We start from the raw sequence: 109,343 nt of genomic DNA on the forward strand, positions 1-109,343 counted from the left end.
ACCCTAGAATGTTCAATTCGCTTCGGTTAGCACCGATGCTCGGGAAATCGTCAGCACTGGCATCAACAGAGCGAACAAGCATAAAATGCGTTCGTCTGTTATTCGATTTCTTACCAGTGCGCTCTAGAATGCCCCATAAAGCCCAACAGTTTTAAGCCCGATTACCCTCCGTAGCTTGTGCACTCCGTTGAAAATAGCTGGTTGCAGTGTAATAACCCAGCGCAACTCTGGGCCACTAAGCCAACCAGCGCCACACCACGACCTCTCAGTCTCGAATCTGCGTTCGGTGTGGACAGGTGTGCTTTTCCAAGTCCTGTTAGTTGCTTTGGTCGTCGGACCGCTGAAAACCGTCGTCGTCCAGCTTAACAAACGCGCGTCGGCTTTTCGAATGTGTCTTCCACGACGTTTCTAAACTTGGTTATGCTTAGTTATGTATGTCGCCACGAAATCTTCACGTACATAATAACTAAGAATGGTACGAGCGGCCACGGCCATCAATAATAATTGAAAGCGAAATCGGCTACTTTTATTTTCTTTAGTATTGTGAAACCGTACGGGGAAAAAAAAGAGTTGACGTGAGGGGCTAAGTAGCTAAACAGAGCAAGCAAGGTGCATGTCTGCTGTGCGAATCGGCGTGTGAGACGAGAAGAGAAGAGAAGAAAGAAAAAAAAGTGCGGATTGTAAAACATACTATTTTTTGGAACACATATACATAGTGCCAAAAGTTTAGCATTAGCATCGCGAGATAAATTACATAACAAGTGTCCAGGCCATTAGGCATGGTGTTAGTGCTTCAAGAGTGAACGTGGAAAATTGCCAGCTAACTGCTGACTCATTAGGTACACTGCAAAAAAGCGCACACTGGAGCATTAAAATAACGTTGCCACACCAGCCGGAGTACTACCAATGCAACAAGTCTGAATTTGGAGCACACAGCGGCCGTCTCGAAGCAACGTGGATTGTGTGCGCCCCATGCGTCACCGGTTAGAACCGTTAAAACTCAGTAAGTTGAATGTGTTCTTCATTCTCAGATCCAGCAGATGTTTGACAGTTGAAAAGAGGAGAAAAACAGTTGAAAAAAAAAACCTCAACAGCGAACCGTTTCCATGCACGTGAAAGGTAAATGAATCCAAACATGCTTTCAACTCGTTTGCACGTTCTTGGAGCAACAGCAACTTGGAGCAACTCGCTGCTCTCTATGGGTCGCCTACCGAATCGAAACTGGACGGCCTTGCCGTGTGATGCAACAGCGAGCAGACACACTATACAGAGAGGCGAATAAGGTTGGAAGATAAAAATGAAGTTTTTTTTGAAAGCGCTGTTCAAGGTGGAATTTTAGAGATGTAAAGAGAGACAATAAATACAATTTTACTTTCGTTGCGCCGCCGCCGTGGGCCGTCCCAGCATTTGGGAGTTTTTTTTTTTTGTATGATGGGCAACTGGTTTGACGGTGGGTGAGTAAATCGGATCCCTCCGGGGTTAACACAATGAACTGGTTTATTTCGAGTGTCTATTATCATTGAGGTGATGGTCAACGAACTGTTCGCCGCAATCAAGTGCGCTCGCCGACGGGTTTCCTTGTACCCTTTTACCGTCCGTAACTTTTTTGTGAACTTCCCGCTGTCGTTGTTTGGCGTGTTGCAGTAAGCCACCCACAATAAGAAAACTTAAGCTTGAGTGTAAACAATACAAAATACAAGTGCCAGTATTGCCGAAATCCATAATAAATTATCGCTTTTTAAAAGATTGTGTCAGTTTATTTTGATTCTCACTGACACTATCTTGAGTGTGTCACACGATCGCTCGGTGTTAAGTTTAAGTTGATGTACAGACGCACACACAAATCTGATAATTCTATGAATCGAATCGTAAACTTATGATAGATTCATCCAAAACACCGCTAAGAAGCTTGTTCTTTTCATTAGCACCGTTCTGTTAAACAAGAATTACCGTGTACAAATTTTACACACTATTCGACCGCTAGCTCTGGTTCCTGTTGATACTTTTATTCAATGGCTTCCTGAACGAGTGCTTCGAATGCCTATTTTCTAATAATTATTATAGAAATTGCTTAGCTACATGCATTTAAATTGAGTGCATTCAAGAACTGAACAATCTGTTCTAGTGAAAGTTGTTATTGTGGTGCAAGACAGTAATATCTCATGGAGCTCCCGTGAATATATAAAAAACTGGTTACAGTTTTGCACGCTCGAGACTACCGTGTAGTCCGTCAGGTAAGAGAAGGCTACCTCCCACACTCAGCTTTCAGATGGCTTTTACGATAAACAAGTTCGTGCATATATGGTTACACACCCTGCCTCGAAAATGTACTTGAATTCTTCCTAGTTTTGGATTTAATACTCACATCAATACTACCTAGGTATCCGACCTAATTACTTATGTTTATCACCCGGTGCAGTCCTAGTACACCAAGCTACTCACAAGTTCTCATCGAGCAACCAGTTGACATAGCAATGGGTCTCAGAATCTAACAGCTAGTATGGTTGTCCTGAGATAAACTAATGAAAACGCACACACGCATCTCATCACTCAAACAGAAAATTAACGTGCAAGTTTAACACTTGAGGAAAAAACAGCAGTGCGCGTTCATGATTTATTCATACATAGACTGAAGTCGGTGATTCATTCCGATATGAGTTCTGGAGCTATCTAATCAGCTTTAACGTAAGTCTAGTCCCACATTCGACCTGAAAATGTATTGAAATCCGAAAATTGTTCCATCTAGAGAAACTTAAAATAATTCGAAGGTAAACTGAAATGATTTTTTTTTCACACGGTTCGAATCGTAACCTTCGTGTAAAAGTTTAGCGAATTGATTGTCCTAGGGTGTCCCAAAAAAAATCGATGTTGAAAAAGTCAAGTTGCTCAGCCCTAAATTGAAAGATAAGGTTATTCATAACATTTTTGTAGAGCATTTCGACTTTCTAAAAAATTGTTTTCAGGTTGCCCAAACGCGATTTATGAAAAAATGACTTTTTTAAGCTACAAACCCACTCTTTCGCACTTTTTTCAAATCTGTTCGATTACTACATATCCATTTCAAATATTTTTTTATTTTTCCATATATTTTTTTTTATTTTCGTGGGGTTGTTTCTGAATATTTTGCATGGTTCAGTTCAGCATTACATTCAGTTATTTGACTCCCGGAGCCCATTAAACATCACATTAAAATTAATTTTTCTAATAATTTTTAGATAAAACCCTTCAAAACACAAAAAAAAATTGTTTGGTCAAGAACTGAAATTTTTATTGCAAAGTGAGATTTAAAAAGAAAATTTACACGAAAAAAGATACTTGATATCTTATCGGGGAGCCGAGATATTGGCATTTTTATATGTGATGGAAAACTATGCATTTTAACAAATATGTTAAATAACTGTTTTACTTTGGGAGATAAAATATAACAATGTTCAGAAATCAAATGCATTTTTGGACTGCTGATAACTTAGTAGAAAGTTTAAAAGTTCGGAAAAATCTGCGAAAAAAGTTATAAAGAAAATTATGATTTTTAGTGCCCTCTAATAGAAAATTCAATGTTGCTCATAATATGTAAGAGATAGAAACATGACGTCCTCGGTAAAGTTTCTTGTTTTAAGATAACCTAAAACTTTGTCGAAGACACCTTGCGTCTATCTTATTCTGATTAAAAAGTAAATTTTTCATCTCACTCATTGGTGGATCGATTACCCATCTTTCTACTTTAAAAAAGTTTAAATTTTTGACTATCCTGAAACTTCTCCGAACATATCGTATGGCTATAATCAACATTTAAATCCCTATTTAAGAAATTATTCGCACAAACAGCCAAATAACAAACTGTGCAATGGAGACATTGAACTTTCGTGACATTTTTGTGAAAATGCATAATTTTCCATCACATGTTAAAACGCCAATATCTCAGCCCGCCGATAAGATATCAAGGATCTTTTTTCATTAAAATTTTCGTCTTGAATCCCGCTTCTCAATTAAAATTTCAGTTCTTGATCAAAAAATTTTTTGGTATGTGTTTTGAAGGATTTTATCTAAAAATTATTAGAAAAATTCACTTTATTGTGATGTTCAATGGGCTCTGCGAATCAAATATTTGGATGCGATGCTGAACTGAACCATGCAAAATATTCAAAAACTATCCCATAAAAATACAAAAATATACGGAAAAATGTAGGAATCGAACAAATTTGAAAAAAATGCAAAAAGTGGGTTTGTAGCTTGAAAAAGTCATTTTTTCATAAATCACGTTTGGGCAACCTGAAAACAATTTTTTAGAAAGTCGAAATGTTCTACAAAAATGCTATAAATAACCTTATCTTTCAATTGAGGGCTGAGCACCTTGACTTTTTCAACATTGATTTTTTTTGGAACAGCCTATTATCCATAATAGAACGTACTAAAAATTTCCATTACTGCCGCTGGAAACCAATTGATTAACCTTCACTGCAGCGACTACCAGTTATTTGGTAGTTGAAATCACCCAGCCGTGCCAACTTTATTTATGAAGTTCCTCTTCCTTACTCTTTGTAAGAAGCTCCAAATTGTTAACTATTGATAAAATCCATCACGCATGAACAACCACAACTATTTAAATTCTATTAATTCAATGAATCCTCTAAATTCTGTAATTATACAAATTTTATGATTTTTGTGAATTTGAATAATTCTATAAATTTTACTATCAATCATATAAAATCTATGAATGCTATAAATTCTATTTAATTCTAAGAATTTTAGATGCATATTTTTATTTTATTTATATAAATTCTATTCAATTCTATGAATTTTATGAATTCCATTGATTCCAAAAATTCTATAAAAATTAGGTTATCACTTAACCAAATCTCGAAAAAAAAAGCCTAATATGACAAGCCACTGTATTATTGGAAATGGTCAATTCTTTTTTTTTTCTACATCTATAATTTATTTGACACGGCACAATTACAATTTAATGTTTAACGGCGCCAATTATATCTGGTAGCTTACTTTCTAAAGTATCTTAATAACTAGAAGCAAATTTTTTATCCAAGACATCACGAACAGGAACAGCCTGCTGTCTACCCTCGGCCTGAAGGGAAACTATTAATTTAGACCTGGCGTCACGGTGTACAGGGCATGACCAAACAACGTGCTCTATGCCGTGATAACCTTCACCACAGGCACAGATACCACTTTCCCCGAGCCCAACACGATGGAGATGCGCGTCAAATCTATAGTGATTGGACATAAGCCGGGACATCACGCAAATGAAATCCCGACCTACATCCAACCTCTTGAGCCACGGGTTCGTCGATACTTTGGGGATTATGGAATGTAACCACCTTCCCAATTCCCCTGTGGTCAATCCTTGTTTACACACAAGTTTCGATTGATCTGATTGGCCGTTGTATGCTTGCTTTCCCAAGCACGGTCGACAGAATTATGGACCTAGTAATTTGGGGTGTACTGTTTGGCCTATATAAGAGCCTGTTTCGACCGAAACTGCTCATATTTGTTCTAGACAGCGACTACAACCATCCTTACTTAACAGCAGCAGCTGTGACAGCGGATAGCATCAGCAGCGATATTGGGACCAGATAGTGTTACTTCCTCTAGTAAAAGCTACCTTTGTGCAGTAGCGAGCAACAGTAGTAGTTACATTAGCCGGCATTTCCTCTAGTTAAAAAATGTCGTATTTTGACAACACACAAACGTTGTGGAATGCTGGCTTTCAAAGTATATAGACCGTCAAATTTTTAGAGTGAAAACAACTTTTAACTGTGTTATCATAAAAATGCCATCCCCTCTGTCGGGGTAGCATACAGAGGCGATCAACATTATATCCGATATGGAATTGAACAACAACAGTCCTTATAAAGGCAACAATCTCATCATTGAAGAATTAAGATTTTCCCGTTTTGCGCTGGAATTAAAAGTAAAATCACAGACAAACAGACGTGCCACTCGATGACGATCTCATCGACCAGAAAAAAAACGATTAATTTGAAATATTGCTTAGTGGGCAATAATGCCGCTGGTGTCGCTATAAGCAAGCGTGCATACTAGGGTGTCCCAAAAAAATCGAGGTTGGAAAAGCCAAAGTGCTCAGCCCTAAATTGAAAGATAATGTTATTTATAGCATTTTTGTAGAGCATTTCGACTTTCTAAAAAAATTTTTTCAGGTTGCCCACACGTGATTTATGAAAAAAAGACTTTTTCAAGCTACAAACCTACACTTTTGCACTTTTTTCAATTCTATTCGATTCCTACATTTTTTCATATATATTTTTTATTTTTGTGGGGTTGTTTTTGAATATTTTGCATGGTTCAGTTCAGCATTGCATTTAGTTCTTTGCCTCCCAGTGCCCATTAAACATCGCAGAAAAATTGATTTTTCTAATAATTTTTAGATAAAACCCTTCAAAACACAAATAAAAAAATTTTTTGATCAAGAACTGAAATTTTCATTGCAAAGCGGGATTTACGACGAAAGTTTACATGAAAAAAAAATACTTGATATCTTATCGGGGAGCTGAGATATTGGCATTTTTATATATGATGGAAAACTATGCATTTTAACAAATAAGTTAAATAACTGTTTTATTTTAGGAGATAGAAAATAGCAATGTTCAGAGAACAAATGCGTTTTTAGATGGCTGATAACTTAGTAGAAGGTTTAAAAATTCGGAAAAATCTGCGAAAAAAGTTAGCAAGAAAATTGTGATTTTTAGTGCCTTCTATTGGAAATTCAATGTTGCTCGTAATATGTAAGAGATAGAAACATGATGTCTTCGGTAAAGTTTCTTGTTTTAAGATAACTTAAAACTTTGTCGAAGACACCTCACGTCTATCTAAAAAAACACTGTGCAATGGAGATATTGAACTTTAGTGGCATTTTTGACAAAATGCATAGTTTTCCATCACATGTTAAATCGCCAATATCTCAGCTCCCTCCCCGATAAGATATCAAGGATCTTTTTTCATGTAAATTTTCGTCTTGAATCCCGCTTAGCAGTAAAAATTTCAGTTCTTGATCAAAAAAAAATTTTATATGTGTTTTGAAGAATTTTATCTAAAAATTATGAGAAAAATTCACTTTGTCGTGATGTTCAATGGGTTCTGTGAGTCAAATAATTAATGCGATGCTGAACCAAACCATGCAAAATATTCAAAAACAACCCCACAAACATAAAAAAATGTATGGAAAAATGTAGGAATCGAACAGATTTGAAAAAAGTGCAAAAGGCTGGTTTTGTAGCTTGAAAAAGCCATTTTTTCATAAATCACGTTTGGACAACCTGAAAACGACTTTTTAGAAAGTCGAAATGTTCTACAAAAATGCTATAAATAACATTATCTTTCAATTTAGGGCTGAGCACCTTGACTTTTTCAACAGCGGTTTATTTGGGACACTCTAGTGCATACCCATTAGCAAAGACAAAAACCGTTTTACGAAAAAAAAGTTGGTAGGCAATAAGCTCACATGGTGGCGCATGAGTGTCGTTTCGAATAAGGACGAAGATTTTTGAGGATTTTTCTTCGAAGTGGCACGTCTGTTTGTCTGTGGTTATATGTTATTTTATTCTGCATGGACTTTGACTAGTTGAAACTTGTTTGCGTTGTATGGTGTTTGTTTCACTCCTGTTCAATGATGTATGTGCAAACTAAAATTCGGTAGCACTTCAATTACTCTTTTGCACAAATTTTTAAAGATATTAAATACAAGTAATGCAACAAACAATGAAGTTCTACGTCAACCTTGCGGTTGTGGCTTTGCATACAACCTTTGTGATTTCTTTTTGTATTTTGAGGTTTTAATCATTTAACATTGATCATTCGTCTCGAGCCCGCTCCAATTTATGAATTTCCTTAGTTTTCCGGATTCCGGAAAATGAGTTTTATGAATTCTATGAATTTTTTACATTTTCTAAATTTATTGATTTTATTATTTCTATGAATTTTATGAGCTTATGAATTTTGTCAATTTTGTGATATATGTGAGTTTCATTAATTTTATGTTTTTAAAGAGTTCTATAAGTTTTATCAATGTTAAGAATTTTATGAAATTTCTGAATTTTATGAATTTTATGAGTTTCATGAATTTTATGATTATGAATTTTATAAATTTAATGATTTATAGGAATGTTTTGAATTTTATGATTTTTTTAGATTTGCAGGTATTTTATGAATGTTATGAACTCCATTAATTTTTGGAATATATGAATTTCCAGAATTTTATAAACTAAATGAATTTTATTAATTTTACGAATGTTATGGAATGAAGCTTTCTTATTAATTTAAGTATTTTGAATTTATGAATTTTAAAAAAAATCTTATGTATTTAATAAATAAATTGAATAATTTTATAAAATTTCAGAAAAATATTTATGAATTTTATATATTTTATAAATTTTAGAAGTATTAAAAATTTTTTTTAGTTTATAAATTTTATGAATCCTATAAATTGTAAAAATTCAATTGATTTTTTATATAAAATTAATTTTTCATAATTTTTTGAAATTTTTTCTATAAACTCTTAACCCTTTAACGATTTCTAAGATTTAAATGATTTATTTTTAAATTCTACGAATTCAATGCATGTTTGTATGCTATGAATTCTATGATTGCTATGAATTATGCGAATTCTGTAAATTCTATTGATCAAGAAAGTTATGAACCCTAAAATTCTATGTAAGTTATTTATTTATTATTTTATATCATCTGACGTAAAGTCCTAATGAAAATTAAGAGTATTATTAAATGTAGTTAGGTATTCTATGTTTAAAAAATATAACTAGGCTCACCAAACTCAAAGAAATGCTCGACACTAGTGAAGGTCCTCACACTAAACTCAGCAGGTTTATAAGAACCTAAGTTTATACGATGGTATTGGTTTATAAGCATAAAAGAGGGCCTCAACGCCAACGCCAACGTTTTCAAGTAGAGGCCGTACTAGTGAATAATACAGTGCCTTCATACAGTGAGCATCCTTGAAGTCACGCGCAATTTTTGTGGTGAATCCCAATTGCCTGTTCTCGGTCAAGATTAACTCCAAGATCATTTATGTAATGGGTGCGATGAAATGTTATCACTCCTCATTTTGCAGTACTTAGAATCAGAGAGTTTAGTTTACAGCACGTCACAAATGTATTGTAAAGTGCTTGTAGACGATAGCAATCCTCGATGTTGCGAATCGTCAAGTGTATTTTCAAATCATCGGCGTAAGCTAAACTGCAACCAACCCCAAGATCATCAGCGACATCGTTGAAGAAAATAATAAGAAGAAGCGGCCCTAGGTTACTACCCTGTGGTACATCCGACTTGTTCGTTAACGCATACCTTTAAAAATCGGGATCAAATAGGAGTGCATCCAGACCTCGACAAGCTTCCCTTGTACCAGAGGTTTGTTGAATAAGGTGCAAAGGGGAGCGGCTTGAATATCAATTCAACGACCGGGACCAACAGGATCTGAGCAGAAAACCATTTCTTCCAAATACATGTTCGTAGAAATCGAGAAACATTTCCGTTTTGAATTTATAATAATACAGTCAGGTTTTTTTTACGCGGTTTTTTTATACGCGGTTTTTTACGAGGTTTTTTTTACGCGGATTTTTGAATTAACGCGGTTTTTTTTTACGCGGATTTTTGAATTAACGCGGTTTTTTTACGCGGATTTTTGAATTAACGCGGTTTTCTTTTACGCGATACCGCGCTAATTCTAAAAAATTTTCACGAATTTCCGAATTAACGTGGGTTGCAACCAGAAACGTTTAAGTGTTTATCTAGTAAAAGACTTAGTCCAAAAATACTCTCCGCCCACCGAAAGATCCGGAATAACCGTCAAAGAGGACAATTTTAAATACTGGTTCTAGAGCGTCTAGGGTTTTTTCTAAAGCCCTTCTTGCTGGACTACTTTACGAGGATTTTTAAAAAACGTGGTTTTTTACGCGGATTTTTGAATTAACGCGGTTTTTTTTACGCGGATTTTTTATTTAACGCGGTTTTTTTACGCGGATTTTTGAATTAACGCGGTTTTTTTACGCGGTTTTTTTACGAGGTACGTATCCCCCGCGTAAAAAAAACCTGACTGTATTCTATGAGAAAATTCAATGAAAGCCTAATATATTCAATGAATTCTATGGTTCTAACCAATTCTACGAATTCTATAAACTCCATGAATCCTATAAACTCTGCGAATTCCATAAATTCTGCGATTTCTATAAACTCCATGAATTATATTTATTCTGTGAATTCCATGAATTATATGAATTATACGAATTCTTTTAATTCTATAATTTTATTCAGCTCAATAATTTTTAAAAAATGTCATATATTTTATAAATTTTATGAATCTTCTAAATTCTACAAACGTAGTCATTCATTTTTTCTAGTTCTAGCTCTAGAGAAAAAAACCTGAGCATTATTTAAACAAAAATCTTCAATAACTAAAGAAATACAATAGATGAAAAAAATGTAAAATTGTAGAAAACCTAGGCTTTTAGTGGCATTTCATAGAAGACTCTACAGAAGTCCATTCAATAAGGCAGGAAAAAAATATTGTGGCATGGCAATATTATTTATTTTGAAATTCACCACAACTAAGTCGAACAAAGTGGATTTTTATATGCAAAAATTGGGAAGATAATTTCTTTTCCCATTTTTGTAACCTCTATAAAATGGAGAGAAAATTGATGGAAGAATTTTGCTGAAGATACTACAGCTTTATAATAAATTTTTTGGGGTCAAAACAAATTTTGATCACGTTTTTGCAGCTTTGGAAACAGTGTTCACCGGTCGACAAAAACGAAACAAAAATGCCGTGGAACTCAAACTGAAAACTTCAACTGTTCCTGTGAATTTTGATGCTCCTTCCTAGCCACCTTGGAAGAGCGAATAGTCTTCCGAGACTTCACTTTCTAAACAACCTGGGAAACGACGAACCCGGCGAACGATTACTCTACGTCGTTCTAAGAAGTCATATGTTTTCAAGTGGAATTGAAAGAATTTGAAATAAAATTCAATGTGGTACTCAAATCAACCCTGTATAACTGGTTCCAGCTAGTTGCAAATTTTGTTATAAAGCGTGTGAGTGGATTCCGTATGATCACCGCGTGCCCCCAGCAGCAGAATGACCAGAAACCAAGCTCTCCAAGCAAATTCATTGGATTACTGAAGTGCGAATGCGGCGTAAAAAGCAACTCATGCGAAAATTTCTGATTGCCGCGGCGGATGAGTGTATGAAGGGGGTAAACAGATCGTTACAGAATTAGCACAGTCTTACAAACTAGCGTTTGACAGTTTACATGGAACAGCAGAGCGAAGAGAGGAAAAATTAATAATCAAATCAGTATGAATATCAAATAAAGCTGTGTCGCGCGAACGGCGTGCTGTTTACACTAGCTGTTGAATAACCCTCTGCAACACTTCACGATCCTGCTTTCAATCAGCGTCTGGAGTGTTGTGCCGCTCCGTAAGCTATCCGTCAGCACCAGCACCACAAGCAGCAGCAGCAACAGCATGCGCATGAGGTCCGCCTGGGTGCGCTTGGTCAGCGACCATCAAAGATTAGTTGTTTGCAAACGGCACCTTATATAAGATGCACGTATACGCAATTGATGTTTTTAGTTTCAGGGTTACCGTGAACGGAAAACAGCGCAATTCAGATACCAATCAACTGAACTGCCTCTGCTTTTCGCCGGCTTGCCAAAAGCGTATACCCCATCGTAATTATCGCGACATTGAGCAATTGAGTTTGCGATTCTTTGTTCGAACATTCGACTGCCAGATGCAATTCAATGGTTTTTAGGAACTTACTGGATATATAATTGCAATTTTTAATTACCTGCACCTTTAGGTTTCCTGCAGCATTATAATCACTAGAGCGTTTTTACGCACAGTAACTATTGCTCGTTCCGGACCAGTTCATGTTCGTGATACCGTAGCAGCAATTTGTGATTAAATAAAAAGCAGCAACCGATTTCAGATAGGTCTTATCAGCGATCTGTATGGTTAGGTTGTGCGGCTCATTACATTTCCTAATTTACCATGAATAACAGAAAATATATTGCAAGATTTTTTGCAAGAAAAATTTACTCGTTCTATGAACATGGAATTGATTATAAAATACTTTAGGTTTATTAAATAATTACTCTGAACTTTACCAAAATATTTCACATATCTGTTTCATTTTGTAACAGGTAATTTATAAAGGAGAAGTGTGGGACGAAATTTATCATTGACCTTGTTTACACATTCGAGTAAAAATCTGACAACTCTGTTTAAGTGTGACACATTACATCGTAGGTTGATCGCACATGTAAACATTATAAGTAGATGTTAAAAGTAGGGATGTAACGGATATCCGCATCCACATCCGCAAAGGCGGGACATCCGCATGAAAATTGACATCCGCATCAACATCTGCATCCGTAATCACATATCCGCATCCGCATCATACCATGCGGATATTGAAAATAAATATCGCTTCATAAAATATTGCAGAAAAATTTTCCTTGGTGTATTTACTGCTCGCCCAAATAATTTTTGCACTGAGGAGGGGCATGGTTATGTGAAAAAAGCAAAATATAACACAAGGGATGCTACGGATATCCGCATCCGCATCCGCAAATGCGAAACATCCGCATCCGCATCCGCATGAAAATTGACATCCGCATCAACATCTGCATCCGTAATCACATATCCGCATCTGCAGATGTCTGAAAAATCACATGCGTAACATCCCTGGTTAAAAGACGCAAGGTCTGAAACCACAACAACAATCGAACCGTCAGTCGTAAAATATAGGGATCGCAAACTTTACTGCCCATCAATATGTTCGTAAGAGCAACAAAATCATCTGTAATAAACGTACAGGTCGGGCTCTATTAACCAGAGTATTGAACAAAAAAATCACTCCGGATAATCGAATTTTCCAGGTAATGGAATCACAAAAAAATTGCAATCAACAAACCTGAAACAATTGTTTTCTTTTGTTATTTTAAGTGTATGATGTATTGGCGTAGCCAGGTGAAAGTAAAGTCCTGAGAAGCCAAAACAACTAATTAGAGATTGATTGATATCACTTCATTCGGGCATGTCCCAAACATGCCGGAAGGGACATAAATGGTAACAAATATCCCGGAAGAGATGGAAAAGATAAAATTTCAAAAGAAAAATTAGATGCAAACTGATATAAAAATTATCCGGATAATTGAGTCCAAAATTCTGGACAATCGAGTCTCCGAATAATCGATTCCACCCTACAGATGCAAAGTTCTTTTCAAATCAAAAATTAACGATTAAACTTTTGGCGTATGTCCAGATCATTTTGATTGAAAGTGCCCTCCATATACACAAAACGGTTATGACTTTTCGAGTAGAGGATTTAAATCGTGGTACAAGGTATGAGCAAAAAACGTCATATCAAGAAGACTGGGAAGTCTGCCTGAGCTTGAGCAACAGTTTTGGCAGCGCAGTCTTTTGAGTAAAAGTGGAACTGACACATGCTAGTGTGTGTGCTGGTGATGCGAATGCAAGCCGAACGCACAGGCTGAACCACCACATACACACACTCTGTTTTCGCAGCGATGTAATTAGCAGCACTTTTATAGCAAACTTTCACCTTTAATAGATGGAATGCGCTGTTTGATTTGACGGATCGGGATCAATTCAGAGATCAATCTTCTTGATATGATGTTTTTGGTATAAGTGAGAATTCTAATTTGTGACATTTTATGTTTTAAAAGAAAAAAATTCTCTGACCACAAATAAAATCCGAAAAATTTTAAAAAATTACCGGCCTTGTGTATGAAACACGACCGCATTATTGACATAGAACCACGTTGAATCAGTTTTCGCAACTGAATCCTATACGCTAAAAAAAACTAAATCGTTCCACTTTTTTTAATCGGCTGGAATATCCATACCAGTGCTCTACATTTTCGTAAAAAAAATGAAACTGGATACTTCGCGCTATCATTTCGTTTCGAACAGTTTCATTTTCACTTGATTTTTTCGAATACTTTCATTGAATCACTTGTTTCTTTCTTTCCCGTCTGGTGTTCGTCGCGTCATTTCAAATAAAACTGATGACTGTTTCAATTGACGGAGAAAGTGACGGAGAGAGAGACTCTTTCCTTACTTTTAGTGTGTCATTTGGAATTAGCACCGCATCGCGTCGTTTTAAGATAGTTTTCTCACACCGCAAGACGCAGTTGGAACGGCAATGGCATCCGATATACCGGTGAATTTTTTGCTGTTGAGCCCCGTACCCTTAGGTTGAGAAACTGGTACTGACGTTCTTCGTTTCATATCGTCACGATTTTCTTTTCTCCCTCTTTCCTATATATGCGTGAAGTACCGTATGGAAGCCCTCCGTCTCCGTCAGCGCACAGTATCATTTTCAATTGAGAATCGTCATGTGAGAGTGATGTGATAATCTCCGCTTTCAATTGAAAATCATACCTTTCATTTTCAAGTACCTAGTATTCATGTGACTCGTGAAGTGCTCGAAAATGATACAAATGCTTTTCAGTTGAAAGCGACGGGTCAAAGCGTCATTATAAACTGATAATTGTCTATTGAAAATGACTTTGTCAGGCTCTGATCCATACACACGATCATTTAGCTTGTTCAAAACAGCATCCAACATAAACAATTTTTCATCCGAAAAAATATGTTGTGAGCAGTGTGCGTCTTCAGTAGCAATCGAGATTTGACAACCCTGTCGGCGATATTTCTGCGAAGCATTTCAAGAAACGTGTTTCTTGGAAACTCCGTATTCAAGGTCATTTTTGATTATTTTATGCGTAGTGTTATGACTCATGTTCATTTCAGGAGCTATTTGGGATGAATTTCGCTGGCTACGTTCTTTAATCGTTTTGATCACCGCTGCAGTCCGCATACTCTGTTGACGTTGGACTATCGCCTATATCGAAGTTAGGCGCCTGAATTTGAAGATCTAGTAATTCAACCTGGGAAAAGTGGTCAGGTATTGAGCGTTTTTATATAAGTCATTTCTTTTCAGAATAACGAGGTTTTGGCATCAACCGATCAGAAATTCATTTACGGTTAAATTTATGTAACAAATGCAACCTATTGTTTGAGATACACTTTTGAAGAATTGGTAAATAACATCGATTTTCTAAAACATACCGAGTAACCAATCACTACCTCTCTTCCCAAGCACAGCCGACACTAACGGATACAACCGATCTGACAAGGTCGCTTTTTGTTCCTGATGTTTTTTACTTTCCTTTTTATTCCCTATTCTTCTACGCTCCACCCTCTTTCCAAATAACTGACAAAACCTTGATATAAAAGGTACCATTCGAACATTTCACCCCATAATTTTCATTATAAAACTTTACCGGTATCATATGCACGCAATCGAATTGAATTTCTGATTCGTTCATTGACCGATTAATGATTAACATTTATTAACTAGAAATTTCAAGTAGATCAAAATAGCTTCTTTCAAGTACCATAAATCATCGGTAAAGTTTTCTCGATGACCATAAATTTAATTTTCGTTTTTGTTTCTCAGTGCGCTGTTTTGTTTTTGTTTCTCGCACACAGTCTCAATCATGAAAAATAACAAAACCTTTAGAAAAGATCTAAATCATAATTCAAGAAGTTGATTTATTACTTTGATAACAACTAGGTTTGCAAAAAGCGTCTAACTGAGTTCTTGTTTTTTTTTTTTTTTTTGGTTATTGAAATAAACGTAATTCTTAAAATAGGTACATGGGGCTAACCTTTAATTTACCGGTTTAATGTCAAACAATTTCCAATCTTAGTATTTCCGTTTAAATCGCCCTGGTCTCCAATTTCAAATAGTTCCGTTGAGTTTGCTTTTTGCTAAGATAGGAAAATTTTACCCAATTCGCTAAATTAAGTGATTGTCTTTGTAGTGCAGCTACGAACAAAGGTTTTTTTTAAAGGACAGCACTAATATAAAAGATCCATTTTTTAGTATATATTATTATTTATAACGCTTTAACGTCTCCGCATTTAGAAATGCACTGTTAGATAAAATTACAGATAATACTTGACTTACAATTCCGTCGACTATTTGTTTTAATGAAATATAAAAATACCGTAGTCCAAGGTCATGCGGTCGTGTTTTGGATGCCACCCTCCTACTTTTTTAACCCGTTTTTGCTTGGAGACAACCATGCCAGTTTCATCCTCGAGTCGTTTGATGGTCCTGTACATAAATAATTCTCTGCTCAAATTCAGATATGACAGCTTTCTTCTGATCTGCATAAACATGTGCCACAATCAAAACAAACGCAATTGATTAACAAGGTGGGGCATTGTTTACTTCGGGAAGCACTCAAATGTGTGTATCACTTTCACGGTGACACCCTGTACATACTGTTAGAAAAAATGATAATTTATTGAACTTGGAGCAATAACGAAATTAAAAAATTAATATACATATGTCAAAAATAACATCTTTTTACAGTATATATATTTTTGGAAGATAAAACCTACACGCAAAAGTTGAAGTCTTGTACGATCATTGTGTCTTCCCAATTCGCACAAATGTTGCACAGAAATCGCACAATAAATGTGTAAAACGCATGACGCAACAGTTGTACTGCAAATACATTGACATAGATTGAAATCAGAATATGTATCATATACCGACACTTTATTTCTCACATCGAGTGTATTAGTGACTGCTTTTTCTCTCTTGCTCGTATACGTGCGACAAGACTAGATACGTCATATATAATTTGCAGGTTGCTCTTTCGCTTCTTTTTCGGTTCGGGTAGCAACGCGCAAGACGATGTCTCGTCGCTTTACGAAATGAGCGAGACACCCGTGCTGTACATACTAGATGCCAGTGTTGTTAGTCTCACTCATATTGTCGATGCGTGCTTGCTGCTACTCAGGGGAAAGCGTGTGTGCAAAAGACTTGAGAAGCGTAGCATATGTCTCGTTCTCAAGCAGAAAGGAGGAGAAAGGTTTTGCTTCTCGCTCGCTTTGCAAAGCTGCTTGATACCAGCTGAAACTGTTTAGGTGTAGTAGTTTGGAGGTGACAAATACATTGAAAAAACGCTAGAGCATTAATCGCGTTATGCCCAACACGCAATCATTGTACTGGTTCCAAACCACATCAACAATTGCACTAAAAACGCACGATTTTGTACTGGTTTCGCACCATCCAACTTTTGCGTGTATAATCCAAAACAACGCCGAAGACACTTTACCGATCTTCCAATCCGTTTTGGCCTGAAAAATATTTGAAATATTTTCATCATTAAGAACTTCACGGTCAGTCAATTGGGTTCATATGTTCTTTCTGTTGAACAGAAACCAAATTTCAGGAGTTTTTTCTGAGCCGACTGCCTAACAATGATTCTCGAATAGTAAGTTTTTTGAAATACCTACTCAATTATTCTACCTCCATGTTTTTTTTTCTAAAATAATTAATTTGTCTCACGGTGCATGGTTTTTCTGGGAAGACAAAATTAATGTCTACAAATTTGCCAAAGACATTATACAAATCAAAGAAACCGTTCTAGTTTTGATAATTTTTCTTTTTTTTTTGAAAAATTCTAACGTTTTTGTTTCTTATTTCTCCATGATCAGACAGTCATGGAATCAATATTTAGCTTATCACTTATAGTTTTTATAAGAAAATAAAATTATTAGAAGAAAGAACGTAGAAAATTCATCAACCGATTGATGCATATAACTCACGAATCTAATGAGAAATTACTGAGATAAAAGCACTGTAAAACTGACCACTTTTCCAACAGTTGCATTTTTTTAATTTTCATTTTGCATCCTTACCTTACTGTAGTGACGTAGTTCTACGTCAGAACATTTTAAAAGTAAGATGTTCTGTACCGCTTGATATCCAAACTGATTGCGCAACAATTTGGTATGAATTTTTGCCCCGTATTGCTCTTTACACAATAACACAATGGGTGGCTCAGTACTTATACCGGATTTCGGCTCTTTGCTCGAACACAGAATGCAGAAACAAACATAAACAAAATATAACAAATTTGTTCTTTTATTACTGCTTAGTTCGCTTCTCCTGAACTCGTGTTCAATGCGGATGGCGTTTCCTTTTCGTGGATAACAAGTCGTCTTGCCTACATTAAACAGTGATAAACAGTGAAATCAAAGTAAAGCGAATACAGCCCTAATTCGGGACTCACGTAAGTGAGAAAAACGTCGCAAAGTGACATCTGCTGTGAAATCTGGGTTATTATAAGTGCCATATCACTGCTGAAGTGAAAACGGGAAAAAGTGACGTTTCGCGTGGAATTATTTCGCGACCATTTTGAACGGTGAAATGATATCACGAAGATTGGATAAGTTTAAAAAATCGTTTGATTTGTGACCTATTTATACATGATTAGTACGAAAAACGACCTACTTAAATTTTCGCATTTGATTGCCGCTCTAGTATCGATTTTTTACTGAATGTCTACGCTATAATGAATAAATCAGGAGGGACATTCTCTTGGAATAAATAGTTTGCGCTTCGGTTATTTTGCTCCTATGTTTTTTGTAAGTCTTAATGTTGTTACTTTTCGTGTTGTTAAATAAAAAAATCTAACCATTCTACCACTGCTAGCACTGAATATCGCTCTTTCATAGCTTAAGTGACTTATCACTTTAATACAGGAGACACGCATGGTTGAATATGTCCGAATGAAATATTTTTCTAATTTACTTCTCAGCTGATTTCGTGGTTGAAAACAATGAACAGAATATAGTGAGTTTGCCGTACACATTTTCTGTTGAGATTGACGCGTACATAAATTATTCTCCACGTCAAAATTTGGGACACTTACCAGAAACATCTGTAAAAAACCAAGCTCAAGAGAATTTTCATGTTTCGCATGTTTCCTTTAACTTTTGTTTAAAAATTTGCTCATTTTTTTATTCAAATAGTAGTGCAAAAATTTACAGTTTGCTGTCCATTACGAGTTGATTATTGTAATTATGGTTAATAAAGTTGTAATTGTAGGGTTAGAATATAACTGATAAACTGTGTAATTGCTAATTTTCCCCTTAAAATTTAGCAAACACGTTAGTAATACTAGTGAAACGGTAAACTCAACCTGCAGGCAAGCAATGTTTACTTCACAGGATAGCTAGAACGCCCCGAACAAACGCGCTTTTAATCAAAATTGCCGCAATTGCAAGTTTTCTACCGTCAAGGAAATATCGAAAGCACGCGAGTGCATTTCCACCTCGAAGCCTAGGCACGGCGTTGCGTTGGTCGTCTGCAGCCTGTTCTCGGCTGCAAAATGTTGTCATCCTTCGACCGCCATATGGTCTTGAAAAGTTCATTCGCATGATCAGGTTTGTAAACTTAGCGCTCAAATCAGCGGTAAAATTGACTATCGGACAGTCTAAATGCAAAAAGTTGTTTCCACGCTGATGCAAGGACGAACCTGCCTCTGCCGCCGCCGTTTGCGGTACACACAGTGTATTAGGTCTTTGCCCACTAGTGCCCCCTTGCAGTTTATGCTTTCCATGTGTATATTAACTACCGGCGAATACTTAGCCTAGGACCGGATAGGGCAACATGCAATACTAAAGCAAGCCATTTGACATTGGCAAACAAATAGGTATCAGGCTCTACACTTGAATGCAAACTGCATCTGTACGTACGACCGTAATTAGCAGGCGTTTGAGAGTGCATAAAAATGTAAGGTTTCAGCATTTCGCAAAAAATTATTTTCAATTAGAATTGGTTTCTATTCGCGAGGTTAACAGTTAGCAGGATCTTTCGCAACTCTGTCATTAGGTATGGATTCTAGATAACGCTAGATCGTAAATCATAGTCCTTAAACCTGTTGTACAACCTTTCACTATCATTGCTCAATAACTCCGTCATTAGTATGAAAGGCTAAATAGTTCTATGACGGTTTTTTTTTATTTTCTTCTGTATTTGATTCACAGATCGACCAATCCATTCAGTCGAACTTTCCAACATGCACTCTGCTTAACCATAATATCCAGTTGGCAGAAGGAGTAAACAGTGCGATAACCAAGCAGCATTTTAGCGTGAGTATGAAAATATTCATTGTCCCTTATCCCTTCTAAACCCGATTCACGTATGAATATGGCGAAAATTAATCAAACGAAATACTCGATTAAGGAGTGAACATTTTTTGATAATATTTCCGAGATTTTTTGACAATTTTTTCATAGTTATACGATGAATCTCTGGTTTATTTGGGAATCGCCAATAGAGATTAAAAACAATATATGTAATGAGTTTCGGATGATTTTCAAAGATTTTTCAATCATTCTTCCTAATCAATGAGGCTTGATATCTTCCAGATCCATCACTGTTTGTGCATATTTTTTTAGTGTTCCACCATTATCTTGTCATTGATTTGTCCAATTGGTACAATCATTGGAATGAGCTAGGCGTCGTACACAAGTTACGTAACGCATGAAGGGTCTGGGGGAGTGGGGTGGATTGAGTTTGCGTTACTATTACACATGGGGCAGGGGTGTAGCTTGGGTACTTAACATCGTTAGGTAACTGTAATATTTCCTCGAATTTAAAAATTTCGGAAAAAAAAGTTTTTTAGCTTCACATACTTATCATAAACGTTGCTTTTTTTATATGGCAAGGGAGGAGATCTGAAATCTAGATGTTCGCGTTACGTAATTTCTATGCGACGAACGGTTTTAGTCACTACATTGTTAACTTTTTGTCGCTAATTTGTGAGTATTTTGCCCTGATTTGTCACGATTTCGAAGTTATTATTTTCGTTTTTATCACTTCCTAGTATACCTATATCATGTTTGGCAAGTTTAATAACTTTTATTAATTTTGTTTCTTTGGAGTCCACGGCAAATAATCTGAAAATACGCAAAAATTTATTCCACCATTTTCAATTTGAATAAAAAGTTCTGTACACAGGGTCAAGGCGTACAGCGCTCAACGACTCAAGTCTGCTCTCTCGAAGGTTTTTCACGAAAGCTTCAACCAATTGGGCATTAAGCTCCTCTGATTCCCAACTGATACATCTTTTCCGCGCAAGCATCAACCTGGGTTATATTCCAGTTAGCTATCAGAACTCAAGGTGATCTTCATACCGAAGGCAGAAAGAAAAGACAAAACACTATCTAAGACCTTCAGGTCCATAAGCCCCACATCTACACTCCTGAAATTAATGGAGAAAATTACAGTTAGCCTCATCCGCAATGAGTTCCTCAAGAACTCATCACAACATAAAGATCATGCTTTCAGACGGCACTAGACATTACCCTGAGTTGGTGCACTCAAGAGTGGCTGAACATAAATCCCACTAAAACAATTATTGTACTCTTCACCAAACGGAGTAAACATACTTTGTTTCCCCCATCTCTGAATGGGTGCTTACTGACCGTCTGTGAAGAAGTTAAATACCTGGGTATTATTCTGGATAGTAAGCTCAATTGGACGGCCCAAATTGACTTCGCTGTCAAAAAAGCTACAACGGCAATTTGGGCTTGCAGCACACTACTTGGCAAGACCTGAGGATTGAAACCACAATTGGCTCTCTGGTCCTACATAACCATTGCACGGCCAAGAATTACTTAAACCGCTCTTGTGTAGTGGTCAAAGATAAATGAAATGACAGCCCAAGCAAAGCTTCATAAAGTTCAAAGACTGGCCGGTCTTTCCATTATCAGTGCTACGCGCACCACACCAACAACAGCTTTGGAGGCCATGCTCTGTCTACTGCCCCTACATCTTCATGTAAAGAAAGAGTCAGAGCTTGATGCACTAAGGCTTCAACAAAACAAAACAATCTTCGAAGACGATCATGTTGGTTATTTTCGCATTCTAAAGGTGTTTAAACTCACACCCTTAGTCACCGCAGTATCAGACTGCATGGCGGTTCAAAACAATTTCGACGTTATATTTTCGGACCCGGTGTTAACCCTCTAGAGCCCGATGAATCCTTATAAACACTTTTTAAGTGTTTTTAGAGGTTTTTTAGAGGTTTGACTGAAGCCCGCCAAAAGGCGGCATTGGGCACAAGTGGTTTAAAGAAACTATTTCAACGGGTATATGGCCCATCGTTTTTCAGGCAGAAGTATCCGCAATACTCGGACAGCCAAGTTGCACTATTGACACTTAAGTCCTCGAAATGTGCGTTCAAATTAGTTTGGAAGTACAGCGCAGCATAACGGGAGTTATCCCGACAGAGCCAAGTCTTAATGTACTGGGTATCTGGACACTTTAGTATCAAAGGCAATGAAGTGCTGACTACCTCGCAAGACACAGCAATTTATTGGCCCTGAGCCATTTCTGGGTATCTCCAAATCTACCGTCAACTGCGAACCCAAAACATGGGAAATGCTATAAACAGCTAACCGATGGAATAACACACAGGGCTGCAGATAAACAGTTTATCTCTCCAAACTCTGCTATAACCAAGAGGCTTCTCGGTCTAAAGCGTCTATACACGGGAGTTATTACCGGACACTGCCCTGCTCCTTATCATCTAAAAAACATCAAAATTGTTTCATGCGATAACTGCCGCTTCTGCAAACTTGCAGTTGAAACGTTAGCTCACCTGCTTGCCTGCTCCGGTTTTTTCGTAGCAGCTGCGATGTTGACACTGGCGTTTTGAGCTTTAAAACAATAGATAGGACGTTCAAAAAGCGAGAGAGAAAGTTTTGTTTGAGTCACCTTACCTACGCAATATGAAGCCCGGTCGGAAAGGGGTATACAGCAATCGAAACCTACCACAAAAAACTTAAACTTGATCATCTCATAGGATCTGGTCATACATAAACAGACCCAGCAGCCGTTGAAATGGTATATATTGTGATGGGAGCAAAAAATAGTTACCATAGAAAATTGAATGGCTGGCGTAACTATTTCATTGGAGGTTAGTGAAATATTATAAGGTGGATCATACCTTCTATTTTCAAAATACTTTTCTCTAAACCCACAAATGCTTCCACTATTGGAGTGTTTCCACATCAACAACACCACGCACACCGCCAACCACCGAACTGACGTCGACGGAATCAATTATACATATGCAGCACTCTAACACCAAGTGAAAGCAATAAAAGAACGAAAACACAAATCCAAACCATCGACAACCAAAATCTCAATCAATAGACTCTTCAAAAAATTATCCAAGAATAATTTACGATCCTGTATTCTCACCAAAGCTCACACGTATGGGCCAAACAGTACAACCACTGAGTGAAAATAAGTAATAGACAAGTGATACCCGAAACCTGGGAGGGAGAAACGAATACTACACTGAAAACAGAGGACACAAACGTGCGTCGTTTTTTGTTAGCGTATAACGATCTTTTTGCTGTAACGCATGCATGACTCAAACGAAGTTTTTAGTAACTTCAAGAATACTGAATCATTCTGTGCCGAACACGCATCAGTATCGGATGTGTTTGGTGATCGCTACGATAGAATATAAAACAAAAGACGCGCGAGCAAGTGTTGGCATTGTTTGCCTGGTCGAGTGAAGGTTCAAGGTCGCCCGCCTTTGTGCAACTGTTTCGCATCGTGGCTGTTTGCTGGTGCGTAAGCCGATTTGGCTGCTAAGTGATTTGTGCTACAGCAGTGGACGAGAATCTCAACACAAAGGAGGAAAAGAAGAAGCCAACAGTTGACAGCGAGTTGTGTCGCTGTGCTGAGTGATCACACGCCCGGCTCGCTGCTGGTGGCTGTTTGGAGCTGCTGTATTGGTGCTGCTGGCTGTAACGGCTGCAGCTTCGACCGTTCGGGCAACCAACCCTGCTGAAAGGAGAAGTAAAGAGGTACGTGTTCTGTCGGCGCTAGTGCGCTAGATTTAGCGCGATGGATGTAGATCCCTCGCCTCCCGTGCCACCATCCCCGAACCCCTCCGGCCCTGTCTCTCCTGCCAACCCTTCCTCTGTTAATTCTCCAGTCCCCCCTCGCCCCAGGCTTTACCCGGACGGATCTCAGGGCAGCTTTACTGTTTTCTTTCGGCCAAAAGCAGGACCGAAATCGAAACCGTTAAGCATCCTGCAGATTTCGAAAGACCTGACGGAGGGGTACAAGGCCGTGACCGAAATCTCCAAGGTCAGACCCAACAAGCTCCGTGTCGTGGTCAGCGACCTGGAACAGGCCAACGCTATTGCTCGCTCCGAGCTTTTCACACGCGAGTATCGCGTTTATATACCCGCACGAGACGTAGAGATCGACGGTGTCATAACCGATTCGAGTCTGTCGGTCGAGTGTATCTTGGCAAGCGGTTTTGGCTGCTTCAAAAATGCTTTGTGTCACGACGTAAAAGTAAAGATCATAGATTGCAAGCAATTGCGGTCTGTGTCTCTTGTCAACGGCACAAAAGTGTACACTCCGTCAGACTCGTTTCGTGTTACGTTTGCCGGATCTGCTCTCCCTAGCCACGTCTCGATCGATCGGGTTCGTCTGCCTGTGCGATTGTATGTACCCCGTGTTATGAATTGCACCAATTGCAAGCAGCTAGGCCACACAGCCGCCTACTGCTGCAATAAGGCACGATGTAGCAAGTGTGGAGAAACTCATGCGGACGATTCTTGCAGCGTAAATGCTGAAAAATGTATTCACTGCGGGGAAAATCAGCATGAGCTCTCCACATGCCCGGTGTACATGCAGCGCAGAGATAAAATCAAGCGGTTACTTAAGAAGCGTTCAAAGCGATCTTACGCTGAGATGCTGAAGAAGACCGTGACCACTTCTACCATAACATCGAACCCCTTTGATCTGTTGTCCTCTGATGAAACCGATTCTGACGATTCACCAGCGGGAACAACTTATGCCAATCCTGGGGCGTCTAGAAAGAGGAAAAATATTTCCTCTCCTAAACTTCCCCGAAAAGTTCCTAAGATTTCCCAAAGTGAAATGAAAGTTACAAACAAACCAAACAGTGCTGCGGAAAAACCGAAGCAAACTCCTCCTGGGCTTGCAAATTTAAAGTCCCAGAAGGAGTTCCCAGCACTGCCAGGAACATCTAAAACCCCAGTTGTTCCTTTTGCACTCCCAGTTGATGAAACAAACTCTGGATTAGTGAAATTTTCTGACATTGTGGACTGGATTTTCGAAACTTTCAATGTACCCGATCCAATTAAAATTTTTCTTACAGCATTCCTCCCAACAGTTAGATCATTTTTGAATCAGTTGACTGCCCAATGGCCCTTCTTGCAGCGATTGTATCCTTCGATGCCTAATTCATCTGCGTATACGAAGGATTCTATCTCTGTCTTACAGTGGAATTGTAGAAGTATTTTACCAAAAATGGATTCATTTAAAGTTTTAATAAATAGAAACAAATGCGATGCATTTTCCCTTTGTGAAACTTGGCTTACTTTAAATATTGATCTCAACTTCCATGATTTTAATATTATTCGCCTTGGTCGAGACACCCCATATGGAGGAGTACTTTTAGGGATTAAAAAGTGCTATTCTTTCTATCGTATTAACCTCCCCTCGATTCCAGGCATCGAAGTTGTCGCATGTCAAATGACAATACAAGGTAAAGAGCTTTGTATAGCCTCAATATATATTCCTCCCAGAGCACAGGTTGGGCAACGGTTGCTCTTTGATTTAATAGAACTTCTTCCCTCGCCACGTTTGATTTTGGGAGACTTCAACTCTCATGGTGTGGCTTGGGGTTCCCCCTACAATGATAACCGCTCCTCTTTAATCTATAACCTTTGCGATGACTTCGACATGACTATTTTGAACAACGGTGAAATGACACGTGCGCGCCCAAGCGCTTTGGATCTATCCTTATGTTTGACGTCGCTACGGTTGGATTGCACATGGAAGGTAATCCTCGATCCTCACGGTAGCGACCATCTGCCTATTCTTATTTCAATTACTAACGGTTCAACTCGCATGCGACCAATTGACATTCCGTATGACCTCACACGGAATGTCGATTGGAAGTTATACGAGGAAATGATTTCAAAAGCGGTCGAGTCGATTCAACATCACCCACCACTTGAAGAATACAACCTCCTCGCGGGCTTAATCCTCGACGCCGCGTTGCAAGCCCAAACGAAGAAATATCCCGGCGTAACGATCAAAGAGCGGCCTCCAACTCCGTGGTGGGACAAAGAGTGCTCCGATGTCTACACGCAAAGATCCGACGCGTTTTTGGCCTTCCAGAAGGGAGGTATACCCGACGACTATATACGGTATTCGGAGCTTAATACCAAGCTTAAAAGCCTGGCTAAAGCAAAGAAACGCGGATATTGGCGTCGGTTCGTGAACGAGACGTCGAGGGAGACATCGATGAGCACTCTTTGGAACACAGCCCGAAGAATGCGGAATCGCGTAACGGTCAGCGAAAGCGAGGAGTCTTCAAGTCGGTGGATATTTGATTTTGCCAGGAAAGTATGTCCGGACTCTGTTCCTGCGCAAAACTTTGTTCGCGATACGTCTCCGGGGCACGACGCGATAGAATCACCTTTTACGATGGCAGAATTTTCAGTTGCCCTCCTGTCCTGTAACAATAACGCACCTGGGTTAGATAGAATCAAATTCAACTTGTTGAAGAATCTACCCGGCAATGCCAAGAGGCGCTTGTTGAACTTGTTCAATAAGTTCCTGGAGCAAAACATTGTACCGCAGGATTGGACATTAAGGGGGCTTTTGATTCCGTTTCTATCGACATTCTTTCGGGTAAACTTCACCGACAAGGATTTTCTCCAATTTTGAACAATTTTTTGCACAATTTGCTGTCCGAAAAGCACATGCATTTTACGCACGGCGATTTGGCAACTTTTCGCATTAGCTACATGGGTCTTCCCCAGGGCTCATGTTTAAGCCCCCTTCTTTACAACTTTTATGTAAATGACATCGACGAATGTCTGGAAAATTCATGCACGATAAGACAACTTGCAGACGACAGTGTAATCTCTGTTACAGGGGCCAAAGCTGCCGATTTGCAAGGACCATTGCAAGATAGCTTGGACAATTTGTCTGCTTGGGCTTTACAGCTAGGTATCGAATTCTCTCCGGAGAAGACTGAGATAGTAGTTTTTTTTAGGAAGCATGAACCTGCTCAGCTTCAAATACAATTAATGGGTAAAACGATTTCTCAGGTTTTGGTACACAAATATCTTGGTGTATGGTTCGACTCAAAAGGCACCTGGGGTTGTCACGTTAGGTATCTGATGAAAAAATGTCAACAAAGAGTGAATTTTCTTCGTACAATAACCGGGGAGCCCACCCAGGAGACCTTATAAGGCTTTACCAAACAACGATATTGTCTGTCATTGAGTACGGGTGTTTCTGCTTTCGCTCCGCAGCAAACACACATTTGATCAAACTGGAGCGAATACAATATCGTTGTTTGCGTATCGCCTTGGGTTGCATGCAGTCGACCCATACGATGAGTTTGGAGGTCTTAGCTGGAGTACTACCATTGAAAAACCGCTTCTGGAGCCTGTCTTCTCGCATTCTTATCAAATGTGAGGTCTTAAACCGTCCTGTGGTTAAAAATTTTGAAAGGTTAATCGAACTTAATTCTCAAACCCGTTTTATGACATTGTATTTCAATCACATGTCCCATAATATTAACCCTTCTTCGAATATTCCAAATCGTGTCGACTTATCAAATACTTCTGATTCTACTGTGTTTTTCGATACATCCATGATAGAAGAAACTCGTGGAATCCCGAATCATTTACGCGTGCAGCAGATCCCCAAAAATTTTTCCAATAAATATCGAAACATCAACTGCGACAATATGTTCTACACTGACGGATCACTTCTTGATGGGTCCACTGGCTTCGGTATTTTCAATAACAATTTAACCGTCTCCCATAAGCTTGATAATCCTGCTTCTGTTTACGTCGCAGAATTGGCTGCAATTCAGTACACCCTAGGGATTATCGAAAAAATGCCCACGGACCATTATTTCATCTTTACGGACAGTCTCAGTTCCATTGAGGCTCTCCGATCGATGAAAGATGTTAAGCACTCTCCGTATTTCCTGGGGAAAATACGGGAACATCTGAGTGCTTTATCCGAAAAATCGTATCAGATTACCTTAGCGTGGGTCCCTTCTCACTGCTCGATACCGGGCAATGAGAAAGTGGACTCTCTGGCTAAGGTGGGCGCAACAAACGGTGGAATTTATGAAAGACCAATTGCCTTTAATGAATTTTTCTCATTCGTACGTCAGAACACGATCATCAGTTGGCAAAATGCTTGGACCAGAGGGGAACTGGGAAGGTGGTTACATTCCATAATCCCCAAGATGTCAACGAACCCGTGGTTCAAGGGGTTGGATGTAGGTCGGGATTTCATTTGCGTGATGTCCCGGCTTATGTCAAATCACTATAGATTTGACGCGCATCTCCGTCGTGCTGGGCTCGGGGAAAGTGGTATCTGTGCCTGTGGTGAAGGTTATCACGACATAGAGCACGTTGTTTGGTCATGCCCTGTACACCGTGACGCCAGGTCTAAATTAATAGCTTCCCTGCAGGCCGAAGGTAGGCAGTCGGCTGTTCCTGTTCGTGATGTCTTGGCGAGCCGTGACCTATCCTACATGTCCCTTATATACGTTTTCCTGAAATCCATCCACGCCCTAGTTTAGGCCTACCCCCTTCCGCCTGCATCCAGCCTAACGACAAGAAAACGTTAAGACGCCAGATCCGGAAACAGCAATCAGACCCGCACGATACTCTCAAGGCCCGAGGGAGACAACCCAATATGCCAGTCCGTAATATCTTGGCCCAGCAGCGGAACATGTGCTTACCTATGGCAATGAAAACCATCATACAGTAAACCAGTGCTTTTAATGCAAAATATTATAGCTTTAAGTTACATTTAGCTTCAGCTCGTAGTCGGCAGCGAGGATAAAAAATTTGCTTTTAGTTATTAAGATACTTTAGAAAGTAAGCTACCAGATATAATTGGCGCCGTTAAACATTGAATTGTATTTGTGCCGTGTCGAATAAATTATAGATGAACAAAAAAAAAAAAGAATACTGAATGAGAAACTTGTCTGCAAAACACAAATTTTTCGAGTCTGTGTTTTTTCAATTTGCTGTTGTATAAAAGTTTCTTCAGAGTTTTGAGTTTATATATATTGACGCAGACTTTCTGAAAATGTGTACGAGAGCGCAACCTGCGAAGCAGATTTTTCGGGGTTACAATTTTACAATCTTACGTCTCACTATTTTGTGAAACGAGAATCAACATGCGACCGTGATAAAGTGTGTTCGAAATTGTAACCAAAGCCTCAAATCCAGAAAAGCGCAAGTTTAATAATCGAAGTACGCTGACATTAGGGTATAACTAAGTATTAAGTATTTCATTATGTATAAACATGAAGTAACATGTTTTCTATCTTTTCTGCATGAAAAACAACAAGATAATACCTCTATTTTCTTATTATAAAAGAAATAAATCATCGCTTCAATTTACTTAATTGGGCCACCGTTTCCTAATTTGGACCACAACAAATTGGGCCAGGTCTACTTACGGTGAAACATTACGGTGGATCGTGGAAGCTTCTCTAGTCGAAACACCACTTTTTATTGCTTAAAGACACTCGGTAAGAGCTGCTTCAGTATATTTTTCAACAATTTTCGGCGCTTTTCCCATTTAGATGCAATTTTTTACAATAACACGATCATTACACATCTATGGTAACTATGCTTCGGTGTGTTACTTCGATGTAAATAAAAATCCATTTAGGTAGGGTTCAGCGAGACAGCAGCGTGCTGATCGCTCTTGCTCGAAATGAAGCGTGTCGAAGTAAGAAAACCAGTATTTTTTTTATTCTTGATTTGACCACTATTTTTTCAAAATTTTAGGTGTTTTTTTTGTGGAATTGACTGCTTATCTTTTAAAGACATTATTATTCTACCCGTTCATCAAGAATCTGGTTATTTTCGTTCGGAAAGTGTGATGTCAGTACAGTTTTTGGTACAGCCATCTCTGATGAAAACGTTAACGAACCTTGGCAAACCAGGCAGCTGTTACCGTGCTGGATCGAAACCCGTACAGTATCGAAATCCGTACACCTTATTGTTTTTCTTCAGTTTTAAGCATTATAAAAGTGAAAATTTATATGATAGTTACATGTGCATATCCGTTGAGTTGTTGGCCTTCTGTTAAATTAAACTATGCGCCAGTAGGCCATGAAATAAAAATATTAAAAATGAAAAATCAATCGTGTATCGGTTTCAGTTGTCATTTCGTTGTATCGTTAGAGAATTTACTAAGGAAACGTTCTTCAGATAAAAACGATTTTCAAGTGGAATATAAGTGTTTAACTCTGTGAATCTTTTTAAAATTGATGGAAAAGGTAAGTCTTTGTCATTTTCGAACTGTATATTGCCTAATAAATAATGTAAGTTGTATTTATTTAACAAAAACTGTGCCGTACGGATTTTGATTCTTTTTATTTGCTTGAATTGAAATCCGTACAGCGTGTGTATCATGCATATATTGTTGAACTTTCTTCTTGTTTTCAGTATATAATGGAAGAAAACAAGTATAAATGTACGGCAAACAATTTTAAACGAGCTGTGACTGAGGTGCGCATGGGAAAGTCGTACCGGGAAGCTTCGAGAGGTTCCGGCGTTCCGGTTACTACGAAACGCTACGAAAATTGCACTATTTCAGCTGATATCAAAAATTTGAAAACCGTGTGAAACTTTAGGAGCCAGTTGATCCTCAAATATACTTTTTCGGTAATTTAAATATAAATTCTAAATAAAAGATGTTCATTTTTGTACTTCTTCATCTATACGGAGTTTAGTTTATTGTTGTATGGACTTTGATCCAGTCTAAATCGCGTGTGTGCGGATTTCGATTCAAAAGTGTACGGGTTTTGATTCAGACAAAAAACTGTGTACGGATTTCGATTCAAAACATGTTCTATTTAAACATGATTTTTTCGAGTTTCGGAGTGATTTTAATCATTTTGCTGGAAAATAGTGATAAAATATAAGTAGATCTATAACTAAATATGTCAGTTTAAAGCAATATGTGATTTCTTGATTTTATATTGACCGTCGAAGATTATCATGTGCTTAGGTGTACGGATTTCGATCCAGCATTAAAAGGTATTAAAAGATATTTTGTATAGCTTTAATGAAGAATATTATAGTAAACGTCTATTGCAACATTTCTTGTGAAGAACATTATTGACATTGTCAAAGAACCTATCAAAATAAGGTATTCAGGTGGTCCACTAAAGGAAGTGGTCTATATTAAGCAGTTCTACCCTACTTATTACTTTGAGCTTATGAAATTTATTATTTTACGTAAAAATAAACCAGAATATTTTTCAAAACGACAATGAATACAAAAACTGTTTGCGATTAATATTTTTTCAAGCAACGTGATACCTTGCAGTTATAACAATACTCATTACAAAAAAATGCTTTTTTTTCTTTTGGTTCAATGACAGTCAATGACAGTTTATTCTGGTTCATTTTGACACTTCCACAGCTTCGTATCCGTTTCTCCCTCCCAGTCCAAAACTAATCATAAAGGAGGAAAAACTACAAATGCACGAAGGGTTAAAGAACGGTAGGAGAATTGCAGGCGTACAATGTATAAAAATAGGAATCATTTGAAACAATATTCCCTACCCCGAAAGTTTAAAACTTGATTCAAGTATCTTCCAAACATACCGCAAAGCTCTGCTCTAAACGAAGAACGTTACCTTTGTAAATTAACGATAGTAAATAATTTGCATACCGAATCTATTGTGGAATAGCGTTTAATAAACTATTTTAAGAGTCCTTTGAAAAAGGCTTCAACAATCGGCCGAATCGTCGGATATGAATTAATTTGCTACGAAATCAGAAAAAAGAATTTTATGTTTCCATTACACTCTACTACATTTGCGAAGTAAATGTAGTAGAATATATTACTAGTCCGCACAGATACGTATTTCAGATGCTACATACAACCATCATCAGTTTTTTCTGAATCCTTATGTTATTCTACTAAGACGCTCAGGAAAATATTCTCAAAGTAAGTTTCTGTTCAGATTATTCACCGAGACTGCAAAGCCGAAAAACTAAATCTATCAAAATTAAGTTCGGAAAATTTCAGTTGTGGTTCTCTAGCAGCACCTACAATAAAAATAATACAAATTATTCGTTGAGAGCAAAGAGATTGGATTCATCCATGTCTTGTAAAAAAATATACACTGTGTCACGCAAATATTGATCAAAAATAACCTTTGTCATTTTATGTCCCATATTAATGGCACTACCAGGAGAAGTACGTCACGACGTTTTGTTGAATATTTTGAGGGATTTATTTGATTTTTTTTTCTAAATCTATGTCACTACTTCTGTTCTCGTTCATTTTTCGCATCCTCGTAAGAATACATGCATTACCCGCTAAATTAGTTTAACTTATTACAATCAACAAATATTTTGTGAGTTTAAGTTGACTATTTAGTTAGCAATGCACTGCAATTATTGTGTTTTGTGATGACTAATAACTGTATATATTACTAGTCTGGCGGAGTGGATTCGGGAACCTATTGAACTGTTACAACGGGAACCAATCAATGGAGATTCTATACGACTGGTTCTTGTTATAACAGTTTAAATTGGTTCCCAAATCCACTCCGCCAGACTGTAAATATAAAGACTGTAGGCAAAACGCCCCAATGCAGAAGACTAATACCTACGCCTCTATCAGAAATCAGCACGCAAAGTGAGAACAGCTTGGAGTCTCAGAAGTGAAATCACGAGTAATGAAATATAACGCGCGTAATTTTTCAAATAGACGTATATCACAAAATCACACTAATCCGCTTACATTTTTCTGCTTACACCTTTTTACTAGCAAAACGACGAATTTGCGAAATAAATTTCCATTTCAGATACGCACTCATAAAATCGACGAAAGTAACGCGGCGGAAAAAAGCCCGATCGTCACTATGGTGTTGACTTTGCTTATGGGTTAATCGACGTTTGGTGAATTTTCATGACATGAAATGACGCAAACGAAATAACGTATACAACAAACGTTTTTCAACCTGACGAATCGCACATGAAATTTTGACGTAAATAACGCATCAGCTAACCAGGATATATGAATGGCAAGGTACTCTGGACTGACACGTGCATCAGTAGTAGCGAGGTCGTGACTTGTTAGCTTTGCAAGCTACATGGAGTTGTATAGAAATTTTGTCTAAATTGGTTCATTTCCGTACTATTTTTGTTAAACGTACATATTTGTAATCCCAGGTAGAAATTCTACCTATGATTACTTTCTCATCAAAACCACGGGTGGATGATTTTTCTTAAAAAAATGGTACAATTTTAAATATATTCTGATGTTTTTTCACAAGAAAAAAACGTAATTAACATTGTTGTCTTTTTCATCTCAAATTGGACGTTTTAAACCATTCGTTTTCTGACACCAACTCTCTATCTGCTCTAGTTTTCGAGATATTGCAATTTTAATGCAGCATGTTTAGTGGAGAACCTGCATCAATATAAAACTAGCAATCAAACCACAAGTTCTGCTGCATTAAAATTTAAATTTCCAAACCATGTCATATGTTCTTAATGTGAAGAGCCATATTAAAATCCACTTTCAACCACCTTCTTGCATCTGAAAAATTGCAACTTATAGGCATAATTCTGCAGTGTCATCAAGCCGACATCAAGTGTCAGCTCCAACTTCGCGCTTTTCCGCCGGCCGTATTGCCACTTCCTCACGATGTCCGAAAACTTCAAACTTGCAAAAACTTTTCTACAGACACGAACTAAACATTCATAATAGGCTAGACCTTCTCTGGTGCCCCTTCCGCGGCTTAGCCTCACGTACAAAACAAGACAGAAAAAAATAACTCCTCTTTCCTTGGCTTGATCACACAGATGTTGGCCTTAAACTTTCGAAGCACCTCTTCGATGCTCTTACCAAGGTTCTTGGTCCTCTCGCTGTGCGAACTATAGGAAGAGGTAATGTTATTCTGCGACTTATTCTTTCAACGTTCAATGCCTTGTTGTCATCGTTTGCTGACAGCTCATCAATTATTAATCGATGGTTTTCGACGGTGGGTTTCGTTGCAATTCTCGATGCTGTGAAGATTCGTTAGGGTGAGTGCGAGTAGGTCGAAGAATGCAATACTCTATACACACTTTTTAGCGTTTAAGCTTAACATGCTGCCGATAATTATTTGTTTGCTTACACAAGATGCGTTTACCTTAATTGCAGTGTGACAGAGGAATCAAATCCCGATGTTGCACAACCACCCTTGATTATAATCTACATGATCTCAAAAAACAATACTGCGAAATCAATTATTTGTAGGCTATTTTCTCAGCGTTTTACTACGTACTCAGGGTGTATATACGTATGTTTTTCCGCGAGAACAAAACTGGACTCGCTATGTATCGTACGAAGTGGCAATGATCCAGAAACAGATCGTTTTCAAACCTATGCCCGACACATGCCAATACGAGTTTGTAAAGCATCATTACCTATTCAATCTGAACAAAGATCTTTTGAATCAACGCACTGGTGAAATCGTGTAAATTACGGCAATTATGTAGTAATACACGATTCGGACTGGACTGTAATAATCACCCTTTTTGCTAGTCGAAAATGCCCCCGGGTGTTGCCGCTGGCAATGACTGACCGCATGACCAATTTATGTGCAGTTTTAGTCAGTCTTTTTGATTCCGTACAGCACAGTGATTCGTCAAATACGACGAAGCTCTTCGGCGTGTGAAGCCACCGCGAACGTAAAAGGTAACCTGCCGGAGTAAACCTACCCTATTATATTATTATTATATACCCTATTTTGTATAATATTAACCGCAATACTACATGAAAAACACTTGAAAATGCACAATTTCAGATAGAGTGTGCGAGTGGCATTCACAAATCAAGAATAAAATTTGTAACTCCTCTGAATATTGTGTTTCATTTTAACAATATTAATCCTCACTGTCGTCATGTTGAAACCAAATTCCCCGGAAAAAATGTAGTAACACATGCACAAGCAGCACCAAAATCAAAAAGCCAAAGCTAACAGGAAAATTCAGTGAATCATGGCAATGTTTTCACCATACTGTAATTTTTTTTTCGAGGGAGACTTCGAAGGTGAATAAGCGTAAATAAAACAAGAGACTTCAATGCTCCAAATGACGAGTGCATCGTTTCGGTTCTGACTGACGGCGGCGTGACGACGACGACGGTGGAAAAAAAATGAATGAAATCATCAGGCGCACGAGTGAACAAAAATACCGCCAGCGCTTGGTTGTGCTGTCGGCTTTCGCATTTACCTCAGCTGATTCAGAAACAAGGTCAACAACACCACCGTTTTCTTCTATTCAAATCAGCGCTACTACGTCTACGATTGAAGATTATGTCAGAAAAATAACGAGTTTGAAATGGATATCAGCAAAATGGTTGGAAAACAAATGTGGCTGCCTTTTACATTTTCTCTGTTTTGTTGAACGGCGCTGTTGCCAAGTAGTTTTTTGTAATTATTTAATTTATTTCATATTCTTTCCTATTATGTTCACTACTTTAAAAATGTTATAAAACAAGTTTTTACGACAATTGACTATAAACTGATTCAAATTTTCTTCGTTTTTTTTTGCAGGATATCTCGGAAAACAACATTCACCATGACCGCAGTCGAAGTTCATTCCGGGTACAAATTCTATGGGAAGGCGAAAGATCCGAATAAAAAAATAGTACTGAACCACCTGGATATGAGCGTTACTCGAGGATCCATGTGAGTCTGTTTACAAACACCCAATCTGGCATAATATAAACGTTTTGATTGCCCAATAAACGGTTTAAACTGCCTAACATCTCATTAGAGTTTTTTTTTTTTTTTTGACATAACTCATAACTCTTCAATTGTGTTGTTGCCATCCATTATTCATTTTGACATTCAATGCACTTGACCCAACCCATGCACTTAACGCAACTACGGTGAACGTGGCGAACCAATTATTGCTATCTGAACCACGTTCACCAATTAAAAGATGCCTCATTCCAATGCCAGTTACGTTTCCGCCAGTGTAATTGGTCGCATAACAAACGAGCGAAAAAAAAGGAAACAACCAACGCAATCCACCTACACTGCGCCATATTTCGTTGTCAGTGGTTACGTGAGTTTTCGTTACAAACAAGTTCAGTTAACCCCTTTCAACACGAAGTGAAAGTTGAAACAACCTTGACATTGAGACAAAAATCAACACATCTTGTCCCCATTCGCTCGTCCGAAGCGCCGTTGCTTCGTTGTCGCAGTTCGCCCACTGCAAGGTTAAAGATCATGGTTCGAAAAAAGAGTAAAAAAGAGTACTTTAACGATGGTTTAAGGAAAAAATCGGCGTTTGTAAACTGATCGTGGAATTGGGATGTTTAGCTACTCACGGACTTTTGATTTTAATATATCAGGTAAAACAGTGTAATTTCCTGAGCAAAACGTGGTTTTTTAAAATTTTATATCATCATTCTTCGATTTTTAAATTAAAAAATAGAAATCGCTACAATGACAGTTTATATATGGGCGAACTGACATTGTAGCGATTTCGAGCAGATTTCGAGCAGTTTAAATTCGTGATTTGAAAGTTGAATGACAACGACAGAAAGTTTTTGAAAAACACGTTTTTCTTAAAAATTGCAGCTCTTTCAGATGACATAAAAAATTGATATAGCTAAACAACCCAATTACGTTGAGTAATGTTCAATCGTGCAGTGATAAATAAACAACACTGTTTGAAGCATACATTCTACTCTACTCTACTCTACTCTACTCTACTCTACTCTACTCTACTCTACTCTACTCTACTCTACTCTACTCTACTCTACTCTACTCTACTCTACTCTACTCTACTCTACTCTACTCTACTCTACTCTACTCTACTCTACTCTACTCTACTCTACTCTACTCTACTCTACTCTACTCTACTCTACTCTACTCTACTCTACTCTACTCTACTCTACTCTACTCTACTCTACTCTACTCTACTCTACTCTACTCTACTCTACTCTACTCTACTCTACTCTACTCTACTCTACTCTACTCTACTCTACTCTACTCTACTCTACTCTACTCTACTCTACTCTACTCTACTCTACTCTACTCTACTCTACTCTACTCTACTCTACTCTACTCTACTCTACTCTACTCTACTCTACTCTACTCTACTCTACTCTACTCTACTCTACTCTACTCTACTCTACTCTACTCTACTCTACTCTACTCTACTCTACTCTACTCTACTCTACTCTACTCTACTCTACTCTACTCTACTCTACTCTACTCTACTCTACTCTACTCTACTCTACTCTACTCTACTCTACTCTACTCTACTCTACTCTACTCTACTCTACTCTACTCTACTCTACTCTACTCTACTCTACTCTACTCTACTCTACTCTACTCTACTCTACTCTACTCTACTCTACTCTACTCTACTCTACTTTTTGTGTTAACAGATACGGACTTCTCGGAGCGTCTGGTTGTGGCAAAACTACCCTCCTGTCGTGCATCGTAGGACGAAAATTTCTTAACGATGGTGAAATCAGCGTCCTCGGTGGAACCCCAGGAACGCCCGGTTCTGGTGTGCCTGGACCACGAATCGGCTACATGCCGCAGGATATCGCCCTGGTGGAGGAGTTTTCCGTCAAGGAAACAATATATTATTTTGGGCGAATCTATGGAATGTCCACGGAGAAGATACGAGAGCGATACAAATTACTGAAGGATCTGTTAGAACTGCCGCCTGATGACCGGTAAGGGAGTGATTTATAGCACCTAAACAAATATAATTTGTATTTTCATAATCCATTACAGCCACGTCGGAAATTGCAGTGGTGGCCAGCAGAGAAGGGTATCGTTTGCTGCTGCCATGGTCCATGAGCCTGAACTGCTGATTCTGGATGAACCGACTGTGGGACTTGATCCTCTGCTGCGCGAGCGGATATGGCAATATTTAGTCGACTCGACAAGTACAAGCAAACTGGCTGTGATTATTACTACGCACTATATCGAGGAAGCAAGACAAGCTTCTTGTGTAAGAAAGCAGAAGGATTTTCCAATGCTCTGTTTCGTTGCAAGGATACACAGTAGGTAATTCCTCTAACAATAATACTTTTCAGATCGGGTTGATGCGGAACGGTATTCTGCTGGCGGAAGACACGCCAACCAACATTCTGGAGCGATTCAACTGCACAAACCTGGAAGACGCATTCCTCACGCTTTGCCAAAAACATGGTCCTTCGGAAGAAGCCGATGCAACCACACACCAGTCACACACGATACGTAGCATAAAAGCGATCGACACAATCGAGGATATCGGATCCGATATCAAAAAATCTATCCCGCCCCTGGCACCAGGTGTCAAGAAAAAAGAAATCAGTAGAAACTTCTACGAGGAAACCGGGCTCGCACGGACGGTGAAGGAGCTAATGAGTTTCACCACGAAACGAAGAATGAACGCTCTGCTCTCGAAAAATTACCTGCAAATGATCCGGCAGCCCGCGTAAGTATGTCTCAACCAACAACAATTAGCACCGCCAGTAGCCAGACTCTCTAACAGAACTCAGCACCCATCTTACTCCGACCGATGAACAGACCATCATGTGCATCCGGAGAGAACGTCAAGCATGATCGTTCTCAGCTCACGTAACCCCAATTCACCATAAATCATTCTTAGCAAGTAGCTTCTAGCGCCGAGGGAAACGACGAAACGACCTAAATCTACTCAAAAATAGATGTCATTCGTTTTGTTGTTCCTCCTTAAGCCGTAATCGGTAGTTCAAATTCACGAATTTGCCTAATATCTTAACTTGTTTACCTTCAATATGTGCTCGTGATGAGAAAGTTACATCAGTACTTTCTACCTTTGAATTCAGTCGACAGATGTCGCGCACCTAGCTGTCAGAAAAAGAGGATAAGAAATTGCTAGAAATGTCGGAAGTTTATATTTTGCGGAATATGTCCAGCAGGTCTTCGTAGAAAAAAACTCTGTCTTAAGGTCTACACTTTCCCCCAGTTCATAACGACAACGACAATTTGTTCTGATTAGGAGTAGACTGATAATACGCCATTTATTATTCCTTCCATTCATAAAACAATCCCGCTTAAATCATTATGTTTAATCACACAGGAAAAGCGGCTGTGTGAAGTTAACACCAAAATGACATCATTTCCAATTATTACATTCCAATCAATCAAAGACTTTCTGTAGTTGTCGAATTTTCTGTAATGAATTTATTGAATTCATTCGAATCGAAGGTGACTAGTACAAGATACCTGTCTCTTGCAGTATGCAGCAGACCCGATTGTCGCTGCGTGTGAACGAAAGTCGAACTAATTTGTATACTGGTAATTCGATGATGACGGCAAGGTGGCGAAAAGTGAAGCTTTTTTTTAATATCCTTGTATGGTCCTGCCAGCTAATGTTCGATATCCTTATACGGTGCTGCCATTTAAATTTCATTTTCTTCTGGGGAATTATGCACGATAAATTGATTTTGCTAATAACCACAGTTTCATGCGTATTTAAGTCATCAGATGGCAGCACTAACCGTTGTAAAAGTGTCGTGGGCATTATGTATGAAAAAACTGGAAGTCAGGTATCTCGCTCTAGTCATCCTCTAATGCAAACTCAAGAACTCCACTCCACTCCAGCATTTTTTTCTATTGTTAATTTTTCAATTGCGGTCAGCACAGCACGGTGTTTCTGGTGGAAGAACTTATATCGAATTAGTATCGCTCTAATACTTCTCATTCGAAAGCTTAAGGTGTCCTCTTCAATATGCTACCAAAATTGAAATGTTCTATCGGCGGGTCCAGAACAATTTTTGTAACTGGAAAGCTAGTAAAATGGGCACTCTGAATAGTTATCAACGATCTCCGATCGTACTGAAACGAACAACGAGTATTAGAGTGATAACATTTTTTTTTGAATAAGTTTTTTCTACCAAAGACACCTTGACAGCTATTGAAAACGGTAAACAAATGTTTGTTTTTTTTCTTTCTCATTTTGTCGTCTACAAATCCCCTACTTCTCTAGGTGTTTCTCTTCGAAGCCTGATACAAAAAGTAGCAACTTTTTATTTTATTTTTATTGCTAAGACAGTACCATACGGACGATAAGGTCTGATCGCGACAATAAGGGAATTCTGAATATGATAGGAAATGCTGCTGAGATAATAACACCATTGAGAGCACCAATGGCGCTTCTAAGTGCCATCAAATCATTGGATTGTGGAGAGCAATTAACTATTCTGTTAAGGACAACTTTGTAGCAGATAAAGTTCTGAAAATGGTAGAAAACGCCATCAAGATAACAACAGCAAATATGTGGTCGTTCCTAAAAGAATGGTTGGTTTTAGTTATCACAAAGGAATGCCTGTATGACGGTGCTTTCCACACAAACGAGAGATCCAAAATTCAGCACTGTGAAAGGTGATCTACAATCACCAGTGCGGTGTCTGCCGGTTTCCTCTGTAGGTTAGTTCGCTATGGGCAGCTGCGAGATATAATAAATCGCTGGTCGATTCTGTTTCCAGTAAATCAAAACATGTATGAGATTGCATGCAGCACCCCAGGCGGTGTTATCGCACAATGAGTTTAATTTGATTGAAAATTTGTAATGGTCGTTTTTTGTGGCGATGGAGCTAAGTTCCAGCGTTGGTCAGTATGTGGTCTGACTGCTGACATGAGGTCTTTAAAAAAAGGATGTTTTTGTGTCTAAATGATTGTAAATGGTGAAAAAAGTGAAAACCATTTTGGTTAGTCAATATTGATGAGCCATTCGGGCACCAAGGGGTCAAATGTTTTTAGAAAAGTTGTATTTTGAGCAATTCCTGATCTTTCTATTGCTCTATTTCTCATGAATTTGTCATTAAACCCCCTACAACTAGCACATTGTTGTAAAGAAGAGTGATAGAGCTTTCATTTGAAGTAGAAGAAAATTGGCCACTTTCTTGGGTCTCGCCGCCATCTTGGTTTTTATCAGAAAAACATATTTTTGAGCAAGTTCACAACCACCTAATTTAAATTTGGAAGGAAAAAATGTTTCAAGATACATTCATCTCCATTTATTGTTTTGAAACATTGGCAGCTTAGAACAATGATGAAACCACATTCATGAACTCTCTTCAAAAATGGCTTATAGGACAATTGGGTTGTTCAGCTATTGACGGATTTTCGATTTTATATATATATATCATCTGAAAGAGTGTATTTTCTGAGCAAAACGTGATTTTTTAAAATTTTATATCATTATCCTTCGATTTTTGAATGAAGAATAAAAATTCGCTCTAAATCGCTACAATGACAATTGGTATATGAATGAACTGTCATTGTAGCGATTTCGAGCAGTTTTAAATAGTGATTTAAAAAGCGAAGGACAACGATAAAAAAAAATTCAAATCACGTTTTACTTAGAAAATGCAGATCTTTCAGATGATATAAAAAACTGATATAGCTAAACAACCCAATTTGCGATTAATGAAAAATGAAATAACAAAACCATAACAAAACTGTTTCGTAGAATCACCGTTTTAGCTCAGTTTTTGTTCGATTTAAGATCTGTTTTTTGAAGATGGGTAAGAAACTGCTATTCCGTAGACAAACTTTTAGAATTTTGATATTTTGCCTTAAAAAAAATGGCGTCGAAAAAAAATAAAAAATGTGATTTCTCAAAAATTCAAAATGGCACCATTGTTGCCCCTTAAGGTGAAATTTGTCTAAACTCGGCAAAATGTGTTTTTGCCTCAAAATACATAAAAAATCATACATAGAAGCCAAGGTAAAAAAATGTTGCAGTATGTATTCCAACAACTTCCGGGCCTTCACAGCTGTCTTCGATTTTCTTCTGCTTCCAGTCCGCCGCTCGGTCGTCTAGGACTCCTTAAACGATTTTACCACCCGAGACATAGTTGTATGGGTGACTCTCAGTTGTCTTCCGATATATTTCATGGTCGCCGTCAGATTTTCTATGACGGCGCGCAAAATCTTCTGGAGATTTTCTTCTTGTTTTGATGACATCTCAACTAACACTGAAATTTTGTAAATGTAAATAATACACCCAAACTAGTTATATCCAGCTTTTCATAAATTTCTTTTCACGGACAAAAAAGCTACACACAGATAAAAATGGTGCATTCTTTCGTGTACAGGCCTTATTGAAGTAAGTGATGCGCTTATCATTCATATTCGTTAGGGTGGGGAATCGTTATATGGAAAATTATATATATGGAAAAACGAAACTTGATAGCAGAACGCCAGAACCAAGTTTTTTTTTGTTCTATTTGGAGCCCAAAACAATCCTAAATTTATCGGTAGTCGATTGGTTTAGTCTCCGCTTGGCGCATTGCATTTCAAATTTATATGGGGATTTGTATGGAAAAACCAACGTTTTTGCATTTTCCATTCTAAAGAGCTCAAAGTGGCTCAAACCATAGGTTTCATGACTTCAAATAGTAGGTTTTTTGATGCCTAACAACTTGGCCGAAGACAGTAAAGAGCTAGGGTGTCCCAAAAAAATACTGGAGCTGTTTGAAGTTGAATATGTCGAAATTTATGTTGCAAATCATTTTTTCTGCCAACACTGCCAGTGTACCGGCGTCAGCCAGATTTCCATCAGAAGTAACCTCTGAAACACGTTGTAGAATCTACCTCCGCCTAGAATATTGACCTGAATTTGTTTGTTTGATCCAGCTGAGTGTATAAACTCGTATAAACGACAGGTTATTTTGTGATGGGAATCCTACTGGCGCCGGTACATTGGCGATGTTGGCAGAAAACAATATTTTCTGCATTTAAATCGACATACCCAACTTTGAACAGCTATAGCTCTTCTTGGGGACATCCTAGCTCTTCGGTACCTTCTGTAAAGTTGTTAGGCATCTAAAATACTATACTTTAACATAATTGCATAGTGCATTATTAGATCATTATTTAGCTTTCTAGAAAGGTAAATGCAAAAAAGTAGGTTTTCCCATATAAATTTTCATGCAAATTTGAAATGCAATGCGCCAAGCGGGGACAAAACCAATCGACTTCCGATAAGTTCAGGGTTGTTTGGGGCCCCAAAAGGAATAAAAAAAACTTGGTTCTGGAAAATCGATCACTTTTCCCCACCCTATTACACATGGTAGGTACTGGAGCGGTCCGGATCCTGATTCCGATCAGTCGCTGTTTCAGCCACCCTTAACCCAAAGAAACAGACGCTCATACAAGCTGCTCTCCAAGGTGAACAACCCCCCCTTCCCTGTCAGTATACGACCATGTTTCCACCGGTTTACCGATCTTCCCTTGGTTGCTCGTATCCCAGTCGGTACCACGTGGAGGTAAGGATAGGAGTTAATGTCCCCACAATTCCCACTAATCAACTAATTGTTTACGGGGTTTGTTATTGAATTATCCCAAATAATAATCAATTTTTAATCTCAGCTATTTTTTTTTTTATATTTGAAAACAACTTTTTTATATTTATCATTTATATCCGTGCTTGTATGTGAGTTGTACCCTTCCGTCTCAAACTTTTGTTCTACTATACCGAGCCTCTTCCCATCCTACCAATATCGCCTGATTACAATTCCCTGAAAAGAACTTCCATACGTTACTCGGACCAGTTTTATCATAAGAAGGACTTTTTTTTGTTAGCAGAAGAGTCAACAGGGGTACTATTGAATTCAGTTTGATGGAAGGGTATGTAGTGGGGAGCCTAAAAATAAACCCATGTTAAAGTCCTTTGACAACTAAATGGCCTGATTCTACTAAGATTCGAACCCACGTTCACTCGCTTGCCATAGCGGACTCTGTAACCTTCTGGCTACGGAGCTTCCGTAAGCGTGTTAATTTGAGTTCACAAACTAACGCACAACGCTTTCTTTAAATTGAAACACTTTTTCTGATAAGGAACCATTGCATTCGAAGGAAAATCGCTTTCACTGCCTGTATGTTTGTTATTGTTGTTTGGACTGAATTTGAATCAGTTTTATTTTGGCATTCTGCTTTCGTTCAGCCTACTTGAAATTCAAGCAAATTTAAGATCATTTTCTCAATTTTTATTTTTTCTCTGGATTTCCAGAACCAGACGTGGACCGAAGTGATAATAGACAAATATTTAAACACCTGCAAGCTTAGAGTGGTGGATAGCTTTGACCACGGTGACACAACCCTTCCTTTCCGTCACAGTCGTGGAGATGCAGAGGTAAACTCGGACCCCGACAACAACGACTGTTACACCACATTTTTTACAATATCCTTCCTCACCCTAACGGTCGTAAGGGCGTGGCCGACACCGTTATTGATCTATACAAAGCGGAAGCTATTGAATTGTTGTACAAGATGGTACACTCATGCCTAGTTGGCATATACGCGGTTCTATGTGCAACTTCACTAGTTCAGATCCAACACGGAGAAGCAACAACGAAATGTGCGGTTGTTAAGCCCAAGATCAAGCTCTTCTTTACCCAAGAGGCTATTTGAAGCCAATTCATGATCATATTTCATTTTTATTTCTTCTGTCTAATTAAAGCGTCTTCAACCATTGTTTTCATCGTTATTTTTTCTGCCTTCAGAGATTTTGATCAGCCTTCAACCATTTTGAACTGAATTTAGAATTCATCTTTTTTATTTGAAAGAAATGTTTTCAGATGTTTCAATTTACATTTACTAGAGTTTTAATGCATTTTAAATTAAAGTTGATTTAGTTTTGCTTAAGATTGAATACTGGAGCTGAGTGTATAAACTCGTATAAACGACAGGTTATTTTGTGATGGGAATCCTACTGGCGCCGGTACATTGGCGATGTTGGCAGAAAACAATATTTTCTGCATTTAAATCGACATACCCAACTTTGAACAAGTTGATTTAGTTTTGCTTAAGATTGATATTTTTTCTAGTTTATAGTTGATTTTATAGGTTAGGTTGGATACTAACTTCAGATCAATCTTCAAACTGTTTTTCTGGTTTTTCTGCGTTTCTTTGATTGTTCACAGGCAGGCATTTTAGTTGAATTATGATTATGTAATTTTCCGATCGTGCTGTATTTTTTAAAGTTAGAGATATGTTAAAGATTATATTTTTTGGACTTGTGTTCGTTTGCGTGTGATAATATGTATAAAAAATTTGGAAAAGGTAATCATATGTAAATTTATTCATTTTGAAATTTTTCTTACTTTCAGATACGTTTATAAATTTTTTACGTGTTTTCAGTAGCTTAGAGCTATACTCAAGATTATTTATTTTTCGACTTCTTCTGGATTTTAGGGATGTTTTCCAGCATAATGGGTTTTTATGCTTTTTTCATTTTTTTGAGACTTTTTTAGAAAAAATACGTTAATTGGGGCTAAATTTTTGATTGTAGTTTTCGGCCTTTTTCAGACATAAGGTAAGCTCAATTGTTCCTGTTATTGGATTTTCCTATTTTGCTCCAATCGAAATGATATATTTTGTATTTTCTGTTTAAAATGTTTACAGTCAGTATGCTACTCGGAGCGTTTTCAAGCATGTTTGTTATATATTTTTATATTTCTAGCAGGAAAGATTTTATCTTCTCAGCTTCTACCGAAGCTTCCTGCCGAATTAAATTCTTTTTGTTTTTATCTGGTCTTATTTCTAGCGGCTTATAACTATTTTAGAAAGTCTCTCCGGAGTAGATTTCTGAAACAATTATGTTGCTTTTCTGGCTTAAGTTTTTTTTTTTTTTGTTTGCTTTGCTCGTTTCCTAGCCTTCTTTGGTTGATTTTCATTCGGATTCTTTTCATTTATGGCTTTTCTGGTTTGACTGGTTTTGGTCTGATTTTGAAATTATTATTCTTCGGGCATTTTATTGTATAATCACCAAATAAACCACAAAAATAAACGTTTTTGACTCTTGTTTGTAAAAAAAATATCCACGCGGACAAAGAGGGGGAGGGGAGGGAATTGGTCAATGTCCACCCTTGTCTACGAATGAGGACGGGGGGGGGGGGGCTGACATGATGATTTAGATTGCATTCGCATCGAGAGCACACACACTAGCATGCGTCATTTCCACCTTTAAGCATAGTTTACAGTTCCAAGCGAAGTGAAAAATTTGACAAGTGAAAAAGCGTAAATTTTCGTTTGCGAAATCTGTCGTGAAAACCCGTTTGTGGAACACGCAAGTATTTCACCAGCCTGCAGTTTACAGTTCAAGTGAAGCAAAATTCACGAGTTTACACTCCGAGCGATTGGCCGAGAAATTGGCTACAACTGACAGAATAGAAACGCACACAAGTTTTCGCTTGCTACTACTTTTTTCACTAGCGTTTGCATGCGTGAAAAAAAATAACCCCAAGTGAAAAAGATGAGATCCACAACCTTCGATTTCGTTGGATCGAATTTGTTTACAGTTCCAAGCGGAATGATATTTTTGCAGGTTGCATTTTTCACGAGCGTGAAAAAATTAACATTTTGTATGAGATTTTCACTTCGCTTGGAACTCTAAATAGGGCTTTATTCAAAAGACTGGGCTGCCAAAACAGAATTCAGGCAGAGTTCCCAGTCTTCTTGATGTGATGTTTTTGCTATAGATGTCATTTAAGCTTGACAAGATACTCTGAACAGTCATATGTATCAACATTGTAGCCAACAAAACCGAGTCTTTTGCTTTGGAAATGTGAACAATTGCAACATACCGGTTATTCGAGTTTAATAGCTTATATTCTTCACGATATACCGCAATCTATCTAATCACCCATTCAAAGAACATTCGTTCTAACCAAAACATCACTCGTTTCTTCTTTTCGTACAGACGGTAAATGGAAAACAAAAGTCTTCACCTTACATCAGACATAGACAACTGTCGACACCATTAAACATTTTTCCAAACTTCATTGCAGAACGGAAACGAAGACAATGTTCATGATATCCTCTTTATACGGTGCATACATCATTCGGATTAGCGCTGCTTGCTCTCTAATCGATTCCGAACCAAACAAAAAATAAAGATCGTTATAATTTATATCTCGCCCTTATCTCATTTTTCGTCAATATTTTTGCAGTGGAATGGTATTTCTGTTCCTTTTCCCCATATTTCAGTTGGTAAGTTTTTACGTAGCTATAGGTGGCAATCCGAAAGAGCTAAGACTAGGCATCGTAAACGACGAGGTCAGCAACATCCAGGACTGCTTCAACCAGTCGCTGATTACCACTTCCTTCCACGATGACTACGAGTGCGACCTTTACAAAGTGTCGTGCCGATTCCTGGAAACGCTCAACCGAACCGTCGCAATACAGGTGTGGATAAACGCAATTCTTTCATTCAAATTTTGTGTACCGTAACGCGGGGCGAACAAGCAACGTGTCGCAGTTTGTGCAACACGCAGTTATTGTTTCTAGCCGTCCATGATTATTCAATCAATCATCTCCTCCTAGTTTTACAGTACTTTTACACCATTTAAGTGCTAATTGACCGGCTCATTATTACTCTCTTTCACGCAATGGCTCACCAGGAATACTTCGAAGACTTCGAAAGCGCTTACCGGGCAGCCAAAAAGGGAACGGTGTGGGGATTCATCTACTTTAAGAACAACTTCACCGAGTCTCTGCAGGACGTGCGCGACAACGTCCGCGAAGCGGAGCCCGGTTCATTTCATAACTCGGAAATCAAAGTATATCTGGACAAATCCGACCAGCAAGTCACCTTCTACCTGGAGAAAAAGTTGCTCGAAACGTACAAGCAATTCGCCGAAACGCTGATGACCGACTGCAATCTGCCGAAGCAGCTGGCGAATATTCCGATGTACTTCGAAGATCCCGTGTACGGTACTTTCAACGATGAGTTCACAGCCTTCATGGCACCCGGCGTTGTCATGACGTAAGCAAGCCATTTCATTAGCGAAATTAACACCTACGGAATTGAATGATCTTTTTCATTTTGACAGAATGATCTTCTTTCTTGCCACGCTGATTACAGCGACGATATTTATCACCGATCGGCTCGAAGGTGTCTGGGATAGAACGCTAGTCGCGGGTATGTTTGATTCGCTTTTCACGCGAGAACTTCTGAAAAATTTCATGTTTTCGTTTTTATTTTTTCCTTTTTCCACACGCATACACATTAAATGCGCCAGGTATCACAGCCCTTGAGCTGCTGTTAGCACATATAATTACGCAAACGTCGATTATGCTGCTGCAATGTGTCGAAATAATTCTATTGGCGACGTTCGTGTTCGACGTACAGAACCAGGGTAGCAACATAACGGTGGTCGGTCTCTTGATGCTGCTCGGTTTCGCGGGAATGCTATACGGTGAGTTTATAGTAATTACTGATTTCAGTCGCTGTCTCAAGCATATGCTACATGATCATACATTCAAATCGTATCCTGAGGATATTCGTCTAATCTAATGTAGTTGAAGTATCAGGCAACAGTAAATTTAAATGAAGTTTGAGTCGTGAGACAATTATTCACTACTAGATAATTCTAGAGCTAGCGAAAAGTTGACGTTTGTGCCCATCTTTTTGATTGTAAACTCCAAGCTGTATAACCTCCAAAGATTTCAAGCTTATTACTACTTTTGTGAATAACTTTAAAAAAAGGAGGTGTAACTATTTTCATGATTCTCAATAAATAGAATTTCAACAGGTTTTTTCCTTCTGAAACTCCTATCTCCACAGAAGACAATAACGATCTATTTCCCAATTGCAGGGCTTCTGATATCGATATTCTGCGACGCTCATTCAACGGCCAACTTCATGGCAACGGGAAGCTTCTATCCAATGATAATAATGTGCGGTAAGTTTCGTGATCAACGAACCTCGTGACTACATAGTTTATCGGCTTTTGTTTTCGCCCCGTCCTCTCCGCAGGTATTCTCTGGCCGCTTGAAGGAATGCCCAAGTACCTGCAATATTTGGCGTACTGCTTTCCTTTTACCGTTCCCTCAATGGCGGTCCGGAATGTCCTAGCCAAAGGGTGGAGCATAACCAATTCCAAAGTCTACATGGGCTACGGAGCAGTTGGCATCTGGATAGTCAGCCTGCTGCTGCTGTGTTTGATAGGGCTTAAGATTAAAAAGTAGCAGTAGGGAACGACCATCTGATTTCATGAATAGCATTTGAGGTTAAATTCGAAACAGCATTGTGTACATACTTATTTTCATGGTAAATTCGTAAGTTACCCCGATTGGTTGTTCAATCGAGATTCGATATTGTTCAGATACATATTTTTTACGAAAGCTACTGTACAGCTTTGTTCAATAAGTGTTTGGTGTATAAAAGAGTGACTATTAGAGTTTGATAGGTGAACTTTGCATACCGAGCTTCGTCATAAGTTTTGATTGAAATGAAAATCCTATTTTAAGTTTTAACAGTCTAGTTTGTCCGCAAAAACAACATTGTCTGTCTTTATTGTCACTCAAAATTACGTGCAACACAATAAATATTATTTTATTTTACAAAAGTTTGTTAATCTCTCTCTTTGTCTGTAATTTCTTTCTCTCTGAACTAGAATCTATTTTAACCAAAAAATAAACTTTATACGCCGAATATAAAGCGTAATGTAGCCCATTTGCTTGAAGTCTGTTATGTGTAGAGCTGGCGAGATATCGAAGCAAGAATGTAATGTTGTGAATTAAGTAATTTATTGATATGATTGACACTTTTTGACGTTAATTGAAATTTTGTCGTGATGTAGATTTTAACATAAAGGTTACGCCGGGTCTGCTCTTATGGCTAAAGAGACCACTGTTTTATCAATGAGTAGTGATGTATCACTTCCGAAATCACTTCAGACGATCTACACAAATAAAAATTATTCTCGAGTTCGGTAATGCTCCTTTTTTCTTCTCCCAGATGGTCTCGAGGTACGGTGCTGGCCTTACAAGCCAGTCGTCGTAGGTTCGAGTCTCGGCTCGGGAAAGACTGTTAGTGTTAGTAGGATCGTAGCGCTAGCCCCGCAATAGCCTGTACACTAAACAGTCGGCTGCGAAGTCTGTGTATAAATAAACAGAAGGTTAAGTTCCGAAGCGAAATGTAGCACCAAGGCTTTGCTTTGCTCCTTTTTTCTCTTGCAAGTCAAAACATCTTGGGACTGAGAGGCGATCAGAGATCGACTGATAGATGTGCAAACAATTTACTGCCTGATTCTTTCTGCACCTGAATAATGCCACTGCTCATTATTCAGTACCAAAGCAGTGACATTTCGCTTCACAGCAGTATTCACACCAAGAGAACTTTGTTGTCACTTTCGGTTTCTGGTACTTTTTCAGCTGCGTACCGTTCAAAAGAATAAATTTCATTGCCCACTTCAGTACCTGAATTTTACAAGGGATTGAGATAGGAAAAGAAATTTCTTTTCAACTACATACCGCGCTTTAATAAAATAAATTGAATTTGTTTTTTTAAAGGTTGCCCTTAATCAACAGAACTGTTACTTACACTTTTTATTTACGAATATTTATGATGATTTCTGTGTGACTGAATCATTGAATCCTCTATGGAAAAATGAGGCGTATCACACGGCAACCGAATACTCTTTATTTATACATGCGCACTAAAAACCCAACGACTATGAATACGAGGAAGTCTTTGAATATGGAAAAGCAAATTATGAAAATAATCGCAATAGATTAAACAATGTTAACTGGCAATTTATTCTTAAGAATAGAGGAAGTGTTGACGTGGCGGTGGATACTTTTTATGAAGTTTTATTTGATATAATTAAACTTACCCCTTACCCCTGAAGAAAAGGAGACGTAGTGGAAATACAAAAAATCCTGTCTGGTATAACAGTCATATTAAAAATTTGAAAAACCGTAAACAAAAAGCACATAAAATCTATAAAAGACACACTAGTGAAAATTTAGCAATCTATTTGGGTATATGTGATCAACTGAATCTTGCCATCAGTAATGCGTTTGATGAATATAATGCAAAAACTGAACTTGAAATAAAATCCTGTCCGAAGAACTTCGTTACGTGAAAACTGAACTAAAATCTGACAATTTTCCCTCCATAATGCATCTTGACGAAAATGTCGGGGATAACTCGGAAAGGATTTGCAATCTTTCTGCGAAATTTTTCCAAGAAACCTTTACAACATTTTCTGAAGAAGATCGCGACCACGATTATTTTGCATTTTATCCAAACTTCTCGAGGGATATTGGTTCAAATTTATGTGCAGGATATTTTTCAGGCGTTGAATAGCTTAGATGCCTCAAAGGGTCCTGGACCTGATGGAATTCCGCCAGTATTTATAAAAAATCTTGCAACGGAACTTACAGCGCCATTGTTCTGGCTCTTCAACATGTCATGTTTCATGTCATGTTTCTAGTGCCTATTTTCAAATCAGGCCGGAGATCCGACATACGTAATTATCGTGGAATAGCCCTATTTTCTTGCATTCCTAAACTATTCGAGGTAATTGTAAATGAAAAACTATTTTCCGAAATTAAAGACCGAATAACTGAGAAGCAACATAGCTTCTTCAAGGGCCGTTCAACATCGACCAATTTACTTGAATTTATAAATTTTTCTTTGAATGCAATGGATAATGGAAACCATGTAGAAGCTCTTTACACAGATTTCAGTAAGGCTTTTGATCGCATAGACATACCAATGCTACTTTTCAAATTGCAAAAAATGGGACTTGAGCCAGAACTCCTGAAGTGGCTCGAATCATATTTAACTAATCGCCAACAAATAGTTAAATTTAACGGACAAAACTCAAATCCGATTCTAGTCACTTCTGGTGTCCCCCAAGGCTCTCATTTAGGACCTCTTTTTTATCTTGTACGTTAACGACATTTCCTTTATTCTCAAAAAAACTAAAAGTGTTAATTTTATGCCGACGATATGAAGCTCTTTTTGGAAATAAGAAATGAAGAAGACATCAATGCATTTCGAAATGAAATATACATATTCTACACATGGTGTAAAAAAAGCTTTCTAGAGTTAAATGTAAAAAAATGCAACCACATATCATTCTGTCGAAAAAGAACAACACCAAACATTACAATATCATTAGAAAACCAAACTGTAGCAAATTGTGAAAGAGTTAGGGACTTAGGAGTTGTCTTAGACTCCAAACTAACCTCCATTGACCCCTACAACACAATAATCCACAAAGCTAATAACATGCTAAGATTTATAAAGCGCTTTTGTTACAACTTTCAGGATCCGTATACCATCAAAACATTATATGTAGCCTATGTAAGATCGATACTGGAATACTGCAGCATTGTATGGTCACCCTATACAATCACACACGAAGAAAGAATAGAATCAGTACAAAAGCAATTTCTATTGTATGCTCTTCGTTAATTAGTTTGGACATCATTTCCTCTTCCATCATATGAAGCTCGTTGCATGCTCATAAACATACAATCGTTGAAAGAGCGTCGTGAATTCGCAATAGTGTCATTTGTAAACGACATCGTTTCGCAGCGCATTGATTCAACTACACTCTTATCTAAGCTAAATTTCTACGCACCTCTTAGACAACTTCGAAACCGAAACACGTTTGCCACCAATCATTACCGCACAAATTATGTAAAATTCGGACCCTTGAATCGTATGATGACCACTTACAATCAATACTGCGAAACCATTGACTTTACAATGTCTCGGCATGAACTTAAACACTTTTTTAGCTCAATACGCAATCGCAACGCTTATTGAAAAAAAAAATAGTTTGTAAGTAAACATTGTATTAGAACATTAAAATATTGTATATTGTTTACTTCTGATTGACGAAATGAATAATGTATACCTGAAACTATAGTATATTTCCAGAAATTATTGGTTCGTACTATACAAACAGTTCATTTGTATATAACAACATTTTATCGGTTCAGTACGACGTTAAAAATGGAGAATTCGAATCTCGGAATCGAGAGACTGGTTGGCAGAGAAAATTGGATCACTTCGAAATTCGCCGTACAAACTTATCTCGAGGTGGCAGATCTTTGGAAGCCATAGAACCCAAGAAAAAGAAGATGGAAATTTGGAATGAACCAGGGCAAGAACAAGAAGGCCAGAGGAAAGAATGTTGTTCCTGAAATTTCTACAACGTACGTGATGCAAAAACAGCTCGGGAAGCATTGACGAAGCTCAACAACGCGTTCGAGGAAGGTGGCCTGATGCGGGAAGTTGGTCTGTTTTAAAAGCTGATTCGGACTGACCTGGAATCGTGCGGAACCATGGAAGCCTACGCGAACAGGATGACATCGATATGTCACCAGTTAAACGAAATTGGATTCCCGATTCCGGAACGATTTGTAGGTGTTTTGCTGCTAGCTGGACTTCCTGAGCGATATCAACCCATGGTCATGGTTCTGAAGAACTCGGGAATAGTTCTACGGGGCCATCCACGTACTAAGTGGATTCCCCCCCCCCCCCCACCCACCAAAACTGTCCAGGTGGTATGTGGATGGCCCCTAACGGGGTTTCTATAAAAAACAATTGGCTGTTGCCAAGTGAAAAAACAGCAATCGTTGCTAAGCGTAAGTTCAAAGAAAAACCGAAATTCACTCATATATTTCTGAGACATTTCCTAAGGTCCCTAACGTAGCTTTGAAAATCCATCGATGAAAAGGTTCCTCCTGCCGTTCAAGTTTCTCATCGATAACTGGTGTCTATGGAAGCAGACGTCGAAGAGACAATCCAAGACTTATTGGAAAAAATATCATAGAACGACCTGAAGGACCACTGAGTTGGGTTTCACCGTTGGTACCGGCTCGAAAGGCGGATGGTAAAATACGCTTGTGCGTAGATATGCGAGCTACCAATCGGGCAGTTAAACGAGAGAACTACCCCATGTCCAATATCGTCGCAACAGTGACTTCGATTGAAAAGCTTGCTAGACTGCCCAAGATTGATTTAGGAGCCGCGTATACTATCATTTTGAACTCGAGGAGGGAAGCCGTCATATAACAACCTTTGTGGCACGCAACGTGGTCTATAGATTTCGTAGGCTGATGTTCGGTATGAAAGCAGCTCCGAAGCTGCTCAAATAGACATGGAGAATCTGTCTAGGGGTATAAGCTGTGTAATTGTATACAGAAGAAAAACACGATTCTACGTTGAAACTTGTATTGCAAATACTGAAGGACATGAACATGCGGATAAATGAACAAAAATCGGTTTATTAGGTCACAGAAGTGGTATTTTTGAGGCACTGCGTGAGTAACGAAGGAATACATCCGACAGATGAGAGGGTACAGGCGATACTTGAATTACAAGCCCTATCTCCGGTTACCGGGCTAAGATCGTTATTGGGGCTCAACGTTCATCATGAGAGAATTGCTTCACAAGGATTCTTGTTTCAAATGGACAAGTGTTCACGATAAAAACCTCAGTAATGTTAAGTCAGCATTGGGGAAAATCGAAACAATGGCACACATTGACCCGTCGGATGAGACGCTTTTTATAACAGATGCAAGCCCATATGGACTAGGAGCAGTCATGGCTCAACTGAAGAATGACGTGCGTAGACCAATATCCTGCATATTTGAGAGTTTAGCAGCACACGAAAAAAAAATACCGCCAAACCGAGAAAGAATGCTAAGCAATAATATGGACAATTGAGAAACTTCTTGTTTATTTATGCGGTACCCATTTCACGCTCATAACCGACTGTAAACCCCTCGAATACTTGTTCAACAGAGTTCAATCTAAACCATAGGCCCGTATAGAGCGTTGGATACTGAGACTGCGAAGTTTTGACTTTGTAGTCTGATATGAACCAGGAACAAGCAACACCGCAGATCCTTTGTTAAGGATGCCCTAACAATGTACCATGCAACACCCCAAGAAACAATCGGAATATCATCAGAGCGAATGATGTTGGTACGTGAGACCAGGACTCGAATTCCATCAATACATACACCATACGATTTGCAGTGGTAGGGGGCTAGAGATAGAGATATGGCAAGGGAGGAGTACCATAAGCAAAGAGCGGACGATCAACGCCACGTAAGAAAAGAACATGAATTGCGAGTAGGAGACACCGTGCTTATGCGCATCCGGAACCCAGGAGCCACAGAGTCAACCTTCAAAGGGGAAGAGTTCGACGTGGTGAACGTGAATAGAGGTGCAGTTACTTACCTTACCTTACCAAACAGTCCCAAGCCGTGGTGTGGCCTTTGCTGTACGTAAGAGTCGTCTCCATTTCACTCGGTCCATGGCTGCAGTTCGCCAGCTCGTGCGAAGCGGAAATGGAGTTGTAGTTAATGCCAACAAGTGAACGATGAAAGTTGAAGCTTTTGGTATAGCAACTATTAATCCAGTGTGCCAGAAATATGGAGCTGAGATTCCAGTACACGATGTGCCATTCATCCCTCATTTGGCGACAAACCTTCTGTCGGTGGCGCAGATTGTGAAAAAAGGATTTAAGGTGGAATTCCAATCCAGCGGCTGTGAGGTCTACAATACGCAAGGTAAACTGGTAGCGATCGGGGACGTCGAGAATGATTTATTCAAGCTGGCGCAGTTGTGAGAGGCCCGGCATATGGCTAGTCGGGCACTGTTGCTCAACAGTAACTTGGCACAAACGGATGGGACATCTCAACTACAACAGCATTCCATTTAGCAAGAGCTAATCAAGAGTATCGAGGTATCGTCACCATTGTTGTTATGTAACGTTCATCGACGATCGATTTCGGAAAATGTTCGTTTACTTCTTGAAGACACAATCTGAAGAGGAGGTCCTTGGTCCTTTCAAAATATTACAAGCACCAGCGGAGCACCAGTGCGAGCAATAGATTAAAATCCTGCGAACAGATAATGGTAAGGAATATATCAATAACGATTTTCAAAGTTTCCAATAACGATTTTCAAATAACCAACAATTATATCCAGAGGCCTATAAACGTCAATATTTTGCCTACCAATCATAAATTCATCACGGCGGTAATATTTCATTTCAAATGCTTACAAAACTTATCTTATCCATAGAAAGTGCACATTGTACTGAAAACAAATGTTGAGTTCTTGTTTTTTTCGCATCCAACACGACATTTACTCGAGAATAAGTCTACCGACAAAATGGGACGCTTACTCTGTTTCACTTGTTTTAGGGCAAACCAACCAAAAAGTGGGTACCAGAAACGCTGGTACCAGAATCAATGAATGGTAGATGGAAAATGTATGGAGTTTGACAGCCACAAGAGCCCCCTGATTATATCACAATTATACGCCTCATATTATTTCTCATATTAGAATGTTTGAAATGACGGCCATGGGGCAAGTATGAACAGTGGCGGTGATATGCCATCTTATTTGCACATACGTAGAGATGTTAGCCCGTGAAACATGAAACGATGTCAAGTACCTGCAATTACCTTTTATGTCATATCCATCGGGTAAATTCAGATTTCCTTGTGAACGTGTTTGTGCTAGTTCAATCTACTTAATATCTACCCAAACATTAGGTGAACATTGTTTAGAGTCCATGTTTTCGCTGCTAACGCTTCTCACTCACACAGAAACGAAAACCAAAACGAACAAGGAAAACACGGAAAGCATTAGCAACGATTTGTCAACGTTTTCATTTTCGGCTGACTGCATCGCAGCAAAAATCAAAACATTAAAAACGCGTTTGTTGTGAAATTTGTTGGTTTCATATATTTCAAGAAAAGGTAAGCTCTAAACACAGTATTCACTAGTAGAACGTTTGTTTACTGGACAAAGATAACATTACTAATTATAGAGTACGGTGCGAAGAGCTAAACTTTGTATGGTGCACAGTGCTGGAGGCAATAAAATAACACGCAAATCCAGTCAAAATGGAAAAACTTGCCGATGATCCCAGCTTCATCGATGCGATTGTGCATGAAGTGAAGTCTCAGGGTCTATTTGACCAGTTCCGTAAGGAATGCCTGGCGGATGTTGACACCAAGCCGGCCTATCAGAATCTACGACAACGGGTGGAGACTTCGGTTGGAAAATTTTTATCTCAACAAAACTGGACCGACAATATTCGGCACAAAAATCAGCTGCGGGAGAAACTGCGCAAAAATATCATAGAGTATGGATAAGCTTTGTTTTTCGTCTGTAGTTCACTATTAAAAATGAGGTTCCTTTCATTGCAGCTCCGGTTTCCTAGAGACAGGTGTAGAACGCATTGTAGATCAAGTGGTCAATCCAAAAATATCGACTGTGTTTCATCCCAAAGTAGAGGAGATTGTTTACAACTACTTGGGTATTGAAAAACCAAAACCGACAATTAATGGGACTGGATTGGATGTGCAGACTAATTTTCTTCCCGAAGACCTCGAGGCAGTCAGTCCAGATTCGGATAAAAAATCCTCCAGCACATCGTCGGACATGCAGATCACGATGGAGCAACCCACAATCGAACCCGAGCTTAATGAGTCCAAAGAGATTGTTGATGATTTCGAGTCACCTGCGTTCGAGCCGCTCCAAGTGCGTCCACCCAGTCAAACGAAACAAGAAAGCAGTGATTCAAATAATACTGCTATAAGTGGGTTGACTTCACAGGAATCTGTAGATGATGACAATCCTATACCGGTGGTAAACGAAGCGGTTACTCCGCATTCAGCAGAGAACGTAAGCAGCATTACAACCGGTCCAGAGGCATCAAATCTCGACGGAGAGGCTACGGTTGCTACGACCAGCCCTGAAGTAGGAGCCACGGACTCACAGTTGTCGCAAGTCTCTAGCAACAGTCGTCTTTCAATCATTACAAACTCTGAGGGTAATTTACATCAGCCAGAGTCGGTCCCAAATCTGCGGCTTGACATTACGGAGGAGGCACAAATGCCAAAATTCAACGATAACTCCAACGGAGAAGAGGGTGAAATTATGGATAGTGATGACAGTGAGGCAGGCGATCAGCAGCTCGAGCCACAGAAATCGAATTTTGATTTGCATAAGGAGTCTTACGAGTTCAAAGGAACCGAGCGAAACAGCAGGATTGTCGAGAACGAGAAGGAGGAGCCTGTCGAAAATGAAACAGTGTTGGTGCAGGAAAGTAACGCTGACAATTGTGGTAAGTTTACATAACAAGATGTGAAAAAATTACGGTATTCATTTTCTTGTATTATTTTATAGAAATTGATGATGAAAAAGATAAGAATTTGAGCTTGTCCAGCGAACAACCTAAACAATCTCCGTTGGGTTCGAACAAATCTGACGACGATTCATCACAATCCGAACGATCACTCAGGATATGTGAGGATTCTACGATGGAGCCGAAAGTGATGGATACGGGCAGTCAACTCGATAACTGTGATTCAGCGAAAACGCCACTGAATGACGAATATAGTACAGAATCAGCTCCGGATGTGGAAAAGATGGATGGTTCACAAGTGGAGGTCGTCACGTTAGCCGCCGTGCAGCAACACGCCGATGGAGAAAAGGTTTCTGATCGGCGTCATGTATCTCGGAGTCACCATCACAATAATCGTCACGAGCGTAAGCATGCATCTTCTTCATCTCAGCGGCACCGAACCGGCTCTTCGTCGCGCGATCGTCGATCCCATAGTTCGTCCAAGCACGGCAGCAGCACAAGTGGTAGCGGCAGTCGAAAGTCGGATCATCGCGATCGGAAAAGTGAAAATGGCAACAGTCATTCAAACGGTGGGCATTCGAAACGAAATTATGATAAGAAAAAAGTAAGCGACGATCACTACAGTTCCCATGATAAATCCTCCAAGAAACGACGCTCTACCGATCGTGATTCCAATGACGGTGCTGGTAATGGAAAACCTGCAGAAACAGGGAACGAGTCATGCATCTATGGTGGTTCCACCGGAAACAATGAATCGGCAAAACAATCCCCTGAATCACAACGACGGAGCGGAGGATCACGGGAAAAAACTTCTAAACTAAACGATTCGATAGAGTCTAGTTTCGAAGGATTTGAGGAAGAACAAATGGTGGGCAATCGCAAGTATTTGCCGAAAACCGTGAATAAACCTTCCAAAACAGGGAACAAACAATTAAGTGGTGTTCCGAAGGGTCCGAAAAAAACAAAACGTAATGATAAAAGCTCGAAAGATACGGCAAGCAAGCCGGATTTAAGTAATATGGATGTTTTTTCATTTTCTTTTGAAAAGCCATCCCAACCGGGTAAACCGGACGAGCAAGCCAACGATGAAAACCTACCGTCTGCTGTGTCAACCGTTGATCCTGGATTTGTTACGGATGAAGACAGAGTGTTAAGGGAAGATAATACTGACGTACCCGGCGTTGAATCACTGCAACAGCTGGCCGAGGGAATCATAATTTTGGAGCCTACAGAAATCGAGAATCTTGGAACAGGCAGCGATGAAGTGCAACAGCTTTCGCATAATAACATTGCTCAGCCTGAGTCGGCGAATCTGGTCACCCCTACAGTTCTACCGGTGGTAATCGATCAGCTCTTGTCCAACGGAGATAACATGGATCTAGAGCTCATAATAGCTGAAAAACAATTTCGTGGCGATGAATCTATGCTAAGCCAAATTCAGCACGGTTTAAAGATTATGAAAAACAAAACAAAAAAACCTAAAATTGCTTCCAACTTTATCGAGGCACGCAGGCTCATGAAAGTTCGTAAGCAAATCGAGCGCGAAGAGAGGAAAAACCGTGAACAAGCATTGGACTTAGTGAAGAAATTGATCAATCATAATGGAAGCGCTAGTGATAATGATCAAGGAATTAAACTGGATATCGTATGCCAAAGCAGCACTGTGCCATCTCTCTCGCCGCCAATTGTTGAAACGGACCCTGAAGAAGATTTGCTATACTTCCCCGAAGCAAAGGAAGTTTTTGCAACAAACCTCAAGCTGTTGGAATATTTGCAACAAGAAGAAAGGCTTGTAACACTTGATACTGAAACGGAAATAGACAGCACAATACACGTCACAGCTTCTGCTCCGCCTTACGTCAGTTCATCCAAAACGAATGCTTCCGAGAGTTCGACTACCGTTGGACAGCAAATGGAATCGATAAGCTTCTTGGATGCCAACCGGAAAGCCACGAAACGGAAGCACTCAAATTCATCTTCGAGTGGTGACCACAAAATATTCAACGATTCTGCAGCTAGTATGGATTTAACAGGTACCTAATTGGAATTTGATTATATTTTATCACCACGCCACTAAATTACCTTGATTACAGTAAACGACGCTTCGAAAAGACCGCGTGTTCCGAATTCGCGCATCGGTAAAGCCAGACGGGTGGGCTTATCGAAGCCAAAAAATCACAGCCAGATGCCTAACAGTATCAGTACTGGTAATACAGCAGGAATTGTGTTTTACAAGGATGTTTCAATAATAACTTTTTTCTCGTTACAGAGCTCAGCGTTGTGATTTCCGAAGCGACCCCCACAACTGAAAGAGCATCTCCCTCGGCGAACAACAATAACAATGGTTCCATAAAAGGTCAGCGTTATTCCAGTGATGACTTGTACAAACCACGTCCCGCAAACGGACTCCGAAATCGGTCGCGCACTCGTGCCGGCGAGGTGCAATAAAAGTAAGGTTGAACCACTCTTCAAATTTTTGTACTAATTCTAGTTCTGTAACATAAACTCAGATTACGATTACGGTTGATAGTTGGAAAACAATGAAATTTTCCATGTTCTTGTAGTTTTAAATTTGTCAATAAGTAATAAAATAGGTCTATGAAACTACAGAACTAAGCATATATTATTTTTGTATACCTTCCCAAAAGAACAATCTCAAGTAAATGGAACCAAATTTGGCATGTGGAAGTTTTTGGTTGTAAAAAATATTTGGATGATAGTTCGACACCCTCCCTCTTCTAGAAGAGAGGGGTTCCATAGATTAGAGTAAAGACAAAGGAGCGTGTACAAATAAAATACAAATTCCTTCGCAATTCAAAAACTAATCAAGCAAATGGAACCAAATTTGGCATGTGAAGGTTCTGTGATGGTTTGACACCCCTCCATACTCTGGAAGGGGAGAGGCTCCTATACAAATGAAACAGATATTTCAACCCATTTCTCCGGAAAATAAACATTTCTAAATCATGACAACATTTGTGGTTACTAGAAAACAGCTAAAAATGGCCGGAAACCACCTAATATCGGAACTTCCGAAGCCAGAATAATTCCCAGAGGCCAGAAATTGATTCCAAATGGCATTTTTAAATCCAAGATGACAACTTCCGGTTTATTAAAAGAAACCGTCGAAAGTGATCCGGAATCGTTATGATTCACAGAAGCCATTTTGAATTTTGGATGGCGACTTCCGGTGTTTGGGTGTTTCCGGAACCAGAATAACGCCCAGAGGCCAAAAATTAATCTCCCATGCCATTTTGAATCCAAGATGACGAATTCCGATTTCTCGGAAGTCGGTCTATGTCTGTAGCTCGTCAGCCATGTCGTCAGCGGAAGCCCCACAGGTCGTCTTCCACTTGATCGAGCAACTTTGCCCGCTGCGCGCCATCTCGGCTCGTACCAGTTGAGTCGTCATCAAGAACCATTTTCACCAGGTTGTCGTCCGACATGCTGACGACATGCCTAGCCCACCAAAGTCGCTCCCGTTTTTCGCCGTTTGAACGTCCTTCCAGCAGCTCGTGGTTCTGCACTCCACCACAGATGATACGCAGCTCCTTCTCCACGAGCATGGTCCAGATTTCGTGGCCGTAGAGGAATACCAGTCAGTTCAGTGTTTTGTAGATGGTCAGCTTCGTGCGGTGACAGATTTTATTCGTGCGGAGCGTCCTCCGGAGTCCAAAGTAAGCACGATTTCCTGCCATAAGGCGTCGACGAATTCCTCTGCTGGTGTCGTTGTCAGCGGTCACCAGTGAGTCCAGGTACACCAGGTCGTCTACCATCTCGATTTCATCACCGCCAACATGAATTCGTGGTGGGATTGAGTTGATACTGTCTTCTCTCTACCCTCTTCCACTCCTGTACCACAGAGAACAGACTAACAAGCAAACGATAAAAATGTGTAAAACAGATTGCGCACACAAAAATATACTCTCCGAATTACACCCCCCGTCATGCTGAGATGTGATGTCGCTACCGTCGCCGTAGAGGGAACGGCATAGCCAATATGTTTTAACGTCAGAAACAACGGGAGTGATACACTAATGAAAATACAGGCTGTTTAGCGACGGTAGCGACATCACACTTTACTTTACCATTTAGCATAACGAGGGGTTTTATTCGGAGGATAATTCGTTTCACACATGCAAAATTTTACACACTTTTTTCAGACCATTTATTCGTCGCCTGTTAGTCTGTTCTCTGTGCCTGTACTTAGTCTTCAACGCGTTTATGGCCAGTCCATTTCGTTCGGCTTCAGCCTTCAGTCTGATGTACGTCTCCGTCATCTTCTCAAGGGTTCGTGCTACAAAATCAATTCCCTCTTCCCTCTTCGATATTTGACGGGACTCGAGAGTGTTCCCGAAACTCGAATTACGCACATCACCTGATCCACGATCACCACCCTCGCAAACGGTGATCGTCGACGGCACAGAATTTGAGAGAGTACTTTGCAGGCGGCGTTCAGTAGCGTGATTGCACGGTAGTTGCAGTAATCCAACTTGTCGCCCTTTTTGTATATGGAACACACTGTACCCTCCTCCTCCCAAATCTTGGCAATAACCCAGTATAGCGCCTAAGCCAGCGATTCGCCACCATGTTTCAAGAGCTCGCTGGGAGTTAGTCTGCTCCAGAGGCTTTGTTGTTTTTCAGCCATCCGATCTCCTTTTTAACCTTCTGGAGGTCAGGGGCTGGAATTTTGTCGTGATCTGCTCGTACACCGAGATCTACTACCACTTCGACGTCGACCTCTGCTATATCGCCGTTAAGGAGCTCGCCGTAGTTCTGCTTCTACCTTTCAATCACCTCACACTTGTTCGTGAGAAGGTTGCCGTCCAGGTCCCTGCAGATGTCGGCATGTGGCACATAGCCTTTGCGGGAACTGTTCAGCTTCTCGTTGAACTTTCGTGTGTCATTCGCACGGTACAGTTCCTCCATCGCCTCGCGATCTCGATCTTCCTGCTTGCGCTTCTTTTTCCATAAGACCGAGTTTTGCCTGTTCCGTGCGAGTCGGTAATAATAGTTCTGCCTCAGCCGTCAAATAATGCTGTATAATGTTCTCCTATTCGGTTTGTAGCTTCCGTTGCAGATTATTGTTTGTGATCTCATTCATTATCAATTTCACGATTGTTTGCTTGAATGTTTAAATTGATTTAGGTATTAATATTTGCAAAGAACTGAGAAAATAAAATTTGAAAATTTTCACTCATCCTTTTAAGTTCTATTTAAAAACGATACAGTATTTATTTTGGTGAATACCGCTAAACGCTATTTTCAACTAAGGTTTACATTACTGCGTTGAAAATCGTTGTTATATACGTCTCCTAATATCCTCAAAATTCACTTACAACGAGTAGCAAAGCATAGCATAACTTATTTCGTCAAAACTCACGAACGTCAAGTACAACATAAACAATGTTAAAAAAAATTAAATGAATGTGAAGCTTTCGTAACCCTCGACAGTTCGATGAGCGTATCTATGAGATGTTTACATTTTGTGACTCATGCTAATTTGTAAAACTACGCGAGGTTTCTTTGCAGTTTTGTTGTAATAAATTGAAATTGCAAATCATCTAGATTGTATTGTAAAGTCGATTGAAAACCGCCGTACAAATCTGATTGAAAGTGACATGATATTTTTCTGGGTGTGAGAATCTGGTCAAGCTCACTACTGAAATGATAAGGAATACCATGATATTTTTCCGAGTAGATATGCTTTAGTTCACCCAACGGCCTACAGATGGCAAGTTCAGAGTGTTGCCTTGAGATTATATGCAGCGAAGCCCAACTTGGATATCTATGTCTCTTTAGTCTATGGCTTAAGTTAATGTATAAATTAGGGCAATTTGTGAAATATCAACATTCAATCACTCATTTAACGCAGTGTGATGATGCCCAAACAAAATGGATACGTTTGCGTTATGTTGACGTTAATTTGACATAAAATGTATTGCCTAACTGTCAAATTGCCGCAAACGCAGCCGCAACGTACCCATTGGCCTTAATAGTATCTGTAGAATAAGTCGATGGATATTATGTTGTGCACATCTCAGGAATTTATTAAATCCCTCACAAATCATTTAATTTAAGTATGCATAACGTTTATCAAGCTATTCTTTGGTTTGTAATGAATGCCAATTTGAAACTCCAGCTATTTTGGTTCATACACAATAAGAAGCATATCTTCATTTAAATTCCACTTTCTGCCATTGGTCAGTAACTCTATGATGTACCTAATAGAAACCTAATACAAACAAATAAATTGGTATTGAACCGAATTAAACCTTCAAATCAGTTAAATATATTAAAACGTACATTGAGATCGGAAATAGTGTGTACTTATCACATACTCTTTGATTGCTTCTTTATTAACAGTGCAATCAGCTGATACATGGGAGCTCGCATGTAAAATAAATATAATCTCTAACAAACCCGTGGTACCAATAACATTGCTGTTCACAGCATCATTACTTCAATCGGTAGTTTTTGGCTTCAGGTTTCGCCTCAAATCTGGAGTCAAATGATAAGAGTGTTTCGTAAGTTTCGAGTCCTCACAAGGAAAGCATTCAGCAAAAAATATCTCCTATACACGAACGTTGGCATCTCGATTAGCCTATCTGGAGTTGGTGATATAATTGAGCAGCACTATGAAATCTACACTAGCAACCTTGAGTGCTGGGATCGAACTCGAACACGGTACATGTCCCTATCGGGAATGACGGTCGGAATATTCTGTCACAACTGGTACAACTTCATGGACCGTCGCTATCCCGGTCGAGCGCTACAGACCGTACTCAAGAAGGTGCTAATCGATCAAACTGTCGCGTCTCCCGTAGTAATCCTGCTATTTTTCGCCACACTGGGAATACTGCGCAAAGCATCACTGCAAGAAACCATCAACGAGATGAAGGACAAATTCGCGCGGCTCTATGCGGCAGAATGGGTTGTTTGGCCTCCCGCCCAATTATGTAACTTTTACCTGTTACCCACCAAGTATCGTGTTCTGTATGATAACACCATTTCCCTGGGTTATGACGTTTACACTAGCTACGTTTTAAATGGCAAAACTGAGTCGCAGAGCTTTAATAGTTGATTGTATTTAGGTTAAGAATCTTTATATTAGGTTTCAAAAATATATTTGCAAGATGTTGATAATTTTGGTAGATTATTTTTAAGTTGTCTCAAACAGAGATGCACCGAATAGCACTATTCGGCCTTCGGCCGAATACCGAATAACCTTTTTTCCATTTTCCGGTGAGACGAATATTCGGCCGTATATTCGGCTGAACACAACGTTGATCGTATGATAACAAAATGGTCATTGTTTGAGGTTTGAGTTGTTTCTTTCGCTTTCCAATTGTTCATGTACGAAAACGATTGAAAATTGTCCGAACTATTCCATAAGAAACAATATATTTTGCGCCTATGGAATAAGGCATGCTAATCCGTGGCGCACCTACTTTGTCTTATTTGAGTTGTCGTTTAAAAATAATGTTTTTGAGGATTATGGTTAACACAATTTAAAAGTTTGTGTTACAACTACATTTTGAGTGTTTTTGAAAAAAAAATAGATAAAATGCGAGAAATGAACGAGAACTGAGGATGTGACTTTGGCTCAGAAAAAATATACCTCATCCAGACAAGACATGAAATATTGTGTGGAGATTGCGGTTCGTGTTCCGTTTTAATGAGATATATTCCTTTCTAAGCCCTAGTTACATCTTCAGTTTTCGTTTAACCCGTTCATAAAACTTTGCACTATACTTTTATATTATTTCCTGATAATCATTCGGCATATTCGGCCGAATAATAAACTTACTATTCGGCGAGTCGAATATTCGGCAAAATCCAATTTTTGCTGATATTCGGCTCGAATATTCGGTGCATCTCTAGTCTCAAATAAATGTGCAAATTATACAGAAAAACATGATCATTTAAAGACTTTAACTATAGAAACTTATGTCGTAAATCAGAATCACTTATTTTTACCTAATAAGTAATATATTATAGATTATTTACAGTACACTAACTTACACAAACACCATTTCAAGTCATTATTTAAACATCTTCTTTACCATATCATTGTACTGCTTGCTATCTTCCCGCCACGCTCGTTTTATCCTCTCATGAAGAGCAGCACATTCTGAACTTCCAGAACAGTCGATACGTCCCAGTGTTTCCAGAGCCTGCTCGAACCGTTTGAGGTGAAACTGCGCAAGTGCTTTTCGGAAAACAGCCTTCTCCGATGGGGTTTCCCGCTGGTCCTGGCCTTCGAGTACATAGAGAACCTCCTCGAATCGGTTTTGTTTGATAAGACAAGCTGCAATGTTGAGGTACAGCGTATCCAGTAGAGACTGCATTTCACGGATCGTTTCGACACCTTCGCGGCTTGGATCTAGGTCTTCTAGTGGCGAACAGGAGAGCAAACATTTTGCTGCCCGACTAAAGTAGCGATGTGCAAAGAGGGGATGTTTGCTGAACATCTTAACTCCATTTTCCTTATATCGGCGCGCTAGTGATAGCAGTTTTTCCGGTGTTTGTTCAAAGTAATAGCCCCCATTGTCTATTTTTAAAAGTTTCATAATAAACTGTATTGATTTAGCTTTACAGGTAATAACACATTTGCTTGTCTCGTTGATAAGCATTTGTGAAAGTAAAAGTTCTATGTAACAATCAACAGGCGTTGTTGAAGACCCTAGAGAAATCCATTGCTCATTAGTTGGATTTTTTGTTGAAAGGATGTCAGACTCAACATCATCGAAATTCGTTGCCTCACTGATTGTTACTAAACAACGTGAAAGTTCAGAAGGTTTGTTCATGGATACGAAGCAGAAATCTATCATTTCTTTGCGTAAACCATAAGCTTGATTGATCCAAATTCTGGGAACTATTGCACTTTGTTCAGCTGGCTGAAATGAGTGAGATGACATAATTGTCGACTCAGTGTCCATAGCGAATCTCCAAGTACAGGGTTTTTGGCAATCGGATTGATTTCACCACTCTCGTCCTGTTGTGAACTAAACTCTTTAATGTAGAATCGTGGCGCTTGGTTTTCCAGTATAGCATAAAGAACAGCCTGCGCTCCTTCGTAAGGTGTTTTCACCGTTAATAGGCGAATTGGTTTTTGCAGGTAGAAAGACACTTTGTTCGACAGCTGTGGAAAGTCTCTATAGATTGCTGTTTCCACATTCCCAGGATCAACACAATGTACGGAAACCGACGACTTCGCCAGCAGTGAAGATAATTTGTATGCGAATGATACCAAACAAAGTTTACTATATTGATAAGCTCTGAAGCGATTGTTTGGAGTGTCTTCAAATTTTTCGTGAAGCTCTAGATCTGGACACACCTGCGCAGCTAGGTGAGCTTTGGATACCAAATTTACGATTCGCGCCCCTATAGTACACTGCTTTAAAGTTGGCAGTAATAGTAGCGTAAGAAGAAAGTGTCCTAAATAGTTCACTTGAAAAGTCTGCTCAAGCTTATCGATAGTCTGCTGCGGTGTGTGATAAAATATCGCAGCATTGTTGACCAAGGCATAGATCGGCTTCTGCAGGTCGGTTATTCTTTTGGCAAACCCTGCAATACTGCTTAAACAGCAAAAGTCTACGTGAAAGACATCCACCAAAATATCGTTTCCAAATTGTTTTATCAACAATTGTCGAGTTTTTTCCCCACTGTCAAGATTACGACATCCTAGAACCAGATGACAATTACGAGATCCTAGTTCTTTAACAACGGCTAAGCCAATTCCGGAAGTGCAACCCGTTACAATTATTAGCTCCTTGTTGTCGAATTTTCTCGAACTGCAGTATCTACGACCGATCAAGCACCTCCTGAAACACGAATATCAGAATTATTCAACACTATTTATGGCACGATTCGTAGTTTAAAACAAAAAGCAGAACAATTACCGAGTGACATATGTTATTGAGCCAATAGTAGCTAAAATAGCAATATTTTTTAGCACACCCATTACAGAAAAACAGAAAACCTTTGAATAGCAGCCCGAAAGATATAGAGTTTCTTGCTTACTTCTTTTACCTTCTTCACTTATTCACAAAACCTCAGAATGTAACAAATGTTCACTTCAGTGTCACATATATCAGAGTTTAAGTAATTTTCCACTAAATGGCAAACAGACCAAAAATACAGGTAGAAATCCGATGCATTCCTCCAATTATTATACCGCGCCGGTAGGTAAACAATAAAAACAGGGCTGCCGGAAATCAAGAAAACACTATATGGTGCTGTGAGAAAGAAAAGGTAAGGATAAATGTCTAGAAGCGTTAGCAGCGAAAATGATTTGACCCAATGAGTATAAAAGAGAGGTGAGGAGAAAACCTACTAACACTTGCACGCGCCCCTCTGCTTGCCCCCTTCTGCCCAGAGATGATGCCAAATAGTGACGTAGCTATTTGAGTTTACCATTGAGTTCGTCTAGTTGTTTACATTTGAAGCATTTACCAATACTAGGCAAATGCACTCTCCTCCTCACCTCTCTTTTATGCTCATTGGATTTGACCCTTGACCACACGCTCGTTATGAACCAGGGGTCTGACGTTTAATGAGTATCCCGTATCCAAAATCTTAATGCAATATGGCGTCATTTGTTCAGTAAACAACTTAAAAACCATGATTATTCTCGACCACAGTGCAGTTCTATCATGAAGATATATTACCGTGTAAATGGTGTTACCAAAATTATCACAATGATGATTGTCATTACTTGCAAATCTTGTCGTTTCTTGCTGTGTCAGTGGAACCGCAACGTCAGTGGTACCACAATGTCAGTGGTACCGCTATAAAATTTGGTAACGCGACTTTTATATCGCTTTTGACGTTTATTGCATAGCCCTGTTATGAACTGAATCAATTTTAACTCCATTTCGAATGTTTCTCTGTTTTTATTCTAGTGATTCCAAAAAATAACAAATTGCTAGGAGAGTGGACAAGGACAATTCGAAAAAAAAACTACAAGGGACATATATATATATATATATATATATATATATATATATATATATATATATATATATATATATATATATATATATATATATATATATATATATATATATATATATATATATATATATATATATATATATATATATATATATATATATATATATATATATATATATATATATACTTTCAGTAGGACTTAGTGGTAATTTATTCTAGAAATCTACCCGTATGATTAATAACCCAAAGAGTAAAATATCAAGTGTTTGTACATCACAATAAGAGGAAGACTGAAATGTATTTTGCTTTGAGATCGTCTGATAAAACATTACTTAAGTTATATCACAGCAGCATTTTTCGAGTGGGAACGTAATATATGCAGGGCTGCGCAGGTACACCGCCTTTATAAACTACTCAAACAGTGATTTTCTTCAGAGTATGATACCATTCGAGTAATTCATTTTGTACCAACTTTTTTGGAAGATTTCTTCCTGAGTGTTACGTATGTCTTATGTATGTGGTAATACTCACTATATTTGTATCCAGGACATACAAAATACGTCACTATATGTATTATTTTTCGACTTTCCAGAGTAGGGGTGGGGGGACTTAGACGGCTTGGATAAATTAATTCTGGAATTTCTCTGCAGATTTTTTTACTGTCTGCTTCTACCGTAATTTATTAAAGGAATTTTATCGTGAGATACTATTATCGATACAAGTGCTTGAAAAGGTCAATATCACAGACAGACGTCCAAGCAAGAACAAAATTGATCGAAAATTCCGTGTAAATTTTTCAAAGAGAATTGCGTTATAAATCACTTGTATACTAGCGCTGCCTGGTGACCTTATAGCTACAATACATTTTTTTCGCTCATGTATGAGACTGGCGTCACTGGTAGCGTTATCTGGTTACGAATTGCTGCTACAGAAATCTTTACACAAGTTTGGAACTCAGCTTGGACGTCTGTCTGCGTCAACATGTTTTTTTTTTTTGAATTCTTAGCAAGCACATCCCTTCCAATTGATCTCGAGGTACGATGCTGGCCCAACAAACCAGTCGTCGTATGTTCGAGTCCCAGCTTGGGAGAGACTGTTGGTGTCAGTAGGATCGTAGCGCTAGCCCCGCCGTTGTCCAGCACATTAAACAGTTGGCTGCGAAGGCTGTGTATAAGAAAACAGAACGTCGAGTTCCGATGCTCCAAATACCATTTTTTCAATAAAGGGAAATTTCAAATACAAAAAAAATACAATGAAAGGTGCAGAGAAAAAGTAAAAGATCAATTGCAAATTAATTTCAATTTTTTTTTTGAAGTAGAATACTTCTCTCAGGAAGTTCGGCTACATAGGGATGTGAAATGAAAATCTAAAACCTAAAAAAATGAAAAATATGTCCAATTTCAAATGCTAATAAATCGGTTAGTATTCGATGGATTTCATTCGTTCTTGCAGCAATAGATTGGAAAATCTTCTAAGATTCTTCTTAAAATAAGAAAATTGTAATTTTATTATTCACACTTTTGTACTATTGAAAATAGTCAAGCCTTGTCAAAACGAAAAATTCGACCTCTGATTGGTCGTTATATGCTTGCTTCCTAAGCACGGTCGACAGGATCATATACCTTGCAATTGAAAACCAGTGATACCAAATGTGCAGATTTGTCTGCAAAATGCAGATTTTAGGAGTCCGTGTGCAGATATTTATTGATTTGCAGATATTTGCAGTTTTCCACGGTTTCTGCAGATTTTTGTCAAAGTCTCCGTATATTTGCGAAGATTTTCTTAAAATGTGTGCAGATTTTTACAGATTTTTGCCTGCGCGAGCGAATTTTTTTCGGATCACGGATAGATTTTTTTCAGATTTCGAGCACATTTTTCCGGTTTTGCGAGCAGTTGCAGACATTTTTTAAAAAAAAACTGGCATCTCTGTTGAAACATGCTATTTGACTTCTATAAGAGCCTGTTTCAGCCGGAGCCGCTCATAATAGTTCTAGACAGCGACAACGGCAGTCGTCCTTCCTTAGCAGCAGCACTAGCCCTGTGGTTGGTCACCACGTCTCAGGAGCAGCGCGGTTTTTCTCACGGTGTGTCGCCAGACAGCCATTATTCCCCCCGTGAAGGGGCAGCATGAAGATTGTCATCAGGAAATCCAATTTCGGAAATCAAAATGCCTTTTTGAAGGCAAATAAACAAGTCATTGAAAGTTAATAATTTTTGTCAACGCAAGCAAGCATTCTGTGTTGCATCCTAGCAATTTAAATTTGCACCCGTCTAATTTACTGAATGTGAAATAGCTTCCACAGTGCATGTTGTCCGTGTATCTTAATTCCCCCAATGTTAGGGCAGCTCAAAGGTTGTAATTAGCCGATTTTGAACCGCAAAATGCTTTTTTCAAGGCAAATAAAAAAATAATTGAAGGTTAATAATTTTCTGGTATCAACACAAGCAGACATTCTGTACGGGATGCAATCAAATTCTGTTGTAGTTGTCTAATTTTCACTTTATTTAGTAAACCCCCCACTGTAGGGGCAGCGCAAAGGCTGCGATCAGCATAACCGACATTGAATAATAAACTGCCCTGTTAGAACGCATTCACAAAAGCAGTTAGTTCGACTATGCAGAGCTAATATGAAGTCGATTCAATCAATCAGCATAAACAGAATTTCGTTGTCTCCCAGCTGCCAAGTTGCAACATGATGCAACACGCAACAGCAAGCAAATGAAATCGCTTGATGTTACAAACCGCAATAAGAAACGGGTTTAAACCGTTGCGTGTGTGAGAGCACCATCGGTGTTTATTCGCTGGATACAAAAATCAAATGCGAATTGTGGAATAATTTGTCTCAAGAACATAAGGAAATGGAAAACCTAAACTGAAAGGCGTGGCCTATTACGTAGCACCCTTCGGCTATAAAAGAGTGTTTCTGGGAAAACTAGCTACATTCATTAGTCGGAAGGTGAACTGGATGGACCGTCCACAACGTTGACCGCAGCAGCAGCAGATATCAGCACTCAGCGGTAACAGAATATATTAGCGGGTTGCGCCTCTTCAATTAATAGTTTTGGGTACCAGTAGCAGTATGGTAACAGCCTCAGCGGTAGGTGCCGCCGGTACTTCCATTAGGCGGATGTTATAAGGAAGTAAATGGAAGCGGCATGGCGAAACAGTTCGGGTGTGCTTAGACGCGCGTCAGTTTTCGTTGTTGATATTATTCCCCACATGAAACGAAGCGCTGTCGTACGATAGCGGCGGTATTAGCGGTAGATGCATTTGCCAACACTTACTCCAGTAAAGCCGTGTCTAATTTTCAATGTGAAAACACCTTTCTATTGTGTTGGCTGTGCACATTAGGCCTCTGCCAGGATAAACGGGAAAAGCGGCGTGAACCGTATCGCCCGGCCGTAGGTTAATGTGCAGCCGTAAGTAGAGCTGTGTAAAAGTATTCTACTTCAACCTCGCGGTCGTGGCTTTGCACACAGCCCTCCTGTGATTTTTTAATTTAAGAATGACGGCTTGGTTAGTTGGTTGCGGTTACATTCATCAATACTAACTTTTTATCTAAATTGAAAGAAAATATCTGTTTTCATGTATAGGTCTTCGTAAGCATTTTCTTATTTTCAGTGTACTTGTAATTTCTTAAGAATTATTTTGCTACAAAAAATCGGTTATAGCACTTGAATATTTATTATTTTTTGAATTTTATTTCTAATCTCAAAGTTTTCTGGCCCTAGATAAAAATAATATAGTTTTCGCTTGTTAGCACTCTTCTAGTCTTAGATTTTATAATTTTCGTGATTGATAAGCAGCTTATTTATTTTTGATTGTGTGTGGCAGTAAAAATTTACTATTTGAATTCCGTTTACCAAAGTTCAACTCGAAAGTTCAACCGTCGCAAAGTCTCATTGCAATTGTCTTATTCAGTCGGACTTTGGAAGGTGAAGTCTTGAAGCAGTCAAAGTTTCACTCGATGGAAAAATGCACAGAGAATCGAATCTTTTGTATGCTGAATATTTTATAGCGTAATTCGTTATTCCACCAGCTCACCTCGTTTTGACCTGGAAGTAACCTAACTGCTGTCAAAACCCTTCTTTATTCACTCGATTTTGACCCCGTTTTGATCTGGCGTGCTGCCCGAAGCGCACTATAAAATTTGTCAGCTTCAATCCACCATTGCACGTGCTTAGTTCGTTAACAATTATCTGGCCTCTCTCTCTTACTTGTGTCGTAAATCGCGAAGTCGTTTCTCCATTCCTCGGCAAATTTGCCCCGAAGAAGTGGAATAAAGAAATTTTCTATTAGAAAGGCATGAAACGTAGAGATCTGGTGTCATTAAGAACCAGGGGGGAAAGGCAATGCCCCCCTGCACCCCCTGGCTAAGCCTATGGGAAGAAATCTTCCAAAAAAGTTGGTACAAAACAGGGGCCTATCACATACATAAGACACACGTAACACTCAGGAAGAAATCTTCCAAAAATGTTGGTACAAAATGAACTACTCGAATGGTACCACACTCTGAATAAAATCACTGTTTGAGTTGTTTTTGAAGGCAGTGTACCTGCGCAGCCCTGCATTTGTCTCGTTCCTACTCGAAAAACGCTGCATTGATTTTGTAAATAACTTTTTGACAGTTCCTTATGAGATTTTCTTTGGGGCTCGATAAGGCCAAAAAAAAGAAAATTCATTTGGTTCATTATTTTTCGAGCAGTTTGACGAGCGAGGTACGGAGTACTATGGGGCAAGGTGTACCAGAAAAAAAAACGCCAGTGTTACGTATGTCTTATGTATGTGGGCCTATAAACGTTAACATTTTGCCTACCAATCATTAATTCATCCCGGCGTTAATATTTCATTTCAAATGCTTATAAAACTTATTTCATTCATTGAAAGTGCACGTTGTTCTGAAAACAAATGTTGAGTTCTTGTTTTTTTTTCATCTAAACCGTCATTTACTCGAGAATAAGTCTACCGGCAAAAAGGAACGTTTACTCTATTTCACTTGTTTTAGGGCAAACCAACCAAAAAGTGGGTACAAGAAACGCTGGTACCAGAATCAATGAGTGGTAGGGTTAAACAGGGTAAGACCACATACATAAGACATACGTAACACTCAGGAAGAAATCTTCCAAAAAAGTTGGTACAAAACAAACTACTCGAAAGTACCAACCTCTGTAAAAAAAACCTCTGTTTGAATAGTTTATGGAGGTTGTGTACATGTGCAGCCCGGCATTTGTCTCGTTCCTACTCGAAAAATGCAGCATTGATTTTGTAAACAACTTTTTTACAGTTTCTTAAGGGATTTTGTTATGGGCTCGAGTAGAGCCGCGATGAAGAAAATTCATTCCGTTCCTTTTCGTCGAGCAGTTCAAACTGGTGTAGGTACCGGGTGATGTGGGGCAAAGAGTACCAAAAAAAAAATCGCCAGTGTTACGTATGTCTAAGTATGTGGTAAGACCGCCCTGCGGGGTAAGACCGCCCACCGTAGTTTTACTACCAAGTTATAAAATAATTGAAAAATTTCTTTAACGTGTCTATTACAGTATAATTACATAACATTTTGCACGTTTTTCTGTTTTGATAGTGCACGAACGGTCGCAGAAATAATCAAAAACAACCTTTCAGCTGGCAACCAGTAAATGCGCTATTGTTTTGCGGCAACGGGACTTAAGGTTTTTCAGTCTAAAAATCTATTGTTTTGTTCGTGAATATACGTTTAATCGCTTGCCTGAATCTATCTTCTTTCGGAAATATCGAAGGCCGTGAGTAATCTTGTAATTTTGACTACTTTTTCGGTCAAATATGAAAATGTTCCACTGGGGGTAAAGTCGCCCACTATACAAGGGGTAAAACCGCCACGAATCCAACTGCTTGTTGTTTTACTTCAAGACCCAAATGCCTCGACTCGACTACAAAGGGAATATTTACAGGATCAGTAAAGCAACTTCAAGCCACATAAGACATCGATGTTAATCGACCATTTTCGATTTGGTTTAAGCTTTTCTAGTAATATATTATAACAAGACTTATTTTTGAAAAAAAAAACCTGTGTGAAAATGGTGTTAATGAACCAAAATAATTCTAGAGCCAGGACGGTGTGTTTGATAGGTATGACGTTTCCGGCAGAATTGAAAATAGTAGTTTTTTACTTTCGAAAAAAGTACACACTCTAAAAAAATTTGAGGAAAAAATATAGAAATAGAATTAAAAATATATTTTTTTTCAATTTTTTTTGAAAAAAACATGTTTTTGCTTGTAAAATCTACAAAAGGTAAGCTAAAATTTTATGGTTGTTGGATCATGGAGTAATAGAAATATGAATAGCTCAATTTTTGTGAAGAATTTTTTTACGGTTTATTCGGTGTATAGAGTCGTTGGTAATTTTGTTCTTCAAAAAAAAAAAAAAAACATAGAAAATTGAAAATATAAATAAAAGAAATAATAATTATTAGTATTTTTCTATACATAATAAGTCTTCAAAAGAATCATACAAATAGGTTTAATGAGTTTTAATTTTTAGCTTAAAGATAGGTATATTATGAATTCAATATCTTGAAAAACCCCAATTTTGAAAAATATATTTATTTTGAAAACCAAAAAAGTTACCTAAACATTGATTTGAACTTGAATAATCAGAAAACAAAATAAGTTAAAACTTAGAAAAAAAATTTTTTTTTCAGATTTTTCATAGTGTATATTTTATTTAAAAAGAAAAAAAATTCCATCTACAACATTGTCAGAGACACTATACCGATAAAATCAACCGTTTCGGCCCTAAAAATATTGTTTATCCTCAAAAAATGGTGGGCGATCTTACCCCGCTGGTGGGCGGGCTTACCCCGCATGAAAAAGATCTGCACATTTTCAATGAATTTTTAAAATTTAAAAAAAGCTGGAAAATAAACAAAAATATTTCAGTTCTTATTTTTTAAATGCGGGTATTGAATAGAAGAATCTCTTACGCTTACCCCTAGATGGAAAAGTATGGAGTTTGACAGCCACACGAGCCCCTAGGTACAAAATAAATGCTATTAAAAAACGACATTTGTGCGTGTTCTTTGTTCTGATCAATTTTGAGTGTATTATTTGTTTCTCCTCTGGGACAACCGGAAAAGGATGAATTCCCTCAGGTGAGTATATATTACTCATTTTAAAAAAAATCACTTTTGCGTGTGAATTACTCGGAGGCGCGAAGCTGCATCTCCGTTTGTTTTTGTTGAATTTATTTTGTATTTCATATTATTGCGTTTTAGTTGGATAGTTATGTTTTATGAGTTATTGAAAAATAATCGTCTATCTTAATGTTATCTAAGCACTAATGTTGACCAAATCGCTGGCGAATTATGTCGAAACAACTGATTAACATTGCCAATAAGTATGACCGTGTTGTAGTTTTGGTAAGATTTTTCTTGCCCTCTTAATACCCAGCTATGAAGCACCACAACCCTTTTCCAGGTGGACATGGACTGTTTTTACTGTCAGGTTGAGGAAAAGTACAACCCGGATATACGCGGTAAGCCAATCGCGGTCGTCCAATATAACCCCTGGCAGGGAGGAGGGTATGATCCTGCATTACCGAATCGCTCTGAGTGCTGTTTTGACTAAACATTTTATTGCAGCATTATAGCGGTCAATTACCCGGCAAGAGCAAAGGGTGTCACACGTCATATGCGAGGTGACGAAGCGAAACAGCATTGCCCGGAAATAGTTCTACCACAGGTGCCTCAAGTGCGCGGTAAGGCTGACATTTCAAAATACCGAGATGCTGGCAAGGAAGTGGCTGCCGTCTTGCAGACTTTTACGCCACTACTCGAGCGTGCTAGCGTAGACGAAGCTTACATGGATATTACCGAACGTGTTCTGGCTCGATTGCGGGACATGAACGAAGGCAAATTTCAACTACTGCCGGAAAAGTTGCTCAACACTTTCGCCGTTGGTTACGACAGTATTGGAGAATTTGTTCAGAAGATATCATGCGACTTAGATGAGCCGAGTGATTCTCAGGAGATGGAAAGTGAAGAGGACCGAGTTGCGCTGAAAAAGAGCGATATAAAGCTGCTAATAGGAGCCTCTATCGTGAATGAGATTCGAGATGCAGTAAAGCAGAAAACCGGTTACGAGTGCTCTGCTGGAATAGCTCACAACAAAATCCTGGCCAAACTGACGGCAGGATTTCACAAACCTAACAAACAAACCATTCTTCCACTGAAAAGCATTAACAAAATGTATGAAACTTTGTCGATTAAAAAAGTGAAAGGTCTGGGTGGCAAACTTGGGGATCAGGTTTGTGAGCTGCTCAAAATTCAGTTTATGTCAGAGCTGGCGAAGTTTCCGGAAAAACTGCTGCAGAGTCACTTCGAGGAACGTATGGGCTCCTGGATGTTTTTAATTGCTAGAGGTATCGATTTGGAAGCGGTCACACCGAAGTTCAACTCTAAAAGTATTGGATGTTGTAAGAGGTTTCCGGGTAAGAATGCTATCCTAGGGTTGGCAACTTTGAAGCACTGGCTGGGAGAGCTAGCCTCAGAAATACAAGAACGCCTCGAGAAAGATATGGACGAAAACGGTCGGGTGGCGAAGCAGTTGACGGTTTCGTACGCACAACAGATCGGAGAAAACGATGTTTCCAGTACGAGAAGCGTCCCACTTGCTGCATATGATGCGGAGAGGATTGCCGCAGATGCTTTGGATGCTATTCGGCGAAATACGGAATTTTTCCTGAAATCCGATAATGAAGTGCTGAACAATCCGATAAAATTTTTGGGCATTTCCGCTGGTAAATTTGAAGACAATCGGGATGCAAAGAAAAATGACCTTAAATTGATGTTTTCTAACATGGCGAACAAAGCGGCCCAGGAAAAAACTACGATCAACTTGCAAGATGCAGAAGTTGTTCCTCCGGAAAAGTGTGTAGAAAAAAAGAATATCAAAAGTTTTTTTAAAACACCAGCTCGAGCGCAAGATGCCGAAACAATTTCGAAACCTAAAAGCCCTGTGCCATGTGAAAATGATCTGACCAGTAATGAAATACCTGAAATAAGTATTGCCGTAGAAGAAAATGAAGATAAATTTCTAAACGACACCATTCCCTTCGAAAAGGCTGGCTCCCCACATATAACTTCTACCTCTACGTTAAATTCTACTGAAACTGGTCCGGATATCAAGCAAGAATCAAGCTGTCTTCGAAAGGAAGATATGACAAGCCAAACTGCACGGGAAGATTATCGGCAAACTTATGCAGAATTTTGCCGCGCACCAGATCTTCAACAGGCTACAGAACCGTGCCCAGATTGCAGCAAAGCTATACCAGTTAATCAAATACAGTCTCATCGTGATTTCCATTTAGCGTTACAACTGAGTCAACAACAGCGTGAAGAGTATCGCAACGAGCTGAAGAGCAAATTTGCGTCCCCTAGTGTCAAGCCAAAGGCAGCCCCCCGGCCGACAGTTGTTGCTAAGAACACGCAAATCAACAAGTTTCTAGTGACAGCAGCTGTACAGAATGGGCCCGCGTCAGCACCAGAAGCATCTGCACCGTGCTCGGAATGTGGAAAAACGATCGCCTCCGATGGAATGCAGGAGCATCTTGATTACCACACCGCCCGGAAATTGCAACTTGAGCTCAATCAGATGGAGATGCGAACGGTGACGAGTTCCGCAGGGACACAGCTCAGAAAAGAAAGTGATGGCAGCGGTTCAAAACGCAAAAGACCACCTGCATCTGGCAGTCTAAAGAGCCAGCCGGCAAAGGTTAACAATTTAAATACGTACTTTACTAGAATGTAAAAAAATATGTAATATAACAGATCTTTACAATTGTTGATTTACCAACCGATTAAAATAACTTCTTTTCTTATTCTAGCCAGTCGTTTATTGTGTTTTTCTAGTTTTTTTTATTATTCTCAGAAAGCGAAAAAAGATCCTAACAATAACACGGATATTGAATGATGTTACATGAAAAATTCTGCACAGTTTGATTATATTAAATAACCATGATATAAACAAATTGATTAATGAAAATGATGAAATTGTATTAACACAGCACATGTTCGTAATTCTATGTTTAAATCTACGATACATCTTACATATATATTTGTTCAACTGCTACTTAAAACATGCCATCATACCTCCCAATGGGAATGAGAATTACTGCAAAAATAACCACATTACGGAGAGCCAGCTTCCAATCATTGGGAACAACGTATGGCAACAGAACTGTAGTCAGGCGGTGAATCTCGTGCGAAACGCAAACGAATACGAACGACGTTATCAACACATTCAGGGTTGGAAAGCCAGGCAATAGCACCAGCACTCCATTTCGATCCGCCGCTAGCCAGATATGATACTGGCAAATAAAGAGCTCCAAAGAGATTCGTCCAAACCAGGCGAAAAATGTTGAGTAACGAGTACGTAAAATACCCGAAATATTTCGCAGTAGAATGTAGCTCACTATAGGAATGAATACCACATAGGAATGAATTTCCTCACAGTTCTGTTTGTTGCGACAGAAGAAGCTCCAAGTGGTATAGAATCCTATTCCAATGATTGCGGCTAACGTTGAGGTGAGAGAAATACGGCGTGAAAAAAGATTTCCATGGTTGTTATCGTCAAAAATATAGTATCGCTGGGCAACATGAAATATTGCAGCGAAAATCATGCCATACGTTATGGTATAGCGGTCGAGCTTCCATCGGTACCACCATTCGTGAATATCATCGTCAGTTGTGACGAAAAGAGCCTTCCACGGGCGGGTAACGAAAATGCGCTCGAAAAATACTTCACTCATGTACAGAACCGTGATCACACTTAGCATGCACACAAACTTGAGCACAACATACAAGTACTGATAAGCATTATTTTCCGAGCTTTGTGCGGTAATTCGGGGAGGAATCGAAAACAGAAAGTAAATCATACAATACCAAAAGGATAGCAGCGGTACGAAAAAATAAAACTGGTAAGGTCTATTCATGCATAGACACAACACAACGGTGAGGAAGTTAATTTTGAACATCACATGTAGAAATCGCACTAAACCTGTGTTCCCAGTCTGCCAGGAATAAGTAAAATGGCAGTAACCAGAGAGAAACAGATAAGCACTGATCAGAACTTTGATATGCATATAGATCGGAAGTACGTGGGACGCACCCGTCATGTAATAGATCAAAATGACCAGCTGCATGCATCCTTTCAATTCATCAGTTTGATCGCGATGCAGCACTTTAGTAAATTTACTATCTTCGGTAAAAAACAATCCCAACACAAAAACGTACCCCACCGGTATCCAAAAGCTGAACTCCGAATAGTATTTGTTTTCTTTCATGAAAAAGTTTGTTCTGTCGCATAGATAGAAGTATGCCATTATGAGCGCCAGCGAAGCGAGTGCTAGAATTGGAGACTGCGAATCTGGTGAAGTTGTAGTCGGCACAGCCGTTTGACTTAGCGGCATGTAGCCGGTTGTAGCACGTAACAGCCAACGTCGAATAATCATTGCGCAGGCAATAGCGAGACTACAAATAGCAAAAATAAAGTAAAACATATTCGATTGAAAGCAAACGGAAACTCACCAAACTGCCAACAGAGCGTATGTAATAACCTGAATAATCGTATACGACTCAGCACTACTGCAGCACGTTCCATCGTTATAGTTCATGTAATCATTACAATACATATTCAGCAAAATTTGTACGTCATGTTTCAGAGCCAACACCCCCAGCTTATGACCGTCGACGAATTCATCCAGTAAACCGGAAGCAATCATCTTCGACGACGACCATATTTTAACATCGGAATAACCCAGTATATCATAGACCACCTGATTAATTTTATCGATGTCCTCGTTCTGAACGTTCTTCCACTCATCATTAATTCGATCGTGATCGATCGGATCCTGCAGCTTCCAAATCACCTTCGACTTTTTGGCAACCAAATTATCGATAGGCTTAACCATTCTAGTCAATTTTTTCTCAAAAGCCTTCTGGACCTCTTTAGTCACGTTCCCGTTGGAAAACGTCGAGTAGGTGCAACTGGCCACAATCAAACTTGGAGGATCTTCCTCGTGTTGCCACTTGATGAACTCATCAATCACAGTTTTGGAAACTTCATTCGCATAAATGTAGTTGATCTGAAGACGCAGTTTGTAGTCGACAAATTGAAGATTTTCTGTTTCGCCCTGTGTTGATTGAATGGAAGCATTCTCAGCATCTTTCGGTTTGAGATGATTGATCATCTCCAAGTATAGAGTTCGGATTCGAACATCGCCAATGAAAACGAAATGATTTTGGTTACCCCAAAATGCTAGGTACCGAAAGCATTTTCGTGTGTCTCTGAAAATGGAAGGAAAATGTATGCAAATTTCTCAGAAAATTATACATGTATATTCTCTCGTACGTTTCCGTATATTTGTGCAACATGCATCCGAAAGGCTGCCACTCCTTGTCACCTTTGAATCTTCCATCACTCAGCAACCATTTGCATGAATCACTTCCTTTAAAAAAAAGCTGCTTATAACTGTTTTTGACTATGTCACGAATAACTTACCATAACGTAAATGTAACAAACCGTGATAGATGGTAAAACTTATTACCATCAAAAATGCGAGTTTTTTAGCATTGCCCACATTCAGGCTTTGAATGAACACTTCCGCTTTGGAGGTTTTTGCTTCACTGCCCATTTGATTTGGAACTAGAATTTATTGAATTAACACTCGTTCTTCACTCCAAAATAATCCAAATAATGCTGCAAACCAGCTTTCGTCGTACATAAAGCAAATCAATGAAAACAGATAACACACACAAATCGGTTCAATTTTGACGACGCCTACAACCGGATTTTTTGACAATAAAACGATAAGACGAATCAGGTTGCCATCATGGATACGGCAGTGTATTTTAGGAAGGAAACATATTACGTAACGAAGTAAGAACAATAATATTTCTAGTGACACCATGTGGAACGCTTAGGGATCATTCAAATAATACATAACGCTCTAGGGGGTGGGGGGGTATTCAGCGGAGCGTTATATTGCATGTGGCAAACATGTAAAATTGCGTTACATGGGGGTGGGTGGGTATTGAAAATTGCCAAATTCCGCGTTATGTAATATTTGAATGGTTCCTTATGCGTATTAAACCGAACTGAATGTAGTATGAAAACGTCAAAAAATGAACAACAAATTTTGTGATTCTGTGTGAGTATTACACTATTCTCAAATCAATCTTAAAAAACCCATTCTATAGTTTATTACTATAACCACAGAAAACAGACTTACAGGCGACGAATAAACAGTCTGAAAAAAGTGTGTAAAATTGTGCATGTGTGCCACGAAATATCCTCCGAATTAAACCCCTCATTATGCCAAATGGTAAAGTAAAGTGTGATGTCGCTACTATTGCTAAACAACCTATGCATGTTCATCAGTATATGTACTTTTCACTCCCTTTAGTACTGACGTTTAAATATATTTGCTATGCCGTTCGCTTCACAGCGATGGTAGCGACATCACTTCTTACTTTACACTCTGAAAAAAATGCACGTAAAATTTATCGGGAAAAGTGGCTGATTCTCATCCACCTTCTTTTCACGTAACTTTTGCCGATTTCTCGAAAACCGCTCATGTGTGAGTGTGTTAGTGTCAACTTCAGTGTCAATCTTCTACGTGTTGGTCAGGTAATTATAACCTGATTTTCACGTGATATTTAGGTGAAACCATAAACAGAACGCATAAACCCCACATGATTTTCACGTACTTTTTATCTACGTGAATTCTAAGTAAATAGACTAGACTGCGCATATAAAAAATATAATTTATTTTCAAATATTAAAAAATAATTACTTGTTTAAAATCGCGATTCCGACACGAAAAAAAAACAGGAATGACCGGAAAGATGACGACCGTTCAACCGGCAGGAGTTGTTTCGCACGAAAATGACCGTTGACCATTCTAATCGTCCGGAAAAAATTCACCAACTGAAAATTTGACAAATGTATATGTTTCCTCTGTTAATTTAAATATTATTCTGGCTACTTACATTGCGTGTTTTCCAATATAAAATTAGCTGAAGCAGCTTAAGAGTTCTTTGGACGCTATATTTACTTTTTTGCATTCTAAAAATTCACGTAAATATCACGTAAAATTCATGTCACACCACAGTCGCACTAACACTAACAAAGTCAAAACACACAAATACCAACGTGCTCAAAATATTTACATTATAATTTGACCGATTGACGTGAATTGACAGTGAATCGTACGTGAAATTTAGGTGGAAGTTACTAATGTCACGTAAAACGGCAGATTTTCTGAAGGTCAGTCACTTACGTGGTTTTTCAGGTGGATTTTACGTGCCAATTTTCAGACTGTACCATTTAGCCAGACGAAGGGTGTACTTGGGAGGGTATATTTTTATGCACACAAACTGTTTTACTTTTAATCGTTTGTTTGTTAGTCTGTTCTCTGTGCCATAACCTTAAGGTTTTCGAACGGAAAATGCTACATTCTGTTGTGGAGTGCAGATGGAAGAAGGATCATGGCCATAGGCGCAAACTTTGGGGAGGTAAGGCACTTTTTGTCCCCCAATATTTCTTTCGAGTGGCAACGTATCATTTTACCCCCTCAATAATTCTAGATGTCACTTTTTTCGGTTCTCTTGATAGTGTTATTTGTTATTTTTAAACTTCACAACCCTCACGCCATTTTGCGAAACTTTGGTCTATGATAGTTAGTTTCAAAACTGCTATTCCAATCACTTAATGTCAAGACGTATCGCACGCAAAACTTTAAAGCAATATACTTCTAGAATCAAATAAATCCAAGGATAAATCAGATTTTTTGGAAACTCTTTAGCCTCCCAAATAACTCTATCGAGTCGGCGCCCATGATCATGGCGGACGCGGATGAACCGCGAGTCACATCAGTTGCTGGGAGAACCACTCATCTTTCAAACGGCGAAAATCGAGAGACTAAGGTGGGCTGCATTTTGTATCAACTTTTTTAAAAGATTTCTTCTTGAGTGTTACGTATGTTTTATGTATATGCTAACGAACATCTATTTCTGTATTATTTTGGATTAAACTGAATATAAAATAAACTGAACATACTAACTATCGCAAACTAGATCGCATAGTACATCAAATAGTATGCATAAAATTGTGGAAATTACGTAAAATTAACAGAATTGTATACATCAATTACAGACAACATTTGGTCATTTTGCCTGAATTAACACAATAAAAGGGTAAACTGTTCAGTTTTCAGGTGCCAGTGCCAGTGCCAGTGATGTTGGTAACAAACATGAACGTTGGTTAAAAGCTAGAAATTTATTTAAAAATTTAAACTTTTATCCAAGTTGTAAGCCGGTTTTCGTTTTTTTACAGTTGAAGTAGTTGTTGTTACTTAAATACAAGGTAAAACGCATGATTAGAAATTCACGGAAGAAATATTCTCCGAATCTGCTTCTCGATTCACATTGTGTTTGAGAAAAATAAACCAATCGATCGAAAGACTACGAAACTCACAAAGTTGACATTCAAACAGTCGGTGTTATATTTTTAGATAACAGAGTGACCCGTTGAGCCTTGTTTAAAGTTCCAAGCGAAGTAAAATTATCATACAAAATTATCATTTTTTTCACGTGCATGGGAAATACAGACAGCCGGCAAAAAATTCCCTTTGCTTGGAACTGTAAATAAATTCGATCCAGGGAAATCGAATGTTGTGGATTGCTCCTTTGTCACTTGGGCTTACTTTTTCCCGCATACAAACACTACCCGATAAAAAATTTTGACAGATTGTATTATACGCATGTATCAACTAAATCGGGTTTTGTGCAATCGACATATTGATCAGTCAATTTCGTCAAACCACGTATGTTGACTATTTTCGTCACCTGATTTCTTGGAAAATTAAATTAGTTCTCGTAAGATGTGAATTTAATCTGTTATAAGATCGCTTTATTAGATAAAATAAAATCGGATGATATTTTTTATGATGATAAGTAAGCAAAAGAAATAGGATTTCATAGTGTTTTCCAAAATGGTTCCGGGAGTAGAAGCAGCATAAGATTTTTCGTCGGCTAATTCTATATATTTCAGGTAAGTAGAAACACATTTTTGAGTATTTTACAATTTCTCACAGTTGCATGAATCGTTTATGTGACTTCTTTAATCATGACCAGATGATAGCATTTGTTTTTAACCTCCAGACAAATTTCCTGTTGCACTTCTACATTTCGAAAAAGATTTATTTTGTCTTTCATCTCAGGTAAGAGAATTTTTTATGTAATGATAATTAGTAAGAGCTGGGAACAGAAACCGTTCATTGACAGAGCACTGAAAAGTTACCGGGATCGGCGCCGATTCAAAGCCCTTAGTCAACTCCCCGGCTGTACGAGCAACAGCTAAAGCTATTGAAAGTATGGATCGGCTGTGATGTAAGTTTAAATATAAGGTCAAATTAAAACTTAACTTCCAAATTATTTGTTTGTTTTTCAACTCTATACATGGATTAATCAGCCTATTTAGTATGCTTGAATAAAAATAATCTCTCTACTAATCTGCATATTTAGTTTGATTTAATTGGATGTAGAATATGATCCACCGATTTCTCGACCTATTTCATATGGTTCAGGTAATTCACCCTAAAATCACGCGATTTGGTTGGTTTTCGTCGACCGATTTCGTATACTGATCAATCGGTAAACCCTACAGACGGTGTTATGAACAGATACGCAAAGAGTGAGGTCGAAAACTCCAAGTGAACCGTCAAATCGAGGCTCCAAGTGTGCCATGTAAACAAACTCATGCGTGTTACTTTTCGTATAGAATGTGTGTTGCGATCAGTCAAATTTTTCGCTTCGCTTGAAACTGTAAATTGTGCTTTAAGGGTTACAAAAACCCGGCTAATCAAAGTTGTTACATTTCTTTTTAACTAACCCTAGAGTCCAAAACTTTTTATCGTTTTATTATTCTTTACTGTTATGTTATTCGTTCTTTGTGCTGCTTGCTCCACACGAGCAAGCCACGGCTGTTTTACATGTCGATGTCAGTTTTTGTCCAGTAGTCCGCTAGATGAGGTGTGTGGGGTGTATGTGCTATTAGTGGATTATTCTAAGCTCACTGTTCTCTTAGTCTCTTTAAGAAAAATGAAAGTTTAGTGCTGTAACTGGTGTTCTGGAAAATTATCTATCAATAGTTTTAATAGAGCAAAGTATGCGCAATGGATTTCTTTAACATCCAATAGTGCATATTAATACTTACGAACACGCATTTTCCCGTTCGTTCTATCGTGCTTATATCCGGGTTCTGATCTATGAAACAAATTTATCTTCAAGACACACACACTATAAAAGAAGAACAGACTACAAAGTTGAGAAGTCGCGAATTATGAACTACTTTACAAACTTGAGTGAAAATCAAAATTCAAACAGTCATGCGTGAATTGTTACGGATTTCGGAGTGTAATATGGAATTTCATTCTTGGTGAGAAATAAATCAATAGACATACTTACATGCATCAGTGAAGGTAACATCTGTGACATAATTCGTGTAAAATGATAACAGACTTGATTTTTATCGGTTTTTTTCAAATGACACAATTTGAATTACATTTCTATGCTGTGTATAACAATTGGTTGAAACAGAATGATGTGTCAACAATATTTTCAAAAAACTTTCTAATAAAATGATAAATTTTTAACAAAAATTGTATAAAATTTTCTTTAAATTTAAAACATGCAATATTGCTCCTAAACATTGAAAAATGAATTCAAAACCCATGCTTTAAAACACTTTCCAGACTATCTTCTATAGTGTTCTTTTGTGTTTAGTTGTATAGTCGAGTTCAATAACAAGCATCTCCGGTTGAGTTTCTCGTTTTATCTCATCTAGCGCACACTTGTTCGTGGACAGACATATAGCGAAAAAAAAAGCTAAGCATCCGTAATTGCCGCAATTAGCCGCTTACTCCAATCCAAGTCTGTCTGTATGCGAGCAAAAAGTTTCTAACGGGTGTGAAAATAAAAACGAGTACGAGTTTCGCTTTGCTTCAGCGCACAGAAGTCATGGACAAGCATAACGAAGTGCTGCTGAATACCTTCGTCATATCCAAGAAGAAATATCGAGTGTTCTACAATGCCGGCGCACTTGTGTGGGAAGCTGAAAACTCGAAAAAAGGTAAGTCCCATATATGCGTTAGTTATTGGTGATGCACTAGCTATGTACAACATAGTAAAAAAATACAGAAAATAAGTCTAAAGCAAATGTGGTGAAAACGCCAACAGGCAGAAGAATAATGACAGTCTGTACAAAATTCTTGAACTCAAACGGAAAACGCAATTTATTCTAAAAACAACTATAACTCTACTATAACCTGTTTTGTGTCGATCTAGAATCTAGGGAATCACTAACGCGAGTTTGCATGTGTTGAATAGTTGAAACGTACAAGCTTTTTTTGGGATATTATAACTATCACTGTATAGCAACAAATTAAGAGAGCTTCAAGTTCAAATAACCTAAACAAGTAAAAAGCAGGCGAAGGATACAATTGCACTTTTGCAGTGCGGATTGTTTTTTTCCGTTATTAGCATGTGTTCTTCATGAATTACTAGTGCAAGAAAACTAATCAAATGCGCAGGACATCAATTTGCAAATATTGATGAAAATGGTTATCAAATATCGTGTCTAAAAAGCAATGCATGCCAAAAAGTCATTTCAAGTATACAGAAATTAGTAGAAAGTAGGGAAAGCGCCAAAAACTGCATACTTCTGGGTTTTTAAATATCATAAATATTGTATTTTGAAATTGGATATTTAGATCGTTCAGCTATCTCTAAGTTGAGCTAACAGTCAGAATTACTTTCGCACATACATGCGCAAAAAATAAGCAGACGAATTAAATCGAATGTTTAATGCCCTATCTCATCCCCCGCAGGTAAAACCACGGTTCACATTGGCGATATCATATCTGCCCGGCTTTCTGCGACGGCGAGCGGTCGAATTTCCACCAAGCATGCAGCCACGAACATTCCCACCAACTATGGGACTACCTCCAGTACTCATGCACCGATAAACGAGAGTCTAGTTTTCGACCGGATTCCAGTTCTGCCTACTTCGGAGTCAACTACTACGAATGCCACGGTTAACACAGTGACAACGACAACCAGCAATGGTGAGCGATTATAGAAATACGGTTGGACTGATACTAATTTTTCTTTGTTTGATCACGTTTCAGTCAATTCCTATGATCTGCTCAACAACGACGCTTCTAGCGAAGAGAACATTATCAACGAAAGTAACGCCATTACTAATTATTTGATAATCAACTATGCGAGATTAGTTTCGCCACGTACATGCAAATGGAGAGTTCAGCAGCTGGTGCTGTTCAACAGCGAACAGCGGATTATCAGGCTCTGGTACAATCGGTTATCGGATGATATCAAAGGTCGGTGCATTCGTCTGTCTATGTGCTACGTTATCGATGTGCCCCCCTCATAGATTATTTTTGTCAATTTTATGGTGGGTTATTTTTTCCCCTAACTTTGTTTTCTTTATTTGTCAGATCAAAATCGACCAAAAAATTTGCTGATATTCCTCAATCCGTACGGGGGTAAACAAAAGGCATTTGCATTGTTCGAAAAATATGGCAAACCGCTCTTCAAATTGGCCCACGTCGACATCAATCTGATAATCACTCAGCGGGCTCAGCAAATATATGACATCATGACATCGCAAACGATTAATTTGAACTGTTACGATGGCATTGTGTGTTGCGGGGGCGATGGCACCTTTGCTGAACTCTTCAACGGGCTTGTCTACAGAACGATGATCGATTTGGGTAATATTAGGCCGACAATGAAGACGATGATCGTTTAATGAAGTACACAAAAAACTTATCTTTTAGGTTTGGATATTCGTAATCCGCCATATCTGCCGAAACCGAGCATTCCGATTGGAATTATACCAGCTGGCAGCACCGATACAGTCGCCTACTGCTTGAATGGAACTACGGACGTTAAGACCTCTATCATTCACATCATTCTTGGCCAATCGTACGGATTAGATGTATCCAGTGTATATCGAAAGCGTGACGTCGATTCCAATCCCAGTTTTGTTGGTCCGGCCAATACCAGTGGTTCGTCCGATGACGTTGGTGGTGCTACCGATCGACCCCAGTTGCTCAAGCTGTACGCTAGTGTGATATCGTATGGTTTTTTAGGAGATGTGACGAGCGATAGTGAGAACTATCGTTGGATGGGTCCTAAAAGATACGAATATTCAGGTTTGTACCTGCAGTAACTTTCTGTACGAATGTTACACTTGATTGATATGTTTTGTAGGTTTTAAAAAGTTCCTGAGAAATCGCGGCTACAAAGGCAGCGTTGGCGTTCTGTTGGAAAAAGAAACTGCGGATGGTGGCGCGTCCATGCGGAATAACCCAAACGACGGAGTTCGGTGTTTAGAGAACTGCCAGCGTTGCCAGCTTGCGGTGGCTAAAGTTATCAACCGTGATGAACTAGAGAGCGAAGAAAAAATTATCAACGGAAAGTTTCTTATGGTGAATGGTGCTAACATATCCTGTGCTTGCTCACGAAGCCCACAGGGCTTCAATCCGTACTGTCACTTGGGCGATGGCTATATCGATTTGATCTTAGTGCGGCACACGTCCTTCCTGAACAACATTCGGCTGCTGTTGGCAATGTCTTCCAAGAGCAAAAAGATTGTGAGTAATAATTACTGACTGTATTCCAGGAATCCGAATCTGTTACAAATTGGCACTGTTTATCAGATTTTGGGTTTGGACTTAATTCACACTTCCACAATTTACACACTTTTATTTCTTCAATCTGCATCATTAATATCTGATCACAATTGTCATGCTGAATTCTAAACAATTGTATGGTTCACAAGTTCAGAAAAGTAAATCACATAATATCGACCATTGACTTTACCGGGAATTTCTTACTGCTTTAAGGTGGAAGTGTGTTGAAGCCACAAATGGCCTACTTAGAGCCACCACGTGAACGACTTCGAATTTTCATGTGAAAACATATCCTTATGTTTTTTTATGGAGATGAAAACATAAGACAGTGTTTTCATAAGTGATAATGAAAATTCGTATTCAACCACGTGGTGGCTCCCATGTGGCTTCTACGACCTACAACCTTAAGAAATAAAATCTAACATGATATAAAAAATAGCTCAAAACAAATCAAAGTTTTTCGGGAAATCCGTGAGAAAAACATATATAAAAAAACAATAAGGGCATGATTCTATTTCATCAAAGCAGCCAGTTGTCCTTGACAGCAAAGCGAAAATTCTTTGTCCAACCTCGAATGGAAATAGAAGTTCTTAGTAAAAACCCTCGAGTTCATTCAAAGCTTTGGACATATCATTTTGGAGGCGAGTACCTCAAAAATCCACGAACATGGCAGGAGACAGAGTTGATCAGCAGCCGGGATCCGGGAAGTCAAGACATGATTCTCAAGCAACCTCAGCATCAAACCCCGGAGCAGATTTTGGAGTCTTTCTCATCGAATATCACCAAATTTGTCTTTGACGGAGTAACGTTCGATCACCCATTAGCACAGCCGCTATTTCAACTACATCTACAAGTTTGAAGACACAATAAAATCTTCAGACATCAAACGTCAACGTTCCGGACTGCAGTTAGTGGTATGCGAATCTGAAGATATTATCAGCCTTGACAGTGTTGAGCTTGTGAAGATTTTCATTTACAGAACCTAACACCGGACTCTGTGTCCGAACTATCTCGAGTGCTTCAATTTCGTCACCGGATTGAAAGCCACAAAATATGCGGATGTCCGGGCAAGACTACTTTCCATGCTAGAGAACGAGAAGCCTGAATCATCGAGCAGCAAATCAGCGGTTCGAAATCTACAGTTCTCGCCGTCAGAGACAGAGAGGGTGCACCGTATCAGCGAAGTTCGAAGCAAAAAGGTAAGAAACCGGAGTCACCAGGTTGGCAATGCGGCCAAATGCACTTCGTGAAGGACTGCTTTTTAACAACCACCTTTGCAAGGACTGCAACCGTATTGGCCACAAAGAAGAATACTGTTCCAAATAGCTCACAGCAAGTAAACTATAACAAGAAGCCAAAGAAGGGAAAATTCAGCGCGGAATCGAACAAATTTTTCATCGTCAATCAAGTTGAACACCGTGTAGAACGACGCAAGTTTGTCACCATGGAAATCAACGGCCAACTCGATTCAGCCAGCGGTATCTCAACGTGGACATTCCTGGAGTTGGTCCGTTTATCGACGACGTTATCATTTTCGGCAAAGACTGGAAGTCGCATGCAGAGTCCCTAGACTAACTGCTCCATCCACCGAAACGACATTAAATCCCAACTGCAGAAGGAGAAAACCATTTCCAGGCGCTTTGCGATGCCACCAGTAAGTTCAACGTACTACAGCAGGGGGGATGGCCAGCTGATCCGAAGCATGTAGCCGTAGATTTTGAGCCGTACTTCAATCGACGTGAATCTCGTAATCAACGATTGTATAATGTTTCAATAACGGATGATTGGTAAAATGTTCCGGCGACGGTTGCCCAATCAATTTCACTGTGGTCACCCAGGAATGAAGACAGTTACTCGGAGTTAGCGGGTAAGGCTCCAATCAAGACAGCACCGGAATCATGGCTCATCCCAGACATGGCGTGGTCGCGAATCCACAACGACTATGCTGAACTGGTCGATGGTTACTGTCTTGTGGTGGTCGTCAATCCATTCACTAGGTGGAGCTAACCAAATCGACGACAACCATAACAACCGATCAGACTCCTCAAGTAGATGTTTTCTACGGTTGGCGTTCCAATTGCAGTTTACCAGCTACAACTTCAAATAGTTCAGAGAGTCTTTGGGGATCCACCATATCCGGTTTCGCTGAACGTTCTGTGGATACTGGCAAGAGAAGCTTGAAAAAAAAATTGTTCGGGAAGAGAGTCTCTAGTAGAAGCCTTAGAGATGATGGAAAGACCAATGCAAACTATATCAGCGCTTCTGAAACCACCAATCAACAATCAACAACAAAGCAAACAGAAGGTTGACCCACAACCGAGAAGTTTCAAGCAGGTGATACTGTGCACGCCAATTCAAGAAGTTGGGTGCCTGGTGTCATTACCGAACGCATAGGAGAGGTCAACTACAATGTACTACTTGACGAAACTCGACAACCAATCCGTAGCAGAAGTGAACTTACTTTATTTTTACTTCATGGCGACAGATCGTTAAGATCTTAAGCCGAAGCCGAAGGTTTGGGGCTGCTACTCTCCAATCTCCCCATACTCCCGCTGCTCTAACATTCTCGTCGACAGCACACATCCAGCGCATGCGAGGTCTGCCTCGAAGTCGTCGGTCTGTATCCGGTTCTCTTCTAAATATTATCTTCGCCGGTCGCTCATCCGCCATCCGTGCTACATGGCCAGCCCACTGTAACCTGTCGTGTTTCATCAATTTGACAAGGGGCCATCCACATAGCACGTGGACAGCTTCGGGGGGGAGGGGGGGGGTTAGGCTAATGTCCACGGTCCATACATTTTTTTTAGAATTTATATGGGCAGTTGTCCACGGTGGGGTAAGGGGGGGGGGTCAAAATCATTAAAAATCTGTCCACGTGGTATGTGGATGGCCCCCAATACCAGCGTGTTTGTATACTTCGTACCCCATTCTCTAGTTTGCCTACAAGTATTGATCGCAGGATTCTACGTTCGAAGACCTCAAGCGCTCGTCGATCGGCTGCCTTCCACGTCCACGATTCATGTCCGTAAAGGCCTCCTCAACTGCTCTACGGTTAACACCAATTTTATCAATGTCGTCCGCGAAGCCCAGAAGCATGTGAGACTTAGTGATGATGGTGGCGCTCCTCCGCTCACCTGCCATTCGTATTGCACCTTCTATAGCTATGTTGACCAGTAAGTTCGAGAGCCCGTCACCTTGCCTCAGACCATCTAACGTTACAAACGCATCCGAAAATTTACCCGCTGTTCTGACGCATGATGTGAAACCGTCAAGCGTCGCACGTAAAAGTTTAATTAGTTTCGTTGGGAATGCATGTTCTAGTTTATTTGCCACAGCTCGTTGCGTTTCACTATGTCGTACGCCGCCTTAAAGTCAATAAACAGATGATGCGTCTGCAAGTTGTGTTCTCGAAAATTGTCGAAAATCTGTCTCAAGGTAAAAATCTGCTCCTTTGTAGATCGCCCCACTCGAAAACCGCATCCTCCAACAAAGGCTTCCTGCAACGGCCTCAGTCGCTGGAACAGGATACGGGTGAGAATTTTGTTAGCGGAATTGGGGAGGGTTATACATCGATAATTACTACAGTTGAGTCTATGTTTCTTCTTGTGGATAGGGCATATGAGTCCTTCCAACCTTACGAACTAGTTGTTCCTCAGACCACACCCTTGGGATAATCTGGTGAATTGCACTACACAGCCTCTCGTTCCCGACTTTAAAAAGTTCGGCCGGCAAGCCGTCCTTCCCAGCGGCTTTGTGGCTCTTCAACTCTTTGCAACCATTCTTTAGCTCGTCCAATGTTGATGGGTCCACAGCTTGTCCGTCCTTCTCAATTTCTATCCTGTTCCCCTCGTCGACTCTCCTACCTTCCTCACCGTTCAACACCACTTCAAAATGTTGCTTCCAACCTGGCCACCTGCGATTTATCGGTGATTAGGTTTTCCTCCCTATAATTGTACATGGCAGCCACTGGCACGATCTAGTTCCTGATTCCGTTGATCATTGTATAGAAGCTGTTTGTGTCGTGCCTGGTGAAGCTATTCTCTGCCTTCGCGAGGACGCGATCGTAGTGCTCACGTTTCTTACGGCGGTGGAGCCTCTTTACGGCAGCTCTTGCCTATCGGTATTTCTCCCGCATGTGACGCGTCACACGATTAGCTGCTACTAACGTGTTGGCGTAGGCTCGGTTCTTCTCTACCGTCACCTCTAGACACTCAGCATCGAACCACCCACTACGCTTGGTTTCCGTTGTCATGCCTATCACTTCTCGCGCTGTTTCGCAGACCGCAACATGGATGTGCTTCCACTCCTCTTTCAGGTCCACTCCAGCTGGTTGACCGATCCGTCTATCAACTTTCTGAGTATACTCTGCAGCAACTCCTTCCGCTGATAATCTCTGGATGTTCAGACGTATCTTCCACGCCGATCTCGATTTAAATACGTTGGACGACCGGGCGTGAATCTTGCCTACCACGAGATAGTGATCTGAGTCGATATTTGCTCCTCGAAAGGACCGCAAATCTATGACGTCTGAAAAGTGCCGGCCGTCGATCAGCATGTGGTCGATCTGGGAGCAGTCCTTCGGGGTGTCTCCAGATGTTCACTAACCTCAAGCCGTTGTCATTTTTGGTAAAGTGATGGCTTTCTCTATCAATAACGGAACGAAAAAACTTCTCTCGTCCGACTTGTGCGTTCGTATCTCCGATGACGAGCTTTATATCGTGTTATGAGCACTCTCCATACGTTTTTTCGAGGAGCTCACAGAACTCCTCCTTTACGTCATCGGTTTTATCGTTTGTCGGTGCGTACACGTTGATAAGGCTGTGATTGAAGAATCTGCCCTTGATCCTAAATACGCATAGACGGTCATTAATAGGCCCCACCAGATGACACGCTTCATTTGGTTTCCGACTAGCACGAAACCGACGCCCCGTTCCGCTCTGTCGCCGCCACTGTAGTAGATGTCAACCGCCCGAAATTCACGTTCCCGGTTTTAGTCCAACGCACCTCTTGTATGGCTGTTACCTCCACTTTTGCCAAGATGCCCGCGCGAGCTGGTTCGAGCCAAGTTTCCAATCGTTTTCCTTTTTCGTTTGCCTAGGTCTATAGCGATTGTTCCGATTCGTATCATCCACTGGATTGTTCGTAGTATGTTTATTTCAGCATGCTGCCTTACTAGGGCTGCGATGCCTAGTCTCGCGATGGGGCTGCCGTCTTGGGTGTAGCTGACGAGACACCGCATTTCATAGTTCAGCCGTCCGCTCCGGATCAGTCGCTGTTTGAACCGCCCTTAACCTGGGGAACAGACGCTCAGGCAAGCGATCCTGCACCAAATCATCACTTACTGTTTTTCTCGATGAATTTGAACTTCAACGTGAATCCAACGTAGTTAATGCGCAGATATCCTGGAAGCTCCTGCTTCTGAAGATATACCTGCTGGACATAAAGAATTCGAAGAAATTCCTCCGTTACCAGTAGAAGTTCTACTACTTGGCTGAAGGACAACAACCCCTCGATACTGCTGAACAGCTACCAAACGACGAAGAAAATAAGGTAGTTAAACGACGAAAAGTCAGAAGCCCTTAATCGACCCGGACAGCTCATTTCGCTGCGTTCCAGATTCCAATTGCTGGCAAATTTGATCTTTTTTTGTTCGACCTCAAATAGAAATAGATGTTCTTAGTGAAAAACCCTCGAGTTTATTTATGTCATTTAGGTCATGTCATTTTCAAGAATTTTGAAGTGCTGAAGTAACAGCAAGAAGCTGACTCAGAATAGTTTTTGGAAACGATTGAAACGTTTCCGTTATGAATCTCTTGCAGAACATGCTCCGGGAACATCCGCAATATTTCTCAATCGTGTTGAGTCTCGAACCCTGGCTTTGGTAATGGATTCCGTAACCACGGAGATAATGGATTTCGGTAGAACGAGGAGGAAACTATTTTTTTTTTAATTTTATTTTTGAGGGATTTTAACCGTGGTGGTCGTTCGTCCCTAAGGAAGCTAAGGAGAACCAAAAAAGAACTTTAGTAACTTAAGGCGCAAGATCTCGGAGAGATAACCATATCCCAATTGAGGCACTCCACGATACTTCGCAAATCGATGCTGATCGAACATTTCAGTTATCGCTGAGACTTTGTTCAGGTGTTCCTTTCCGCCTATCCAAACTTGGGATTGATGAGGTAAAAATTCTGTGTAAATGGTGTAAATGGTGTCTTCAGCAAAGTGCTTGGTAATGAAGTTGCGACTTAAAAAAACATCTGTGCCAAATGTTTCAAATTGTCACAAAATATCAAAAATCTCAAAAGGGACAAAAATATATTTTTTTCTTCACATTGAAAACAACAATGTTTACTACTATCTGTCTAAATTCGGTGCTGGTAAAATGAGAAAAGTAACAGTTAAAAGTTTCAAAAAAACTATTTTTTTATTTGTGCCAAAATGATTTGTTTGATTTATGTTATGTCTTCAGCAAACCTTTAGAAAGAACAGAGAGTTGTTTTTGAAGAAAAATAAGAGAATAATTATGAATTATTCTGAAAAATCTGATTTTTTTTACAAAAACTACACATTAGTAGTATTAAACATTGATGCTTGTTCGAACATGGTAGAATAAGAACTAGAAAAAAAAAGTTTTTGTAAACAACATTTTTTTTTCCAATGTTTTCACGGTGTATAAGTTTTTGGAAGGATAGACACAATACCGATCAAACAAACCGTTTAGACACTAAAAGTATTTTTTATCATTGACGCAGAAATAAATATTTTACTCATTAGTCAGAAAGACCTTTTGAAACAGCAGTCGTAAGTCTACGCGAAGAACTGATATCATAAAATAACCTTTTAATCAAAAGGGAACAACTGAACAATGATTCAGCGGAACCTGGAATGATCGATCAGCATTTATTTTCGAAGAAGCGTGGACGGCCTCAGGCGCGAGATAAACAGCGAAAACTGTCTCTGTTCAATCTCGCGTCTCCCGGTCCTCTAAAACTGGATTTACTTGATATAAAAAAATAAATTGGTTAACTTGTGAGTTCGTCTTAATTTTACAACCTTCCGATAGCTTTTATTAGCTTTCATCTAAAAACTTACATTTCCATTATTTCATCTTTTTGATAATAAAAATCAATACTTTAGTTTTTAGGCTTTTACCTAAAAACTTTCATTTCTTTGTTTTGTTTTGATGATAAAGATGAATACTGTTAAGAAGTTCCGATTACTCAACCCCGCTTTAGCTATTTATCCAGAATCATCTTCATTCAATCAAAGCTGATTTTGATGTTGACTTCTATCACTTTTTAGCCCAAAAACATAGGCTTTGATACCAGCTTACAATATAAAATATAGGTATGTTATCGAACAAATTAAAAAAGGAGAGCAAAAAACTAAGTAAAACAATTTGTTCGCAGTGCTCATCTCCGAATATCACACTTCACTCCATGCGATACACGCAAGGTCAAATCGTGGGTTTACTTGAGTTCAATTCATGCAAGAAATCAAAAGACACGATTTTGATTTTACATTTCCTTCCACATTCAATTCGTTTCCGTACAGTTACAACTTTTTGTATGCGTTTCATATTATCTATGCATGCCTTTTTATGCCGGTTCGATTGCATGCAGTGATGAATCTACATTAGTGTGGTTCAATTTTTGTCAGTCTCATAAAGTAGTGGAATCACACAAAGAAAGGCTGATATGTATGAAAATAGACTAAGGTTCTTTTTACCAAAAACAGTCATACGTAACTCTAATTTTTCTCTCCTATTTAATTCCGTTCTATCATTTCATTTTCTATCCTCGCAAAAAAAATCATAAAGAGTGATTTACCCTTCGTGGAGATTTACCGTACGAAGAAGTTCACTTTCCATGCACGTACGACGACAGCCTTGGACGAGGGTCTGCTTGGCCACGATAACAGCGCCATAGAGGAGGACTCCAATCAAACCGGAACGTCAAGCAGCCCCATAGGTGCGAATCACACTTCGCCTAGCAGTAGCACGACAGCATCAGGAAGGTGTCTGTCCCGATGGAACTGCGACGGTGAAATACTATCCGGCACGGACATTATTGTGGAGTGAGTAATTGGATTTCTCGTATTTGTCGTTTTGTGTGAGTTAAAACTGAATCTGTTTTGCTTACAGGTGCAATTGCCAGCTAATTAACGTATTTCGACGAGGAATATCCTGCAGTGATAGTAGTTCTAAGAATAATGATTCAAGCGTTTTAAACTGTTGCGGGCTGTGCAAGTAGTCGTTTAATTTTCATCCTAGGAGATTACCGTTTAATATTTTCTTTTCCTATTGTTTACTTCTATTAACATTTGGAGACAAAACCTGCCTGTGATTGGTATAAGATACAAAGCTGGACTCTTACCCTTCAAAGATTCGTGCTGTTAGTTGTACTGATAAAACGTAAAGGTACCTTAGTGCCCTATTAGGATGTAGTAAAACTGTAGTTTAATAATGCTTGCAGTTATTGCCACGGTAATTGTATACAAAAATAATATAATGTTTCTATCTGTTACTGAATTGCATTCCACAGAATAAGAACAAATGACAATTGGTTAGTAAGTTGGTCAATTTAACACTCATTATCGTGATAAAACAGACCTGCGTGGTGATAGTAGTATTATAAATGGGGACATCCTATGAGATTGAGGTATTACTGCTCTTAAGAGAACTTATCAGTATAATTATGAAACAGTTTTTTTCTGTAAATAGCAGATTGTGTTATTAAAACCGAAATTGTATTTGCATCTAGCATTTTATACTTTTAATAAAAAGGGATTTTATATTCTGTTGGATTATACTAAGGAATAAACTGACTTTTGATTATAGTGATTTACGGTATTTCTTTTCCATTAAGTCATTTCGTGCCGTTAAACGGTTCCCCTGCAGTTTCTATTCTCTTTAGGCTTTTTTATAAAAGACGAGTCGGGTAATTCGACCCGACTTCGAATTAGGGAAGTCGAGTGAATTTTGACTGAGTTACGAATCAATAAGTAGTCGAGTCAGTCGAGCTATTTAACTGAAATTCTTCAACATTTGTCAGTTGTGTAAAATGATTCTCGACTTGCCTTATGTAATAGGGCCCATAATATTGCATAGATTACTATTTTATTTATTTAGTTAATACCGTCGTCTGACTTTGACTTGATTCAAAGAATCAACGTAACTAATCAATAAAAATAACACAAACTAAACAAGAAAAGAATATTTTTCTTCGTTTAAATATAAAATGAGAACACAGTATAGTTTTATTAATTTATTTATACAGTAAAATACTTGCTTAAATTTACAAATCATTATGTCGAATTGCCTGTTTCACTACCTTCATATACATCCCAATTGTATTACCTCTAGTCTGTCTCTGCCGACGAAAATGAAAATCATAATTAACTGCCTCATTCTCTGTTGAATTCGCAGCAAAATGACAAGCAATTTGCACTTTGATCATATCTACTTTTTTTAGCACAATAAATGTTCAACCGAATCACGGAGAATGTCGTTTGCTTTATTTTTTACCATTCATTCGTTAGACATAGGATATAAAATGTGTTGTTGAATGTGGAGAGATAAACGAACAACTAGCTGCTTACACGTTCTAACTAATCCGCCAGCGTTGTTGTTTATTGTTTAGATAGTTGTTGCTTCACTCGGTAGCCCATCATTTCTTGGCGAGCTCATTAGATAGCCAGTCTAGGCCTTCGTATAGTCCGTGTCCCTGTGTGGCGCACGTTGCCTGGATGTACCACTAAAAAGACGAGGCAAAAGTTTTTATATCAGCCAGTAACTATTGCAAAGTTAGCGGGGATTCGTAGCCAACTAATGGTACGTGGTATACAGGACAATGACATTATTTGTGTCTCAAGATCTATTGAGCGGCACTAATTTTAATAAAATAATGATTAACACTCAAAAACGGATCAGGTAACATCCTTCGTAAATTTGAAAATGAAGCAAATAAGATTAGTTTCAAAAATTATTGTTTGGATGATGTGGTCGCGAAACATAAAGGCTTGTATGTATTAATCTGTTTGATTAGCTTTTGCCATGTGATGTTTACGAGATAACTAAAGCAGACTTTTTTACACGTACCTGCCGGTTTCTCAATTGGTTCAGGTGCAATTTATCGGTTAATTCCGCCGCGGTCATCGCATTCGGTAGGTCCTGCTTGTTTGCAAACACCAGCAGAACGGCATCCCGCAGTTCATCTTCCTGCAGCATACTTTGCAGTTCTTTTTCCGCCTCCACGATTCGCTCGCGATCGTTCGAATCGACCACAAAAATCAGTCCCTGAGTGTTTTGAAAGTAGTGACGCCACAGTGGACGGATTTTATCCTGGCCACCCACGTCCCAGACGGTGAAGCAAATGTTCTTGTACTCCACCGTTTCCACGTTGAAACCAATGGTAGGAATGGTCGTCACGACTTCGCCAAGCTTTAGCTTGTAGAGGATTGTTGTTTTACCAGCCGCATCCAAACCGACTGCAAAAGAGAAACAATTAGTGGTGCATTCGAACAATCTACGCATTTCCACATTTTTTTCGAAAGCACTATAAGAATGTTACATTAATTGATAGGAGGAATAGTTAGTCTTGTGACGTCATCTATATGTGTGCCGAAAACCGATATTGCAAAGAAACTGTTTTTCCACTATCAAACTGCTCATTTTGTTTACACACGATCAGAAAATCTTGAAAGACTCACCCATTAATATTCTCATTTGTTTTTTGCCAAAAAGCCTAGTCAAAACGCTTGAAATTGTAAGACCCATCCTGAATATTCTACTTCTGCTTACGAATCAGCTTAAACGGGATGACAACTAATTCCATCAGCAACGCAACGACCGTCAATCTTCTCCAGGTTGGGCTCAATCAGTCATCACTTACACGTCAAAAGCAAACCACTCAATTTAGCTGCAAAATATTGGATTGCAATGAAATTAGGGGCAAGACAGATTTATATATCGCGAAATATGTTTTTATTTACTTACGAATTTACTTTTCAATTCAGTTGAAACTCGACATTTGTTTATTGGATACAGACTTGGCCGCCAACTATTAGTAAGTATATAGTACAATTGCGCACACTTAGATTTTATTGCCGAGAACTCAACAGCTGATAAATTCAGCGAACTGTTTTACAAGTTTTCGGTAGAATTTGCATAAACTTCGGCAGGCGAGATGTTATTACTTGCTGGTTCACGGTGAATCGATATATTTGCTGAATGTTCGTCGAAATATATTGCTGATATTTGTTAAAAAGTTCGCCGAGCTCGATCAGCTGTTGGGAAGTTTGCCGAGATGAATTAAGTGTGTGGACTTACGCTGCTTCCTAACAAACAATTCTGTTGCGTAATGACTTATTGAGCTCGAAACCGTCAGAACAAATGCATTTAATTAACATAACAATCTCTTCCTACACACACACTAACAATATTTTCTGAATCGGTCTGATACGCCGACTCAAAAAGACAATATGCGAATGATACCAACCAATATCGTAAAATATTATATAGAATAGCGTCAAAATAATTAAAAAAGGATTATTACCATATGAGAAAAAAATCAAAATGCAATCGCTATTGTCAGCGAATAGTTGTTGCAGCAAATTCGATAGATTACAAGAAAAAAATAAATAAAAATTTTCAAGTGGTGGAATTTGAGATCAAAATTATTTTGTTTATGTTTCTAGACAATCTGATTCTCTTGAAATCGGTCTATTTAGTCAAGTTAGACTGGAAATTGTTTTGATATATCGAACAAATCAGATTTTGAACTGCTTATAAAAATAGCTTCAGGATATTACTATTTATATCCATCGTTTATATTTCAACGTCAACGTTTATTTTGTTTCATTCGTTGATATTTCTGCGATTATTCGTGGTAAGTACACTTGAACCAATTTAATCACGCCAATAACAATTTCTTTACCTATTTCGTATAGCTTAGGCAATTTAAAAAAAACTAAACGATTGATTCGGGACTACGAAGGGGCTGATTCATTCATTTATAAATATTCATTTATAAATTAAAGAATATTAAGAATATTTATTCATTTATAAATATTCTTGATTTTGTCATCACGCACATTTTGGCCATAGCCTACCCAGCAAACAATTTTGTTGATTTACAGCTTAATAAGCTATTATTCAGTGGATTTCGGCTGAACTATACACACTCAATCAGATAATAAAAGTTCGGTGATTATTATTACAATTTCAATCGATAAGTTTAAGAAAATACAGAGTTTGTAAAATTGATATAACTTTACATATTTTCTGTATTCAGTAAATAATTTCATTGAATACTGCTACACTTTCTGCTGACTGTTCGGTAAATTAAACTTTTACCGAATATTGGTAAAAAACTACCGGACCAACTAGAGCTGTCAAATTTTCTCTATCCGTTGTTCTCCTTCTGGTTGTTAATTCACATTCTCGGTTCCGTTTGAACATTGAAGTTCCTGCCAAAAAAAAATGGAGGACGTTTTCCAACAACTTCAGCAAAAACAATTTTTTTCGTAAGTATGTGATTATAAAATTTATAAATATTTTAGGCATCAAACCATGACATTATTTGCTTCTACTTCCGAGCATCTGTTGCTTGCTAAATAAATAGTTTACACCGCCATGTTAATAGACACATCCGGAAGATCCTCGGCTTTGAAACTATGAGCACAGCTGGCATGAAGTTCATGCACAGTCCACAGCAGTAAAAAACGTTTGATTGATTTTCACTCGTACAAATTCGGTGCGGCGAACGTCGATTTTTGTGTTTTCAATAGTTAAAATTTTTAATAATATTTGAATAAAAATATTAATATAAATTTACGTTACATCATATTTCTGGTTTTCTTAAATAATTAAAAGTGAACAAATAACAAATATCACAGATCTTTCGGTACTGTTATACACAACTTACAGATTTGATCGGTGGTTTTGGCAACTAGCTGCATTCGCCGTTTTCACAAATTAGGTCGGTAATATTGACAGAAAGCAACAACAATTTGATTACTGATCGATCGGTAGTGGTTTATATTACCGAACGTTTTACCGAGCGCTCAGCTGTTTAAAAGTCGGTGAAAAAAAAACGAATTCGGTGATTAAATGTAAGTGTGCAATCAGCACTCTGCAATTCACTGGTACCATAGGTGGAACAACACGCATGTTGTATTAGGAGTATATTCTCGTAGACTCAATTGCCTGATTTCGATTGCGACAGATCAACCGATCGTTGCAATAACTCGTATGCGAATTTGACAGGAGGGGTTACCGAGAGACCATTTTCACGTTCCTTATCATAACTCCATTCTAGAGGTCTCGCGCGGATCTAGCATGCTCCTAGTCAGCTAGATCGTGTCTTATGGTCTGTTGCTATGCGATCTTATATTTTCTCTCGCTTCTAAGCGACACTAAATTATTCAATTGTAAAAATATCACTTACGGAGCGATACTGATATTTAGTAAAAACTTCGCCGAGCTCGATCAGCTGTTGGGAAGTTTGCCGAGATAAATCAAGTGTATACGAAATAGGCTGAGAAATCAGTAAATCATATTCTACATCCGATGAAATTTGATTAAATATGCAGATTAGTAGAGAGCAGTGGTGGGCACCATTCCGCTAATTCGCTAATTAGCGACGCTAAAATTCAGTTAGCGATTTAGCGATTTCGCTAATTTTTGAGCTGGTTACCGAAACTGTTAGCGTCGCTAAAATTTTGGCCTTCGAAACGCTAATCGCTAATTCGCTAAATTTTGTGGAGAAGCGACAATAGAAATATTTAGAAAAACTGTGAATTGCTGATGGCGTACGTAAATTGCTTCGAAAGATGAACATACTTTACTGTGAATGTTACTTTTGTCAGTTTTTTTACCCTAGAATGGAGTTCCAGTTATCGAACAAGCCACAGGAGCATTTTGAAGAACAAGCACAAGGTCTAGATTGAATATTTGGCACACCAAGAACTTTGATGAATTGCAATGCGCTTTAAATTATGAGAACTTTGGTTCTATTTTTTCGATTCAAATAATAATTGAATTTTCATGAAAACATTCCTAAGAGTATCTATTTTCAATGCAAGCTAAATAACTTTTGTTATTCTTGTTTTTACAAAATCAAATATAAATACCGTTTCGTGAACCTCTTACTGTAAATAGCTTTAAAAAGTAATTGTTTTCGTTTGTTTAACCAAAACAGATCAAAGTGGTCCAAATCTTACAAAACACGAGCAATAAATATAGCGATACGACTTTTTACATATTAAAAAGTTAGCGATTAGCGAAAGTTCCGCTAATGTGGGTTTAGCGTTTAGCGATTGTCGAGCTAAATTTTCCGGTTAGCGACTTAGCGATTAGCGTCGCTAAATTTTCGGTTAGCGGTGTCCACCACTGATAGAGAGATTTGCGATTACGAAGCTGGAAAAGATTTTGAAGGCTGCTCACACTCACGTGAACTCTCGTATAGATTATCTAGTCAGCCTATAGGATAGAGAGAAGACGTAGAACTCACCGTTATGGTAACTGTCACACCAAAACGGCGGGTTACCCCGCCAAAATAAGCTTCGCGATGTTATTTTGCGTGACTTTTTCAATATTATATGTTTGGGGACCCAAACACATCTCACGTAACAGGAATGAAACCGTATGACAGTAAAGCGTATATCAAACATGTTTAAATTTGATATGTGTTAGAGTCACATTCCGATTCGGAACTTGACCTTCTGTTTACTATACACAGACTTCGCAGCCAACCGTTAAGTGTACAGGACAATTGCGGGGTTAGCGCTACGATCTTACTAACACTAACAGTCTCTCCCGAGTCAAGACTCGAACCTACGATGAATGACTTGTTAGGCCAGCATCGTACCTCGAGAGCTGGGATTCGAAAAACATTCACAATTCTTTTTTTAAATTGTACTTGCATACAAGTTGTTCCGTAAACTAGCAAGTCCCTTTTTTCATCGCAACTTGATTGCAATACTTTGCGTCAAAACTTTCGAAACTTTAAAGGCCTTCCAGCCGTTTTGGTGTGAGCTTAATGGAAGTGAGTGTCATGGCGTCTTTCTTTTCTATAGGCTTTCTAAGATTATCAGAGTATGCGTGTTGACAAAAGCAAAAATATTTTTTTTCCTTTACTCTCTTATGCGATAAACCAAACAAATATCAGCAGCTTCGTAGTCCCGAATTATATTTCTTCAAGCATACTTAATAAGCTGATTACAATCTATGTATAGAGTTGAAAAAAAACTAGTAATTTGGAAAGTTATACCACATACATAAGACATACGTAACACTCAGGAAGAAATCTTCCAAAAAAGTTGGTACAAAATAAACTAGTCGAATGGTACCACACTCGGAATAAAATCACTGTTTGAGTTGTTTTTAAAGGCAGTGTACCTGCGCAGCCCTGCGTTTGTCTCGTTCCTACTCGAAAAATGCTGCATTGATTTTGTGAACAACTTTTTTGATAGTTCCTTATGGGATTTTCTTTAGGGCTCGATAAAGCCGAGAAAAAGAAAATTCACTTTGTTCATTATTTATCGAACAGTTGGACAGGACGAGGTACGGAGTACTATGGGGCAACGTGTACCAGAAAAAACGCCCTTCTCAGGGCCACCAACACGTTCATGAGGCAATGTTGAAGTTTTCTTGCCTTGCAAATGCTGAAATTTGCAGGTTTACCACAGAGAACAGACGTTCATCTTATTTTTAAAAGATGTGTAAAAACTTGCAACCGTCGTTCCACCGTGAGTGGTAATGCTCCCGCTATGTTAGTCAGCCTATAGGATAGAGAGAAGACGTAGAACTCACCGTTATGGTAACTGTCACACCAAAACGGCGGGTTACCCCGCCAAAACAAGCTTCGCGATGTTATTTTGCGTGACTTTTTCAATATTATATGTTTAGGGACCCAAACACATCTCACGTAACAGGAATGAAACCGTATGACAGTAAAGCGTATATCAAACATGTTTAAATTTGATATGTGTTAGAGTCACATCCCGATTCGGAACTTGACCTTCTGTTTACTATACACAGACTTCGCAGCCAACCGTTAAGTGTACAGGACAATTGCGGGGCTAGCGCTACGATCTTACTAACACTAACAGTCTCTCCCGAGTCAAGACTCGAACCTCCGATGAATGACTTGTTAGGCCAGCATCGTACCTCGAGAGCTGGGATTCGAAAAACATTAACAATTCTTTTTTTAAATTGTACTTGCATGCAAGTTGTTCCGTAAACTAGCAAGTCCCTTTTTTCATCGCTACTTGATTGCAATACTTTGCGTCAAAACTTTCGAAACTTTAAAGGCCTTCCAGCCGTTTTGGTGTGAGCTTAATGGAAGTGAGTGTCATGGCGTCTCTCTTTTCTATAGGCTGACTACGCTATGTGGGGCTCGCGTCATTGACAAACCAAGCATTAATATCGATAAAATATCGATACGGCAATATTCATGCAGTGCAACTGGGGCACCACGAGACAGATGTCGTTAGTGTATTAACGTATTTTGATTTAAATATTTACACACGATTTCTATGTGGTTTTACGTTTGATACACATGATGAAAAATCTTAACTACTTCAATCACATAATTGTAGAGCTCCAAAAGGTGCTATTATATTTCACAACAATTTCACAACGTTTTCTCTAGTAGAATTGCCTGTCATTTCCCATAATTATGCAGCTAACGAAAACTCCATAACAGCCGCCAGATAGACAGGTACTTAAGTATCAACACGCCCAGCGCAATCAGCCAGAAATTGAAATCCGGCTTTTCTTTCTTCGTCACGATCAGCAACCAACGTCCGTGTGGTATCGGTACAGTCATGGAATGAATTATATATAAAACACAAAGCGCGCATTCCTAGTCAACTAGGTATATTCTGTCGACCTTGTTAGGGAAAGAAGCATTGAGTGATCAATCAGAGGTCGATATTTGCGTTTCGACGTGGCTTGACAATTTTCAATAGTAAAATAGTTCGAACAGTTAGATTAGATGATTTTCCATTCGATTGCTGCAAAAATGACGGAAATCAGTTGGAAACTGACTGAGTTTGAAACGTTTGAAAGTGGACAATTTTCGTGATGCTCTCGTTGTTTTCGGTTTTTGAAATTGGTTCCCTGTATAGAAATTGGACCCCTGCACAATGGTCGGAAAATTGAAATTTCCGGCCAAAATTCATTTTTTGTACCAAATTGTTGGTTTTCCACTGCAGATGATTATGACATATAAGAAAAGTTTTGTACTGACAAGGGGCTGTCTATAAACCACGTAACTGAGGCAAATGTCTTGTGTTTTCGAATAAACGTAAATAACTCGTTAGTGGAACGAGATAAACGATTACTGTTTTCAGTACTGTTTTCAGCAAAGATGCACATAATAGTAAAACGCTTCTTATGACTTTGATAGTTAGTTCGCGATTTGTCCGCAGAGATGGCGCACGAATTTTATTTTTGATAGAAACATCCAAGAGATATGGTTTCTTCAGCAAAGCTATTCAATTCAAACAAAACTACTGAAGACGAAACGATTTACAAATTTCGATTGTAAAAAACTGTTTTTAAACGATGCTTGATCAATTCAATGCAATCATTTGTAACATTTTCTGTTCTAGGTTGTTTGAACAAACTCACTAAATCGATCTTATTACCTTCCTCGTAAAACATTGCTCGCTTCTTCGTAAAACACTTGAATAAAACTTCAGAACTGTAAAGCACACATAAAACTTTGTTTTCTCCACATACACAAGCAATCAGGCCAACTCAAAGGTATGAACTAGAATCAGTCAGCCATAAAAGACAAATTAGACCGCATGATTCAAGAGCATAACAATATGTGTGATCTTGCGGGTTTACGCGTGGGAGTAGATGTGAGATTGACGGTTAACTCAATGGAATTTTGTGTATGAAAAACCTGACTGCAATGTTGGAAAGTTCGACCATGAGAACCTCCATTTGTGTATGCTGTATGCCGACACAGCTTCTACTTCGGCTGTAACTGACGAGTAAATGCTCAAATTCAAGCTCGAACCAATTTTTTAACTCTGACAGTGATATTTGTGTTTGGTGAGAGAAGTTTGCGTGTGGTGTTTCATGGCCGTGTTTTCATAAAACAAACACTGGGAATTATTTTTGGGATAATAATTAATTTTTTTATTCGGTTTAGTATGATTTCGTATGAATAATCGCTAGGTCTCTTAGCGATGTTGTAATGGGTTAACAAAATAAATTTCAGAACAAAACTTTGGGTTGATAAAAAAGACATCGTTTGAAAATAATAAAGATACACGCGAAAATCAATTTATTGCTAATATTAACCATTTTTTCCAAACAAAATGAAAAAAAAAATTCTTACTAAAGTGTGTACCACTGAATAATCATACTAATTTTAAGTTTTTCCAGTATATTTTTGAACCTAGTTGCTATGACATACGTTGATAAGTCTCCATAAAACTCCAAAAAATTACATTAAAAATTAAAAATTTTAAATTATCTTTTTCTACAAAAACGCAAATTTTACTCAAACTTTTAACATATGTTTTAAGCAACGTATATCCTAATAAACCAATTAATTTAATAATTTCACGTTTTTAGTGTGTTTTGAACCAAATTGCAATAATATACGAAAAACTTTGTTGATAAATCACCCAAAAATTCAAAAATTGCAAAAAAATGGAAAATTTTTTATCATCTTTTTCTACCAAAACGCAGATTTTCCGCAAACTTTTGACACATATTCTTGAAGGGCACAAGTAGGGCTCTCAGACACACTATCAGGTGCTGTGCTTACACGTGCTTAAATGTAATGTTTTTGATGGTCAAAAGTAGGAAAATTACGCATATTTTCAATGTGGCCGGCGACTGACTCTGTAGGGTTGAAATCCATTACCCATCCTGTTTAGGGAAACTAATTTAATAAGCTTTCAATAATATGTGAACATACCATGATAGCTTTAGTAGGTTTTTAAATGTTCCAATATATTCAGTAAAACTATTTTTCTCCGTTTCTGAAATAGGTAACCTCGAAGGCATTTTTCAACATGAACCGTTTTTTGTATCAAGATTTCATTCAAAAATTATGAAAATATAGATAAAATACTACAAAATCATGAGCTCGAAACATCCTGAATATGAAATTCGCATTTTGGTAATTTTGGCCACTCCTTAATATAGGGACCGTCTTATGTGCCCTGTACATGTTGCCGTAAGACGTAATTGTACGTCAGAAACAATTGTCTCGAATATTTTGGGAACTTTTATACTGAATCAAAGGTATATTACGAAATTCGCTAAAAAAATTTTTATCGGATCAGCGACTCGTCACTTCCTACTTTTCTCAGCACGGGCAATATTACAACATCGGTCGAATCGTCGGAATCAAAATCGGACGATTGTGCTGTGCCTACGAGAACCTACCAAGTATGCAGAAAATAGGAGGGGTTTTTCTATTGGGCAGCTGTTAAGTGATATATTTCTGTTTAAACGGCAGAAACATGTGTGCGAAATGTTTCAATTTAATGTACACTCAGGTCTTTTCAGGTTTATTTACGCCCTAAAATGTTTCAATTATGGTTGAATAGAATAGTCTAAAGGCCAAAATAATATTTCAAATGTTTATTATTCATATCAACAATTTGCCCAAAGCGGAAAACGTGATTGGGATAAGGTAAATATCTCGCAGGGGAAC

General features: G+C 38.8%; 9 protein-coding genes across 16 annotated transcripts; 5 read left to right on the forward strand and 4 right to left on the reverse strand.

The window, feature by feature from the left end:
- The first annotated feature begins 281 nt into the window (after nt 1–281).
- LOC129733915 (ABC transporter G family member 20) lies at nt 282–49,647 on the forward strand. 5 transcript variants are annotated; one of them, XM_055695530.1, is made up of 13 exons: nt 282–432; nt 540–1,003; nt 19,930–20,034; nt 35,574–35,708; nt 37,424–37,720; nt 37,782–38,001; nt 38,087–38,469; nt 46,976–47,210; nt 47,426–47,790; nt 47,858–47,946; nt 48,047–48,223; nt 48,623–48,709; nt 48,784–49,647. In XM_055695530.1, exons 4-13 carry the CDS (start codon nt 35,599–35,601, stop codon nt 48,993–48,995), a joined length of 2,175 nt encoding a protein of 724 aa, XP_055551505.1. In that variant the 5' UTR covers nt 282–432; nt 540–1,003; nt 19,930–20,034; nt 35,574–35,598; the 3' UTR covers nt 48,996–49,647. The 5 variants fall into 5 exon arrangements, with proteins under 5 accessions (XP_055551505.1, XP_055551504.1, XP_055551506.1 ...); XM_055695529.1 differs by having other exon boundaries at nt 282–1,003; XM_055695532.1 differs by lacking the exons at nt 282–432; nt 540–1,003 and adding an exon at nt 14,824–14,980.
- A 6,755-nt stretch (nt 49,648–56,402) lies between these two features.
- Nucleotides 56,403–60,558, forward strand: LOC129733356 (biorientation of chromosomes in cell division protein 1-like 1). Its single transcript, XM_055695178.1, has 6 exons — nt 56,403–56,552; nt 56,624–56,941; nt 57,006–57,925; nt 57,988–59,979; nt 60,040–60,153; nt 60,216–60,558. The coding sequence occupies exons 2-6, from the start codon at nt 56,700–56,702 to the stop codon at nt 60,392–60,394; spliced, it is 3,447 nt and encodes a 1,148-aa protein (XP_055551153.1). The 5' UTR covers nt 56,403–56,552; nt 56,624–56,699; the 3' UTR covers nt 60,395–60,558.
- Nucleotides 60,559–64,321: 3,763 nt separating this feature from the next.
- Nucleotides 64,322–65,049, forward strand: LOC129733364 (mpv17-like protein 2). Its single transcript, XM_055695207.1, has one exon. The coding sequence runs from the start codon at nt 64,458–64,460 to the stop codon at nt 65,028–65,030; it is 573 nt and encodes a 190-aa protein (XP_055551182.1). The 5' UTR covers nt 64,322–64,457; the 3' UTR covers nt 65,031–65,049.
- Nucleotides 65,050–65,991: 942 nt separating this feature from the next.
- LOC129717420 (uncharacterized) lies at nt 65,992–66,582 on the reverse strand. The gene has a single exon (XM_055667306.1). The coding sequence runs from the start codon at nt 66,580–66,582 to the stop codon at nt 65,992–65,994; it is 591 nt and encodes a 196-aa protein (XP_055523281.1).
- Nucleotides 66,556–68,153, reverse strand: LOC129733362 (uncharacterized). Its single transcript, XM_055695193.1, has 2 exons — nt 67,852–68,153; nt 66,556–67,773 (listed from the first exon to the last, which is right to left on the reverse strand). Exons 1-2 carry the CDS (start codon nt 67,911–67,913, stop codon nt 66,825–66,827), a joined length of 1,011 nt encoding a protein of 336 aa, XP_055551168.1. The 5' UTR covers nt 67,914–68,153; the 3' UTR covers nt 66,556–66,824.
- Nucleotides 68,154–76,068: 7,915 nt separating this feature from the next.
- Nucleotides 76,069–79,343, forward strand: LOC129734009 (DNA polymerase eta). 2 transcript variants are annotated; one of them, XM_055695692.1, is made up of 4 exons: nt 76,069–76,297; nt 76,356–76,459; nt 76,520–78,694; nt 78,763–79,343. In XM_055695692.1, the coding sequence occupies exons 1-3, from the start codon at nt 76,244–76,246 to the stop codon at nt 78,684–78,686; spliced, it is 2,325 nt and encodes a 774-aa protein (XP_055551667.1). In that variant the 5' UTR covers nt 76,069–76,243; the 3' UTR covers nt 78,687–78,694; nt 78,763–79,343. The 2 variants fall into 2 exon arrangements, with proteins under 2 accessions (XP_055551667.1, XP_055551666.1); XM_055695691.1 differs by lacking the exon at nt 78,763–79,343 and having other exon boundaries at nt 76,520–78,761.
- Nucleotides 78,748–81,720, reverse strand: LOC129734008 (N-acetylneuraminate 9-O-acetyltransferase). Its single transcript, XM_055695690.1, has 4 exons — nt 81,438–81,720; nt 81,288–81,384; nt 80,465–81,223; nt 78,748–80,407 (listed from the first exon to the last, which is right to left on the reverse strand). The coding sequence occupies exons 1-4, from the start codon at nt 81,568–81,570 to the stop codon at nt 79,009–79,011; spliced, it is 2,388 nt and encodes a 795-aa protein (XP_055551665.1). The 5' UTR covers nt 81,571–81,720; the 3' UTR covers nt 78,748–79,008.
- A 4,191-nt stretch (nt 81,721–85,911) lies between these two features.
- Nucleotides 85,912–98,498, forward strand: LOC129723959 (ceramide kinase). 3 transcript variants are annotated; one of them, XM_055678492.1, is made up of 9 exons: nt 85,913–86,418; nt 86,784–87,068; nt 87,826–88,062; nt 88,126–88,335; nt 88,453–88,728; nt 88,795–89,172; nt 89,231–89,613; nt 96,955–96,999; nt 97,062–97,464. In XM_055678492.1, exons 2-8 carry the CDS (start codon nt 86,957–86,959, stop codon nt 96,997–96,999), a joined length of 1,641 nt encoding a protein of 546 aa, XP_055534467.1. In that variant the 5' UTR covers nt 85,913–86,418; nt 86,784–86,956; the 3' UTR covers nt 97,062–97,464. The 3 variants fall into 3 exon arrangements, with proteins under 3 accessions (XP_055534459.1, XP_055534467.1, XP_055534449.1); XM_055678474.1 differs by lacking the exons at nt 96,955–96,999; nt 97,062–97,464 and adding exons at nt 97,472–97,728; nt 97,796–98,498 and having other exon boundaries at nt 85,917–86,418; XM_055678484.1 differs by having other exon boundaries at nt 85,912–86,418; nt 96,955–97,464.
- Nucleotides 98,499–98,905: 407 nt separating this feature from the next.
- Nucleotides 98,906–100,531, reverse strand: LOC129723975 (ADP-ribosylation factor 2). The gene is made up of 3 exons (XM_055678505.1): nt 100,363–100,531; nt 99,752–100,140; nt 98,906–99,407 (listed from the first exon to the last, which is right to left on the reverse strand). Exons 1-3 carry the CDS (start codon nt 100,427–100,429, stop codon nt 99,321–99,323), a joined length of 543 nt encoding a protein of 180 aa, XP_055534480.1. The 5' UTR covers nt 100,430–100,531; the 3' UTR covers nt 98,906–99,320.
- Between the last annotated feature and the right edge of the window lie 8,812 nt (nt 100,532–109,343).

Source organism: Wyeomyia smithii, chromosome 1, assembly GCF_029784165.1.
Source record: "Wyeomyia smithii strain HCP4-BCI-WySm-NY-G18 chromosome 1, ASM2978416v1, whole genome shotgun sequence".
Classification (NCBI taxonomy): domain Eukaryota; kingdom Metazoa; phylum Arthropoda; class Insecta; order Diptera; family Culicidae; genus Wyeomyia; species Wyeomyia smithii.

Bases quoted from the DNA above. Each gene is read 5' to 3' on its own strand.
- LOC129733915 (XM_055695529.1), top strand. From the start codon at position 35,599: ATGACCGCAGTCGAAGTTCATTCCGGGTACAAATTCTATGGGAAGGCG. The intron at 37,721-37,781 runs GTAAGGGAGTGA...AATCCATTACAG, and splicing joins GAACTGCCGCCTGATGACCG to CCACGTCGGAAATTGCAGTG. The intron at 48,224-48,622 runs GTGAGTTTATAG...TCCCAATTGCAG, and splicing joins TTTCGCGGGAATGCTATACG to GGCTTCTGATATCGATATTC.
- LOC129733356 (XM_055695178.1), top strand. From the start codon at position 56,700: ATGGAAAAACTTGCCGATGATCCCAGCTTCATCGATGCGATTGTGCAT. The intron at 57,926-57,987 runs GTAAGTTTACAT...ATTATTTTATAG, and splicing joins AAGTAACGCTGACAATTGTG to AAATTGATGATGAAAAAGAT. The intron at 60,154-60,215 runs GTAATACAGCAG...TTCTCGTTACAG, and splicing joins GCCTAACAGTATCAGTACTG to AGCTCAGCGTTGTGATTTCC.
- LOC129733364 (XM_055695207.1), top strand. From the start codon at position 64,458: ATGATAAGAGTGTTTCGTAAGTTTCGAGTCCTCACAAGGAAAGCATTC.
- LOC129717420 (XM_055667306.1), bottom strand. From the start codon at position 66,582: ATGCTTATCAACGAGACAAGCAAATGTGTTATTACCTGTAAAGCTAAA.
- LOC129733362 (XM_055695193.1), bottom strand. From the start codon at position 67,913: ATGGGTGTGCTAAAAAATATTGCTATTTTAGCTACTATTGGCTCAATA. The intron at 67,774-67,851 runs GTAATTGTTCTG...TTCGTGTTTCAG, and splicing joins TCAATAACATATGTCACTCG to GAGGTGCTTGATCGGTCGTA.
- LOC129734009 (XM_055695692.1), top strand. From the start codon at position 76,244: ATGTCGAAACAACTGATTAACATTGCCAATAAGTATGACCGTGTTGTA. The intron at 76,298-76,355 runs GTAAGATTTTTC...ACCCTTTTCCAG, and splicing joins ATGACCGTGTTGTAGTTTTG to GTGGACATGGACTGTTTTTA. The intron at 76,460-76,519 runs GTATGATCCTGC...ATTTTATTGCAG, and splicing joins AACCCCTGGCAGGGAGGAGG to CATTATAGCGGTCAATTACC.
- LOC129734008 (XM_055695690.1), bottom strand. From the start codon at position 81,570: ATGGGCAGTGAAGCAAAAACCTCCAAAGCGGAAGTGTTCATTCAAAGC. The intron at 81,385-81,437 runs GTAAGTTATTCG...TTTTTTTTAAAG, and splicing joins TTTGTTACATTTACGTTATG to GAAGTGATTCATGCAAATGG. The intron at 80,408-80,464 runs GTGAGTTTCCGT...TGCTATTTGTAG, and splicing joins TACGCTCTGTTGGCAGTTTG to TCTCGCTATTGCCTGCGCAA.
- LOC129723959 (XM_055678474.1), top strand. From the start codon at position 86,957: ATGGACAAGCATAACGAAGTGCTGCTGAATACCTTCGTCATATCCAAG. The intron at 88,729-88,794 runs GTAATATTAGGC...CTTATCTTTTAG, and splicing joins CAGAACGATGATCGATTTGG to GTTTGGATATTCGTAATCCG. The intron at 97,729-97,795 runs GTGAGTAATTGG...TTTTGCTTACAG, and splicing joins GGCACGGACATTATTGTGGA to GTGCAATTGCCAGCTAATTA.
- LOC129723975 (XM_055678505.1), bottom strand. From the start codon at position 100,429: ATGGGTCTTACAATTTCAAGCGTTTTGACTAGGCTTTTTGGCAAAAAA. The intron at 100,141-100,362 runs GTGAGTCTTTCA...TCTCTTTTGCAG, and splicing joins ACAAATGAGAATATTAATGG to TCGGTTTGGATGCGGCTGGT. The intron at 99,408-99,751 runs GTACGTGTAAAA...TCGTCTTTTTAG, and splicing joins ACCAATTGAGAAACCGGCAG to TGGTACATCCAGGCAACGTG.